The 120,460-nt window shown below is 42.8% G+C and overlaps 8 protein-coding genes and 3 long non-coding RNA genes across 15 annotated transcripts; 7 read left to right on the top strand and 4 right to left on the bottom strand.

Annotated features, from left to right (window-relative positions):
* Positions 1-3,204: 3,204 nt before the first annotated feature.
* LOC127143177 (uncharacterized) lies at positions 3,205-4,528 on the top strand. The gene is made up of 3 exons (XR_007814423.1): positions 3,205-3,222; positions 3,350-3,383; positions 3,514-4,528. It is a non-coding gene; the product is annotated as an uncharacterized LOC127143177 (long non-coding RNA).
* A 364-nt stretch (positions 4,529-4,892) lies between these two features.
* Positions 4,893-7,780, top strand: LOC127143170 (uncharacterized). The gene is made up of 2 exons (XR_007814409.1): positions 4,893-5,362; positions 6,362-7,780. It is a non-coding gene; the product is annotated as an uncharacterized LOC127143170 (long non-coding RNA).
* Positions 7,505-21,106, bottom strand: lcp1 (lymphocyte cytosolic protein 1 (L-plastin)). Its single transcript, XM_018695402.2, has 16 exons — positions 20,946-21,106; positions 13,886-13,967; positions 13,068-13,216; positions 12,838-12,961; positions 12,466-12,598; positions 11,941-12,022; positions 11,673-11,838; positions 11,177-11,319; positions 10,908-11,003; positions 10,554-10,749; positions 10,372-10,450; positions 10,135-10,249; positions 9,084-9,217; positions 8,878-8,998; positions 8,134-8,258; positions 7,505-8,022 (listed from the first exon to the last, which is right to left on the bottom strand). Exons 2-16 carry the CDS (start codon positions 13,950-13,952, stop codon positions 7,890-7,892), a joined length of 1,863 nt encoding a protein of 620 aa, XP_018550918.1. The 5' UTR covers positions 13,953-13,967; positions 20,946-21,106; the 3' UTR covers positions 7,505-7,889.
* Positions 21,107-22,937: 1,831 nt separating this feature from the next.
* Positions 22,938-24,129, top strand: LOC108896326 (actin nucleation-promoting factor WASL). Of its 2 annotated transcripts, XM_018695405.2 has the most exons (4): positions 22,938-23,028; positions 23,414-23,542; positions 23,616-23,822; positions 23,906-24,129. In XM_018695405.2, exons 2-4 carry the CDS (start codon positions 23,449-23,451, stop codon positions 24,022-24,024), a joined length of 420 nt encoding a protein of 139 aa, XP_018550921.1. In that variant the 5' UTR covers positions 22,938-23,028; positions 23,414-23,448; the 3' UTR covers positions 24,025-24,129. The 2 variants fall into 2 exon arrangements, with proteins under 2 accessions (XP_018550921.1, XP_018550919.1); XM_018695403.2 differs by lacking the exon at positions 22,938-23,028 and having other exon boundaries at positions 23,067-23,542.
* Positions 24,130-24,574: 445 nt separating this feature from the next.
* LOC108896321 (GDP-Man:Man(3)GlcNAc(2)-PP-Dol alpha-1,2-mannosyltransferase) lies at positions 24,575-29,521 on the top strand. The gene is made up of 6 exons (XM_018695398.2): positions 24,575-24,690; positions 24,884-25,105; positions 25,644-25,846; positions 25,923-26,091; positions 26,454-27,106; positions 28,306-29,521. The coding sequence occupies exons 1-6, from the start codon at positions 24,632-24,634 to the stop codon at positions 28,587-28,589; spliced, it is 1,590 nt and encodes a 529-aa protein (XP_018550914.1). The 5' UTR covers positions 24,575-24,631; the 3' UTR covers positions 28,590-29,521.
* Positions 29,522-30,467: 946 nt separating this feature from the next.
* Positions 30,468-46,862, bottom strand: LOC108896322 (serine/threonine-protein kinase Nek5-like; the record flags this gene model as incomplete). The annotated part of the gene is given in 25 exon segments (XM_051072943.1): positions 30,468-30,539; positions 30,541-30,598; positions 31,227-31,359; positions 31,460-31,570; positions 32,162-32,339; positions 32,410-32,514; positions 32,741-32,815; positions 32,904-33,005; positions 33,450-33,530; positions 33,629-33,742; positions 34,158-34,236; positions 35,122-35,280; positions 35,373-35,429; positions 36,205-36,334; positions 37,923-38,022; positions 38,629-38,715; positions 39,884-39,997; positions 40,374-40,428; positions 41,298-41,384; positions 43,079-43,149; positions 44,609-44,692; positions 44,780-44,877; positions 44,956-45,052; positions 46,013-46,158; positions 46,732-46,862. Coding segments are annotated over 24 exon segments (2,370 nt in total), but the record flags the coding sequence as incomplete, so codon positions are not given.
* A 2,202-nt stretch (positions 46,863-49,064) lies between these two features.
* LOC108896320 (integral membrane protein 2B) lies at positions 49,065-68,036 on the bottom strand. 2 transcript variants are annotated; one of them, XM_018695395.2, is made up of 7 exons: positions 67,798-68,036; positions 52,327-52,497; positions 51,156-51,224; positions 50,725-50,874; positions 50,508-50,618; positions 50,203-50,353; positions 49,065-49,926 (listed from the first exon to the last, which is right to left on the bottom strand). In XM_018695395.2, the coding sequence occupies exons 1-7, from the start codon at positions 67,882-67,884 to the stop codon at positions 49,838-49,840; spliced, it is 828 nt and encodes a 275-aa protein (XP_018550911.1). In that variant the 5' UTR covers positions 67,885-68,036; the 3' UTR covers positions 49,065-49,837. The 2 variants fall into 2 exon arrangements, with proteins under 2 accessions (XP_018550911.1, XP_018550913.1); XM_018695397.2 differs by having other exon boundaries at positions 52,366-52,497; positions 67,798-68,035.
* A 2,243-nt stretch (positions 68,037-70,279) lies between these two features.
* On the bottom strand, positions 70,280-76,277 carry LOC108896317 (uncharacterized). Of its 3 annotated transcripts, XM_018695392.2 has the most exons (7): positions 76,151-76,277; positions 73,894-74,088; positions 73,554-73,716; positions 72,658-73,089; positions 71,729-71,796; positions 71,372-71,415; positions 70,280-70,602 (listed from the first exon to the last, which is right to left on the bottom strand). In XM_018695392.2, exons 2-7 carry the CDS (start codon positions 74,086-74,088, stop codon positions 70,551-70,553), a joined length of 954 nt encoding a protein of 317 aa, XP_018550908.1. In that variant the 5' UTR covers positions 76,151-76,277; the 3' UTR covers positions 70,280-70,550. The 3 variants fall into 3 exon arrangements, with proteins under 3 accessions (XP_018550908.1, XP_018550909.1, XP_050930735.1); XM_018695393.2 differs by lacking the exon at positions 71,729-71,796; XM_051074778.1 differs by lacking the exons at positions 70,280-70,602; positions 71,372-71,415 and having other exon boundaries at positions 71,422-71,796.
* A 203-nt stretch (positions 76,278-76,480) lies between these two features.
* med4 (mediator complex subunit 4) lies at positions 76,481-79,866 on the top strand. The gene is made up of 7 exons (XM_018695408.2): positions 76,481-76,603; positions 76,769-76,835; positions 76,938-77,108; positions 77,227-77,284; positions 77,380-77,466; positions 77,551-77,682; positions 78,414-79,866. Exons 1-7 carry the CDS (start codon positions 76,530-76,532, stop codon positions 78,584-78,586), a joined length of 762 nt encoding a protein of 253 aa, XP_018550924.1. The 5' UTR covers positions 76,481-76,529; the 3' UTR covers positions 78,587-79,866.
* Positions 79,867-80,440: 574 nt separating this feature from the next.
* sucla2 (succinate-CoA ligase ADP-forming subunit beta) lies at positions 80,441-96,311 on the top strand. The gene is made up of 11 exons (XM_018695407.2): positions 80,441-80,580; positions 84,499-84,682; positions 85,807-85,906; positions 86,581-86,743; positions 88,016-88,144; positions 90,735-90,873; positions 91,601-91,762; positions 92,402-92,544; positions 92,628-92,748; positions 93,421-93,509; positions 93,995-96,311. The coding sequence occupies exons 1-11, from the start codon at positions 80,497-80,499 to the stop codon at positions 94,067-94,069; spliced, it is 1,389 nt and encodes a 462-aa protein (XP_018550923.1). The 5' UTR covers positions 80,441-80,496; the 3' UTR covers positions 94,070-96,311.
* A 17,208-nt stretch (positions 96,312-113,519) lies between these two features.
* Positions 113,520-116,205, top strand: LOC127143171 (uncharacterized). The gene is made up of 3 exons (XR_007814415.1): positions 113,520-113,581; positions 113,748-113,798; positions 113,888-116,205. It is a non-coding gene; the product is annotated as an uncharacterized LOC127143171 (long non-coding RNA).
* Positions 116,206-120,460: the final 4,255 nt, after the last annotated feature.

Genomic DNA, 120,460 nt, shown 5'->3' with positions numbered 1-120,460 from the left:
AGTCCAAATAATTTGGGGAAAGTTCTAATGTTGTAGAATAAAGGTGCAAAATGATTTAATATCATGAGATAAAGTCAGAATCTTAAAAGAAATAACATGGAGGAGGAGGAAAGCTGTAATTTAACAGTTTGAGAATAAAGTGGTAATATTACAATGTGTCTTTATTCTGGTGGAATTCTGACTTTCTTCATCAAATTCAAACTTATTTTGTCATAAAATGACAACTATATTGTTGTATTATCTTGTGGCTTGAAAGAACTCTGACCTGAATCTCATGATATTATTTGGTTTTCTTTTTAAAACTCGGAGCAGTTTTTGAACCGTGGCTCTAATGCTGCTGTATTCTATTTCTATTTTTAAACATTGGTATTTAACTCAGCGCTCAGTGTTGCTCCAGTCTGAACCTCTTAGCTGCAGAAGCACCAACCTTTGTATCTTCACCTGTTTCTATCCTGCAGACTTCTCTATCTCCAGATAATAGATTTCTTTCTACTGAGGTTTCAGGTGACGTGTTGGGACTGTGTGAGTTCCCTGAAGAGAAGAAAACCAAAAAGAAAACCAGTCTTAACTTAGAGGGAGACGACTTTTAACATAAAGATATTTCTAATATAAAGAGAAGCTGAGATCAGGTGTTTGGGTTGTTGTAAACTTCACACAGATATTTTTCTCTAATATATTTTAGGTATAATTGTATGTGTTTTATAAAAGTTTGACTTTCTGTGGAGCTCTCTGCGTGTCCCTGAACAGGTCTGGGGACAGTAATCTGACGGATCATTGAGGTCATCAGTTTGATCTGTTTCTGGGACTGAAGTGTTGAACCTCAGCAGCCTGTTGAACCGGCCGTGTGTCGGCCATGATGGAGCTTAGTTTGAACAGAGAGCGGGCGAAGAAGTCATTAAAAAAATCTTTTTAGCTCACAGCTTAGTTACGATTGAAGAGTTAAGATAAAGCTTAAAAGCAGCAGAACCAGAGAGATGGTCTTTTTAAAATGATTACTCCTCCTGGTGCCTACATTACCCACAGTGCAACAGCTCAGCTGGAGATTGGGCTGCGTTCATGACACACTGGAAAGTCAGAAATTACAAGCTCCAACTTCTTTGAACACATGAACAGATCTGATTTCATTCGTGCCATTGTTTTCTGAGTTAATCATGTGATCGCATGTTTTTTGGAACTCTGAAGTTCAAGCACAAAAGTTTTCCAAGTTAATCGATGTCCTGAACGCAGCATTAATGCTAGTACCAGATTTTTTAAATCATTCAGACTTGTCACCTGTAGAGCCGACTGAGGCTGACGTCACTCAGAGACATTATACAACGTGTTTCACACGTTCTACTTCATGCTGATGGAAAATCAGCGACTTTTTTCAGAATCTTTTACAAAAAGATGAAACTTTGGAGGACGCAGAAGTCTTTAAACAACACTTCCTGCTTCAGAGGGAGAAGGGCATCATGGGTAATATACACCGCTGGGCCGTGTTTCAGTTCAGTGAGTGTGCTAGTCTTTGTTTTGTGTTTTTAACGACCAGCTCTGGCTGCAGAGGGCGCTGCTGCTGCTCGGTGAAGTTACGTTGTGTGGCTTTAGTGCAGCGTGTTGAGCTGGTGCCACAGGCTGCAGATGTGTTAACACCATCAGCATCGGCAGTGCGAGACGGTCGGTGAACATCAGACGTGTGTATTTAGTATGTAGTTTTCGATTTCAGGATGAGGTGGTGCAGGTGTTTGAGGACGAGGTCTCACGTAGACACACCTCCGGCTCTACAGTCTGATGTGGTTCAGAAAAAACCACTATGAGATTTAAAACTGTCTCAGCGCTGCAGTAAATCTGCAGCTGGTTCGTGTCCTGGCGACCGTGTTAAACATCGACTCTCTGTCCCAGATCCCTGAGCTCTTCAGGCCGGAGCTGTTGCTGAGTGAGACTCTGTGACTCAGGGTCGGTTTGGGTTTACTGCTCTGTTGATGCTTCATTCCACAGCCTGCTACGTCAGCAGTATTTCTGTGTGTGTGTGTGTGTGTGTGTGTGTGTGTGTGTGTGTGTGTGTGTGTGAGTGTGAGAACAAGGCAGTTGCCAGTTGGCCTTTTGAATTATGTGCCAGTGCAGACCTGGAACAAACTGAGACTTTAAAGGGGCAGTAACTTTATCGACCTCTGCTGGCAGCCAGAACCAATCACAGCTGTCAGCAGCTGCAGGCTCTACTGTGCACGTCAGCAGAAAAACAAACAGCCTAACCTAATCTCTGCCTGTGCATTCCACAGCTCCACCCGTATACACTGCATGTCCTCAAATAAACACAACAGTCAGTAGCAAAGTATTTCACAGTAAAGGTGGAGAAACGATGGGTGTTTAACTCCAAACCAGGCTCCAAAGTGAAATACGACCAACGATACGTATCAAAGATAAATAAAACATAAAGACTAAGGAATCTTCCACTCAGGTGTTTTAATGCACATTTTAAAAGTGATTGGAGATAAAATAATAAAAAAGAAAACGATTCAAACCAGGAAAACTCTGAATAAAACAGCTTCATGTTAAAGATCAGTGTTTCTTCAGTGTAGTTTGGTGGAGTGCTAACGCTGCTAACGTTAGCTCTTTAGCTTGTTCCTCTGATAAATCCAGACGTCTGATGACTAACATCCTTCATCTGGTTAAAACATACAGTTAAAAACCACCAGGATCTTAAAGCTGGATAAAAAGTCAGTTATGACACGAGCAAAGAGACGCCACTGACAGACGACCACATGAAACTGTTTCCTTCATTAAAATGACATGAATGTAGCTCAGGTCGTTTTAGACATTTTAAAGCTGAAAGGTTTTCTGTCTTTAGAGTCGGCAGTGAAAGGCAGCTGAGCTCCTCTGTGAACATGACGCAGACTGATTACTGCCCCTTTAAAACCCAACTCTCCACCGGCCTGGGTTCAGGTCAGGATCAGGTCAGGATCAGGTCGGGTTCAGGTGTGGTTTCAGATGTGGGTTCAGGTCTTGGATCAGGTGTGGTTTCAGGTGTAGGATCAGGTCTGGATCAGGTCGGGTTCAGGTCTAGGTTCAGGTGTTTCTCCTGTCTGACACTCTTGAACCAGCAGGTGTTTGAGTGTGCAGGTGAATCAGGTCTGGGATCAGGTTTTGGTTCAGCTCTGGGATCAGGTCTGGTTCAGCTCTGGGATCAGATCTGGATCAGGTCTGGAATCAGGTTTTGGTTCAGCTCTGGGATCAGATCTGGATCAGGTCTGGTTCAGCTCTGGGATCAGGTCTGAATCAGGTCTGGGATCAGGTTTTGGTTCAGCTCTGGGATCAGGTCTGGTTCAGCTCTGGGATCAGATCTGGATCAGGTCTGGTTCAGCTCTGGGATCAGCTCTGGGATCAGGTCTGGATCAGATCTGGATCAGGTCTGGATCAGATCTGGGATCAGCTCTGGGATCAGGTTTTGGTTCAGCTCTGGGATCAGATCTGGATCAGATCTGGGATCAGCTCTGGGATCAGGTCTGGGATCAGGTTTTGGTTCAGCTCTGGGATCAGGTCTGGATCAGGTCTTGGTTTCCAGCTCGTAAAGAGCAGGAGGAAGAATCTTCCACTGGAGAGATTTCACAGTTGCCAAAACAAGCTTTGCTCTGTTGTGATAAAGTCTAAAGGGTTTTATTGAATGTTCTGTTGCTGTGAGCAGATGATTTATCACAGGGGATTCATGTACTGTACATCCATCAAACACTCGACGTTAAGTCTTATAATCAGTCGCTGAATAATCCACAGAATAAATAGAAGAACCGATCATGTATTCGACACTACAGGCAGCTTGGAGACGTGATGGTTATCAGCTGTCTCTGGAACAGTATTATTCTTCTCTCTCACAGTCCTCATGTGAAATAGTTGTAGTTTAATCTTGAATGCCTGCTGAAATCAAACCCCATTCTCATGAAATATCAGAATATCAGGAGTATGATGTCGGCCATCTTTCATCGCCCTCCCTGTAGTCACTCCCATCCACTCACGTCACATGGTCACATGTTGTTTTGGGAAAAGCAATAAAGAAAACCAAACCAGCTGCTTCGCCCCGACAGAACCTGCACTTTAAACTTGTGTATTTATATCTTTGTTTTGGCAACTGAACAAATCTTAAATCACCTTTAATCTGAAATGAGAGCAGAGAGTTTAACTTTGACAAATGTGATGCTGATGTAAATTGTGTAAATGTGCGGTGAAAAGCCTGCTGAGCACAAAGCAGTGTTGTTGTTGTTGTTGTTGTTTGTATATACAGTATAAACTGTCCAGAAACGGCCTGTACTCACATTTTTGTACTTTTCTGACCAGGAGGAAATTTATTTTTATGTGACTTCTTTTCAGGTTTGTTGAGATTTGGATGTAACATACCCTTTTGTAACTCTTTGTGAGCGTTTTGTGTAATTTGTTGTACAGCAGCTCAAATTTACATGCATGAAATGTCCCTTTAATGTCGCCTTAACTGCTGTGAATACTGTATATACTGTACTGTACTTCTCATCACTTTATCAGTAAAGACCTCATCTGTCAAAACAAACGTGCTGTTTGTTGAATCACTGCACCAACAATCAACAAATCTGAAGATGTTCAAACCAAAATAACTTGAATATTTCTGAAGTGAGGACTGTTGTCCTGCAGCAAAATGACATATTCTACCCTCAAAATGTAGAAAAAATAACCACAAACATCTCGATATGTCACTACCAGACTCCATTGACAAAAACAGGGATTTAACTGAGCAGAACACAGGAGCTGCTGGAATACCACTGCCTCAGTCTGTTCTGCTCAGTAAAATCCCTGTTTTTGTCAATGGAGTCTGGTAGCAGCCTGTTCTTGCTCAGTTCTCCTTTAAGTTACAAACAAGCGAAATTTGATTAAAAAATACTAAAAAAGGCCTAAATTTTTACTCGAGTTTTACTGTTTTTATGAGGCGCTGTTGATATGTTGATTGACAGGGAGCTGGACCAATCAGTCAGCAGTGGGCGGGACGCACCGAGTAAAGACGTCTGTGGGTCCCAGATCAAACAAATTATTAAGAAGTCAATTGTAAACTGTAGTTTTTCAACATAAAAGTGGCTCGTATTGATTCTCTTTCTGACACTAAAGACGGAAAATGAAATAACTGAAGTCACAGTTGTTTGTAACTACTTTAAAACCCGGAAGTAGAGCCGTTTTCCATTTTATTTTATCCACAGAGCAGAACTTTGTGAGGCTCTCTTGCTTCTTCCTTTAATGAAATGAGTCAAACATGAGAAATCCAGATTTGATCCAGGCAAAGTGCAGAACAGGGTTCAGGTGAACACGGTCTATCCTGCACACCTGCGGTTTCCCATGGACAGGAAGGTCGCTGTTTGGGATGCGATAATTGAAGGTATGTCAGAATTATTCACCGTGACTGATCTAATGTATATATGTCGGAGGTACAGCTGTACTCTGACTGTGTTGTTGAGTGATTTCACTGTTTGTGTGTAGCTAAATTTCCGGTGTTTTCTAACGTAGCATGCTAAGTTAGTATGCTAACCTGCTGCTAGCTACATGCTACACCTGGAAAAGTGTACGAATGTCTGCTTTTCAGATCGTTCTCATGTGAAAGGATATGACGCGGTGAGAAAGAGTTTACTGTGAACATTCAGAGCCGGGAAAAGCCTGTAACTCAGCGGGGGAAACGGTGGGCTAGTAATGTTAGCAGCTAAGCGTTAGCTGTAGCAGCTAAGCGTTAGCGGTAGCAGTGAGCTGTCGTACTTTAAACTTTAAAGTCCCTGTAGTTTGAGTGTAAAAAGATTTTGTTTTTGATTAATAAATTGTCAGATTAATTATCTATCACCAGAACAGAGTATCTACATGTTCTAAATCTGCAGCAGTTTATTCTGACCCAGGTAATCTGCATTAGAAGACCAACTGTCATTGATTTATAACCTGGAGTTCGGGTCAGTCCAGTTTGTTTGGTGTTAATGTCAGTGTTTCCTGTTGCTCTCATTTGTTTTATTGTTTTATCCTGTTGTTGTTGTTGTTGTTGTTGTTGTTGTTGTGTTTTATTTCTCTCTTTAACATCAGCCTGTTTGTTCAGCTCAGTCAGTCTCACATTAGAAACAGAAACATTTTTCTTCAGTTTGGTTTTTGCAATAAATTTAGTAGTTTAAAAATAATATATATATATATGTGTGTGTGTGTGTGTGTGTGTGTGTGTGTGTGTGTATGTGTATGTATATATTCTTGAACTAGTTGTGATTAGTGCACACACTGGTTTCTTTGTGGATTTTGTGTCTTTTACTTTTTCATCTTTTGCCAGTTTGAACTTCATTACCCAGAAACCCTCTGTGCTTTATTTGATGGTTTAAAAGTGTCTGTTGTTTGTGATTTTTCTCCTCAGGACTCAAACTTCACCCAGTGAGTCACAGAGAGAAGAGGCGGACATGAAGATTTCCAGAAGGTCAGTGTGAGGAAACTGTTTCCAGTCGGACTCTTTAAAACCTGTTGTCTGGATCAAACATCACTAAGTTAAAGCTGCAGATCAGGACTGTAACTTACTAAACTTAAGTTTTAATTATTATTAATCAGTTTCTACAAAGCAGCTGCAAAAATATAAAATCTTTAAATCTAAAGCTTTTTTCCAATGGGTTTGTATAAAATGGATTTAGGACACAATGTAAGATTTAATCTACATTTACCATGTTGTTCATATCAAGTTAATGTAAAATCTCCAAAGCTTCTATTAACAGTGATGTAATAGAAAAACAACTGGTCTCTTTACTCAATGATAAAAGTATTTTTGCTTCATGTGATTATTAGCTTGATATCAAATTGCAGTTGTTGGTTTTTGAAATTATACTTGATGTGAAAAACTGAGGAGTTAAACTGTTCCTCATGGAAAAGTTCAGTGTGTTTAAAGTGAGAGTTAAACATGCAGCTCAAGAGTTTAATGGTTTGTGATAATTACCTCAGCTGCTGTTTGACACTTTAAACTTACTATCTGGATCAAACATCACTGAGTTAAAGCTGCTGTAACTTATCAGTCTGAATTACTGTTAATTAGGATTTTTCCACTATGTAGCTGCAAAACATAGGAAGTCTAAAATTAAAAAAAAAAGTATAGATATAAAAAATGTTAGCGTAAAAAAAGTGTAAAACCTTTAAAATAAAGATAGATTATATCCATGGTTCCGTGTAGGATTTAATCTTCAATATTTCCTGTAACAGTCATATAGAAAAACAACTGGTAAATATTTTTAATAATTGTTTAATTCAGCAGCTGTAAGTAGAGAATCTTTGGTATTTTCCTTTAACAGAGTCCTGCAGTAAAAAAAAGAAAGCTAATGTTAGGCTATAAACCAACTCCACCACGGTCACATGACGTCAACGTCTCCACCACTAAGCTTCCAACTGGTCATTTCATTTAGCTCTGAGCTCTTCTACAAAAGCCTTTCTTCTTAGAAAGTTAGTGAGAGTTTGAAAGAGCGTGAGTAGAAATTCTCTGTAAATGAGATGATAAAGGACAAAATACAATCAAGACACAATTTTTTGTACAAAAGTGTTTATTTGTTGCACATGTTTCTGATTAGAAATGTGTCTGTGTGAATGTGTTGTAGAAATTTACAGAGAAATATGAAGGAACAGTGCAGAAAAAGAAATCAAATCCTTCATTGATTGACCTGCTGAAATCCAGTGATAGTGCAGCAGAGAGTGGGACACCTGACTTTACCTTTATAATTAATTGACATGTTTTTTAATGTTAAAAATATATGGAGCCCTGAACACTGATAACAAGAGGTCAGAGGTCAAAAATATAATCTCATCTCCCTGTTTAAAGTCACAGATACACAGCTAACACCCCCCCCACACACCCCACTCCATTTCCTCAGCCTCTCGGTCAGGTCAGTGACCGAGGGTCGCTGAGGTCTTTAGGCTCTCTTCATGCCGCGAGCCATGAGGCAGGCGAACACTGTCATCACCATCTTGGGTTTCACCTCCACCAGGTCCTCAGGCAGAGCGTACACCCGAGCACCGATCTTCCTCGCCATGGAGATGGCGTACCTGGAAACACAATGAGGACCGTGGGGGTGGACTGGTCAGGTAAGAGGTTTTCTGATGGGGTGTTAAGGTGAATTATGTGTCATGTTTAGTTTTAAAGAAAAGTGTACATACTTTGCGTTGTTGAGTTTCTCCTCTTCAGTCAGGTCTTCTGTCTTCAGCAGGTCATATCTGATGGATCCAGGCTGGATGGCATCGATCAGGTCCAGGACCGGCATGCTGCTACTGATAGATCCATCCTGCACACACACACACACACACACACACACACACACACACACACACACACACACACACACACACAGACAGACAGAGGAGTTTATAGATTTATTTTGCCATTGCAACAATTAAACAGACCTCAGCGTTGACCAGACTCCATTGACAAAAACAGTGATTTTACAGAGCAGAACACAGGAGCTGCTGGAATACCACTGCCTCCATCTGTTAGTGTGTCTGTGTTACCTGTGTGGTACTTTTACTTCAGTAAAGTAAGGTTAGGGTTAGGGTAACACAGACACACTAACAGATGGAGGCAGTGGTATTCCAGCAGCTCCTGTGTTCTGCTCTGTAAAATCCCTGTTTTTGTCAGTGGAGTCTGGTAGTGAAATATAGTGCTGAGGGTTTTTGTGACAATTTCTGTTGCTTCTATAGAGAACAAATTATATTGAAGACATTAAATATGAGTCAGTAATTATACAGTTATACTGTATCTGATCTCCTGTAACAAAGTCCTTCAAACTTTTAAATGCTGAACTCGTTTTCTCCACTTCAGCCTGTTAAATTGTGACACTTCCTGTTGGAGTTTTGAATGAACACGCTCAGTGAAGGCAGCTGTGTTTCTGTGGTGCGTTCAGGTACCTTAAAGCTGGAGATGGTGGGTTTTCCAGCCTGTGTGAGCATGTCGTTGACCCAGGCCACGATGGTGTCGTCAGTGACTTTCTGTCCGTCGCCCAGGTCTTCCAGGATGTTCAGGGTGTATCTGAGGGAACAGGCAGCTGTCTTCAGTGATTTATGTTCACCCAGTCATTCAGTTTTCTCTTACTTTTTTAGCTAAGCATTGTTACCGTCTCATGAGCTGCCAGAGCAGAGCGAGGGTGAGGGTTCGATTCCCTGCGTTCAGGTCCTGACCCGCGATGCCGACCAGAGAGAATTTGGCCTCCTTCTTTCCCAGCTCCACAGCATAGTTACAGTTCTCCAGCTGTGAAACACAGGACAAACAATCAGTTTTACTGAAGTAAAAGTATCAGCAGCAACATGTACCTGAAGTATCAGAGGTAAAAGTACTGATAGGCGACAGAGTGGCACCATTTCAATCTTTTAGTTGTATTGTTCTTCTGAAGTGTTGGGTGGTTAGCACTGAGTATAATACTGAGTAGTTAGTTTAATGACGAGTAAATGATAAAGGTAGTGCAGTAAAAGTACAATGTGTTTCTCAGAAATGCAGTGAATTACAAAGGTAAGGTGAGGACAAGACTTTCCTCTTGCACTTCATGTTAAAGTTGGAGTGAACAGTTACTTTGACTGATAATAGTAAATTAACGCAGCTCTCCAGCCTGACTTATGATTAAATATGATTCATAAACATTACTTTACTTGATTCACTCATTTTACTCTTTCATTTATCTGTTTACTTTTATTTAATTTGTCTCATTTAACTCTTTGAACTGTACTAATCTGTATGAAAGGTGAAACACAACAACATTTGACTGATTAACTGATGAAGGGGAGATGGTGCGTACACCTGTTGAGCTGACTGAGGCAGAGGGAGGGGGAGTTTCCAGTGTTCAGTCTCTGAGGGACAAGTCGACCATTAACAGCTGTTACAGTCGGCACCACAACATGTCCTTACATTTTTAGGGAGGTGCATGTCAGGCTGTGGCGTAGGGTTCAGAGCTACTCTGTACCCACAGTGTTGATTCAGAGCAGGAGTATAAATTGGCCTAAAGCCTTGAGAGAACGACTGAACCCTGAACCCTGACCGACACAGAAGTGGACATGGTTTCATCTAAACTGGGCTGGAAAAGAAACTGTGTTGGTTCATTTTGAAGGAGCTAAACTAACAGTGTTCCCCTGAAAACACGTCCTGGATTTGTCTGAAGTAAAATGGAACTGTACCTTCTTCATGTTGCTGCCCAGTTTGGAGTAGGGAGGCTTGTTGACTTTGTCCCAGTCCACTGGTACCTTGATCTTCTCGTACAACTGGAAGATCACCAGGGCATCATCAATGTCTCTGCAACACACACACACACACACACACACCATTTTACTGCCTCTGTCTACCGTTAGAGAGTCAGTTGTGGAGTTGCTGATGCTGATGAAAAGCTGGAGGTGGAGAGCGGTGAGTGGTCTTACACGTAGAGGTGGTTGACACGAGGGTTGACCCCCAGAGAGTTCATCCAGTTCCTGAAGGTGCGCTCCTCCCTGGTTTCACCTGGAGGAAAACAAACAATCTCAGGAAATACTGAAGCACTGACGCTGAGAAGGTTAAAGGACGGAGGAGCAGGGTTGGACCTGGACCGGTTTCCTGGACTCACCTTCGATGGAGCTCCAGTCGATGTCCTGGTTCTCTGGTTTCTTCAGAGCTGGGTACTTGTTGAACACATTAGCGACAAAAGCCAAGTTGAGTTTAGGGTTTCCTCGGACAACGTCTGCCGGCATGACGAACTGTCTGCAGCCGAGCCGGTCGGCCTGGTCCAGCATGCACTCTGCACGCTTCAGGTCCTCTTTCTCCTGCAGAGAGATGACCAGGACCACATTAAAACACTGAGACCTGACCTCACTGTAACCCCCAACATTTCCTGACATTTTCAACTATTCCTTTAAATTGTCAAACGTTGTCTCCAAAAGAATAATGTCTGATTTCTCCACATGATGTCAGAGTCTCTCACCCTGAGTCCTGACATGTCGATGGCGATGGGTGGGATTCCCTCCTCGTCTCCTTTGGGTGCCACCTGGTTCAGGAGGTTGTAGTACGCCCTCGAGTCCTGAAACAAACACAGACCGTTAGACCGAGAGGTGAAGAGGAAACGCTGAAGACATTCAAACATCAAGTGTGTGACTTCATGAAACCAAAGACCTAAACAGCAATATGAGAAAGCAGACTAATATCTACACCAAGTATGTTACGTTAAATATTTCAAACATGAAATCAAGGTACCTTGATGTCGGAGCTGAAGTTGTTGATCTTGCCGCAGCCGGCTTGCTCCAGGTGATAGTTGGCCCAGCGCAGCAGCAGCTCCTCGGGTGAAAGTTTCATCAGATCCTCCAGACTCTCTCCATCACGCAGCAGAGCGATCAGAGCTGCACACAAAGTCAAACATTATCAGACTGTTCATCCTGAGATATATGAAGCATACATACAGGACTATTTCTTGTCATGGTCATGTCAGAGTCTCTTGTGATTGCACTGTGATGAAAACTCTTATTGTATTCACTTCTGCTGTTGTTGTACAGATGAAACAAACAAGATCTAACGTCTTAATCAAGGAGTGGACAGAGCCATGCTAGCCGTTTCCATCCATTTCCAGTCTCTGTGCTAAGCTAAGCTAACCAGACACAAGACTGGGATCAATTTGAAGATCTAACTCTCACATTGAGGGTGTCTCTAATATTCTGTCCGTCTTTATGTGAATAAGGCTGGACAACACACACACCTTCGTTCCTGCTGAGCTCGATGTCGGCGAACAGTCCAATCTTAATGACCTGCCACAGCAGACCCAGGACCAGGTGCTGCCTGCCCTCCTTCAGGTCCTCGGCTCCGATGTTGACCACGTGGCAGCCAATGGCCGACGCAGAGTTCAGAGCCAGGTTCAGGTTCTCCTGTATGAGCCAACACCACGACACAGGATGTTAAGACTCAGTGACATTACAGGTTAGATTACAGACTGATCAAACTGAGGACAAGAGTCTGGTCCAGCTCACCTGGATGGTGAAGGGTGTGAGCTTCTTCTTGTTGATGGTTCTCTCGTCGATGGTGTCGGGGACAGACAAGTTGATCATCTTACTAACAGGTTAGAGAAATCAAATCCAGGTTCAGAACGTTACCAGAACCTCGGTATCCTTTGTCTACAGTTTTCACTGTCTGTGTTTTAAAGATGAAGCTGCAGCCAGCAGCTACTTTGTTAGCTTACTGGCTAGGCTGGCCAGCCTTTATCCTGAGCTAATAAATATTTAGCACATTTAGCTACTTGGACATGATAGTGGGATTGATTCTTTCATCATATTTACCAAATGTCAAACTCCTATAAGTCTGTGAACATAATGGATCAATCATATGGTTCATATAATGATGTGAAATAGAGAAAATGTCTGTAACAGTTTCCTAAAGCCCAAAGCAGCTTCTTCAAATATGTTTTTTTATGATTATTTTTTATTATTAATCAATTATCAAAACAGTTGCTAATTAATTTTCTGTCAATTGACCAATTGTTTGTAAGAAAGAAGTACCAGAGAATGATTCCATCTCCCATGGCGGTGAACAGGTCGTTGCTGTTGGGATCCATTGGCAGAAGATGTTTACAGTCACCATCCTTCTCCAGAGCTTTATTGATCCAGTTCACAAAGGCCACTTTCTCCTCCTCTGTAGACAGAAGGAACACCACAACATCAGATCACTCATCATCTACATCAGCAGCTCTCCATCTTCTCTGCTTCTAACCTCCCAAACGTCCCCTGAGAAAACGCTGACACAGGTGAAAAGACCTCATGAATGACCTCTATAAAATGTAGTTAAAACAGGGTCATTGTGTCAGACAGGACCTACCTGTCAGAATAAACCACTACCTCTATAAATGTAGTAGAATGGGATAGGTCACAGACCTGAGTAGGAGTGCTGGGTGCCAGACTGCTCTGAGGTTCCTGCAACGCTACAGATTCCCTCCTTCTTGTTGATGGCCTTCCTGAAGGTCTTTGCCACCTCGGTGCTCTTCAGCCCATGGGCGATCTGAAGGTGGAAACATTGCAGTGTGAAGAGTAAAGAACATCATCAAAGCATATAGAGCGCAAAACAACATCAAGTGGAGATGTTGACCTTTGACTTGTGAACTCACCTGAGCAAACTCGTCGAAGGTGAGCTGGTCACTGGTCTTGGTAAACTCCTGGACGATCTCTCGGATCCTGTACCCAGGCAGTGACAGATTAGCAACCCTGAAGAGCTCATTAAGCTCATCTTTGCTGATAAAGCCGTTGTTGTCCACATCTGGAAAACAGACAGAGGAGGTCAGAGGTCACAGACGGGAGAAAGGAAAACTTTACATGGTACAAAAGTTTAACATGGAGTTCCACAAGGTTCTGTGATTGGACCAATTCTATACACCTTGTATATGTTTCCTTTAGGCAACATTATCAGGAAACACTCAATAAACTTCCATTGTTAGGCAGACGATACTCAACTATACTTGTCACTGAAGCCGGATGAAACCAATCAGTTAGCTTAAGTTCAAGCCTTAGGGATGTTAAGACTTGGATGGCTAGCAATTTCCTGCTACTGCCTTGATCCTGTGGTTAACAATCTTGGTGTCTGTCCCTGATGCTTCTCTGATTTTTAATAAGTAGTGATGTGAAGAGCAGCTTTTATCAGCTGAATTGTAGCTAAATTAAAGCCCTTTCTACCTCAGGAGGACCTGGAAACAGTCGTCCATGCTTTATCCACTCCCCTTTTCCAAATTACTATTTTCTGTGTATAGGCTCAACCCATTCCACCCTCTCTTCACTACAAATGGTTCAGAGTGCAGCTGCCAGAATTTTAAACCTTTTTAACCTTGTGGCTCATTTATCTACACTGAGGAGGAGAAAGAGTCACATCTGAGAAGAACAAGACAAGATCTGAAACACCAGAATAAATGACAGTAATTCTTGGTTGTCTCACCAATCTTTGCGAAAGCTTCTCTAAGTTCCTCCAGCTCCTCTGGAGAGATCTGGGCACTGCTGTCCATGTTGGGAACCTGAAACTGACACAAAAAAACACAACATCCTTAAATTAAAAGTCAGAGTTAGACAGACTGACAGACATGCTCAGTGGTACAGAAAAAGAGGAACTTCAGATGGTATCTCCTGATTTTGTACTGTGATGCAAACTGCTGACACTTCTCACTTCTGCCGGCTGAAAACATCCTGCTTCTGTTGCACTTCCTGCCTCAGAAACAAAGTGTTGCTTTGTTTGTTAATACATCTGAACACCTGCACAGGTAACCTATAGCTCTCTGATTGCTGGACAAGCATACGGAAGGAAGTCAGTCTCAGTTACGGTGGTTCTCATTTGTTTATCACAAAAAACTCTGTCCCAACAAATGTCTCCAATAACACTGGTCCAATATGATGAAGGCAGGTTTTGGGTCATCCAAAATTACAAGTTAGGTCTGTCTGAGAAAATGGTCCAACAGCAGCGATGATGTCTTGGGGAGGAGGACGCAGCCTGAGAGTCCAGATCAGATGAACAGGGCAGGTGTTGGACGAGTTTAAATCCATGTTTGGAGGACGACTGCACAAAGACCATTTTCTCAGACAGAGCTGACTTTCAATTCTAATTAAATTCAACTTAAATTCAAACATGGAAAAAGATCAATTATTCAAAATGTACAGTCTTTATACATGCACTGCATAAATAAACATAAATAATTTAAAAAAACACTACACGACCATTATATCATCATATTTAAAAAAAAAAAACATTCATTGTTTTGTGCATGCAACACCAAAAAAGGTTTTGTTCTATTCAACAAAAAGTCAAAGAGCTGAAATCTGCAAATATTTGGCATTTTTCACTATATTTGCTTGAAAAATCAAAATAGTCAAAATGCATAGACTAACTGATCAACACCAAACTGTTTCAGCTCTAAAAGAACATATTATACACTACATTACAGTGGTAATTTATGCACTCCTTCACACAAATGTTGAGCTTTGTATGTCTTAATAAAGGAAACAGCAGCAAATGAGGAAGAGAGACACATTTCTGAAACGTAGGTGATCACATGACACATGAGACGTTTTTATTTCAGCCTGTAATGATTCACTCTGAGCATTCACAGGTTTGCAGATCCTTATTTGGCAGAGTTAAAAGCGAACAGGCGCACACACAACGCCGGTGAGGAGGGCATGAAGAAAGATGTGTTAAACTGAAGAGGACATTTTAAACCACAAAGAAACAGATCAACTGAATGATTCAACTTCCTGTGCTGCTCAAGGAAAAGCAACCTGATGGTGACATATGATAAGACGACCCTGTAAATCTGGTCTATATGAAGATCAAGGCTGTAGTTACATTAAAGTTACATAGGTTAGCCAAAAATCTGTATAAATGTACAACTACACCACGGTCACATGACGCAAGTTAGAAAGTTAGTGATAACGCGTGAGTAGAAACACAATGAGGCTGTAAAGGTGGACTGGTGAGTAGATGGGTTTTCATGTTAACGTCCCCGACAACCTCTGTAGTCTCATTTAGACACTCGTTAGCAACCGCCTTTTTTAAGACACGTAAAAGCTTCAAACATCAGGAGTGGAGGATTTACTGACCCATTTTATGTTGGAGAATCAAACCTGAAAATGTCTTGAGCTTGTGTTAAAACCACAGAAATTATTTCAGGCATTTAACCAGAAACACACTGACTCTGGGACGAGGGAACAGGAAGAGCTAACATGCTAGCTTACTTCCTGGTTTTAGGACTCATTTCTGCATCACTGTATTCAGTCCAATTGTGACACAAATGTCCAGCACTCGGCCCAAATATGAACATCGGGAACAACGGGTCTCATAGTGTGACAAAATCAAACAACAGTGATGCGACGTCTGGGACAACCCACGACTCTGGTAACGAAAGGTCTAGCATGTCTAGCATGCCCACACTGGGCGACCAATAGGATGACAGGATGACCCTATATGGTTAGGAGTCAAAATTCTAGTGTTGCCAGTCTCTTGACCAAGATGCATCAAGAATTCATGGTGCTACGATTGTCTAATCTGACATGGTGACTATTCTGAAAGATAAAACCATCTGGTGGTTTTCTGACCTTTCCTTGTACCTCCTTGATATAACTTGTTCCGCTGAACCACAATCAAAACCATATCACTGTTGATGATCTCTGGTTGACCGTCCTGCAGCAATAATTACTCACTACAGTACCAGCTGCTGCTGAAATTAGTCCCCAACCAATGCTTTATATATACATCTTCCTGTGAACAGCTGTTTTAGAAATTATCAAGCCAAAAATGAAACTCTAAAAGTTTATGTCTCTAAAAATGCCAAATCATTCAATTCATGCCCTTGATTTAATCATTTCTGCTCAGAAACAGGACAGAATATAACATTAAACAATGCTCTGTACATTTTAATATCTGAGTGATGTCAAAAATAAATTACGATGTTCAACAGGCAAAAGTCAAAGTAAAATTAAAACAGTTTGAAACACATATATTTTCCATTGTCTGACAGATGCTGTTTATTTGACGACATGAGGCTAGTCATACCCCTTTTCCACCAACATGGGGCAGTTCTGCTCTGGTTTGTGGTTGGTCATTCTGATCTAAACTGGTGAAAATAAAATGAGACAATAATCCAAGAGCAAATTACCAAGAAAAACCAGTCCTCACACCTTCTGAACTCTCTGAGCAGAGAAAACATCCAAGAAAATTGAATCCAAGAATTCAACTCAGTAAATATCTGCATTTAAAAAGTAGAAAAGAAATCAGATCCCTGAGTGAACTGCTGGTAAACATCCAACTCCCACTTCCTCCCACTGACTTCTGTTCTGTTGTTACTGCGCATTTATTTCAATACATTTACATTTAAACAGATTTATTTTTCAGTTAATTTCATCACTTTGTCCATGGTGGGGCCCCAGCTGTTGGTGTTGGTTCATGTACCTTTAAGGCTTCAAACAAAGCAGGTAGAGAGACACCTGGTGGCTAACACCTGGTGGCTAAAAGCAGCACTACAACACCTCACTGTTGTAACTGTCTCATATTTGGCAACAAAAGTCCATGAAGCCTGTGTGTTATTGCGATTTCTGCTGGAGAACAATGAATTGACTATCAAAACTAAAATCAGAATCCACTAATTGCAGCAAACAGGGTGAAGTAATCTAACCTCAACAGAAATAGATTCCACTTTTAAATAAAAGTACATTCATGTTTGTTCTGCTTCAGCCTCTGCAGCTGTTTCAGTACAATACAGTAACATCTGCAGCTTTTTAACTGTTTCCTTCCTGTTTGTGTTTAGCACATACGTGTTTCTGCAGAGTTAGATCAAGTTAATGGTGCTGAGATAAAATATTTCAGACTCGAACGATGGATGGAAATATCTGTTAAGTGACTAAAAATGAAAAGTCAAACCTAAAGATCAAACCACAGACTAAAGAGAAGTGTCCTGTTGAAATAACTTCCTCCAGAAGCTCCAGAGAACTCCTCCTGTCTGCAAAAGACAAATGTTACTCTATTGTTTTTTCAATTTCTTATATTAATAGAACTTTTTCATATTAATGAAGCCATGATTTGAATAATTTAAAGGTAGAACAACCACAGTTTATCTTGATCAGACCACATGAGACCTGAATGTTACTTACATTCATTTTGAAGGATTTTAAAACTCACTGTGAGATATATTTAACGTGCACAAAATGTGCAAAAACAAAGTGTCTGTGCATGGATTCAGAAATGGTTTTGCTTGAAGGTCAGGTGCCGACACAGACAGGAAACACAGAGGGGGGGTCTCTGACCAGAATCCAACCACAGATTAAAAGATGAGGATATTTGTCACATTTAGTGTCTTCGCAGCTCCGAACGTGGCTGAAGTGAGAAATAACTTCAGCGTCTCTGTTCTGCAGATCAGAAGCAGAAATGAGAAATGAAACTCGCCTCAGATGAAGCAGCTCGTTCACGTCTTGGAGCTAATTGTAGTCGGATGAGTCATTCTGACATTTTAGCTGCAGATGTCACTGAGCTGTGTCTTTTCAGTAGCTGGTATTAATTAATTGTCTTTGCCATTATCACAGTTTCTGCACTTTTTAATTGTGACATTGTAGTTTTCTACACAAGTTTTCTTTGTGTAGACCATCTATGTAGCTGTATTGTTGTAATTATTAGCAGTTATTAGCTGTTTACATTTGTCTTTGCCTTTATTTTGTTTATATTTTCAGGGGGAATTTGATTTGAATATATTCATTTCTTTCATAGTTTTTAGTTGTTATTGATTTGGTTGTGTTGTATTAAGATTAGCTGGTGCTGTCTTATTTGAACATTTTTAAATGTGTGGAGCAGCTGCTACAGCAGAAGTTAAAGGGAATCCAATAAATAAATCCTCATTAACAGTTCAATTGGTGAAAGTGAGGAACTAAAACTGCGAGGTGGGACACAAGACGATTAACTGATTAATAGACAGAAAATTAATCACCAGCTTCTAAAACAACAACAAATTTCCCAAAACTCATCAAAAGAAAAAGCAGATTAAAGTGTGTTTCCATCCACACCTGCACTGACTCCTGGTGACAAAACTAATGGATCTCTTCGAGCCTGATTCCCAGCTGTCATGTTTTCATAAGGATTAACTGTGAGCTCTAAAACCATGACAGTGTTTTATTAGGCAAATAAACTCTCACAAACATAAAAACAGACAACTTCTCCTCATGCAAATTCATTCTTTTCACACTGAAGGTGAAAGTTTTTGTGCACAGAGGTCAAACAGTGATTTGAACTCAACCTGATCAGTGACTTTGTTTTAATCCATACGTTTGTTTACGTGCAATTTGAGATCACTTCTCACAGGTTTTTACTAGAGGACACACCCACATCTGTGTGTTAGACTTGCATCTTTAACAAACTGCTTTTTGCAATATTGGTAATTTCTTATTGAGTCAAATGTCAGTCAAGTAATGAAAACATGTTGTTAGTAGTGCTGATCCCACTGAGAATCAACACCAATACTGCATCTCTATGCAGCTTTAGCCTCTGTTAGCTCCCTCAGGCTCCCCCAGTGATAAACTGTAGGCAGCTATTCACAGCAAACAAACTCAGACAGGTGGAGCATAGCATCATCTTTAGCATCTAAGAGCCGGTTATTTCCCTTACGAGTTGTTGGAGACCGGACCAGATCTAAAAGAGAGTGAACAGAGGCCAGAAACACGAACAATAGGTCAGGCCTGTGTTTGTGAGAGTCCTTCTTTTAAAAACAAATCACTTAACGCAACTTTAAGGGTTTACCCCCCTTCACAATCCCCCTAAAATTTAAACTACTACTCAGGATACTCAGATGTACTGAAATGTCACATCTTGATGCGTTCTTACAGATTTGGTTTCCTCTGCAAATCTGTAATCATTACCAGTTTGGTGGGTCAAGTATTATTTAGCAGTAAAAGTCATTGTGTGTCACAAAGAAGTCTAACATCTTGGCCTTGAGGTCCCAAATCAAGTCCAAGTCCTAAACTTGTGTTTTCAGTCTTGAACAAATAATTGTGGCAGTGACGACATCCACAACAATCAAGCCTCTTAGGAAATGAAAATTGATAATGTCACACCACAGTCAGGTTAAATATGAGTGTTTAACTCATATATAAAAGCTCTTCAGGTTCTCAGCTGCTGGTTGCTCTCAGGGTTCTAGCTCAATAACATGAGGCTCGTCCTCTGGGAACAGTAAGGGGCCCTTTAGTAAACCCACATTTGGTCAGACTGGGATCTTGAAACAGTGTGAGGGATCAGTCATGTGGTTCTGAGTGATCTGGACTGTTTTATTTCACTTTTTCTGTGTAATAGTTTGTGTGTTGCATGGTTTTGTTCACTTAGTGCCACTGGTTCGATCTCTGTATTTGTCCCTATAATTCAAATAAAATCATTCCATGTCTTTACTGTCTTTACTCTGAATCCAACATAACATCACATGATTGGCTGTCATCAGGAAAATGATGATGTGATTTCCTGAGTCAGTGGTGAGTCATTGTTTAAGTATAAAGTCATCGGACTCACGAGTCCAGTCCAAGTCATGTGACTTGAGTCTCTTGAATCTCTGCAACAACTCAGCTGCATGATAAATGTGTAGTAAAGAGTCCAACATTTCCCTGTGAAATATGGTGACAAGATTGAATGTAGCAGAAAATGGAAATATAAAGCTGTATTAGAGTAAATGTAGTTAAGTTACTTTCCACCTCTGGTTGTCGCTGAACTTTCTGAATCTGCATCTGACTGATTAAGTGAGTGCAGATCATTATTTCCTGAGTCATATGGACCTGGTCTTATGAACCATCGTCAGACAGTGAACCAGGACGTCTCTGAGCAGCGTGTCCTCAGAGCCACACTGATATTTGCATGTGCTACAGCTCATCAGCATGCCACGCACATGCTTGAGTTTCATTAACCAGATCTACAGCAGCCCCTCGTCCTTTTTCCAACATATTAAACACTGATGTCCTCGGCTGATGTGAGTTTCCTCTCACAGCCTCAGTGGGATTTTTTTGCAGTTGAAGCGAAGCTAACCACAAACTTCCTTTTCAGCTCGCTGCAGTGGTTTAACTTCTTCTTCCTCTCCCCTGTAGGCCTCACTCAGGCTCTACAGCAGCACTTATCTCCTCGTTTGTGCAGGTTTGAATGATTCAAGACAAACAATCTGAAGGTTTATAATGTCAGTAGTGCAGGTTATAAGTTTATGTGTTTGCTGAGTGTCGTTGTAGGAGTCAGGATTACTGACTGTGTGTGCACAGCAACTGCAGTGAAGAGAGCTCAGGGTGGATGATGATAATGTGCAATAGTACATGCAACAACACTGGATTTCAAACACAGTTACAAGCTCTGTCCTCCCCTCTCTGTCTCCTCTACCCTCCCTCTTCCTCACAAACAAGAATAAAGAAAATCAGAGTCGCTCTCAAGTCCCTGTCCTGCCACAGTGATGCCTTCAGGGAACACCTGCGTGCACCGGAGGCCACCTGGACTCATATTTCTTTACCTGAGAGGTGAGGCGAGGAGACTGGTGATCTCTGGGCGTGGAGGATTATTTGTCGTCTTTCTCTTTCTGTCTCTTCTCTTCCTCCGTTGGTCCGTCTGGCTGCTGCGCTGCTCGCTGCTTGACAGGCACCAAAAGCAGGGCGACAACGCATGTATTCAAATCTACGAGGAAGGAAGTGACATGCAAGCGCTTCAGAAACAGGAATTAAAGACGTTTTGTCTTTATATGGCAATGCACGCTGGCTGTTAGTCAAGGTGACGGGTTTAGGTGTCTCAGGACTGAGGGCTTCATTAAAAAGTGTTAACAGAGCCCAAATTACCTCATCCAATCAGACTGAAGAGATCTGATGGAACACCAAAGGCTTTATTCAGTTATCTACTCTGTGATTTCATTTTTATTTAAATAAAGTTAATAAGCTTTCAATTGATCAATGAAACAATAAATAGAATAAACTGAATGAGCTGTAGAGACAGCTGTTTAGAGACAGACAGCTGTTTAGAGACAGACAGCTGTTTAGAGAGACAGACAGCTGTTTAGAGACAGACAGAGACAGACTGTTTAGAGACAGACAGCTGTTTAGAGACAGACAGGTGTTTAGAGAGACAGACAGGGTGTTTAGAGACAGACAGGTGTTTAGGAGACAGGACAGCTGTTTAGAGACAGACAGGTGTTTAGAGACAGACAGGTGTTTAGAGAGACAGACAGCTGTTTAGAGACAGAAACAGAGGAATTTATTTACCTGTGTTTGATGAAATGTGATGGTTGAACTGTGACTCCATGAGTATTAATGAGCTGCTCCTGATTTCAGTCTGAGTCCTGATCACTGAGGTCTGAGTCAGTCTGTGATTCAGTTCACCTCAGACCTGAGGTCAGAGCTCTGTATGGGCCAATCAGGTTCCTCCAAACCAGACTGGGAGAACCATCTCTGCATGTTGACACAAAGAGACAAACACAAACACAATAAATAACAAAACAACTGTTTTATCTAAATATCTGCAGATTCATTTTCTGTCAATCAGCTAATCAATGAATGGACTGATTGTTTCAGATCTATCAGACTAAATAACACACACATGTGCTGTAGATCAGTGTAACACTGTGGTTATCTACCATACTAACACTACACTGCTACACCAACGTGTCACTGGCATCTTTCATATAAAACAAGAATGGTTTACCAAACTAACCAAAAAGGACTAACACAGGACAGGGGGTTCTGATCCAGCCATGGTTGTACTCATTGTATGTGAGTGACATCTTTAATATACTGCACATCTTAACTCTGTTCATTTAACTTACAATGTTCCTGTACTTCCGGCGATGTAAAGCACTTCGCAGTTTGCAGTTTTTAAATCTGCTCTATAAAAGACCTGACTTGACTTAAACCCTCTATACACCGCTGTTTATCTACCTGCCACCAGGTAAATGTAAAACTGGATCTCACCTCGTTAACTTCCGGTGTGTCGGTCTCGTCTCTGAGCCGAACTGATCCACAAACTGTAAAAAGCTCTGAGAGCAGCCCTGCTCTCCTGATGTCCCACATTTTCCTGATCGACTACCAGTTTCGACAGAAAACTAAGTTTAATCGGTTGGACTCTGGCGCTCTACAGCAGTCGCTAACAGAGCTAACAAGCAGCAACGAGGTAGTTGATTCACCTGAGTTTGGAGCCAATCAGGAGCAGGTGTGGAGGTTGGGGAAAGGTAGAGTGAGCCGATTGGTTGGATTTCTGTCCGTTATAACCTGAAGTGAAGTTTTGAGTTTGAGTTGGACACTTATTTTGATTAGCAGGTGGAATTCATTTATTTTACATAAATATCGTATGGAGACTGGTTTGAATGGCTGTAATGTGACCCAGTGACTCCGCCGAAAATCACCACAACACTGAACGAACAGGACGCAACACTTCAATTTATAATCTTTACATTTCAATACAAAAATATATTAAAAACAAACAAATAAATATCTACCTGTAAAATGCGACCTCTGAGTGTGTGGAGGTGATGTGACCGGAGAGTTGACAGTTGCTATGACCGTTGCTAAGGAGTCTGTTGAACCGGAAGCCGACAAGGGAAAATCTCTTCAGTAAGATATCATTATTATATCATTATTTATCTATTCCAGGTGATTTTAAATGAACTCTGTTTATCCATTTAGTGATAAAACATGAAACTACATCAGCTCACAGTCAAACCACTAACCAGGTTAGCCACTGACCGTTGGTAAAGGTCAGGCAGTAATGAAGCTTTTCCTCCCGTTAAACTACATTTCTCCTACAGATACACTGTGTTAGATGATTCTGTTATATCTAAGGTAAACTCGAAGTTTATTCATGTCACTGTAAGTTCACCGGACATATTTAATTAGGTGCTAATTATAAGGAAAATGGACATTGTGTTAATTAGGTCAACAAGATTAAACAAAATGACTCAAACTAGACACAAAACGATAAAAAATGTTCATCTGACAGCCGCTCCTTCAGCAGACATCAGACACTCTCCCATCATGTCCTCTGACCACACTCAGCTTCTTCGGAGGCCCCTGCCCCCCAGGAGAACCCCTCCCATCGTGAAACCCCCTCCTGCTCCCAGACCTTCAGGTAAACTCACCTCTGATTAATGCAGATCCACCACAAGTGTCCATGTCGGGATCCAGGCTTCTCTCCACCACAGCAGGTCCAGTGATCCTGGATCAGAGTGATGCAGGTACGAGGCGTCCCAGCAGATGGGACGCTGACACCCCCGCCCCCAGGGCAGCCCCGCCCACACCTCTGCAGCCTGACACCTCTGCCCCGCTGATGGACAGAGTGACCGAGGGTTTCCCCTGTAAACCACCACGGAGCCGCCCCAGGAACCCCCTGCTGGAGCTGCTTCAGTCAGGTGACTCAGCTGTAACAGGCCTCGCCTCATAGTTTAGTCTGATCAGACTGAATCAATAATAACTCCAGTCTGTGTTTCAGTAGATGTCCGCTTCAGAGCTCCACCTCCCATTTTCTGCCTCAGTGACTTCCTTCAGAGCCACAGTGGTTCCCAGCACAACTCCCAGTCCCCACCAGCAGCTTGTCCTCCTGATCTTCACTGAGGAGCTCACACACTGATGAACTGTTATTTTTATTATTGTGTAGATGTAAATACCACATGTATACAAGAGAATAAACTGCCTCTCAGACTAACCCCTGACTTGTTTACCAACATTAAATCTGCCTGGCGTTTTTATTTTAACCAGTTGTGGTAAATGAACAAGAAGAAGGTTAAATATCAAATATTACTGTGTTTTCTGTGGATTATAGAGGTAATATAAGGTGGAGAGAGATGGACAAGTATTTTGTTTGGATTCTTTTTTTATTATTTTTTATTTATTTTGTAAAGTTGTAGAAAACATACGCAGGAACAAACTCTCTCCAATGATAATGATAACATAATAATACTGTAATAATAGCAATAATAATAATTTGAATATAGCACCACATGTCATATAAGTAAACAATAATTTTAATTCAAACATTTTCTGTTGATTTTTTTATGTAATTATATACGTGTGTTTATTTGCCTGGCTTTTTTTATTCTGCTGTAAAAAGTAAATATACATCACGTGTTGATGACGTGTAGGTAAACAAACCCTCAGCCAATCAGAGTGAGGCCTGTGGGTCAGCTGACAGCAGTGAAACGTCAACAGTAGTGTTGTGAAGATGGCAGGACACGAACACCACCACCACCACCTTTCCCTGTGCTTCTGTGACCTGATGAGGTAAAACTCTGGTTCCCGCTTTAACCCGAGCTAAAGTTAAATCTTCTTTAAACCGAGACTCACTCAGAAACTAACCCGGGTTTCCTGGTGCCGGTTGGGCGGCTAACTTTAGCCCGGCTAGCAGCTACCAAGCTAATCGGTGTCACGACCACCCACGGCCGGTTCACGGTGCTCTGTGTCCCGCTCCCTTCAGGTTGCTGTGGTCCCTGGTCGTGCCGTGCGCCTACCTCAGCCTGCTCCTGACCCTGGTCCTGCTGCTGCTCCTGCTGGGGCTCCGAGTGTGGCTGCAGGGCCGCCGCAAGGCCCGCCGGGCCCAGGACGGCGGCCCCGCGGTGGCTTTCTTCCACCCGTACTGCAGCGCCGGAGGAGGCGGGGAGCGGGTCCTGTGGTGCTCCCTGAGGGCCCTCATGAACCGGTACACGGGTCTCAGCTGTCCGTCTGTCGGTCTCATGGATCTATTAACACATTTAATAACACATCCACAATCTGGCTACATGACCAAGAGGAGGGAGGGGAAGTACTCAGGTCTTTTACTCAAATGAAAGTACTCATACTACACCGTGAGAATACTCCATTACAAGTCCAAGTCCTGCAGTGTCAGTAAAGCGACAGTATGTGAGTCAAACAAGGGAAGTGTAGTTGAAGTGTTCAATCTAAAAGTACTGAGTGCAGAAAAGTATTACATTATTACATATCATCAATGAGTACTAATGATTTATTAACTTCTGATCAGTTTGTCAGTTAATTGATTGATTGGTTTGTAAAAAGAATCAATGAGACCTTCAAAATCTATCAAACTATCAAAAATGTTCTTCACATTAGCAAAGCTCTTACTTTGTAAAGCATGTACAATATTTCTCTACTAACAAGTCCAGAGCAGAAGCCTCCCAAATGCTGGGCGTGAACTTGAACCTACCACTGCTGAGATCATTGTTTTCTCCTCTTCGTCCCAGATACCCGGGCGTCTCCTTCGTGGTCTACACGGGCGATCAGGGAGTGACGGGTGAGCAGATCCTGGAGGGAGCACGACAGCGTTTCAACATCACGCTGCCTCGGCCGGTCACCTTCATCTTCCTGCGCCACCGCGTCCTGGTGGAGGCCGCCTCTTACCCTCACTTCACCCTGCTGGGCCAGAGCGCCGGATCCATGTTCCTGGGTAAGACCAGGACCCACAAAGGCAGGTTTGTTGTGGTTCATTTCCACCACAACAATGTTGTGTGTTTGTGTTTTAGGCTGGGAGGCTCTGACGGCCTTTGTTCCCGACCTGTACGTGGACTCGATGGGCTACGCCTTCACTCTGCCCGTCTTCCGCTACCTGGGAGGCTGTAAGGTGGCGAGCTACGTCCACTATCCCACCGTCAGCACCGACATGTTGTCTGCGGTCAGAGAGAGGAACCCCAGGTAACACTCACTCACACTAACACACACCTATCATAGCTGGTTGGGTTTTTTCATATATCAGTACCAGACTCCATTGACAAAAACAGGGATTTAACTGAGCAGAACACAGGAGCTGCTGGAATACCACTGCCTCCATCTGTTAGTGTGTCTGTGTTACTGTGTGACTCTCAGTGGTGGAAGAAGTAATCAGATACTTTACTGAAGTAAAAGTACCACACAGTAACACAGACACACTACCTGTGGTATTCCAGCAGCTCCTGTGTTCTGCTCTGTAAAACTCCTGTTTTAGTCAATGGAGTCTGGTATTAATAAATTCACCAGTTTACTCCAGCCGTCTGTCTTCTCCCTCTTGTGTCGTCCAGGTTCAACAACGCTGACTTCATCTCCAGGAACCCAGTGCTGAGTGCAGTGAAGGTGGTGTACTACTGCTGCTTCGCCCTGCTGTACGGCCTAGCCGGCTCCTGCAGCGACGTCATCATGGTGAACTCCACCTGGACGCTGGGACACATCCTGGCTCTGTGGCGCTCGCCGAGCCGCACCAGCATCGTCTACCCGCCCTGCGACGTCAGGGCCTTCCTGGACGTCCCGCTGGAGGAGGAGGAAGAAGACGAGATGGAGGAGGGCTGGGAGGAGCTCGGGCGGGAGCTGGGGAGTGGAGAGGAAGAGGAAGAAGGTGGAGGAGGAGGTGGGGACAGGAAGTGCCACTCCATCGTGTCGGTGGCTCAGTTCAGACCGGAGAAGGACCACCGGCTGCAGATCCGGGCGTTTCGCAAACTGTTGGACAGGAGAGGGGAGGGGCCCAGGGGGCGGGAGTCGCTGCGGCTGGTGCTGATCGGCGGATGCAGGAACCAGGAGGACGAGGAGAGGGTGCTGATGCTGCGGGGGCTCTGTCAGGAGCTGGGCGTGTCGGACCGAGTCGACTTCAAACTGAACGTCCCGTTTGAGGAGCTGAAGAGAGAGCTGGTGGACGCCACCATCGGTCTGCACACCATGTGGAACGAACACTTTGGAATTGGTGAGGACAACACACAAACACACAACATGACACCTGAGTTGTGTTTATAAAACCTACACACCTGACCAATGACAGGCTGATACAGAGAGTTTAAAGCTGTGACAGTTTATTGGTCAACAGATGAAAGGAATCCATTTCATTACATCTCAGCCAAGACCATTACCACTGACTGACTGATCTGCAGTAACACCAGCAGATTTATCTGATTAAATACAACTAAACCTACCAGTCCAGAAGAAAAAGCCACAGTAGCAGGGCCTTGACATTAGCACCCATGGGTGGAATTCAGCAGTGGTGGGTAGAACCATCACTTTTACTAACCACTTTTTGGGGTCGACCTCTCTCCATCTATGATTTTACACAGATTCACAACACTTGCAGGAGCTCCCCTGACAATGGTACAGGAAACAGGGAAACTCACTCTTTATGTCTTAATCAGTCACATGTTTTCATGCTGAAGGAGCTTTACCTTATCAGAGGCGAGTATTTACTCACCAGTATTTGAGTCTTTACTGTGGTCATTTACATTAAAAAAGGTTCAGCTTTAATGAGATTAAAAGTATCTTTCCAACTACAAACCTCTGGCCAGTGAAAATGTCGAGTGGCTAGTAACTTTGCCACAGTGTCAGGGGAGCAGAAAAGTTAATGTCAGGCCCTGCTTGTTAGCATGGTGTCAGCGCATGGATCAGTCCTGATCATCTTGGTGATCATGTGACTTTCATGTCCAGCAGTATGATTCTAAATATTAATATTTCACTTGATGTTAGCATGCATATTAACACCTGGAGTCTGTTATTTCTAACATCTAACAGTATGTTGTGAAATAAAGTGAGTGCAGCTGCTATCAGGTCGCAGGGTGTTTTGGGTCTTTCAGTTTTTGATCCACATTTTTTGTAAACATCACGCTGGCTTCTCGATGGCGTGCTAAAATGATCTATTCTTCAAGATGGCTGCTTCTGTTAGCGTGCTGAAGTTAATTCACAAGATTAAATGCTAACATGCTAACCTGCTAAGGCTGATGAAAGTTGAGTGAACTGAAAAGTCCTAAATAAACCCAGTTGATTTCTTCAGAGACAGTTTGTCAGGCTTTCACTGAAACATCTCCTGGACTGGGTGATACTGAACTGTTGATCCTACTGTTAGCTGCAGCAGAGGATCTCCTACAGGTGAGTGATTTACCCCCTCCTCTCTGTCCTCAGGTGTGGTGGAGTGCATGGCTGCAGGTACCATCGTCCTCGCCCACAAGTCCGGAGGTCCGAAGCTGGACATCGTGGTGCCGTACGAGGGCGGGCAGACGGGTTTCCTGGCCGACAGCGAGGACAGCTACGCCGCGGCCATGGAAACCATCCTGGCTCTGTCGCCGGCGGCCAGACTGGAGATCCGACGGAACGCCCGACGCTCTGTGGAGCGGTTCTCCGACCAGGAGTTTGAGGCCTGTTTCCTCGCTGCCACGGAGTCTCTGATGACTAAACTGGAGCGATGAGGGAGAACAGACGAGTCATATCTGTGATTAAAACAAGCCAAGCTTCCAACATCATCAGTAAAGTTTTGTGAGTCTCGTTCCCGATGAAAAATAATAGAGGAAATCCAGGAAAAACTGTCCTTTAAACAGCAAAAACACAACAATACAGGACAGTTACAGTGACTTTGCATGTGTCAAACTCATGTGTGAGTGTGAAAGTCAGCAGGTTTTCACTTGGACAACAGGAGAACTAGAGACAATCAAAAAGACAAAGACCAGATGGAACTGGTATCAGCAGGTCTGTGTTTCCTTCCACAGGGGTCAGACCTCCAGCTGAGAGCTCCACCAACAAGACGCCATCAACATCTGGACTGATCAATATACAGATCATTAACGCTGTGTTGAGTTTAACATCCAAGGCTCAGCTTTTCATCCACCACCACTGATGAGCTGTGTGGAGCAGAGCTGCACTGATTAATCAACTACAAGAAAATTAATATGCAACTGATGAATCGTCATTAAAGTCAAGCAAAGACATCAGACGTTCGATGGTTCCAGCCTTGGACAAAACCAGACATACAGCCTGAGTGTGGAGTTAATACTGATGTGACTGATTATTTCCTGATGACTGACTGCATAGATGTGATGGGATTAGAAACTGGTGTTTGTCTGTGTTGAAGAGTTGAGTGAAGACCTTTGTGTACATTTAAGAAGCACTTAAAACCACATTGCTGGGTGAAGGTAGAGGCCAAATCTCTCTTATTTAAATGTTGTTTCACTTCCTGCATTCCTGTTTGTGATGAGGTCCAGGCATGGAAATATAATGATGTGTAGAAGAATCTTTATTTTGAAGGAGGCGTTACTACTATTTAAGTCTGTCTGTGTATGAAGGGATGTTCTGAGCTTGTTTCACTGAGAAATTCTACTTAATAAATACAACACTTCAAAATGAACTGCCTGTGGTGTCCTGCCAACAAACAGAGTAAACACAGAGTTAGAGCACAGGAAAGGTACTAATCCTCTGATTTACCATAAAGGACGAGTCTGGTCATATTCTGTATTTTTCTAACTGTTTTTTTTTTTTCTAATTTTCTAACATCAGTAAAACTGAACCAACACTTGCTACATTCAGTAACTGGCAGTAACATTAGTTCATTTTACCTTGGTATTTTAGGATGACTGGAAAGATGCAGCTCCCTCTTGTGGGTTAGGGTGGAACAAACCTGATAAAATCTAACCTCACTAATCTCAGTTCTAATTTACACAACACACACCTCTATTAATGCGACATGATTCATTTCTGTGCATGCTGACGAAGCCTGGATATTAATTATATCAAACATTTTTCAGTATTGTTGTATTTCCTATCAAGAAAAATTATTTTCTAAATTATATTGTGGATATTAACGTTTTATCGCCGAGCCCTGCTTTAAGAAATTACTGATGAACCAATGAACTCAGAGCTGAGACCCACAGACAGAGGAGGGGCTGACAGACGCACTAACACACTGTTGGTTTGTTGACAGTTAGAAAAACACAGAACAACAGACATGTCCTGTCTGGGAGCAGCTGGTCATGGGACGATCAGACTTCCTTTTGGATCCTGAACGCCTCAGTAAGCTTCAGATAAAGTGCTCGTCCAGTTCTCCTCTTTCCAAACATTCACAGCTGTAATGCAGGGATGCCTCAGGTGGTCTGATGCTGTTCAGTCAAAGACGTGTTATCATCTGTCTGAGACTCGTCTGACCGCCCGTCACCTTCTCCAGGCTCAGAGGAAACGACCACGGTGACGTCTGCGCCTGAATCTTTCAGCTCTGGTTGGATGTGTTGAGGGTCTGCAGCGCTCGCTGCACCTCCATCCTCTCTGTCCTCCATCCCACCCTCCTCCCCCTCCTCCTCCTCCTCCTCCTCCTCCTCCCTCTTCTCTGTGTTTTCTGTCTCGTCTGAGCTCCCGTCCTCCATCACAAACAGGATTCTTCATGGAGTCTGCCACCGCCTCCCTCAGCTCGTCCTCTGACTCCTCAAAGTTCCTGATGGGAACAGAGGAACTGTTATCCAACATGATGATCACAACTGATCAGAGCACAAACACGTCTGTCCTACAAAGTCACAGAGCTGTAACTATAGAAACCGTGAAGCTGAGAAAACTGCTGTAATCAATAAATTGTTTGATCTAGAGCTGATTAACGATTAGTTGATTAACAGGAGTGGTCATCTGCAACTGTTCAAATATCTGTTGTTTCCAGCTTCTCTGACTGGATGTATATATAATTGGACCAAAAAAAGACCATCTTCAGGTTTTTGGCTGTTGGTTGGACAAAAAGACATTTGAAGACGTCCTGTTGGGCTGTGAGAAATCATAACAGACATTTCTCACTATTTTCTGAATTTATAAACAGAACCATTAATTGATGAGCAGAGAAAATGATCGGCAGATTCATTGATAATATTTTTTTAAACACTCCAAAATCCGAAAGACATTAAATTTACTTTAAGACAACAAAAGCAGCAATTCACATATTTGCTTGAAAAAAGACTAAAATGATTATTTGCTCATCAGATCGATCAACAAATAAATGAATCAGTTAATTGCTGCAGCTCTGATCTCTCGAACATGAAGGAGCAGAGAGACATGAAGAGAAGCGAGCACTGGCTTACGTGTCGTCATCGTCCGACCTCGGCTCCAGACGCTCTTCATCCATCTCCACATCAGAGTCCTCCTCCTCCTCCTCCTTCTTCATCTCTTTATCCTCCTCTGTCTTCTCCTCCTCTGCTCCGTCCTGCTCTAAATCTGACAGTAAAGACACTCTGCGTTTGGTCGCTGTTCAACTTTTCTGTTTTACCCAAACAGCAACATCCAGATGCAGCAGATTCAACTCTCGCTGCCTCACCTGCAGTCACTGAGTCCAGGGTTGATGATGTGAGTTCAGCCTGATGGAGAGCGTTCAGCAGGGTGTTGGGGGGGCCGTCGACCCACTGTCTGCGACCTGCCGCCTCCTCACCTGAGGGCGAGTAGAGACGGAGTCACACTGCACTGACAAACCAGACGGTCTCATTCTGATCTCTGACTGTCAGAGTCCTCGTCAGTGAGTTTAAGGCTGTATGTGATAACTTGGTGCAATAACAACACCTGGAGGGGAGGTCAGAGGTCACAGCTTTGGTCTACAACATGTTCATATTCAAGCTGTGATGACCTGAGCATGTGGAGTAGTTTGCTTGTGATCCAGCAGAGGGAGCTCTATCAGCTCTGTCTCCAGATTTTTTATAAGGGGACAGGCCTAATGTGGAGTGGTGTTTGTGTCCAGTGTTCCCTCTGAAGCTGTGGTCCAGACAGAGAAACCATGAGCTGAAACTGATCCTTCTCCCTCACGTTACAGTCAGGTGATTGGCTCTCAATATAAAACCATTGATAATAGCTACAGTCTGTCTTTACAATGGCTGTGTTCTGTGCTGTTGATCAGTTTGTACTCAGTCATTGATGGTAAAACTGTAAATATTTGCTTGTTTGTTTCATGTTTTGTGTTTTTCTTGGATTCATTGAAACATTCAGTAGAAGTGAAGGAAAGCAGAAAAGTTTTACAGGTGTACTGCACCTTGTTCAGCCTTGACCACCGTGTTGTAGACAGAGTTGACCTCCATGTTGGCGAGAGCATCCAGCAGAGTCTGAGGAGTCCTCTGGCTCCACCCCTTCCTCATCTCCGACCAGTCCCTGAGCTTCAACTCCTCCCCCTCCTGGAAGCTCAGAGTCCGGTTCAGAGGGTCCAGGTCCTGCTGGAGGAGTTGGGAACAGAGTGAGAGAAAGAAAGAGAAGAAGAGGAGGAGCTCATCTTCCATCACTCACCTTCTCCTCCTCCTGCTTTCCTTCTTCTCCTCTCCCCTCTTTCTCCTTCTCTGCGTCTCCTTTCATCCCTTCATCATCTAACCGAATCTCAAACACGATTCCCTTCTGCAGAAAAGACAAACAGACTTTCATCTTTTTGTCTGCTTTGCTCTGTTTTCCTCGATCAGGTGCTACGTGAAGGCCAGCCACAATGTTTTTAACTCAGCAGGAAAATAACTTTCTATTATTTCCATTAAGTACTCAAACGATACTTAGTGCTATTACCAGAGTTTGAGACAGGTGTAGCTCCTGTGTTAGAGTCACCTGTGACTGACGTTTAGCCTGATCTCACCTTGTCTCTGTGCTTCCTCTCTCTCCTCTGACCACTGCTCTCCTCTCTGACCTGCCTCAGAGCTGCTTCCATGTCCTGCAGCAGGAAGAGGATACAGGAGGAGGACAGCTGTGAGGCACCACACAATGAGTGCGACTGAGCTGATTCCTTGTCCAGTGTTTACCTGTGCAGGTGAGGCTTTCTGCTGCTCTTTACCGGCTGCAGGAGGTTCTGGGTCTCTGGGTTTCTCCACCACAAATGTCCCATGTCTCTGCTGAGGCTGAGCCTGACAGAGATCAGTGAGAAAATATGATCGTCCTGCTCTGTATCGTTGAAATTCCAACTAATCAAAAAGCAACTGTTGATACCTACAACTGCTTTTACTGCCACTGATGAAATGTTCACATGGTTTGCCATAGAGCATGAGATACGATGCATTAAAAACTCCCTGCACACGACCTGATCAGTCAAGTTACAGACATCACTGACACACTGACCAGGGCAGAGCTGCACACGTAAAATCGAAGATGACAGCATGTTAGATTTTAATTTGACTTTGAGGGAAACTCCTCTAGGAGAACTTTAACTGCTACAAAGGGTGTGACAGTAACTTTAACAGAAGGTAAGCTTCTGAAATGACACGGGCCTCGTCAGCTGTTATTGATATATTTATTATTTTGTCCTGAAGCTCTGACACTGAAGGCAGCAGAGGGACAGCCTGTGTGAGTACCTCTGCTTCAGCTCTCTGCCTCATCTGTCTCATCTCCTGGTGATACTGCTGCCTGATGACGTCCAGCTGACGCAGGTACTCCTACACACACACACACACAGCGTTTCAGTCCTGACGCCACACACCCCCCCCTGTGGTCACCTGTGGTCCTGACACAGAACAGCTGGTGTGTGTCTCACCTGTTGTCCCTCCTGCCTCCTGTCCTGAGGTGTGTGTTGGTGCTCAGGTCGTCCCACCTCCTGCTCCTGACCTCCAGGCCTCCCTCTGTGCTCAGCCGTACACGGGCGCAGACCCTGACAGGTCAGAGGGGAAAGGTCAAAGGTCAGAGAGAGGCTGTAGTGCTCTGTCTGCCACGGCAGCCAGTCTGACAGGGAATTTACTCTAGTTTTGAGGTAACTGTACTTTGAGTATTTCCATGTAATACTACTTTATACTTCTACTCCATTCTACTCTCAGAGCTGACAAAGTTCTTTTCCTGTCGTGGTTGTGCACAGCACTACTGAGGTTTACAAGTCTGTGTCATGTTCCTGTGATCAAACCTGCAGTGAAAACCCTGCTGCTACAAACACAGCAACCTCCAACTACAGACTGATTTCATACGTAGGCTTCTTTTTTAATTAGTTACTATTAATGAGTTAAGAGTGAACATGACCAGGATGATTAATCAGAAATACTTGAGTCAGTATGTGTGAGTGAGCTTCATCCTACCAGCTGTTTCTCTGCTCTCAGCTTGTACTGGTTGGCCTCCTGTCTCCTCTGCAGGTATTCGTTACGAGCTGCAGCCACACTGACAGAGCAGGTGAGGGTGTACAAACAGAGACCTGGTTAATATTATATATGTTAGTGTCACTGGTTTAAACCAAACCCCAGAAAAAAACACAGTAGCTTCAGAAACAAGCTAAAACCTAAAAGATCAGAAGACTGTTACCACTCTCATGTCTTTGTGTTGAATGTGAAGCTACAGCCAGTATATGTTAGCTTAGCTTAGCATAAAGACGACCTCATGAAAACAGCTTGTTGTTTTACACTTTGGTTTACAAAAACATAACTCAAACAAACTCAATATAATGTGTTAATATCATGTTAAAGCTTCACAGGAGCTGATAGGCGGCTAACTGTTTCTGGCCTTCATGCTTAGCTAAGCTGCTAGCTATAGCTTCATATGTAGAGTATGTTCAGTGTTTTTTTTTTTTTATTATTTGTTTAAATGTGATTAGTATACAAAATACATATCTACACATATCTACAAACACATTTACACAAAAAATAATAATTACAGATATGAGAGTGGTATTGATTCTCTCGTCTAACACAAATGTCACAAACTACTCCTTTAAATCAGAGTGAACATGTGGTGCCATTAGCTGCTAGCTTTCAGCTGGGTAACTAGTTTGCTGGGAATCGACAGAAAAACATTTTCAAAAGTAAAATTTTAAATGTGAGGATTTCTTTCCTCTTGATTTATCCTGAAATGAAAATCTTTCCGTTTTTGTCACCACTGGTTGGATATAACAAACAATCTGTCACCTCCAGAAACTGCGAATGGACATTTTTCACTTTTCTAACAATTTACAGACTGAAATGATCAATCGATCAAACAAGAAAGGAGTCCACATATGAATCAATAATGGCAGTAGTTTGTAGTTGCAGCCGGGGGTGCAGGGCCACTCACAGCTGGTACGGCTCCACATGAGGAGCTGCATGGTCTTCACATTGCTCCCTCTCTCTCTCCTGAGGAGGAGGAGGAGGAAGGACGTCCTCCCTCCTCTGAAGGGCGTCCAGCTGGGCGTGGTAGTGCTGGTAGTGGCTGACAGGCTTAAAGCCATTGAACCTGCATCAGTGATACATGTCATACACACATGATGTGCTGTGGGATATGAACTGAATTTAATTGGTTCAATCTGAGCAGATGTGTTCATGCACCTCTGGTTCTGCAGCTCTCTGTCTGCGGCCGGTTGTATCTGCTCTTCGATGAACAGGCTGCAATCATAGATAAAAGTGATACAACAGAAATATACTGAACTTGAGAGGCAGTTACATGAACCAATACACCTACACTGCAATAAATAATATCTACAACTATGGCACAGTGTGATTTATAATATTCATCATTGCAGTTATTCTTTAATAGTCACTGCAGCCATGCTAATCAATTTAACATTATTCAACTGTTTACAACAAGCTAGGGAAGAAAGGAACGTTAATCTAATAACATCATAAAAAATAAACTACCAGTTACCAGCCTGCAGCGATTAATATTTACATTAGACTGATAATAAAACTTTGAAAATATGCCCAACCATAAACTACCATTTCTACTTTGTTATAATCCTGAACCTAGCTTTTAGGATCGTCGACAGCGGGGGAACACCGGGTCAGTTTTCCCGGGCCCTGCATCAAGGGGGGAACCAACAGGACCACCTAACTTTTAAATAATCTGCTGGAATAATTTATCAGAAAATACATACTTGTGAAAACTTCAAATACTGTTTGAGTCACTTGTAGTGACTTGTAGTGGTCAAAGACAAGTTTTACTTTGCTTGGATTATCGATTATAACTCAGCTGTAAAGAACTGATTGAAAAACTGTCAGCTGAGTTCCAGGTTTTCCAGGTTTTCCAGGATGCACTGGCACTATAAACTAATGGTGTGGGTGCAGTTTGCTTGTGTGAAATTTACCTGATGATGATCTGGAGACTAAAACAAAGACAAAGTGCAAGTGATTGAAAATTACATTATTACTCTAATTAATTTACCAGTGCTTTGTGGTGGGCCGGGGTGTAGACTCTGAGGGGGACTCTCCAGTCTGGTTTAGGAGGCAGTCTCTTCGCGGCAGCTCCAGGTCTCTCTGCTCCTCTGGACTTCTTCTCTGAACGACAGGAGAGTCTCAGGTTACATTAACAAGTCAGTTGCATCTGTTGACAGTTTACAAATGTTTACGTACTCCACACCACTTTAAATGGTATCACACACAAACCTGTCAAGATTTGAACCCAAAACTTCTAAATCAAACTGGGCTTTCTGTGCAGACTTGAAAGTCTTCATTCTGTACACCAGTAACACTTTAAAGCTTCCTGTTAAATCATTTCTAAGCTACATCAGTCAACATTTACTCACTATAATCTGCCTGTTTATTAATGTGTAATATTTGTCAGAAATAATAACACCTGTGTTAGAGTTAGAGTTGTTAAAAAATATATTAATGAATAATTACAGCTGCTCACATCGACATTGTACCTGATAGTGCAACTTGAAATGAAATGACTGATAATAAACTTTATTAAATGAACTGAACTGTAAACCAGCCTCGAGCTTGATTCTTTCATTGAGATTTTAATGCTTTATTATCTGATGTATTTGTTCTTATTAATTCTCTGTTAATTGTGGTATTCTGGTCTTATTGGTTGTTTTGTGTAGCTGTTCTCATGTGCACCCACAGGTGGTGTCACTTTCCCGTTCAGTCTGCTTTTCCTGTTCTTGTTTTTCTGTCTAAAGCAGCTGGGTGAATTTGCTCCAGTTGTATTGTTTTGATTCTAAAGTAAATTCTGTATAAACCATGTAACAAAGAACGTGTGACTGTGGAGCAGTGAGGACAAACGTTGAGTCCAGTAATTTGAGTAAGAGTTGAGAGGCAGACGAGCAGGTAAAACCAGACACTCCTTCAGTGATTTCAGACCGGAACCAGTGACTTTGTGTTCTGATGTTACCAAAACACAACCTGTGCCAAGGTGTGACACTGTGACAGTCGAGCCAATCAGGATTCAGCTCGTCCCCCTGTGGAGATGGAGCGATATGGAGCGAGGAGAGACACGTTTCCTGCATTTTTTCAGAGGTGCTGGAAGGATCAATCTGTCAGGAAACGGCCACTAGGTGGCGTCAGAATCCACATCCAACACCTGATGTGTACAATACGTTTCTGGTGCAGGTGTCTTCAGTATTAAATAAGTCAGTGGCACAGGAAACACAGACAAAGTGAAGAATAAATCCCACTGAACATGAGCAGACTGTGGAGACAGACGTCCTGCAGTCAGTCAGGAAAGTGAAAATAGTCTGGCTTCGACAGTGATCCAATGATCCACCGCAGACCTCAAAATCCACCATGAACTGCTTCAGGAAACCCAAGCTGAACTTTCTGTAACAGGCCCCACATCATAAACCTGCTGCATACGCAAAGCAGCTTCGAATATCTCAGAAACTGAAGTGATCTGTGAGAAAAAAAAGCATTTGCAGGCTGTGGTATCAGCCAGATAAAGGGGGAGGGGCACTAAGTGCTGACTCAGTATGATGCACAAACTTCTGCAAACTTTTAATGTGTGTTTCGCTTCAGGGGCTTCAAACGTTGTACAACTGAACATTATAAAACTTCATGATGGAGGATTTACCAGATTAGACTGACTTTGTCCTTGCTGGGTGTACCTAATAAACTGCCGAGTGAGTAAATGTCATGTATATATTTATGTGTGTGACATGTAACCTGGTGTGTTTGCTGCTCCTGCTCTGGGTTTAGCGGTCTGTGATGTTGCTGCTCTGTTGTTTCGATGCAGCGTCGTGCGGCTGAACTCCTCCTGCATCACCTGCAAACACAGGAAACCACAAACACACACTTACATGGCTGCACTCAAAGAGACCTTATCACCTCTGAGTGCTTAATCTTGAAATCTGAACTCCACCGACTCGATAACACTGTCTGAACTCCGTTCTTAAATATATTCAGGATTCAAAACATTGTTATGTCACATACACTCAGTGGCCACTTTGTTAGGTACATCTATGAAATCTGAATACAACAGCTCAGGTTCTTGGTCACCTCTGTTACCAAGGCCCGTCTCCCCGATTCCTCAGTGTGACGACCAGCTCTAGGAAGTTGTTTCAAACTTCTTCTCAGTAAGAATTGTGGAGGCCACAATGGATGAGAAAGTTTTTATAGCCTTCCCCAGATCTGAGCCTCGACACAATCCTGTCTCTGAGCTCTGCAGACAGTTTCTTTGACCTCATGGTCTGGAGACCTGATATAGACAGGTGTATTTTTCCAAATCACGTCCAATTTAAATTTCAAGAGTCAGAGCAGAGGGTCTGAATTTTGACATAAAGATGCACATGTGAAAAAAGTGAATACTTTCTGAATGTGCTGTGGTCTCCTATTTAATGGACATGCTCAGTGAACCAATCAGATTCATCACCTGCGGGTCCAGATGTTTGCTGATGTGCTTCTCCAGGAAGGGACGCCTGAGGACGGAGCTGACCGAGGGACGGTCACGGGGGTTGACCTGAAAAATGTGTGAGCACCGAAAGCATCATTTTATAATTATTCAATTGTCCGATCCTGTTTTTATCATCTTAAAAATACATTCAGTTTTAGAGACACTGAAACTATGGCACAGACTTTCATTTCCAAACGTTCAGCTTACTGTAACAGGCTCCTAACAGGCATGAATCACACTCCAAACAAACCTTTAGCTGTAACTCACTGAAATACAGTACAGTGTAACTGAGTCAAAGGTTAAGTAAACATTTTAAAGATGTGAGGGTTTTAAGCTGACAGTGGCATGGCACAGTCCGAGTGTCTGCAGTAAGACAATGGGAGAGTCCTCATGTGCAGCCTCGGCTAATATCCTGAACAGCTGCTAAAACTGTTTCCTGTCATTCAACATTTACACTTTCCTCGTTATAAAATACTTGTTTTGCAATTTGAACTCAGGGACCTTCACAGGTAAGACAGGACAAGTTCATTTATAAAGCAAAGTGCTTTACAGAGGCACAGAGATACGTTAGAAATAAGATTAAAGTGACTGAAGGAAAACATTTCTGACTCTTTGAACCTTCAGTGAAACAGTAACTTCTCACAGCAGATCAAAACATGCACCTCTTCTAATGCTCTGTTAATGAGTGTTTGTTATTATCACTGACAGACTCAGATTGTTCTTCTCAGTGTCTGACAACATGATGATAGGATTCCTACAGAGACAGAGCTTTTTATTAAAGAGTCAGATCCTTTTAGTTTAACCAGAAACATCTCTATATATCACCACCAGACTCCACTGACAAAAACAGGGATTTAACCAGGAGCTGCTGGAATACCACTGCCTCCATCTGTTAGTGTGTCTGTGTTACTGTGTGACTTTCAGTGGTGGAAGAAGTAATCAGATACTTTACTGAAGTAAAAGTACCACACAGTAACACAGACACACACACAGATGGAGGCAGTGGGATTCCAGCAGCTCCTGAGTCCTGCTCAGTTAAATCAATGTTGTTGTCAATGGAGTCTGGTACTGATATATGGAGATGTTTCTGGTAAAGAAGGCAAAGAAGCAAAGAAATGGAAATACTCAAAGTACAAGTACCTCAAGTAATTTCAATTACACAGATGTACTTGATATATTCCACTGAGTCTGTCTCATCAGCAGCTTCAAGTGCAGCTGTTTCTGAGTGTCTGACCTTGAAGAGTTGGGTGACCAGCAGTCGAAGGTCGTAGGAGTAGCGGCTGGGTACTGGGTTATAGCGCCCCCTGCAGATTTTACTGACCAACTGCCGCAGACTGCTGCCCTCAAACTGCAGACGAAGACAAGTGGATTTTTTTTTTTATAGTTAACTGGCAACTATTTTGATGATTGATTAATGGTTTAAAGTTCTTTAAGTTACTACCAGCCCCTCAGCATTGATCATTTACAAAAGTAAACTGCATGACTGTATTAGTATAGAGATGACAGGAAACATGGGATGGATTTCCATGAGCTTCTGTTCAGACATTCATGGTTTCCTGAGGATAAATCCTACTGACTTTGGCAGCTTCAACAAGCAGAGGGACTGAATTAGTGTTAGCGTTAGCTCTGTGTTAGCTCTGTGTTAGTCTGTGTTAGCTGAGTTTCCAGCTGTGTGTGTGTGTGTGTGAAGCAGCTGCTGATGTTCTGGGTGTGGTGCAGCTTACTGGATGCCTCAGGGTGCAGAGCTCATACAGGACGCAGCCCAGAGACCAGATATCCCTGCAGAGAGGACAAGGACAAGGACACACACACACACACACACACACACCCACACACACACACACATTTGCATGATTTTTAATGCAACCATACATGCTGCAGCTCAGTGTTGATGTTTTGTGAAGTTGACATAAAACTTTCAGAACATCTTGTGTAACTTGACATATCTCTTGTTGAAACAGGATGCCCGGGTGGGGCTTAACTTTACCCCTGCCCCCCCCCCGTGCCCCCGAGCTAAAGTCGTAAATACCAGGAACAAAGCCATAACGTCAAAATCCAGAGCAGTGAAGACACCAATCAGAGCACTGCTACTGACAGAAACTTCATTTGTGGAGTAACACGACTGCTTTGACATGAAGACATTTTTGTCCCTTTCTCAGAGGACTGTTTGAGGAGGGGGTAAAGATTATGTCTCATATGTACAGAAAGACAAGTATTTCATTGTGCGTGTGGGAAAGAGGAAGCCACCCTGACCTCAGCTGTGTGAAAACAAGGCTGCAGAGAACAGAGAAATGTCTGAACACAGAGAGAGAGAGGCAGGTGGAGAATGATAATGAGTTTGACATGTTTCTATGTGTGAGCTTCCTGTTAGTGAGGATGTGTTGGTACGTGCTGTTGTTGAAATGAACACTCCTCTGAGTGAATGTGCTGCAGATGATGAGGTTATTATCACAGAGCTGAGAGCTCTGATCAACAGTCACAGGGTCAGGGTTCACTTTAGCCTGAGGTTAGCTTAATTAGCCTTTAGCTACAGCTGATACAGTCTGTCAGTGAGTCATCTGGACTCTTTGTGTCCACTACAGGCCACTGTAGATCAATCCCGACTGAACAAGACGTCAGAGAAAGAGTCACCGTGGACGTTAACATACGTCTTGTTGTTGTACGGCCGACTCTCGCAGATCTCCGGGGAGAGGTAGTACGGCGTCCCGACACAAGTCCGGGCCAGCTCCATGGTGCTGCACAGCCACAGATCACAAACAACAAACAACAACACTCTCAGTCAGAGTTCAATGTGTGAAGGAAGTACAACCTCAAATACATTTTAAATATGTTTCTATGTGTGATGTAGATGTGTCCACTACCTTCCTGGATGTTTTCTAGTTTAAGGGTTGAGTTAAAGGACAGGTTCACTGTTCTTCAAGTCTGCAGTCAGGTGTTTTTCTGTTTTACTCTGTGATTCAGAGGCTGTGTTCACATGATACTTACTGGAGACATTCAAGTCCCGTTTACACAACAACAGTTTAGCTAAGAACTGAAACGTTTTTCCTTTTCGTTTTAAAGAAGTTAACTGTTCACATGACAACACTGTCAAAATGATCTTTGTTCACACTGACAGCAGAGACGATTGAAAACGCAGTAGTGTGCCAGGCCAGTAGGTGGCGATGTAATTTGATGAGTCTGCAGCACAACTCGGCAGTCGGCCATTGCTGCTGTTGTTCTTCTATTCATGGCTATAGAGTGGGGCAAGAACTATGTATTTTTTTGGTCCAACCCAGAGGGTAGCATCACCCTGACGCCCTCCACAAAAAAAGTTAGTGAGAGTTTGAAAGAGCGTGAGTAGAAACACAACGAGGCTGTAAAGGTGGACTGGTGAGTAGATGGGTTTTCATGTTAACGTCCCCGACAACCTCTGTAGTCTCATTTAGACACTCGTTAGCAACCGCCTTTTTTAAGACACGTAAAAGCTTCAAACATCAGGAGTGGGGGATTTACTGACCCATTTTATGTCGGAGAATCAAACCTGAAAATGTCTTGAGCTTGTGTTAAAACCACAGACCTTATTTCAGACATTTAACCAGAAACACACTGACTCTGGGACGAGGGAACAGGAAGAGCTAAGATGCTAACATGCTAACGTACTTCCTGGTTTTAAGACTCATTCCTGCACCAACCTACAGCCATGTGTGAACAGAAGAACAACAATGACGGACTATTGTTGCTGTGTTTGTGCTGCAGACTGATCCAGTTACAGCACCATCTACTGACCCGGCATGATACTGCGTTTTCAGTTGTTTCTGCAGATCAGTTTGAACAAAGATTGTAGAACTTTTTTAAAACTCAAAGGAAAACTTAGCAAAACTGATGTTGTGTAAACAGGGCCTGGCTGTCCACACTCTGGCCGTATAGCATGAATGAACCCTCACAGGCTTCCCACCAACTGCCAGCTGTGTTTCATGTGGTCGACCAAACCAGACCTCACTTCAGTCTTGTTTATTTATGTCTTTGCTTCTAATTGAGCACCTCTGGTTTCACTGATGACTTCAGACTAAATGAAAATCAGACTACAAAAAAACTACAGTACGTTTTTGATAGTATTTATTTTTTATTAACTAAAATCAAAAAGTTCTTAATTTGTTTCCTCATCCCTTTGTCCCTCTGCCTCTTATCATCAATGAAGTCTTGTGAAAAACAAAAAATACATGTGTGGTACTGACAGGACACCACATTGTCCCTCATTTTGTCATGAGCTCAGTCTGCTTGTAAAGTCGAACAGGCCGACCATTATTCCCACAACCATGTGTGTTTACATGTCCTGATCGACAGTTTGTGGAATGATAATGACTTGTTTGGAGGTCTTCCATGTGTTACAGAGCGCTCAGTGGTAAACAGCTGCACTGTGTGTGTCTGTGTGAAGATGACACTGACTTACTTATTCAACATTCTTGCGATTCCAAAGTCCCCCAGCTTCGCTTTCATCCCTCCGTCGGTTAGGAAGATATTCTAGACCAGAGGGAGAGCGGAGGAATGAAAGCATGTCTGTGTTCTGGCAGAAAAACACTGACTGGGCATGTTATCATGTGTGCGTGTGGAAACAGATATGATTGATGAAAGATAGCGACGGCTGTGAACAGAGACGTGGTCTGTGGGTCAGTTGTGTTGAGTTATTCTGGGAGCTGGCGCACAGCGAGGTCTTTGTTCAGAACAAAAGCCGAGCTCCGGACAGTTCAGCCGCACAATCCCCCTGAACTCTGTAATGATAATACTCGTTAATTAAAAAAGCGTAACCTCAGGGGTTTGTGGATAATGTTGTTTACCATGTACAAGTTCAACCAGGAATGCAACATGTACAGACTGAGGATTACATGGCCCAGTTAAAGGGATACTCCAGCCTATATCTGTTTAATATTAATAACTCTTGAGCAAAAAATACACAAAGAACAGTGATGTAAATCTGAGGGGAAGCGAGGACGCTAGCTCGTATACCTAAAGGCTGTAGCTCTCAAACAGCTGGTGAAACGTTCACATGATGCATGTTGTAAACTGGCTGGTCTCCACTTGATGGTTTGTTCATTAGCTAGACCCTGCTTAGCAAGCTAGCTGTTATGCTAACAGGCTGATCTGCAGTTGGCTAGAAATTTGGAAGCATGTAGCTTATTAGGTAGCAAGTATTTAACTACAAGTACTTTACCATTTCAGACTTAATGAAGTCTACTAAAGAGCTGCTGTAATGTAATTCAATGGACAACTGTAAACATTAAAGTACATCCACTACGTCCACATTCACTTATTTTGAAGGAAATGAGCCACGACAGCAGCTCTGTGAGCTAGATGCTAACGTTCAAGCTAACTGCTGAGAGTTCATTCTATTCCACTACATTTACAGGGAAATATTGTCCTTTTCACTACATTAAAGTAGAACAGCTGTATTTCTGAACCTGTGTCTTATTTCCTCATGTTTCTGGGTGTAAATGATTGATAGGGACACAAATCTTTGGAATCAGAGCAGTATTGATTGATTGTCCACTTCAGTCTTGTTTTGTCTCTGACAGACTCAGATTGTTCTTCTCAGTGTCTGACAACATGATGATAGGATTCCTACAGAGACAGAGCTTTTTATTAAAGAGGAAGATCCAGAAACATCTCTATATATCACTACCAGACTCCACTGACAAAAACAGAGATTTAACACAGGAGCTGCTGGAATACCACTGCCTCCATCTGTTACTGTGTCTGTGTTACTGTGTGGTACTTTTACTTCAGTAAAGTATCTGATTACTTCTCCCACCACTAAGAGTCACACAGTAACACAGACACACTAACAGATGGAGGCAGTGGTATTCCAGCAGCTCCTGGTTAAATCCCTGTTTTTGTCAGTGGAGTCTGGTAGAGATATATAGAGATGTTTCTGGTTAAACAGGACGTGGCTGAAGTGGATGTGTGAGTGTGGTGCAGCAGATACCTGAGCTTTGATGTCTCTGTGGAGAATCTTCTTGTCGTGGATGTGTTTGAGGCCCAGACAGATCTGAACGAACCAGCCCACGATCTGAGGAGCACACAACTCAGTTTTACTGTGTGTGTGCGTGTGTGTGTGTGTGTGTGTGTGTGTGTGTGTGTGTACATGTGTGTGTACCTGCTCCTCAGTGAAGGGGACTCCTTTCTGCATGTTGATCTTCTTCATCAGATCCCCTCCATCACAGTACTCCATCACTATGTACAGACTGCCCCTCTCTGTACGCGACACAGACACACATACACTCGAGCACAAATCTGACAACGACAGCACGCTCACTGTGGAGTCACACTCACCTTCAAACGATGTGATGAAGGAGACGATGTTTGGGTGTTTCATCTTCGACAGCAGCGTCACCTCTTTCTTGGACGCTTCCTTTTCCCGCGCTGACATCTGAACAGTAAACACAGCACGATCCATGGTGTTAACTCACGTCATGTGTAAATGAACATTAACCTTAAACAACTGGCTTCATTTAGAGTTTAATGGTGTTGTGAAGTAGCGTGGGATCATGGGAGTTGTTGTAGGATGTTGATGGTTCAGGAGGTTTTTACCAGGAGCTGAATCCTCCTCAGAGGTCTCCTCCTCTCCAGAACAAACAGAGCAGCTGATTCAAAACCAGGAAAACTCTGAATAAAACAGCTTCAAGTTAAAAATCAATGTTTCTCCACTGTAGTTTGGTGCTGTTGCTAACGTTTGCTCAGCTTTTTCTCTGATAACTTTAGATCCAGACGTCTTATGACTAAAATCCTTCATCCTGTTACAGTATAACGTTAAAAACAACCAAGATCTAAAAAAAGAAAATCTTAAAAATTAGGATTAAAACTGAATTATTAAAATGACAGATTTCTAGCTCTGAAAATTCCTGGAAACATTTAGGATACTTTAAGAACACAGCTCAGCAAAACATATAACATAGATGTAGTTGTTTTAATGCAGAAACATTACATATCATAGCTTTAATATTTCTCTAAATTTTGTTTCTGAGACACAGCATAATTTCCTGACTAGCATGAATATTTCCTGTTGTATCATTTTCTATTAGTGCTCTGCATGCTTCGACAATCATTTATCATTTTAGGCTCTGTTTTTAGGGTGACTGTGTTACATCTGTCTGTGGACTACAGAAGAAAAACAGCCTGTACAGCAAATGTCAAGTTACAGGAGCATACACAGCTTGCCTGGCTCCATCCAAAAGTAAATCCACCTGCCAACATGCTGTATGTTGTTTGTTTGATCTGTATGTACCAGGAATGTGTTCTGGCAACCAGCAAATAGTCACACCCCACCAAGAGATAGTCAGACACCCAGGAGTAAAACACCTGTGCTGGAGAGAAGCTGTGATCCTGTTACCTTCCTGAGGTTGATCTGTTTGACCACACACTGTCTGTCTCCACCTCCACCCTTGTCTCTGACCAGGAAGGCTTTCCCAAACGCACCCTCTCCAATCTGACGGATGACCTCATAGCTGTTCATAACACCTGAAACACCTGGAAAACCTGGAACAAGAGAGGAGGGAAAGTTTATGCCAGCTGCTGTCACAGAGACTTTGCTGAGGTTTGACAATATGTCTGTTTTTCACATAACTTGCTGTTTTTCTAGCTGTTGTTATTGTATATATTTATATTTTTATTTAATATCTGGCTCTGCAGGTCTGTAATTCTGCAGTTGAGATTTTAATTTTAATGTTATCCTACGTCTGCTGTAACATGACAGTTTCTATCACGGGATCAATTACGTCTGTTTTATTTTACTATTAATGTCCTTAAATGGCGACATTTTACTACCTCAGATAATATTCCTCCACATTAGCAGGTAGATGAGGTAAAATTATAACCGTCTGAGATGTATTTTGTTGTTATTCTTTGTACTTTAGCTGATTAAACGTTTATAAAAAACGATAAAACTTTGTCACGGTCTCATCTCTGACACCGGCGGAAGGAGCCCGTCACCATGGAGACGGATACACATTCGGCTAGCTCTCATGTTAGCATGCTAACATAAGTTCACTGTTGACAACAAAAACGCTGATTTTTCCCGTTTTTCAACGTCACATGAACGTCTCGCCTTACCTTTAACAAAGCTGTGTTGTTGTCAGAGGGAGAGGTGACACGGTGGGACGAAGAGGAGGCGGCGGCGGCGAGTTTTAAACTCCTGTCTGAAAACTGTCCATTAAGTAACCGTTTGTTAACTACGGCAGGCGCGAAGCAAACCGCGGGGAATGCTGGGAGATGTAGGTGAGGTAGTTTTGTGGCTGACCTCAAACACACACCATGTTTTTAAAGCATTTTATTCATAAATACGAACAGTTAACACAAGATTAGAGTCAGTTTACAACAACAAGACACTGTTATATAACTGTTAATATGCTGCATGGAATGCTGGGAGATGTAGTTGAAGCAGTTTTTGTAGTCGAGCTCAATCATACTGTACTTACAAAAAAAAAAACCAGATCAGAGTCATTTTTAACAAGAGGACCATCCACCAGTGCTGCACAAATAAACCTTATCAGTTACACTTTACATCATAAGACATGTGAGTCTGTGTGGCACTATCAGCACATTTTATCAGTATAATATTCTGAGATATGTGGGTATACAGAGTGTCAGTGCAGTGGACAGTGCAGTATCTGTCACCTGTCCAGCCTGTCACCAGAGCCAGAGAGAAGACAGGATCCTTATTTAAATCCTCAGCAGAGGTTTGGTGCTTTACTCACAGTCACAGATCAGGTTGCTGTTGTCAGATTTTAGCCATCACACCCCAGAATGATATGCCAGGCAGCTGTGTGTGTCTGTGTGTGTGTGTTGTATCACTGTGTAAATATACTGTGATGTACCTGCAGAAACTGTTAATCTGCTGCATAGAGCTAATTTTAACGACTTTATTCACTCATACAAATTTAACCTAACCAGTACAAACAAAAATAAACGTGTGACGTGCAGAGGACGCTCTGAGAGGACTGAGCACAAACAGCTGAAAACAAGCAAAGCAAACATGAAGGAGAGGAGCAGTTTAATCCACAACAATGCACCGTGTTCATCTGAACATACAGAGCTGACTGTAGAGCTGTGAACAGTAGAATGTGTCCCTCTGATATGCATTTAAAGGAGCATAAACTTTGTACATTCTGGAGACAAAGATGAGGAGGGACAGGTCGAATTAAAGCAGTAGGTTTTGCTAGAGAAGTTTACTTAACACCTTTTACTGTTCACTGTTACCTCTCCTGTAAAACTCTGTAGCTGTGTATAAATAAAGATAGAAATGACTTAGCTTTAATGAGTGTGGTTAATTGTGATTTGAACATGGAGTTAGTCTGTGGAGCAGGAGTCATGTGACCAGCGTGCTCCTCTCCAATTCCACAAGGTGACCCCTCCACTGCTAAGCACCTGGCCCGTTTCCCATGATCCCCCTCTGCGCGAGGTCCGTCCGATTAGAGCTTTAATCAAGAGCAAATTTCCACTGTGATCAGATGACAGGGAGGCCCAGCGCCCGCTGTGACAGCTGATCCCGTGTCAGTCCTCTGAGGTGACGGCTGCACGCATGCAGTCATGAGCCCACACATTCAAACTCCCACTGCAGTAAAAGTACACAAGTATTATGCAGTTACAGTATCACAGTAAAAGTACTTCATAGAACAGTCTGTACCTGCTCTCACACACTGTATTCACCACCATGTACAGGAAGTTTTCTGAAGCCGACCACTTCCTGAGCAGCGAATGCCTCAGAGGAATGAAAGCAAAACTTCAAACCACTGCACTTATCATGGGCACTTTATTTTGAAGGAAATGAGCCACAACAGCAGCTCTGTGAGCTAGATGCTAACGTTCAAGCTAACTGCTGAGAGTTCATTCTATTCCACTACATTTACAGGGAAATATTGTCCTTTTCACTACATTAAAGTAGAACAGCTGTATTTCTGAACCTGTGTCTTATTTCCTCATGTTTCTGGGTGTAAATGATTGATAGGGACACAAATCTTTGGAATCAGAGCAGTATTGATTGATTGTCCACTTCAGTCTTGTTTTGTCTCTGACAGACTCAGATTGTTCTTCTCAGTGTCTGACAGCATGATGATAGGATTCCTACAGAGACAGAGCTTTTTATTAAAGAGGAAGATCCAGAAACATCTCTATATATCTCTACCAGACTCCATTCACAAAAACAGGGATTTAACCAGGAGCTGCTGGAATACCACTGCCTCCATCTGTTAGTGTGACTGTGTTACTGTGACTTTCAGTGGTGGAAGAAGTAATCAGATACTTTACTGAAGTGAAAGTACCACACAGTAACACAGACAGGTTTATCATCAGTATCATCCACAAAATAAAAATGTTTAAAAACTGTAAATTCACAATAAATAAAAATGTGTTCCATGTTTACAGGTGATCACACAACAGACAACATCTGTTTTTTCTGTTTTCTTTATTGTGTTGGTCTGGTCATATCTTTAAAGAGATTATATACACAAATTAGTACAACAAGAAGAGTTATCCAAAAAATTACACATTCAAAAAAAAGACAGACAACCCTTGTGAAAAAGATTTTAACACAAGTGTGTGTTTCCTGTGAACTCTCTCTGCTGTGAATTTTATTTCTGCACTTCCTTTTCTCTTACTCAGCACTTCTACAGACATATTTTAAAGCTAAACAAGAGAGAGACACACGTCCCACACTCTTATTTTAAGACCATTTTCCAGTTAAGAAAGAACAGGTGCAGTGTATTAATAGCTACAGCAGACAAAATACAAAATAACAAGTCTCCCTGGACTGATGACTTTCAAAAACCCGGATGAGTGGTATAAAAGTTGTTTTTGTTTGGACTTAAAGAAAAGGCAAACTGTAAATTTACCCATGTCTATTACAATATATGTTCATGCTACAGATGCAGTTACTTTGATTAAAATAATTTACTATTTTTATACTCAGCTGACTTTTAGCTGGTTATTTTCTGAAAAGATAACAAGAAGACCCCCGTACAGAAAGTGGAAAAATACACGACTCTTCACCTTTTTATTTCGCAATCAATGAAGTATTTACCAAACAGCTTCACATTTCACTCCTCTCACTCACTCAAACTACCTGAAGTAAAGGACAGAGAAAAAAGACAGGTGAGGATTAAAAACACAATCTCACTGCACGCCAGTGACTTTAAGAGCAGTTGTGAGGAGACGAGGTGTCTTAAAGCTCACAGATCATAGTCTCCATCACAAACGTGTTGACGAAGTGACGGATCTTGTGGCAGTTCAGAGCCTCGCGCTTCTGCATTCCTGTAAGACAACAAGACACACGGTTGGTAAAGGAGTCCCTCAGGGATCGGTATTAGTCCCACTGCTATAGATCGATGACACAGTTTTGCGCATGTGTACTGCGTAAACTAAGATATTAGCAGTTAGCTTCTTTACAGTAAGTCCAATCAGCAGTTGTTAAGCACTGCCTTAAAGCTAAAACATGTCACATCAAATTAAATTTAGACTTTGATATGAACACAATGTAATAAATATAATAATATGATGATTAAGTATTGAATGAGCTAGTGTCTTTACCCAGAATCCTGTCTCTGCGCTGCAGCTTGAAGGTTTCTTTGCCGCGGCAGAGGTTGTAGATGAAGTAGCCGAGCTGGTCGACGTGCTCCAGGCGCTCGGTCACCACCATCTCCTCATGGACCAGGTAAGACTGAGGCAGGTAGGTGCCGGCCTGGACAGAGGGAAGGACATGATATGTTACAGAGAGAGTCTGGAAGAAGGAAATCATAGTCACCACTGATACCAATCCTTAAATAGAGGCGTAGAACAGTTTCCTTTGGGATCTGTTCTGCCTGGTGAGTCTGATGGCAGAAGCCGTCTGTTACCTTGACGTTGACGAGCAGCTCCAGGAAGTCTCTGGGAGGCATGACGACGGAGGTGTTGAGTGGGATGACGTAGCACTTGTTCAGGCTCAGATCCAGGTAGGCAGTCAACCTCTGAGACACAGGACAAACTTTAAACGACCTTGAAAACGACTCAGAACATTCACATCCTGTAAACTTAGATTCCTATCTTCCTGTTCTTGGTGCTGAGGCGTCTCACCCGCTGGAAGTCGTGGACGATGTCTGCGGGGTCTCCATCATCGAACTCAGGCACAGGGACGTTAATGAGCTCCACCTGCTCCCTCTCCAGGACCCGGATCCTCTCCTCCAGCTGCTTCAGGTGGAACTGATTTGGCAGCTCCACCTCCATCTACAAACCAGGTAAACCAGTTCATCAGCCACTGAGATTGTTTAGCTGTGCTGGAAACAGACTGACCAGCTGCTCTGCTGTTGGGATTTCTAAATAAACCAACTAAACTGTAAAGGAAAAGGAAAGGCAAGAAAACCTCTGATACTCTACATCTGAATGTTGGACTGACTCCACAGAGAGTCCACTGCAGGTCTGTCAGTCAGTAACTCAGCTCAATCAATCAGTCACTCAGTCTGTAATGATTCATTCTGCTGGATTCATGTCACATGCGCTCAACATACCTCCTCCTCCTCCCGGATCATGAAGTCCTCCTCACGGTAGTTCACCCCGCACACAAACACCTGACCCTCCTGCAGCGACAACACAAACAGGACAAAAAACACATTCAGGTGTTGGGAAAGACAAGGGGAACTTAGTTATTAGCAGCTTATCAACACAGTGTTGTAGCCCTCAGTGCAGTTCACTTTATCCATGGCAACATTCCTCCTGTTTGTTGTAAAGGTGGACTGTAGCTGCAGCAGGTTTACAGCATGAGGCTGTGTTGTTTAATGTTTGTACCATCCATGTCTCCTCTGAAGCTTTAGGCGAGCTACTAAACAGCGACATGTTGGAGACCTAGTCTACCTGACATCATCCTTCTCTTCCTGAGCTTTCTTCTTTATTTTTAGATTAACTCGACTCTATGTGCAGTGTAGCGTCCACCGCTACGCCATAACCCCTCAACTACACATCCAGCCTCAGACTTAAGAGAGTTATCCTGAGTCTGTCAAACAGGGACGGCTCATTGTGTCCTCCACAAAAGGAAGTTGAATCAGGTCCAACACCTCCAATCTGAGCTCTCATCTCCATGACAACCATCCAGCTCAGTTCACCCAACTCCAGATGAAATGAACTAACGTTACTGTAGCAAGTGTTGGTGTAGTTATAGTAACGTTGACGTTTAAAGCTGATTTTCATGATTATTACAATGATATCGTTGATCGCAATTATTTTGGCCAGAATAATCACGACATTGCCGATGCCTAATCTGGTGGTAATGCTAAAGTACTTTTAAGGTTTCCTTTAATGTAACGAACCAATTTACTTTTAAAAGTAACTCTGATCCACACAGAGACAACTTCCACAAGACTTCAGGAGCAGACTGTCACTCAGGTGTTTTCTGGTCTGTCTCTGTTTTGGCCTCCTTCTACACCCTGAGAAGGTGTGATCTGTTTATCATTAAGACCTGCCTCAGTACTGGAGTGGGAGTCGGACATAACCCAGCTCCCAGTGATGGCTGACGTTTACCTGCTGCCACCTGTCGGCTCATGTCAGGTCACATTTTCTCCTGTGAGGTGTGAGTTACATTCTTGATTTGAGAGAAGTGAGAACACAGGGCTGAAACTGATCCCACAGTCAGGACAGTCAGTGTTGAGTTTGTGCTGAAACTGTTGCGGTCATCGTTCATTTTACCTCACTGCTGTCCCACCCTTGTTGGGGCTGGCTGCTCACCTCCAGGATGTAGTAGCGGTACAGGTAGGCTCCTCCGACCACCACTCCAGACAGCATGAGGGCCAGACCCAGGCACATGCACCAGCACCAGGCCCGGGACTGGTGACGCACCGGCACAGCTGCCTCTGCATCCTGCAGGAGAGAAGACGGCTGATTAGACTCCACAGATCAACAGGAGATCATTTGTTATTATTACCAGTCGCTCGCTGCTAATTTCTAGTGTTTTATCTGAATGCACTCGTTCCTTTTCTAGATTTTCTTCTGTATTTCATCCACAAAACAAACACCGTTATAAACCTCTTTCAGGTCAAACATTTAGATTTGTTTTTTCCTCTTTGCAAAACTGACAGTGTTTAAAACATCCACATGTCCACAAGACCTGCTCCACAGCCCCCAGAACCACCCCCAGTATTTCAGCTATTCACTCGATTATTCCCTAAACAACAGCACAACACCAGCGTGCACAGAGTATAATGACGTAAAATGAACCTTCATCAACCACAGAAATCAACAGCCACTGGCTGCTCAGACACAGATTAGTCTCTTTTGCATCTGCAAAGACCCAAAAAGGTGATGTATAGGGCTATTTATTACATTCAGCATCAGTTAACTTGGTAATTAATATCTCAATCAATCAGTTCTGTCTCATCTATAACGCCTGAGCTGATGCCTTCACATGTCCGACCAGTTCACAGTGAAATACCACAAAGAAAATCATTAAATCTGAGAAGCTTCAACCAGAAAATGTTTGGTTTTCTTTGATAAATGAAATAATTAGTCGATTATCAAAATAGTTGCTTAATTGATCAACAGACTGAGCATCACAGGTGTACTGAACACAGCAGACCGCCTGGACTTCAATGTACCAAAGAGTGGTTTCACTTCACCAACATCAACCAAACAACTGCTGAGTGCAAAGGAACAAGTCCCTGCTTAAATATTCATGTATCGTCCATCATGTTAAAATGAGAACTTCTTCTTGAGTAGATCAAGTGAAAAATCCTTTGATTCATTTCATCCATCAATAGATTACTTGATTAATCTTCTTCAAACTAATACATCTTCATTCTCCACTAGACAAACTACCTAAAAAGATCCAGGAAGTGGACTCAGACCTGGACCCAGCTTTAGATAGTGATGCTGTCAAACCTCCATCTCTAACAGCCAGACCTGCTGCCAGCAGCCTGGAAACTCTCCAGAGCCACAACAACCAGAGGCCAGGCTGTGACGTACATGTGTATATGTGTATGTGTGTGTGTGTGTGTGTGTGTGTGTGAGAAAACAAAGGCTTTGTCTGGATTGGATGAACGAGGCCTCCACATCCCCTCTCAGAGACACAGAGCAACAGGGTGACTCATCACAATGCAAATCACAGAGGGAAAATAGACAAAGTGAAAGTCTGGAAAACACAGAGAGAGAAAGTGAAGGTGTGTGGATTAAATATGGCAATAAATCCTCACCACTGTCAGCTCTATGTGGTCCGCTCACTCTGCTAAAACTAGTTTTTATTTTACTATATATTGGTTGACCTTATGTTAACTTTACCTACAGGTTTCACTATCTACTTTATTGTTAAGTTTTCTTGAGTATAAAATACAGATGCAACGATTAATCCAAAGAAAATTCATCTGTAACTATTCTGATAATCGATCAATCAATCATTTCAGTCATTTTTTAGGCAAAAATAGCAACATTTTGATGGTTACAAGGTCCTTTAAATGTGAGACTACGCTTCTCTACTCGCTTGTCATGTTAGTGATTTTAATATTTTAGGGTTTTTGGGCCATTGGACTCAAACACTCTGCTGTTAAAAGATGTCACCTTATGCTTTACCTCAGGCTAACGTTTGGTTTATACACCTGTCTGACTAACACAGCTCTGCAATTACACCACCAAAACACTAGGTGGCAGTGTGGTTTCTGAGCCACTATGTTGAGTTTCTTCTTATGGTTCATATTGGAGTTGGAGCTGGAATGAGTCCTAAAACCAGGAAGTACGTTAGCATGTTAGCATGTTAGCACTTCCTGTTCCCTCGTCCCAGAGTCAGTGTGTTTCTGGTTAAATGTCTGAAATAAGGTCTGTGGTTTTAACACAAGCTCAAGACATTTTCAGGTTTGATTCTCCGGACATAAAATGGGTCAGTAAATCCCCCACTCCTGATGTTTGAAGCTTTTACGTGTCTTAAAAAAGGCGGTTGCTAACGAGTGTCTAAATGAGACTACAGAGGTTGTCGGGGACGTTAACATGAAAACCCATCTACTCACCAGTCCACCTTTACAGCCTCGTTGTGTTTCTACTCACGCTCTTTCAAACTCTCACTAACTTTCTAAGAAGAAAGGCTTTTGTAGAAGAGCTCAGAGCTAAATGAAATGACCAGTTGGAAGCTTAGTGGTGGAGACGTTGACGTCATGTGACCGTGGTGTAGTTGGTTTATAGCCTAACATTAGCTTCTTACTTCAAACATCAGAACAGTGGTGTTCATCTGTGAAGATGATCTGATCAACTAAACCTGAAGGATCAGAAACTTTAGCTGCTCACTGTTTATTTTCTGGAATAATCCAAAACACAATGAAAAAATCCCACTGGCTTTTTGTGGAGGGAACCAGACTGATGCTAACTTCAGGACTGGACTACAGAAACACATCATCACTGCACCGTTCTATACACAAAGAAACAAAGCATTGTGCAAGAAATTCTTCTGCTAGCAAGAAATTATATTTCAAATAACTGGCTTTATGAATCTTTAATGGAGGTAGGAGCTTTGTTAGACTTCAAGGATCCATAAATATAATGAATATGTACAGACATAAAGTTCTGTTTATGTCATTTGACTGTCTCGTAGAGTGTAGTGTTTCTGGAGCCGAGAGGACTGGGAATAAAAAATTCAAAAGCACAGAGGAAACCAGGGTCTTATCACCCGGTGGACTCTGGCCAGGTGGATTAAAAAACAACTTCTTTCAGGACAAGCCCTAACAAGTCTCCTGTTGAACACCAGAAGAGCTTTGTCTGTATCGACGTGAACAGCCAGGAATCATTAACGTTTCTGAAGGTCTGCTGCTGCTCTGTTGTTGGTTTCCATCAGCCACCACCAAGACTCTTTAGTTGGTCTGAAAACAGAACATGTGCTTTTACTTTCAGAAACTCTGACAAAAGTATTTCAGAGTTTGTTTTCGACACACTTTCCCTGGTTTCACTGAGAAATTCTGTTGTTTTTAGGGTCTTTTACATGATGTATTTATCACGGTCACCATAATACAGCCTACTCCTACTCCATACCTAGAACTGATGATAATTTCCTGTCATGATAAACAATAAGTGTTGGATTTTTCAATTAAACAATCATCAGTCTCCAACTATTTATCTAATTATCTATTTTATGAGATATCCTACTAATAAATGTCAGTCTGTTCTTCGATTTGCTCGACAACCACTCATCCCGTTGACTTCAAATTTTGTGTGTTTTGCTGAGAAGCTGAGGAAATGCAGTGTGTAATAATAATAATAATAATAAATTTTATTTATAGTGCACTTTATATTTTAAGAAAATCTGGCTGAGCTGCAGCTCAACATTTAATTTTTATCCCACCCCAAGCCATGACACATTAGGATAATTAAAGGCTGCTACAAGTAATTTATGCACTATTAACTAACCGCATATTTTCTCTTTCCTTTAACTTAAAATGACATTGCAGATGCAAAAACACATTTGTCTTATATTGTCTTAACAGCATTTTACTCCAGTGATGAAATAAATCCACATCAAACCCAAGTTTTAAAGTTATCAGTGTGTAACATTAACAGGGATCTACTGGCAGAAATTGAATATAAAATGCAATTTGAAATGGGTTTCAAAGGGTCTGAATACTTTGAAATTTCAGTTTTTCCTTTTTAGTAAATTCTTCTTTTTTAATACATTTTTACATTATTTAATTTCATTGTTTTTGCTTTGTCGTTATTCACTCCAATTTTAGCATGAGGCTGCAAAATAACAAAATATGAAAAAAGCGAAGGGGCCTAAATATTTTCTGAACACACTGTATATGAGTATATTTTTAATAGTGTATAGTCATGTAAAATTAATCATTGTGTTGTTGTTAGCTTCTAATGATTGATCATTTTACACAGGGAAGTGGGTCCTCTTCCACAGAATCCACCATGTTTCTACAGTAGCTCAGAACAGCCCAGAACAGACAAAGGCCTGAAGGCCTTTTCGCATTTTTACACCATAGCTTGTGTACAAAAGATGAAATAAAAACAAACCTCTTTACTTGGCAGACAAGCAAATGCAATAGATGCCATTTTGTCACCTGACGTCCATCACAAATGCAAGATAGGTATTCAGTCTGTTGCAATCTACGTTTTCACCACTAGAGGCCACTAAATCCTACACACTGCTCCTCAAGTTCTTCAGTTAAATATATTGATTCTCCCGTTCAGGGAAAGTGATTCAATTCATCTACACTGCAATTTATTAGGTACACTCCTACTGTATTTTCATCAATTGGACTCAAAAATAAGACTAGGAAACAACATTTTGGTAGAATAAACAGCTAATAAAGTCAGAAAATGTAACTAAAGAGACAGGAAAAACAATGGAAGTCAAACTTAACGAGCATATTTTCTCAAGCAAACTATTTTAAGACTTCTTTGTGATCGTTAAGGACACATGTTCCCGACATCAGCAGACAACACTTCTATTTGAACTTTGTTTGCTCAGTAAAGTGATACCATCTGGAAAAATGAACTTGATGTGGGGCGTGAGTCAGCATTTCCTAGTCAGAAATAAGAGAAGGAAAAGGTTTTTTCTGACTGTCAGCCCTTTCTGACCTTCACCTCAATTTACAGACAGCATAACAAAACTCCCCAACCATTGTGTAACGCTTCTCTAAAAGGCGATAATCCGGGTGGAGGGAGAAGGAGGAACGTTATCAGAAGAGGAACCAACAAGTTCATGTTTTAGTTGTGAGAAAAACAAGAGGAAGTGAAGTAAAGTGTTCACCGGCTGAGAGCAGCAGCAGCACCAGCTAACAGTCGCGGTGTTATAGATGTGCTGTGTTTGACGGTGGACAGAAACTAAAAGAGAACGTTTGTTGAGGCTTTTGTCTGTCAGCTGTAAAGCTGGGCTCACTCCTGCAGAGTGGAGGTTGTTTCTTTTTGACTTCGAGGGAAAAGAAAAGAGGAACTGCAACAGAAAGCAGAGGATGTTTCCACTCACTGAACATCTTCAAAATATTAAACAGCTCCGCTCAGTTCAGACACTCTAAGGCCCTGAACTGTGTCTGGCAGGCACACACTCCTTCAGGGCTATTGACTAATCTGATCATTTTTCTGATTAATCAATTAATTCAGTCTATAAAATGGCAGAAAATTGTGAAATCGTCCATCCATGCTTTCTTCAAATGTCTTGTTTTGCCTGACTGATGTTACAAACCCCAAAATGCTCAGTGTAATGCAATACAAAACAGAGAAAAGCAGGAACTCCTCATGTTTGAGAGGCTGAAAACACTTGAAAATTGACTTTTTATCTAGTTTTAGGCCTCATATTTAAAATATATATTTTTAGGTCTTTGGTTGTTTTTAACCTTATATTTTAAAGGAATGAAGCGCTTTTAGTCACCAGATGTCTGAATCTGAAGTTATCGGAGGAACAAGCTGAGCTAACGTTAGCTACAGTTCAAGTTCACTGAACTACATCGGAGAAACACTGACTTTTAACATGAAGCTGTTTTATTCAGATTTTGATTGGTTTGAATCAGCTGCTCTGTTTGTTGTGGAGAGGAGGAGACCTCTGAGGAGGATTCAGCTCCTGGTAAAAACCTCCTGAACCACTGACACTGAAGAAACTCCCATGATCCTATGCTACTTCACAACATCACCAAACTCTCTGTTACTGTTCTGATTGAGAGACCCCCTAGCAGCAGAAAATTAACAGTTAAAGTCTGTTTGTATTTTATTTTTTCATACATGTAAATTATAATTTGAATTTTTTGTGTTTGCTGTGTAATCAAAGCTGCCATAGAGAACCTGTCAGTACTAAATGACTGAGATCATCTCTGATTCAAATCAACTGTGACTCAGAAAAACTCTCTAGAAACAGGTTCCAGTTATTCTCTGGATCCTAATGCAGCAATCCTCCTGTTTCACAACGCTTCGGCAACAAGACCCGACAGGCCTTCAGACCGACATTTCATAACCGTAACACGCACACACTCATTAACACACTCGTATGTCAACACAGTAAAGTATGGCGACATCACACAGAGCAGGAACAATGTGTACAGTTTAGAGACACACACACACACCCTGGCACAACATTTGCATGATTATATGATCGATTCAGGGTATTACCGTTAACATGCAAATAAACAGTGTTAAAAATGTCTGTCTTTGTCTGACACAGTCCAAACTCAATGATATAAAACAGAAAAACCTCAGTTCTGAGAAGCTAAAACTATTCATTTAAGCAGAAAAGCCAGGTGAACTCTGCAGTAACTATCAATTCTTTTCACTATTGATTAATCTTCCATTTATTTTCTTGATTAATAACATACATTTTGATGACTTGAACTGGTTTTCTGTTTGTTTTTCTTCAGGCTTTGATATATTTATGTGCATGTTTTGTCTGCTATCCTGATATGTGTTTGTAGGGGTTTTTAGAGTTTGGTGTGTTTGAAAATGTGGAGAAAACAGCTTACGGCTTCAACAAACAATTATTTAACTTATTCAGGATTCACCTGATTATTTTCCTGTGTAGTCGATTACTTTTTGATAAATTAATCAACTGTTTTATCATAAAATGTCAGAAAATAGCTGGAAAAAAGGTCAGTAATTCATATGAGAGCTGGAACTACCGCAGTTAATTTCCTCATTTCTTCATTAATTATTCAATCATTTTAAAGCCTCAGAAAACATCACAGTAACACCTTTAACATGCTCTTTTAACCTGTTTTTAGTTTAACATTGTCTCAAATGAACTGTTAGTGCAGCAGAGTGTGAATGTTTAATGTACAGGACACTTCCTGTTGTCATGAACTTAAGACTTTTCTTTATCTCTGACAAACAAAACACAAACAGTCTGCAGCTGTCTGTTTCGATCCTCTTCCTCTTTGGTTCTGCTCAGCTGTTTAAATGCCTCTGCAGATGAATTTACCTCTGACCTGTTGACACGTTTGGTGTTATTTTGAAAGGTTTCCTGGTGGTTTTACTCTCTGCTGGAGGTCTGTATTCACATCACACAGTCGCAACACAATGACTCTCTTTGTGTGTCTGTAAGTGTGAGGAGACCGGCTGCCACATTAAGACGACCACAACAAACAGACATATTTGTGGACTCTCACGTGGTTTTACGGTCAGTGTGTGTGTTGTGTTGAGGCTGGACAATAATTCATCATCGTTTCTCCATTTATTTTCAGGGCCGCAGCTCGTCACCGTTTCCCTGCTCGTTTTATTCCAACAATCCAGAACCAAAGCAGCAAATCCTACATGTAAGAGGCTGGAGCCAACAAATGTCTCAACATTTTTAGCTTTTAAAATGACTGCAACAAGGAATCAGTCATCGGAATTGATCAGCTAGTTTGCTGTCTGAGCGAGTTATGAACTAAATTTACAGCTCCCTGCTTTAAAATCTTTGAGTATTTACTATAATGTGGTATTAATGTAACAAATATTAAAATTAAATAAAAGGGAGAAAAATAATCACATTGAGTATATAATCTAAAACAAAAAAAGAAACAGTCCTTTCCATGACGTCATTATATATAAACTACTAATTCATTGAATTTGTATGTACTATAAACTGTACTATACTGTGATATATACTGTGGTCATATTGTGCATTCCTACATGTATCTGAATTTCACTGAAACAATATCATTTTCTTTAGACTGGAACAAATCTAATGGTTGGTAACATCATTATACTTGAATGTTACTTGTCAGTTGGACTCTGCAGTATTTAAATAATTACCTAATGTCCTGTATCTGTCAATATCTCTCAGGATTTCTTTGTCTCTGGACTCCATTTTAAACGTGGCCTGCACTGATGATTCTGAGCGTTATGGACTATCAGATGATTTTCTGGAGAGTGACGGTCAAACCTCCAAAATATTTCATTTCCTAGAGTTTAAAACCAAGAAAAGCAGCAAATTCTCGCATTTAAGAACGAGGAGGGATCAAGTTTTCTACACTGTAGCTCTGGTCGATCATCAGAACAGTTGCTGATTGATTACTGAGGCTTATTTAACTATGTGTAAATATATTAGCACTATTCTCCATTTCCCCTGATCCTGAACACAGTTCAGTGTTCCAGCGTTGGTAGAGGTCTTTAAACAGATCAGTCCTGAACATCAGTCCACCTGAGAGCAGATTGGGTTCCTGTCTCTGTGGAGACAGGTGAGTATCAGTGTCCAGGACAGGTTCAGTTTCAGTCTAGACCACATGAAACTCCATCCTCGGTGAGGGCGGACACACAGGAAGACGAGGACGTTTTAAAGGGAAACATCACCTGCAGAGCTTGTACGTAAACATTTGGAAAACTCCAGATTATGGCTGGAACAGATCAGATGTTTGCTGCTGTGGTGGTGGTGGAGGATGGAGGAGGGTGGAGGTCGTCCTCTGCTCCCTGTATATCTGCCCACTCAGTTAATCTCCCCTCCTCTTGAGTTTTAGTGGTCGGTGCCCTGCGGGAGGCAGCTAAAGCTCTCCGACTGAGCCTCTATCTGACCGATTAGACTCTAATCCTTTCCAAGCAGTCCACATGCCTCAGACGACGACCAGAAGACACGCGGGCAGAGAGCTCCTCACATCAGAGAGGAGAAACATGGATTTACTCTGGACGTATTCAAACAGAATACAAGTTTGGTGTCGAATGTACAAAAGTGCAGCCGTACAAACCGAGGCGACGCTGTGTGATTTACATAAACAAAGTGATGCCAGAGATGGAAATAATTAACATTTATTTCCATGTGTCCTGCTGCAGGTACAGACCATCACATAGAGAACAGTGTGCAGCTGCAATTAACTATTAATCAATATTAAGTATTAACTATTATCAGTCAACCTTCTGGGCCACAACTAGGAAATGTTAAGCATTTTAATTTGATTAACTGACTAATTATTTCAGCTCCTGCCTTTTAGTTTAACCAGAAACATCTCTATATATCAGTACCAGACTCCATTGACAAAAACAGTGGATTTTACTGAGCAGGACACAGGAGCTGCTGGAATCCCACTGCCTCCATCTGTTAGTGTGTCTGTGTTACTGTGTGACTTTCAGTGGTGGGAGAAGTAATCAGATACTTTACTGAAGTAAAAGTACCACACAGTAACACAGACACACTAACAGATGGAGGCAGTGGTATTCCAGCAGCTCCTGTCTTAAATTCCTGTTTTTGTCAATGGAGTCTGGTAGAGATATATAGAGATGTTTCTGGTTAAACAGAAAGGATCTGACTCTTTAATGAAACGCTCTGTTTCTATAGGAAAACACAGGAAAATAAGGATCAGGTTCAAAAATACTGGAGTAAATTAGTTACATGGCTACATGGATCTCAGTATATAAAGCCAACTGGTTTAAAGTCTGACCCAAAACTGGGAAATTGTGTTGCTTCAGGGCCTGAAGAAGCTTTGCCTTCACTGCCACCATATGTTTGTGTGAGGTCTGACCCAAATTAAGCCACTGACGAGCTGAGGATTACTCCTGTCATCACAAACTGGGAACAAGCCGCACAAATGCTACCTGCCAATACACTTAAAGAGAAGAATATATGATTGATCTGTAATCTTTTCAACCGTACAATGTCTCTGAGAAGTCTGACTGGTTGTTTATAAAGTAATATTTCAACAACACAGATGATTTCATGCTCAAAAAACATAAAACCTTTATGGTTAAACTTGATTAAATTCAACAGTAAGTCATGTCCTGACACAGCAACAAGTGTTTATATGCAGCTCTTCACCCGGATGTGTAAAAATAAAGGTTCACACCCCACAGTCAGCAGCAGCCAGCATGTCTTAATAAGGCATCTTTAGCATCGTTAGCATTCACAGCTCTGAATACAGCCTGCTCCTGTAAAACCTTTACATTTATAGAGAAGAAACTTTTATCCTGACTCTGTCAGAGCTGTACACCACACCTCCTCCTCCGCCATGTACCGACATGAGCTGAACCTGAACCTGCAGCAGGCCGAGCAGGATTCACATTCCCAGTCGCTGATGTCGATCTTCACTGCAGAGAGCTGAGCACGGCGTGGCGCGTTAACACTCGGTGACATCAGCTCAGGTGTTCCTACATGCTGATGGTCAACAGGTGATTCTCTATAGGAGTTCTGCCTGTTTTATTTTACTGTTTTAAACCCTGTTAATGTGTATTTCATCCTGCCTGGTGTTCCTTTGCTCTTTGCAGCTTCTCAAACATATTTGCTGCTCTTCTTTATTTCTTATCACTGTGATCAAACCTTTTTATTCCAGCTGGACAAACAGGACTTGGACTTTAGAGGCGTCACCTGAGTTGAGTCAACTTTATTGTCATTACAATAAACAGGACAGACACGACAACAGTCAATAAAACAAGGTTCAATTCAGACCTCGTTTTTGGTTTTGTTTTTATCGCAGCCATGATCCCTCAATCATGATTGGACCAAAACAGTTATGTGACACACAGAGCTAGAAGACCATAAAATATACAGCTCCCCCTGACTTTACAGAGAATAATAATTTTGTGATTTATATGTGTTGTCATGCTAATAGTGAACTTAAAAATATCATATTTACTAGGGCTGTCAATCAATTAAAATATTTATTAACGATTAATCACATGATTATCCACAGTTAACTCACAATTAATCAGACATTTTTTTATCTGTTCTAAATGAATCTTAAGAGATTTTTCAGTTTTAAATACTCTTAACATGGAAGCGGACATGTATGCTTGCTTTATGAAAATATATGTTTATTATTATTGCAGCTATCTTGACGTACTCCAGCGGTAACTCAGTTCATATTGACAGTAAACCTGAATAATTCGGTTTTTGTCGAGAGAACCGTCTGATCATATAGTTACATAATGAGCAGGTCTAAGGTTATCTAAGAATAAAACCGTTGTACACAGAAAAATGCTTTTTAAAAACTTCTAAAATGCAAAAGCTGGTGTGAAAATGATTAACATTAAGGCAGGGAGGTCTGTAACTCAGTGGTGAAACAACTTCAACATGTTAAAAATAATTACAAGACAAACAGCTACAAACAAAACATGCCTGAAAGACGACACTCTGGGAATTAACTGACCAAATAATAAGCAGCGGGTTAATCACCACTGGTAAAATAGAGCAGCTCACTTTAGATTAGGGGACTTTTTAATGCTTCTGGTATCGAACAAAGGTTGGGGAAATAAACTAGTTGGTCATTATCTTTAAACGAGCAGAGTCAGCACAAAGATCGAAGCTGGCAGCAGGAAACGAATTGTTAATCTGCACAAAGTCAAACTGTGTTTAGCACAGATAAGATGCTGATTAACCCGATCTGATCCAGTCTGAGTGGACACAGCACAAAGAGACCTCATGCTGTATCTGAAAAATCTAAATAGAACTTTTCAAAGCCTGAGGTCTGGACAATTTCTACTGAACAAGACACAGCCAGACATGTGAAGCAGCTGTGGGAAAGCGTGACAGGTGTTTTATAGACGAAAGCATAATGGATTAATCAGGACAATAACCGGTAGATGAATCGATAATGAAAGTAATCGTTGGCTGCAGCCAGAGAATGAAGCCCACTCGAGCTTCACGTTCAACAGGAAGACGGCCACATCCCTGTTTGAACACACCCGGTAAAGACTTATTCAGGGAGAAGCTAAACCAAGCATGACGACATGCTCAGCCTAAATATTTAGCTTGGTCTATTTTCTGTCTCTATAAATGTCTCAGCAACTGTCTTTAGCTGCAGACAGGTTTAGCTGAGCAGTTTCAGCCCTGTTTAAGCTGCTAAAGATCGACACAAACGTCCTGATCCAAGTCCTTTAGTACTGGTTATCTGCAGATACACTCTGGTCCAATGCCACATTACCCAAATGTTGAGGTTTTTTTGATCCAAATACTGAAGGTTATAGTCCAAAATTACTGAAAGTTCAAGTGGCAGAATGAGCGATTCTCTGTGGGATTAGTTGGAGCTCAAGAAACGCTAGGTGCACCTGATCCTCAACATTGGTAAATGACAGATCAGATTATAACTGTCATTTATTTTGGCCGATACAGGTTCACTGAATAAAACTGGATTGGCTCCAATGCTGTTCTCACTTGTAGGCAGACTACAGCTAATACAAAGTGCTGTTACCAGACTCATAACTAGAAAGAACAAATTCAGCAGTATCACACCTTGTTAGGCTTCTTTCACTCCGACCTTGTTCGGTCTGGACCTTTGAACTTTCCAGTTTACTGATAAAAGGTGACTTGATCCAAGGTCCAAACCACAACAGAAGGTGTGAAAGGTGCTTCGGACCACAATCTAATCCTAAACAGTGAAGGGTGTCATTGATCAAATTTTGGTTCAACCAGAAGTGGTGGTCCAGGTTTGGATCAAACTGAACCATAGTTCGTCTGGATCGTTCAGACTTTCAGACCAATTACAGGAAGTAGAGTCTTGTCACCCATTAAACAGCAGAAGAAGAAAAATAACTCCAAGCAACATAAAAGTTAGTTGCAAATAAGATGAAACATCTGGCTTGTAATTTGGTCTGATGACAAAATCCAAAGTAACCTGCCAAAACTTGAGAGGATGACCCGAAACAAGACGCTGACGACGGACAGCTGCCTATAAACCAATCAGTGTCGAGTATAGGGAGACACACAGGTGACGAAAGGACAAAGGTGCGTCAGCCAAACTTCTTTAGTGCATTCACAAGACTGCAACATGAGACCAAAACTGACCAGATGAAATATAGCAATGTAGCTTGGCCCAGACTCTGAGGTGTGAAAACACCCTTAGTCACTAATAAATCTGACTCCCCAACTAATGAACCAGGGAGAAAATCTGTCCAACAGCCAAAAATTACAGCTGACGCAGGAGATGAACTCAATGAGACTGAAGTCTGAGAAACACTGAGTCAGAGAAATTGATTGAGGAATCCACTCACTGCACTGCTACACCCACGTAGACAACGATCAGCCTACAGACATCCGACTGAGCAGAAATTTAGTTAAGCAGCCATTACACTGTCAAACGACTGTGGGAGGATGAGAACGCTGCAGTTCAAATCCATTCATTACAAGCAAGTTTTACCAGAGGGAAGGGTTTATTTCAGGACACAGCTCGCACTTTATCAGTGAGCAGATCTGTTTCACTTCTGGTTCATGTCTGAAGGTAACAGTTTCCTCCCTGCTCTACCACAGCATCTGAACCCTGCAGACACCAAGGGAAAACCCTGGGTTTCCCTTCATGGTTGAAACTGGGCTTTTCAAGAGAATGAAAGAGAAAGAAAGAGGGATAAAAAAGGACAGAGAGTGAGAGGTCAAAGAGAAAGAGAAACAAAAATTCAGTTGATCCTCATTTCATTGTGAACCAGACTGATGCTAACTTCAGGACTGGACTCCAGAAACACATCATCCCTGCAGGACTCTAATGTGTAACACGCAGCAGCATAGTAGCAGAGTCTTATCAAATGACCAAACAAGATGGTGGCAGAGGATCTGGTGTCAAAGCAAAAAGCCAGAGCGCCTGTTTGGCAATATTTCAGATCTTACAACCCAACGCCAAGGAGGGACCTGATAAGATTAACGAGGCAGCCTGTGAACTTTGATGCAGCATCTGAATCTACTAATCTACACATAGCATATTGAACCTACACACGTTTTTCCTTCTAAAATGTCTTTAACACGTTAGTGCCAGGTGTGAACAGGGCCTGAGAGCGACGGGACTCCTTCCAGACAAGAGCAACACACCAACCACATCCTCAAAAACGCTGAACCAACACGTTTCTAAACCAGTGTCAACAAACATGAACATTACACACGAAGGAGACTGCGTCAGTTATAGCTAGGTGTACCTAATAAACTGCCAACAACACAAATTAATAGAGCATCTGAGCCGACTTCAATCCCCAGAAGGAAAACATTAACCAACCTACATTACCACTGCACAGACTCAGCCACAACAACCACACAGACAAGTCTTAAAACTTCTCAGCAACAGCAAATACTTATCACCCAACACACACTGAAACTGTAGATGAAGTCTGTGTCACATTTACAGACATGTACTCTGCTCTGTGTTCTTGACAAAGCTGGAACTTCCTCTGTTGGAAACAGAACCACGGCTTTTACAACAGGGTGGAGCAGTGGAGTTTTTACAGGACTTTACCCAGAGAGAAAGACACAACACGCCTCAGCAGACCTGCAGTGTAAAACCCTGGCTTATTCTAATTAAATAGCACAGAATTAAACTTTGTTCTGCACCAGACAGATCCACAGCAGCTGATTCACAGACAAACCATCACAAACCTATACTCATGTTTGGATGGTTATATTCAGTTTTCCCAAGTGATTTCGCAGCTCTTCCAGGACGCCCACGACCAGGTAACTTCCTCTTTTTACCTGTGACCTACAGAGGAGAACTCGCCAAACTCTTCTCTCAAATGGATCAGGATGAAAGATGCACAAGATCATAAAAAGTCTGCATGAATTGTGCATGTGGGTGATGGATATCTCTGACTCCCCCCTCTTCCTCCCTCCCTCCTTTCATCTCGTCTGCTTTCTCTTTTAAAGGGGTGACGCACTTTACACAAGAAGCAGCAGGATAAAAGGTTTTGAACCAGTTTTCTTTACAAACTAACCCCACAGAGGAACAAAGCTGATCAGAAATAAAAAGACGACACAGAAAAACATAATGGACAAGGTGTGGAGAGCAGTGTTAAACCCTAAAATGATAAGTTGACCAACAGGAAATTAATATATTTAAGTGTTAAAATATTTATATTCAACTAAAACAGTCTCAGCTAGTCAACTTCTCTCTTCCTGTGAAAGCTAGCTTACTTTTCTGTCAAACTTCTAAACAAAAATGGTTGATTTTTGCCTTTTTCATCACTAAACTGAGCTAAAACCTCCACCTAAAGAGACGAATCATATTCTGATATTTGATTGCGATTATGAACCGTGATCCCAAAGGTACAGACTCTCTAGTAACTTGCTTAAGACACAACAAAACTACAGAAATGTTATGTTTTACTGAGGAAAAACAGACGTGGAACGCAACACGTGAAAAAAACTAATACATTTAAAAACGTTACAACACTCTTAAAAGTCACAATAAACTACAGCAGATGCCACTTTAAAGTGTTCAAGTTAAAGAACCAGTTTGAAAATAAGCGAAAAGCTGAACAGTCTGTTTCTGTGTTTGGCTGCGGGCTCGTTCACCGAGCTGAAAGCTAAGTTAGCCATTTTCTACTCACTACTTTGTCCTCCTCGGGAATAAGAGTTTCGGCGTCCTTCTTCACGTCTTTCTGGGCCAAAGCCGAGTTAAAAGACACTTTAACCATCCTGGACCAAGCGCTGACAAAATTCCCGATCGAAAAAAATGGGATGAAAACGTTGTAAAACGAACAAAAACAAACAGAGAGAATTTGCTCCGGAGTCAAGTCGTCGCACTTCTCCCCGGCCAAGTCTAATCTGTTGTGCTGATAACGGCCGAGAGCAGCGAAGGCGGAAGACGGCACGGCTTCCGGTAAGGTTTCAAAATAAGAGCATGATAGGCCAAACCTGGCAACGTCTCCTGTGTGAGCCGGGTTAGAAGACATATTCACATTTATTATTATTTCTAGGAGTAGTTTCTGGACTTAAATAAAGGGCTTATTCCATCACTCAATTACCCCTGAAATAATATTTTACTGAATCCAGGGACAGTTAAAAAACGAACATGACGTGACATGATGGTGCATGTGGAGTAATTACACTGGATATATATGGATATATATATATGGATATAATAACTGAAACAGATGTCAGATTAATTTACAATTTAAATAATTAGTTGCAGCCCCATTGTTTATTATTGTAGAAGACTAAGGATTGAATAAACATTTATGTTTAGAACCTAATCTGAAGCTGTAGCCAGTGGACTATTACATGACAAATCAGTTATCAAAGTAATAGATAGTAAAAAGCACAATGTTTCACACTGAAATGTGATGGAATTTAAATAAACATATAAAATACATGTACCTCAAAGTTGGATTGCGGTGAAGTAATCAGGTTTTGGCAGAGACAGCTGTGGACCACATCCTTGTTTAATAGATCAATAGAGTTGTCCATCGTCTTCTTGTCTTTCTTTGCTGAAAACCAGTTTTCTCCCAATGCAAGCAAAATCAGCAACTAGCCAGAGGCCCCAAAAGCCCCAGGCTAACTGTGTGGTCATCTTTCAAGTGTATGTTGTTCATATAATATCAGCAGCAATTATAAGAGCCCTAGGGGTAAATCCATCTCTACCTGATCACATTGAATATTGTATTGAATATTGCATTATTGAACTTTAATGTATAAAAGTACATTAACATCTTTACTTGAAAACCAGTTCTCTACACCTTCAAAGACAACACAACTGTATTAAAATACAGTGTCTGTAACAGCTGGACAACCTCTATCTACTTCACTTTCCCTGACCACCTGCCAAACAATCTCTCTTTTATGAGGGACAAAAACTGACATAGGTATAAATGTTTAAATACATAAATAAACAGATGCATTAGTTAATAAATGAAATAAATAAAATGAAAATTGAGAATAGAATAAATACATTCGGTGATGAGGAATGCTGTTTTAATTTATGTATGTATTTATACTTTCATCTTTTTTTGTCCCTCATACTCTTTGACTTTCAACCACGGGTTAAATGAGAAAATAAGTCCCGCGTTTGCCAAACTCTTATTTTGAAGTTGAAGACACTCCGTTTCCGGCACAGACCTGGTTACCTGTGTTTACCTTGATGTGTCTGTCTCGTGCTTTTGCTCCAGGAAAACGACAACAAAACTCAACGGGAGATGGTTGCCAGATCCAGGTTATTATCCCCCGCTGTGACAAACACACTGGTGCATCAACAACACAAAATACTCTGCATAATGAGTTCTTTAGGTTTATTATGATGCCAATACTTAAAGTACAGATTTGAATACAGGACTTTTCCCTGTAACAGAGTATTTCTACACTGCAGTACTGCTACTTTTGCTGAAGTAAAAGGTCAGAGTACTTCTCCCACCACTTTCATTTCCATTACCATGAGAAGTTTGGATGGATTGTTGGAACTGACACCAACTCAAGACACATCCACACGCTGGTTTATACAGGAATTACAGTACTTGAGTAATGTGAGAGATTTTGGGAACCACTGATTTAACCTTTAATAATACCGTGTACATGCTAAGTTTACTTGTAATCTGTAAAGTAACCAGTAGCTACAGCTGTCAGATGTAGAGTAGTAATAAAGTATCTGCCTCTGAAATGTAATGGAGAAGAGGTGGAAAGTTACACTGAACACAAATAAATTTGTTCACATCTTCCACTATTACTGTAGTTTAATACCCAGGTGACGATTAATTAGTTGTAATTAGGAATTTTAAAACATGTGAATGCAACACTAAAACATGCACATGAAATATTAAAATGTGTGAGCAAAATATAAAAACATATTAATAAATAATCAAAACGTGTAAATTAATAAAAAATGTGGGAACAAATTGTATTTCCTGTGCACTTTTTTTAAATTAATTTGTTTGCACGTTTAAATTTTATTTATTTATTTATTTTTTGCCCGTATCCAAAAAACTAAAACCAAAAAACCCACTCTGAGGCTCGGCACAGTTTAGCACCCAGCTGATGATTAATCTGATCTCTGTGGTTTGTCGGTGTGTGTGAAAGTAAAGAGCCAGTGACAAATACATGTTAATTCAAAATGTTTTATTTCATTTATCCAGTCTCCTACGATGCAGAGAAAGGATACTGTGTGTTTTATAAAGCAGTTACATAAAACAGTAAAACTGATGAACGATCTCTAAAATGTTAAAGGCAGAAATCTGATGTGAAAAAACTGATGTCTGACTCTGAAAGGCACAATCTCAAGTCAGTCTCTGTGGATGTCCTACGACGACACAACAACAACAACACAACACAACAACAATAACAACAGTACAACACAAAGATGATGAAGACAATGTCAACTTAGAATATTTTCTTTTGGCTCCCAGGTGTTTTTCCACTTGGCTCCACTGTAAAACAAATCGAAACACAGCAACAGTTACTTACTGACGCTAATTTATATTGAGCAACAGCGCCCTCTACTGCCACCAGTGGTAATTAACTCTGTTGGGAAGTAACAAACACCAAACTCTGTTTCTAATCTAATATCAGAGATGAACTCTGGTTTTAATGACTCTAAGTCTCTTTAACTGATCTACAGTTCAGCATCAGTCTGAACTCTCTGGGTCTGATTCCAGCAGTTTGAGCTGCTGACTCTCACTCAGTCAGAGGGAGATGGAACCTGCTCAGGTACACAGAGCAACAGCAGGTGTTCAGGGAGCAGAGAGGGAACGGCAGAGACCACTCTCCCTCTCACACTGAACCATCATTATGATTGTATACAGTCATTTCTTCTGGACGTCGTTCAGGGTGACTCTGCTGAGGCGTAACAATGTTCCTGATTGTGTACTGTGCATTTATATTAAATATAATTTAGCAGCCTAGTTTTAAAGACAAAGCTATCATGTCCAGTCCTAAAACTATTTATTATTATTTACACTTTTACATTACACAGTCCTGTAATACTGCATTTAAGTAGAGTATAAAATGTGTAAAACTGCCTGCTAGGATTCAGCTTTATAACTACTCTTGTGGATTTCATTTTAAAGTGTCAGACGGGAACATGCTATTATGGTTCAGACACCTTTAACATTAAGTAGCTGGAGCTTCGCTGTCATGTGAGCTACTGAGTGTTTGTTTGTTGCTGTTAGCACTGTAAACGTCAGGTGACATACACACCATCCAGAGCATGGATACCACTGGACCAACACCTCAGCCTGGCCCTGAAGACAGACAGAAGAACGACTTTCAGTAAACATGCTGCTGCTTTAAATGCAAGTGAAAACACACAATAAGACTCAAAGGAAAACTGACTGTGGGACTTTTCTTGACTTGTTCACTTTGGCAAACTATAGTTTCCAAGGTGGAGACTAAAATGTGACTCTGAACTTCATGAATCTATGAAATAAGATTAAAATTGTAACATGAAGCTTTACTTTTCTGATGGTGCAGTCCTTGGATAAACACTATCACCCTCTTTAAACCATAATGACTATTTAAGACTTGCTGCACCACTCTGTGTTCAGGATGACTGACCTCCCTGATTCTTTCCCCCAGTATCTGTTTGTAGGGGAAACTGGTGGATCCTTGATGAATGGGGCAGTCTGAAAACAATCAAAGATGTTACAAGAAGGTGTTAATCACTTGTAGCTTCAACCGACATTTTCTAAACACGGCCACATAGGTCATGGTTAAAGAAACAATACAAACACTTCCATGCCCACGTTGAAGGAGTACTGGCTTTTGTAACTCTGGTAGTTTTGAACCTGGACCATATTTTCCCAATGTGTTTTGGATGTAAATGATTTATAGGGACAAAAACCAAGGCACAGTGAACAGCTGCTGTCCAATCCAATGGACAACTGTCCACTTCAATGGACGTCCACTAAAGCTCTTGTTTTCAACACTGACAGACTCAGATTGTTATTCAAAGTGTCTGACAACATTATGATAGGATTCCTACAGAAACTCTATATATCAGTACCAGACTCCATTGACAAAAACAGTGATTTTACTGAGCAGAACACAGGAGCTGCTGGAATACCACTGCCTCCATCTGTTAGTGTGTCTGTGTTACTGTGAGACTTTCAGTGGTGGAAGAAGTAATCAGATACTTTACTGAAGTAAAAGTACCACACAGTAACACAGACACACAAACAGATGGAGGCAGTGGGATTCCAGCAGCTCCTGTGTTAAATCCCTGTTTTTGTCAATGGAGTCTGGTACTGATATATAGAGATGTTTCTGGTTAAACTATAAGGATCTTATTTATATTTCTTAGAATTCTAGATCTTAGATGTTTGTCCCTATCAATCATTAACACCCCAAAGCATCACTTACACTGTAGTCATGTTACTGAGGCATATTCCACAGCCAGTATGAGAACTAGGAATAATTACTGCAACAAATAAATGTCTACTCTGCACACATAGCTTTGGCTGATACAGTAATAAACCCACTCTTACCACTGGGGTCTAATTTCCTTCTGGCTTGTGTTGTTTTCCATGAGCAGGGTAGTGAGTCGGGGCCGTCTAGCTGAGTGGACACAGGAGAGGAGGGTTTGGGAGAAACAGAGAGGGTCGGCGACACAGGAGAGGCGAGAGGGGACGACGCTAGAGGGGTGGGGGAAGGGGAGGACGTGGGACGGGTCAGGGAGGAGGGGGAGGAAACAGGAGGGATCTGGGAGGAGGAGGACAAAGGAGAAGCCAAAGACGACGGCCCCGGAGCGACGACCAACGTGAATTTGGTGTCAAACTGTGGGCTGTGCTCAGGTGAGGACGTGGACTCTGAAGCCGGGTCGGCTGTGAGGACGTGGTGGTCTGGTGGAGGAGTCTCCTCACTGTCTGCTGCTGGACTCTGCCTCGACCCTGCTGCTGCTTCAGCTGACACAGACACCTCTGAGAGGAAGAGAGCACGATGTGAACACTGACAACAACACATATCAAACTCTATGGAAGCTGCAGGAAGAAGAGGAAGAGTATAGTCATTCTATTACACTGTAATACGGAGCTGAGCAGGCTCCTGGAGTGATCAGAGTAATACACAGTTTAAAGTCCGACCACATATCTTAAATGCTCACAGGGGACAGGTTCATCTTTTTAACACTGGCAATAAAAAACTCTATTATTCCATGTGAACCTTTAAATAGGTACATTTTTGACCTCCTCTTAAGTTTAAAGTACTTCTCTAACCAAAGCTCATCATGTCATCACTGGACTATAAGATGTATTAAAGAAACTGTGAACAGGTGATAATAAAGCTGCTTGTGTCTAAAATGTAGATAGACAGATACTTTATTAATCCACACAGGAAATTCAGCAGTCACTGAAGGAACTCTTGGGTGAAACTGGGTGTACATTACCATTAAGAAGTCTTTCATAAATCCTCTTTATCGTGACGAGGGCATCTTTAGCATCCTCTGCATCCATCTGCCATGGACAGAAGCACTCAGCTAAAAAACCATTGGTAGTTCTCCTGGCGAGGAGGAGCAGTGGATGCCGCTCTAGAAGTTCCCACTTGTGGAGCTGGAACAAAATTATAATACAAATGTGACACATAACTTCAAGCTGAGAGAAATCTTGGTAAAGTGTATTAGCTGATAAAAGGCTAAAGAAGGTAAAATACAGGTTAGAAACATACTGGAGGTGACAGTTCTTTAAAGACATAATTGATGTTGATCTGAACAGACAACCACCACCTACCAGTAGATTTGTTGCATCATAGACTTTGTTGACGCTGCTGTTTTTTTTCTGCCTCTCCTTCCAGGTTTGGTCGAGTTTTTTCTTTATATTCTGCAGTTTTTGTTTGTACGGCTGCTTGGCTCCACAGTGCCCACACGTCTTACTGGCTACCCCGATTTTTGTCTTACAAACGTGGCATTCTTTCTGAGTGGGCATCTGGAGAAGGAAACATAAAGAACGATTAGAGTGTTGCATGAAGTGGTATCGGGGATAAGAGTTTACGTTTTCACACCCATACTGTCAACACAGTGACCCAACGTGAAGGCTTTCAACGTAAACTGCTGAACACTGATGTTTGAGGAAGGGGTCACTAACTTTGCCAAGTGTTCCACTGTATTTTTGAGTATTTTCATTGAACTGCATCAGAAATGTTTCTGTGGAATGACTTAAAAATATCTTTAAAAATATACACATAGCACTAAAGAGATTTATCTGTCATCCCTTCAAAACTATTAAAATTATACTAATTCAAGATGAGTGATGACTATATCTCTCCTAATAATATTTTTTTTAATGGTAGTTGTTGTATTAAAGAGTAAGTCAGTATTACTTTAAAGTATTTATATTAAACTCTGAACATGACACAACTGTGTGGTTTTTGCTAAGGACACATATTTTATACTTCTTTTCTTTATTTGGGGATACTGAAGGTTTCCATTAAAAGAATCAAATATCCGCATTGTCTCTCCCTGAAAACGAGGTATCATTTTCCCAACAAGTTCTCCAACCTAAACGAGTTCTGTCGCCGGTTCCTACCCTCAGCAGCTGCCTTTACCGGCGCGTCGTTGTCATGGTAACAGTAATAAACAGGCGGTTACGCTCTGGAATGGTCTCGTCCTGGAACTGCGTCGTCATGGCAACAGTAATAAACACGCGGTTAACGCCGTGGAACGGTCTCCTTTGGTCAGGTTCAGGAAAAGACGGTGGTCATGGATTAAAGAAACAACAATGACTACTGGACAACAGTGTCCTGTGTTTTATTGACTAATCCACCTCAACCTCCTCCTTTGTCGCTCTTTATACTACGTCATCTACTTTATTACTGTCTTAATTACGGCCGCTACGTCGCTTGACAACAAAACGTAACTGTGGGTCGTAATAAGCTGTGACAGTCACTTTTTTTTTTTTAATGTCAATGGCTATAATTCATTACAGACATACTTGTAATGTGTTCCAATGTAATAACCATGCAACTATGCTCAATTCATGCATTAATTAAAAACAGTCATAATGTTATTAAAATGTGATTTAATTTAATTCATTACACTCTATAACTGCAGAATTGATCAAAGTCCTTCTTAAGAGAGACCTTATCCTCTTATATGACACCTCTGATCTTCTGTGTGACAGTACAGGTGTCTCAGCAAAGGATGTTTCAGCCTTTTGTGTCAGTTATTGACATTGCTATAGCTAACCTGCCAACAGCACTTGGCATATTTGTATGATTTGAAAACACCATGACTTTATTAAATCTGCATACAGTGCTGAATGCCTGAGAATAAGACAGTAAAACAGCAGCTACATGTTGAGAATGTGACCTTTCTTAACTTAAATAATCAGCAGTGTCGGCTAACTAACCTGCCCCTAACCAGCCCTTTCAGTGACATCTTCTTATTCAATTATTAAATGCAATAGTCAAGACAAAATAATGAATGAGTAATGTAATTGTAGTTGTAGATAGCTGCTGGTAGGCGGTGGTCTGGTGATAAACACAGCAGCCAAAGCAGATGATTAGTGGTTTGGTGTGAGCAGGTGTAGGACCTCAGGTCAGGTCTCACTGCTGCTAAGTGACGATAAACAAGAGTGTAAGGTCCCTGCAGCTTCAGGATGTCTCATTTAAATAAAGAGACTCCTCTAATTTATGCATTATTATTTTAAACTGTGCCACCTCAGAAAAACTGAACGCATGTCACTTTTGATTTGGGGTCATGTAAAATCCACATTTTACAGTTAACAGGTTGAATGAGCACTCGAGGTTTAGATGCACTTGAGGTCAGAGACACCGCCTGTCTATCTGACTTCTTCTCTACATTTATAATCCTCTGAGACAAGACGCTATATTTATTTAATGTTGAGCTGTAACTTTCCCAACGCTAACTGCTGGCTAAGTTAGCTCTAAACTAACTAAACAAGCTTCTAAAATAAACAACAGGACAGCGCATTTAAACCAGACACTGAAACACGCTGACTGCATCATTCTAGTATACTGACGCCTTACCTTTCTCACTGTGCAGACGTCCTAAAAACAAAGTCGCCCAGTCAGTGGATAAAACCATAAAACCCACAATTCTTTCTCCTACTTCTTCTTTCCCAGCTGACCGGGCACGGTTTGGCGCACGGCTGCCTCCTACCGGCGCAGTACCAACGTTACTACGAGACGTATTTTGCGATATAAATCAGATGTTTTGAGAAAAAAAACGTATTTAATGTGTTAAATTGTGCAAACAGGATTAGGAATTAGGTTATAGTTTTGTTTTGTGTTTTTAAAAGCAATTAACCCATATACTCCGATACAGCAGGTGGCGGTGTGTTCCTTTTTCCGGGGTGATGAACACAACGTCACTTCCGGTCTTGCGCAGAAGCGACGGGAGACAACCATGGCGACAGTGGCGGAGAAGTCAACGAAAGAGCGGTTGTTGTCTGTGTTGGACGATTTGGAGGTTTTATCTCGGTAAATTTAAACTTAATGTAGTCGTTTCCTGTCGCACTATTCATATTTATGTTTGTTACGCTGCTGTTTGTCCTTTCGTTTCCTCTTTTAACACCAGCTGTTATTTGAACACCCCCCCACCCCCCCACTCGGTCCCTCTCCACCCCCGTGTTTGTATTATTTCAGGGAGCTGATAGAGATGTTAGCTCTGTCCAGGAGCCAGAAACTGCCCCAGCCAGGAGAGGACGTCCAGGTAACAGCGGATCAAAGACACACAGTGCGACCGGGAAATGAATGAATCACAGTGGGGTTAATAATGGCGGCGGGGGTTTGTGTTCTTGGTGTTTTGCCTCAGATCCTGGAGCTGCTGGTGCAGAGGGACAGGGAGTTCCAGGAGCTGATGGAGGTGGCTCAGCAGCAGGGGAAGGTGCATCAAGAGATGCAGCTGTTGGAGAAGGAGGTGGAGAAAAGAGACAGCGACATCCAGCAGCTCCAGAAGCAGCTGAAGGAGGCCGAACACATCCTGGTGGGTGGTCCTGGTCCTGGTCCACATCTCTTACTTTACATTTAAGTGAACAGCTGCTGAGCTAGACTGTGTCCTGTTGAATGTGAAAATACCCACAATCCTCTGTCTTCTCTTTAAGGCCACTGCTGTTTACCAGGCGAAGGAGAAACTCAAATCCATTGACAAAGCCAGGAAAGGTGAGCTAACACACCTGTCTCACCCTGTCTGATGGAAGCTGAGGATGTTGACCGTGGTGTGTTTGCTGACTCAGGTTGTTTACTTATCCCTGCAGGAAGTATCTCATCAGAAGAAATCATCAAATACGCTCACAGAATCAGTGCCAGTAACGCCGTGTGTGCTCCTCTCAACTGGGTACCAGGTAGGACCTGCACAGTCACCGAGGACTGTCGGCTGAGGTCGTGTTTTTACTTTGCTAACTGTTCACACAAATGTTTGGTTTCAGGTGATCCACGCCGACCCTACCCTACTGACCTGGAAATGCGCAGTGGGATGCTGGGTCACATGGCCAACCTGCCGACCAACGGTGTGAACGGACATCTGCCAGGTGACGCTCTGGCTGCTGGAAGGTTACCGGGTAAGTCCCTGTCAAGTCAGGTCAGGTTTACTGATCACAGCATCCTGTCCATCGAGCTTTGAACAGACAATGAGAAAACTCCCCCCACAAAACTTTTAAAAGGGAGAAAATGGAGGAAACCTGAGGAGGAGCAAAAAGCAGGGATCCCTCCTCCTGGACGACAGACAGGAAATAGATGTTGTGTTTATGGAACAGAGAAACAAAGTAGATTCACAGTTAGGACTGGGCGATATGGAAAGGAGTCTTATTGTGATCATTTTTTTCTTATCAATCGATATCACAATATATCACAATACAAACCAAATCCCAGCTTTCTGTTGTAAGGAATAGAGCTGGAGAAAGTGACACTATATCTCCACACCGCTGAATTCCCTCGACTGACTCTGCAGTACCTAAAAGATCAGCTCGTGTGCTGCTGCTCCCACACTCTGTGCTGTGTGGGTCAACCTAACCTGACGTCACTGTAACTCTCATTATCATTGGCTCTTTCTGTTGTCTGTCTAAACATGGATGGACTGAGTTCTGTTGATCAGTGTTGTTATCGTTTCATCGCCCACGTTATAGATTGATCTGGGAGGACACAGCCTCCACTTCACTATTAGCTTGACCTGCTTCTGTCCTATTGATCAATCAGTGCATTGAGTTAATCAATATAAATGGAGGATGACAGTAGTGAGCAAGGCCTGAACACTGGGAGTAATAAGCACCTCTCCTCCTCTGTCTCTCCTCAGACGTCCTGACACCTCACTACCCCTGGCAGTCCTCGGACGTCTCCGTGGGGATGCTGCCTCCTCACCACGGCAACGACTTCGGGCTCGAGCCTCCGGGTCACAACAAGGAGAATGAGGACGACGTGGAGGCCATGTCGACCGACTCCTCCAGCAGCAGCAGTGACTCCGACTGAACATCAGGGACTGTGTGTGTGTGTGTGTGGGGTGAGGTCACCACTGAGAAACAGCCCATCAAATATCTTCACCCTCCGTCTCTTCTCTACAGGAGTTGTGGATTTAATCGGCTGCCTCTGATTCTCAGTGATGGAGGAGCTGATTCTTAAAGTGGAGGGAGATTTAAAGTTGGATATAGCAGCTACAGTTTATCATTCAACCATCATTTCTAATCATTATGTCAGCCGAGGTCTGGAGTTCCACAGTTTGTAAGAAAAGCCTTTAGTTTTCCAAAACAGACGCTGTGCTCTGGGTCCTGGTGGCCTTGATGTTAAAGTTTTTAAGAAGTTATCCTCATCACTGTGAGTGAGTGAGTGATGATGAGTCGGCCTGTTCCCTCTCTGATGATCTGGGTCGTGTTTGGAGGATTTCAGAGTTTGTACTGAGGGTTTATGGGGGCAGGAGTGAGGGACTGTGTCAGGGTTCTCAGGAGTCCATCATCTTTTTTTTAAAGGAGTAGTTCCACATTTTGGAAAATACCTAGACTTACTCACTTCCTGCAACAGTTGGAAACAACTAATCAGTATTTTATTATACATTAACCAGAAATATGTTTTATTAATGAATTATTCCTTTAATAAAATCAGAATACTCATAAATGTAATAAGAATACTGCTATGCAAAATTAGCCACACCTACATACCAGCACCTCTAAAGCTAACTGATTAGCATGTTCATTTATGACATTATAACTCCTGTAAATCCACTTTATGTTTTTGTACAGATGAAACCAATGACTTCTAACATGTTCATCAGTGAGCTTTAAAGGAGCTGGTGTTTAGACAGAGCCAGGCTAACTGTTTCCCTCTGTTTCCAGTCTTTATGCTAAGCTAACCAGCTGCTGTACAGATGTGAGAATGGGGGTACATTTATTTCCCAAAATGTTGAACTGTTCCTTTAAGAGCCTGTGTTTGCACCAGTTTTAGGGAGTGTTTTTTTGTGTACATTGTTTACCTGCAGTTTAAACAAACTGCAGGTAAACAAACAACAAATTAAACAAGAACTAAAGCTAACAAAGATGAGGTTGTGTTCAGAGTTGGTCTTAATACCCCTCCATAAACCACAGTGGGGCAGAAACCAAACCTCACTCTTCATGTGTGTGTGTGTGTGTGTGTGTGTGTGTGACCTGTATGTTCTCAGTGTGGTGTAATAACAATATGGACAGATGCTGTTAATTTACCTCTGTGTAAATAAGCTTGTACATACTGACCGCTGTAAATAAATCCTTTTTTTGAATAGAGATTGTGTGTGTTGTTGAGTGTGCTGCAGAAACACCAGACATCATTTACAAATATTAAAAAGAAGGAAATGGTAATGGAGCATTTTCATTGTTGTACTGACAGTTTTACTTCAGTAAATGATCTGGGTACCACCGCTGATGATTGTGTTAATGTAGGTTAAAGGCCAGAGTGCGGATATATTTACACTGCGTCAGGGCCATGACAGTGCTGCGTTCAGGCTCTCTCTGTAAACTCGCTCTGTCGACAATTGTCAGTGGTGGAATAAGTACTCAAAACATTTGTTTAACTAAAAGTATAATATAACCATGTACATATACTCCATTACAAGTAAAAGTCCCGGATTCAAATTCCTACTTGAGTGAAGTAGTAGTATGGAGTTAAAGCATCAACTGCACTTGGATATCAGGTTATTAAATCTTGAGTCAAAGTGGAAATACTTGAGTAAAGTTCCTCAACTCTATTTCCGCTTCTAACTAGCCTGAATATTTCCCAGGCATGGCTTGTGGTCTACGTTGAGCCCTTATTTTGAAACGATTCTATATTTTCCTACAGCATCCGAAGGCAGCAGGGGGAACCCGACTTTGCGGTTCACGACGCATGCGCGGCAGTTACTCCGTCTAAAGGGAGACATGGCGACGTCCCTGATCTGCAGCCGTTTGACGGCCAGCCTGAGAAATTCAGGGGCCAGGAACACGATCAGCTCCGCTTCCAAGGTGAGTGCGAGTCCAGGATGAAGTGAGGGTCTCCGGCTTCTAGGGCAGGTGTCTGTGGCCGCGCTGCTACCTCCCTGACGGCTGCAGTTTAAGAGAAAGTGACAGGGTCGTATTTGACATTCATTGAGTTTCCGATTGTTTTGGCTAACATGCTAACAAGTAGCGGGGGGCTAGCGTTAGCGCGGCCGACTGTCAGTGCCGCTGAACCGATCTGTCAGAGCGCAAACAGCCGCTGTAAATACCACCCGAGCCGTTCAGCCTCAGTGTACCCGGTCACACCCGTGTGGTGTCACGGACTGTGTGTGTTAGGAGCCGGGTGTGAGCACAGGGGCAGCCGCCGCTCAGTGACCTCCACCCGCAGCTCTGCGCCATCACATCTGTCCCGCCGCGTCCTGTTCATAGAAAGTTGTCAGGACGAACCAGAGCGGAGACAGGCCGTGAACACAGCAGGGACCCCGGCGGACATGTTGTTCTGCTGGGGCACAGGAGCTGTTATTACTGTCCTACATGTATGTACATGTTACAGCGAGTGGAGAAGCACGAAGCTGCTGCTTCAGGAGACTGCAGTGTGAATGAACAGAATTAAAGCCTGCTCATTGGCAGTAATTAACTGATAGTTACACTGTCTATTCACGGTGATCACGAACAGCTTTTCTTTGTGTTCTTCTTGTTTGCAAAAATACTTGTAATCTAGTATTTGTAAAGTATTTAAATACTTCCACCGCTGCAGTGAAGAAGTATTTACAAATACATTTGAGCAGTTCAGAGCAGCAGGTGATGCAGCAAATATCCTCAGGTGTTTTCCTGCCCTGGGTTTCGCCTCTCAGACTAACACCTGCAGGCTGTACTCAGGGATAACAAGCAGCTCAACTGCCTTTTCCTGTTGTTTAGATAAAAAAAGATACAATCTATATTTTAGCTACAGTTAATATTCTCAATAAAAGAGGAAAAGCAGGCATCCAGTGTCTTACTCAGTACGAACAACTGAAGTAAAACAGCAAGAAAAGGTAAAATAACTAATAACAAACTGAACAGAAAAGATCCACCATAATAATTAAATAAGAACTGATCTACAGGAGCAGCAAAGATGAGGCAATCCAGTACAACAGCTCTGCCACATATTCTCCCTGTATCAGGCTTAAAATGGCCAGTGTTTGTTAAAACAGTATGTTTGGTGTTAATTAATCTGCATTATATCCTTATGAGTGAGGCTGTGGTCAGTGGCGTTGTACTGGGCTGCATTATACTGAAAATGTGTTCATCTCCACACAGCTGCAGCCTCACTGATCAACAAACAGAGAGAGAGGAACACCTCTGACGTTATTGTCTTTGTACAGGTGACAGTTATGGCTGAGCTGTTGTATTGGATCACATCAGATTTAACAAACACGAGTCCAATATATTAATAATAAACTCTATAGCAGGATGGAACACAGATTAATTTCATCATAAGTTCATTTTTCTACAGTGTGAGTGTAACTAATGGTGCAGGTTAGAGCAGCAGCCTGTGGCCTCCTCTCATTCACATAAACAAAGAGAGTAATGAACACAAACAGGAGCTGAAACTGTGTCACAGGTCCTGACAAACAGGAGCAGCAGCAGAGACAATCATTTTCATTCCATTTCATGAATTAAATATTGTTATTATCTGACTCGTAGCCAAATGAAATGAGTCCTGGCACAGACATGATGTGTTTGTTCTGTCCTCTGTCCACAGTCTGCAGTCACTCTGCTGTTTTACTGATGTTACTCATGAGCTTCATCACATCAGACTTCAGAGTTTAGAGAGTCCTGGCTGTTTGGTTTTTCTGTTCCGGTCTGATCAGGACCTCGACATTAATGTCAGTCATTAAAGGAAATACAGGGAAATGCTTTGTCATGTGTTTAATCTCCTCTGTCTTTTCAGAGGCTCCTGTGTTTCAGGAACAGGGAAATGTTCCCGCTGTTGTTTGGTCAGCTGGTTTTCACCTTGTGTCTTTGTTTTAGCAAATTCCTGTCGTGTTTTCTGACACATCTCACAGTGTTGATGACCGACAGAGCTGCAGGAAAATAAAGCACTGAGTTCAGTTTCCATAAAGGCCTGGGTGGGGTGTGGGGGGTATTTAAAGGATCTCATCTCTCAGCTGCAGTAACGTCTCCTCTGACATGTTTCCGAGTCAAAAGCAAAAACCTAAACAAACATGAATGAATTCATCATTTTGTGTTGTACTGGTCATAGTGGTGTCAGGTCACATGACCTCCTCAGAAATGTCCATGTGTTCCCAGCTGATATATATAGACTGCTGACCTGTGTTTTTACTACAGCTGTCAACAGAAACTATGGGTGAAGACAGAAGCAGGTCCAGACTCCACCTTCAGGAATCAATCATTTGAAATGAAATCAGTCCTCAGTCGGCGTCTGATCAGCTGAGATCAGTGCAAACAGCCAGGGCCGACCATTATTCTCATTATTGATTCATTTCTCGATTGATCAGTCATTTGGTCAATAAAACTGAATAGAAAACAGTTTCCCAAAGCCTGAGGTGACAACAGAACCAACCCCAAACAGATTTAGTTGGTGATCATTGTACGAGTCCATCAGCAGAAGAATAATCTGCAGCTATTTTAATAACTAATCAATAGTTTTGATCATTTTTCAAACAAAATCTTTAAAAAAAGCTCCAGGTTCCCAGATGACATGAGATAAATGAACTGAATCTCTTTGGGTTTAAGATGATTTTTCTGACATAGACGAATGATAAATGGATTTAAATGGAAACAGAAGAATCTGTCTCTTTCCTCTTTGATGAGTCTGGGTAGATGTCAGAGGGAGGTGGTGCAGCAGTAACACACAGTAACAGTAACACCACCCGTCAGAGCACCATCACACTCTGAGCTCTGGTCCTGACTCAGTCCTGGTTTCAGATCCTGAATGGAGTTTCCACTGTTGCTGCTGTGATCCTGCTGACTGCAGACACTCCTCCTCTCTAACTACGTCAGTCAGGACGGTGTTGTGTTGTTGTTGTCAGACTCTCCACCTGTTGCTCTCAGTTGGTTTTTCCCTCTGTCCGCGCTGTGTGTTAATGACAGATGTTCTCACTCTAACAACATCTTATTTAGATTGTTTTTATCACTGTTCAGGGTCTGAACTCTACAGACTGATCAGCTGAAGAGTTTGTACGTTTACAGGTCATGAAGTTGTAGTTAGAATAACTCAGACATGATGTGGACACAGCATCGGTCAGAGTTATTACAGTTTGTCTAATAGTTGTGGAGGTATTTGATTAGAAAGCAGCAGATGTAAACCTCATGGAGGAAAGAGTGAGGGATCATAGAAATAAGAAGACTTCCTTGTCAATGTCTGTACAAAATGTCATGGCTGAGCAGTAGAGATGGACATGTGAAGAAATTTCCTTCCCCATCCATCATGGGGAAAACTGAGAGTTATTGATGAATTGATTATTTTTTATCCTGAAAATGTCTGGCAGAAAACAGGCTGCTAAAGAAAGTGTGTTTGTCCTCAATGAAACCTTTATTTCAAGAGGAAATGATGCAACAATCCTCTGAAACAAGGCTGAGTCAAACTGAACAAGTTAACAAACACCTTAATAACTGAATAACATTTCTCCAACAGCAGCTCAGTTTGACCTGTCAGATTGTAACAGCGCCTCCTGCTGGTTGACAAAGTTCTTAGCATTGTTCATTTTTAAAGCGATGTAGACGAGACAGAAACTCAGAGATTAGTGTTTTAACTCTTGAACTGAAGACTTGAATCTCTGGTCCAGGATCAGCTGGGATTCAACATATGATTTAAACCTCAGTCCGGTGGTTCAGACCAGTTCCTCTTCAGCTGGTTAACTGCTCATCACTGGGGAAGCTAGTCATCTGGTAGAAAGTGAAAGTCACCCCCCCTCTGTTCTTCCTCTCCTCCTCCTCCAGGTCCTGGGTGGATCTTCAGGTCTGTTTGGAGGCCATGTGTCCCAGCCTCAGCAGCAGCAGCAGAGGAACCTCTCCCTACACGAGTACATGAGCATCGGGCTCCTCAAAGAGGCCGGCATCTCGGTGCCCGCCGGCCTGGTGGCCAGCTCCTCGGAGGAGGCCTACGCCGTGGCTAAGCAGATTGGTGAGCTGAGTAATCCCAGATCCAGAGAGCTCAGTCTGATGGGGGCGCTGCAAGCCTCAGTTAATGTCTGTTCAAGTGTCAAAAAAGTGCTTCAGTCTCCTGAGATTGAGCTATCTGTATCAGCTCATTTTATACACATACTTTTAAAATCTGGTCATTTTTCAAGCAGAAATGCCAAATATCTGATGGTTCCAGTCTCCAAATGAAAGGATTAGCAGCTTATTTTTTTTGTCTTGTCTTTGTTTTTGGACAAAACAAGATGTTCTGAGGACGTCACCTTGGGCTCTTTTTTTGGCCATTTTCTCAAGGATGCAATGAAATAATGAAGTAAAAGCTTCTGTCTGGACAGAGAAGGTGCACAGATTTGATAACTCTTCTCTTTACAAAGTAAATTTTCTCACTTTGTCGTTGCTCGTTTGTTTTGTCCTAGTTTGTAATCCTGAAAGTGGAAATGTCTTATTCAGGGGAAAGTACAAGTTCTGCAAACAGTGGTTATTAATTTCTGTATCATTTAATGATCAGAGGAGAAGTCTGAGGCCGTCAGTCGTCATTGACAAACCCAGTCTCGCTGACACAGTTGAGTTGTGTTCAAGGACGTGTGTGTGAGTGTGTAGGTTTTAAATATCTGAAGCTCTTCAGTATGTAGATGGACACACATTGACACAGTCTAAACATAGCCTCCTCCAGCTTCAGTGGTATCAGCTGACACTGCACTTACATAACTCCAGGATAGTAAGAAGTTGAGTCATAAATCCACAGAGTCGTCCAACAGCTGACACTGTTCTCTGACCCTGAACTAACGCACCTGAGACTCAGCTGCTCCATCAGGACTCACACTGATCATTACAGTCCAGTGTTCTGCTGAGAAACCTCCTTCATTCATCTGGATGTTACTTTGACTCGTATCACCAGCTAAACACTGTTATAAACCAACCAACCAACACCCTCCCCCCGCCATGACAACACGGTCCTCCCCCATTTGATCCAGATCCTGGAGCTCCTGATCCAGCTGGTTGGTCTGTCTATGTTCTGACAGTCAACCACTGACTTATAGTTTCAGTTGGAGTAGAATCAGTCACAGTTAATTCACCGTATTTAATCGACTGAAATGTGTTGTTTGTCAGGTTCAAAGGACCTGGTGGTGAAAGCTCAGGTTCTGGCTGGTGGCAGAGGGAAGGGGACGTTCGAGGGCGGACTGAAGGGAGGAGTGAGGATCGTCTACTCGTAAGTAATCCAACACCGGCAAACATAATCTGCTGAGAGTTAACGTTAAAAAGACTCACTACACAGCCTCACTGATACAAACATATGGATTAGATTCCATCTGATCGACAAAATTCTTAGTGATCAATAATTGCTCGTTGATTAATTGTTCCCATTCCTAGTATAAAGGCTTTTTTCTACAGCACTGTGAGCACAAACATCCAGACGAGAAGATGGTAAATGTTCGTACGAAAGCAGATAAACCTTCCTTTAACTCCAGTCCCACTCACATGAGGGAAAAGAGAGAAACCTGAGGAACCATCTTGTTCCCTTTAAACACCGTCGTACCCTCGAGCTCCACAGGAGAAATCTGAAACCTCTGCTTTTCAACGTAAGATCCAGACAAGTAAAAGTTCAGACCGAAACTTTTTAGAGCAGTGGAGCTCCTGCAGGCGTCAGTGGTGTGTTTCATTAGTTTTAATTGGCTCTGCTGACTGCTGACTGTCTCACACTGTAAAATGCCACCTACTTACCAAATGTCAGCAGAGTGGCAGGAACATGCTGCAGAGAGGAACATGGAGGACGGGGTGAAGACCATGTTAAAGCACACGTCTTCATTTTCTCAGCAGTTCATTCACCGATTTAAACTGAACCCTACAGAGACCCTGTCTAATGCCCCTCCTCCTCCTCTCCAGCCCAGAGGAGGCCCGCGACATCTCGTCCCAGATGATTGGTCGAAAGCTGTACACCAAGCAGACCGGGGAGGCCGGTCGAATCTGCAACCAGGTGTTCATCTGTGAGCGCAGGTACCCACGCAGAGAGTACTACTTCGCCATCACCATGGAGAGGTCCTACCAGGTGAGGAGGGAACGCACCAACACAGTTACACACCGACAGGTCTGATCTGCTGTTGGTCGATCAATTGATTAGTTGTTAAAGTAGTTTACAGGCAAAAAAATGTTAGAACTTGATGAGTTCTGGCTTTGCTTTTGTTGCTTTTTGCTGCTTTTCTTTGTCGTGTCTGATATGTGACGAGAGGATGAACCGATTAATCAACAAAGTAACCAACATCAGTTGAAAATAATGGTCATGGTTACAGCTGTGGTTGTGTGTGCCTGTGTAATTCAGTAGCTTGACGGCGATGGTGATGGCAGACGACCGGTGTCTCCACAGGTGGTTTTAGTTGCTGAGTCAAGTGGAAATGATGCGACTGTTCAATCTGTCTGCTTGATAAATCAATGAGTTTATTTTGAGTGGTTAAATTGATCAGTTGACAGACAATTAGTCAGTGGCAGTCAGGAACCAAAGATCCTCTGGTTCCAGTTTCTCTGTTTGAAATCACTGTGAGCTGAACGTCTTTGGACCATTGCCTGGATGAAAAAAGACATTTGAAGGAGTCACTTCAGGCTCACTGACCGACGAATCAGTCATTTAGATAATCCTCCCTGTAGCTGCTTGTTTGAATTCTGTTTAACATCTGTTAATAAATACAAATATTTTCATTCCTCTCTCTGTGATTAATCACACACACAGCAACAGAAAAAGTCATGGAAGGTTTTATCTGGTTGTTCTGAATCAAACCACTAGGTGGCAGCACAGCACCAAAGCTGGTGATGACAGAGTCTGCTCCCTGGTCTCTTTAGGTTTGACTGACACTGTGTCAGAGGTGTGCTGAGTATTAGATGATAATATTCTTCCCATCATGTCTGTAAATATAAATCAGCCCAGTCCATCAGCACTGTAAACTACAGCCTCAGTAATAAACATGTAGTCAGTTCACTCCTCTCTACAAAGTTTACAGTAACACGGTCAAAGGTAGAGTGAGAGAGCACTGAGCAGAGAGCTTCACAGATGATTCACTGGCGTTGGTTTGTTGGTCAGTGTTGGCCGATGCGTTCAGTTTGGTGCCAGGTGAGAAAGGTTGGACCTGTGGCGTCTGTACGACCAGGTTTCATCTGCCGCTGAATCTAAGTGAAGAGGTGAAGGTGTGAACATTTTCTAACATCAGTTCTTCTTAGTTTTTCCTCAGAGTTGGACAAAGACATCTGTCTGAAACTCAAACCCAGAGAGGAAAGTTTTCTCTGATTTAATTGAAACAGTTCACTGATCCGCGGCTCTTTTGTCCTGCAGGGCCCCGTCCTGATCGGCAGCTCGCAGGGGGGCGTGAACATCGAAGACGTCGCAGCAGAAAATCCAGACGCCATTGTGAAGGAGCCCATCGACATTGTGGAGGGCATTAAGATGGAGCAGGCCATCAAGGTAGAATCAATAGTAGATGGAGGGAGTCACAAAAACAGAGTGGGGATGTTCCAGCTGTGTGGTTTGGGCTGCATGGGGGGGTGGGGGGGGGGGCATGTTCAAATCAACAGGGGAGGTTTTATTTCTTAGGAGGAAATCTAGGTTCAAAACTTGCCTGTACTGTACAGCCTGTGTTTCTGAATGTACAAAGAGCAGACGATGGTGTGGAGACTCTCCTCCTCACCTAACTGGAACATACCACCTGCTCAGGTGAAGATGGGGCTGAACTACACAGATACTCAGCTTTCCAAGCAGAAACAACACCACACAGCTGTAAACACTGACTGCTTCTGTTTCTGCTACAAGCACACAGATTATTGATAAGAGCACAAACAAATGTCATTTACTGCTGAAGTGTTTGACCAAACTCCCCTCATCCTGACAATGACCAGTCCCTCACTGCTGAGACCTAATGATGCAAACCTGTCTCCACTCTCCCTGATTGAGCAGCAGAGTGGGCTGACTCTGCTACACCACATATTACAGCCAATATATTCAAACCCCCTGACAAATGAACAGAAACACTGGACTGAAATACTCATGATAAAACATCAAGAAGCTTTGTTGATCAGAAAAATCTCCAAGATAAGAGAAGATGGTCAGTTTCTGGTAATCATAGCAACTCTGTATTGAAGGAAAAACATGAGTAATAATGGAGGAATATCTGTAGATAAGCAGAGCTGGAATATTGAACCTAGACGGACTCAGCTCCACCTGTTTCCATCACCGTAACACACAGGAGTCAGACTCTGTGAGAGCTGCAGGAGACCTCAGGAGAGCGCTGAGAGAAAAAGGTCACAAACAGCAGCTGATGATAGCCAACCAGCTCCTGTCTGCTCTGACCACATCTGTAAAGATGATGTTAAGCTGTCTTTATCAGTAGTTTTATATCAGCATCTATAGAGAATGATCACATGAATCTGATGTTTCAGCTCTGGTCATTTACTCCATGATATACAGCTCTAAAACCCACCTGCTCAGCACCAAAATACAGAGACAGAGTTAGAGAGCAGAGGGTGAGTATAGTGGAGGTCTTCCTGGAGTCGACTTCTCTCTGTGACAGCCGGCGGAGACCAAACACAGAGCTAAAGAGAGGGACACTGGACCGAGGTGGACACAAATAACTGATCATATGGAAATAAGCAGCTGGGGTTTTCCACAGTAGAGCAGGTAATCGTTTGGTTCTCTGTCTGGACACATTTCTCTGAGCAAGTGATGGAAAATGCTCTGAAACAAAACCTGTTTCATGCATGGATGTAACATTTGTTTGAACTAATGAAATTAAAGCTGTCGAGGAATCGGACATTTCCAGCTTTACTCAGATTTTTAATGTGAACAGATGTTTATTTTTGTTAACATGATCTCTTCTATCAAGTGTCTTTAATATCTCACTTCAGGACTCGATGTTTACATATAAATATCTTCTTGTCCTCTTGATTCTCTCTGCTTTCCCTCGTCTCGTCTCTGGCCTCTCTGAGTTTGAGGATCATTTTGCGGCAGGCTCTGGGCTCTGTATATTGAATATGTTGGTTGTCATAGTGAGAGCAGAGGCTCAATATATTTGACAGAGAGAAGAGGTGCTGATTGCAGGGCTCTCCAAGTAGATGGAGGTCCATTGATGTTCCTTCACTGCTTTATTTATTTTTTGTCTGTAAAACTGACTGGCGTCCAGTGATACATGTAGAAGCTGCTTTTTCAGTGTTTCTTAGAAATGTCTGGCTTTTTTCTTGCTCACTAAAATGTCACGCCTCCTTTTAGATTTTAATTTCATCAAAGAGCAGAGACAGTTTGTAGTTTCTATGTGGCGGCAGTCATGATGTCAACAAGTGGCAGCTCTCAGATGATTGAAAAACTGCGTCCTTTCAAGTTTTCACTTTGCCTTCAGGCCTGAAAAATGAAAATGAATTAACCTCTTTAGTCCCACAGACTCATCTGTGGAAAGAGGAAAATTATGTTTATTTTGGTCAATCTGCAAAGCTTCGATATGAAATACTGGTGCTAAATCTTCCCAAAAAAAAGAGCACACACACAAACATGGTATCAAAGTCTCGCCCATACGCCAGCCCGACCACTCACGAGTCAACCACAGCTGTCAATCATGACGTTTCACCTTCTTTTTCAGCCTCAGATAACTAATTAAAACCAGGAACAAACGTCAGCGTGATTAGGACATAAAGCAACAGAAACCATCTTTGGAAAAATGTATTTGACTTGTTCTTTGATGTTTACCTTCATGGAGGGGGCGGGGTTTATGGCTTTATGGGACCTATACTGCAACCAGCCACCAGGGGGCGATGGTGCTGTTTCAGCCTCACTTTCTGGGAGCCATCATGTGGTCCTGTGGTTTTCTTCACTTTTATTTACATTTCTTTCATTAATCAACTAATAGAGAAAAGAATGGGGAGATGATGAAAGAAACTGGGGGGACGCCAGCTGCTTTAACACCCCTGTACATTTTTACACTGATGTTTGAGGTGTTTTGCTCGACAGGGATTGAACCACCCATCAGCAGCTATGATCGCCTGATGTGTGATGTTTTGTGTTGCTGCAGGTGGCTCAGAAGATGGGCTTCCCTCCAGCGCTGGTGAACGAGGCGGCAGAGAACATGGTCAAACTGTACAACCTGTTCATCAAGTACGACGCCTCCATGGTGGAGATCAACCCCATGGTGGAGGACTCCTCTGGCATCGGTACAGACACACAGGACAGCCCTGTTATTGTTTTAAACCACACTCTCACAAAAGCTGAAAATGTCCTGGAAATCATCAGGAGGTTGATTTCAGTTTGAAGTGTGTGAGTGGTCAGCGAGTCAGAGTTAATGACTCTCCCTGACATGAATCACCGCTCTTTAAACACACTCATGAAGAGGAAACCACTGACTTTTGTGGTAAATGACAAATACCAGTACAATTAATGACCATCACAGTGAGCTGGAAACACTCAGGACAGTAGTTCTCAGATTAGAGCTTAGGTCCTTCTGCTGCACTAACGTCGTGTAGTCGTAAATATTAGAGGCAGGTAAAAGGAGCAGGTTTAAAATGAAAGGTTAAATGATCTTGAGTCCCTCTGCAGTAATTGTTGAGGTGCCCCTGAGCAATCATGTTAGTGTTTTGTTACAGAGCTATAGTGGTACTGAAAACCCTGATGCATGAAAAGAAGAATTGACTTTGAGTGTAAAAGAGAAGGACAGCAAACTGTAGCTGGAGGCAGAAAATAGAATGAAAACTCATTTCCTTAATGTTTATGAACATCTTCATATTCCTGACCAGAGACTGGATGATCACTGAAGGACAGGTTCATTTCAAATGTAGAATTTAAATTACAACAAAGTAGAAAATGAGTGCAGATGCTGTTTGGGATGTGAGCAGCAGGAAGTTAATCTTTTTCTGCTAATGCCAGCATCTCATGTGTCAACAGTGATGTGCATGGACGCCAAGATCAACTTTGACTCCAATGCGGCATACCGCCAGAAGAAGGTGTTTGACATGCAGGACTGGACCCAGGAGGACCCCCGAGACCGGCAGGCCGCCAAGGCCGACCTCAACTACATCGGCTTGGATGGAACAATCGGCTGCCTCGGTCAGTGACAAATGTCACCAGATTAAAGGGCAGTAATTTAGGTTTTCAGCCTAGAATAGTCCTGCAGTGAAGCCTAACTCCAACCTCCAGAAGTAAGAAGCTAATGTTAGGCTATAAACCAACTACACCACGGTCACATGACGTCAACGTCTCCACCACTAAGCTTCCAACTGGTCATTTCATTTAGCTCTGAGCTCTTCTACAAAAGCCTTTCTTCTTAGAAAGTTAGTGAGAGTTTGAAAGAGCGTGAGTAGAAACACGAGGCTGTAAAGGTGGACTGGTGAGTAGATGGGTTTTCATGTTAACGTCCCCGACAACCTCTGTAGTCTCATTTAGACACTCGTTAGCAACCGCCTTTTTTAAGACACGTAAAAGCTTCAAACATCAGGAGTGGGGGATTTACTGACCCATTTTATGTCGGAGAATCAAACCTGAAAATGTCTTGAGCTTGTGTTAAAACCACAGACCTTATTTCAGACATTTAACCAGAAACACACTGACAACAGGAAGAGCTAACATGCTAACATGCTAACCTGACTTCCTGGTTTTAGAATCAGCTGTGTATATTTCAGGACAGTGTGGTGTGTGTCAGGGACGCGTTCACTCAGCGTCTGAGGGTTTCGTCTCTGTTCTCTGTAGTGAACGGAGCAGGTCTGGCCATGGCCACCATGGACATCATCAAGCTCCACGGCGGCACGCCCGCCAACTTCCTGGATGTGGGAGGAGGAGCCACGGCTCATCAGGTGACCGAGGCTTTCAAACTCATCACGTCTGACAGGAAGGTAAGAGCCACACCCGCTGCTGACTCTACTGTCTCTAATGTTAGCCACATGGTAGCTAATGCTAACGGTTTTAATCTGGGCAGGTCCAGGCCATCCTCGTCAACATCTTCGGCGGCATCATGAGGTGTGACGTCATCGCCCAGGGCATCATCATGGCTGTGAGAGACCTGGACCTCAAGATCCCCATCGTAGTGCGGTTACAAGGTAAAACACCTGGAAACCTTTCATACACCTCCCTCCTCCTCCTCCTCCTCCTCCTCCTCCTCCTGCTCCTCCAGCAGCTGGCAGCACTGGGGGAGCTGGTGTCTGTTTGAAGCCTCTGATGAACTGTGGATTACTGTGATTATCTTGGTTAAACATGCATGTGTACATTTATACTGGTGGTTAAAGAGGTTATTAGTCCTCTGCTGGTTTATTCATTCCAAATGTCCAAAGACAGAAATGCTCCATGCTTGTATTTACAGCTGACGTTTCTCAGTTTAAGGTTTAAAGTGTAATTTAGCTGCTTCATTTCCACGTCTTCTCATATTCAGAGTGTTAAAGTGTTTCTGCTTCTTTAACACATTGTAAGAGGTGTGACAGTGGAGGTCGTCCTGCCTGATGTCTCAGTTTAAAGTGAAGTCACACTGTAGAGAAACAGATGTACTCATGTAGCACTTGATCTGTCTTCACTGCCAGTTTTCATCCCTGTGTGAAAACACAGGGCACAGAACTGGACCAGTTTAAAATCTGTGTAAGGAAAATGAAATGAAGCGACAGAAACAGCATCAGAGGTGGACAGGAGCTTCAGCTGTGGTGTTCCTGTGTGCACCTCAGAGAGTAAAGACCACAGAGCTGATAACTGACGTATCGGAATCTTTTTGTTCGGGTTTTTAGGGACGAGAGTGGACGATGCTAAAGCTCTGATCGCTGCCAGTCCACTGAAAATCCTGGCCTGTGACGACCTGGACGAAGCCGCCAAAATGGTACACACACACACACACACACACACACACACACACACACACAGATTTAATAACACTTCTCATGAAACAGGTTTTCTGTTAGACAGAGTCAGGCTCACGGTTTCCCCTTGTTCCCAGTCTTTATGCTAAGCTAACCTGCTGCAGCTTCATATTGGACTCTTATCAAACTACAATAATAGAAACAAATACAACAAAAAGAAAAGTAAAGATTTATTTATGTAGAGGCTAAAAGCATGTGAACAACAAGGAGATATTTGGAGGAAATAAACGACAAACATCAGCTGAGTTTCATAAACAGATTCAAAAGTTTTAGATTTTGAAAATGAGACTATAAACAGAGGAATCGCTTCTGATCCACTGAAGTCAAACCTCTGATGTCCTAATGAAGCTGTGAGCTGTAAGAGCTGTAGTAGTAATATATATATAATAGTAATAGATTTGTTAACGGTGTGTGTGTGTGTGTGTGTGTGTGTGTGTGTCCTCAGGTTGTAAAGCTTTCTGAAATCGTCTCTCTGGCTAAAGAAGCTCAAGTGGACATCACCTTCCAGCTGCCCATCTAACAGACCTGGACCTTTGACCTCTGTCACCTCCTTACTCCCTGGCTCCCCCCTCCTCTGCACCTCCTCTGTCACCCCCCCTCCATAGCAGCCCACCCCTCCTCCCCCCTGAGAGGAGACGACCTGGGACTCGTTAGCGGTTTTTCTTTCAGACTGTGGCGTGATGGCTGTCCTGTGAGCAGCAGACAGAGAGCAGCCTCTCCTCTTTAGTTACACTGAGATCAACCCGACGCCTCCCTCCACGTCTCCCCCGACTTACGTTGCACTCGACTCGATACGCACAAACCTCCACCTTCAGCCCTCCTCCACCTCCTCCTCCACAGTCTGAGGGAGACACCTGTCTGTTCACCTGGTACCTGTTGGGATGAGGCTCCTCCCACCTGTTAGAGAAATAAAATGTGACTGAAGAAGCTGCTCCGTGTGCGACAGGAGGTGGAGCGGCTGCAGGAAGGAGCTGTTACATGAAGCAGGAGCAGAAAGACGACTGGAAGGCTTCAGGAGAAAGGAGAGTAACCCCATCACTTTCATAAACACACAGGTAGTTTTGCTTGTACCTTTTCAGTTGTGTTGTCTGAACAGGAATGTAACAGAATAAAGAGTGGACTCGTCCCCTTCGTGTTTGTTGACGTGTTTGATCGAACAAACATTGATTTCATTCTGAGCCGTGGCGTCAGGAGATGGCCTCAGTGTTCAGAGAATGTGCAGGTTCTCTGCAGCGTCGTTCCTTTACCTCAGCAGACGCTCGTACAGCAGCTGCTGCTCGTCTCCTAAACCTTTCACACATCCTCCATTGTGTTGTGATGGTGTTAACTGATCAGATCACTGAGATGTCTGCCTCCACCCCAAATACAGAGGAGGTGAAGTAGAGTGAATTAACCTGTAGAATTCACAGCATTAAGACTTCAACTCTCTCTAAAATCAGTTTCCTGGGTAATCCACAGGCCGGAACTACTTTCTGCTGAAGAAATAGTCCCTGTGGTGGAGGTGGACGTCACAGAGACACAGCCAGATACACCAGAGGTTAGAGAGAAGATATCGAGGTCTCAGGATCGTCATAACACATCAGTTATGTAGCAGCAGGTGTCAGGATGCACCCACGTGAGGATTATGATGGAAGCCCTGGGCTCCGACAAAACAGACAAAACATCTCATATTTGTATAAAACAATATTTCATTAAACATCATATAATTAAAATCAGGCAGCAAATCCTCCGATTTGAGAAGCTGGAGCTGAACCAGTCAGTCAGCCAGAGTAGTTTCAGAATAATCGACTGATGTTGCAGCTCTTCTTCTTCTTGCGTCTCTGTGACTTCAACAGAGACTTGTTGCTTCAAACAGGTGTGAACTCCAGCTCATCACATCCCTGTCATGTATCTGGACGGCTACTGTGTTTGCATCTCAGCTGCCACTGTCAGATCTGATCATCCAGACTGGGATTCAGTCTCTGCTCTAGTTTCCAGTCGTCTCCCACCCTGACCTGCAGAGTCAGCCCGGCTTCACACCGTTTACCCTCGGCTTAGAACAGACCACATTGGTTTGTCTGACATATTAGCAGCGACCTGTGGCCTCGACCTGTGGCATCGATCGCTGCACAGATGCTTCCTGGAGTCTCTGCTCTGCCTCGACTGTGGTGGATCTCCTGTGTGAGGTCGTGTTGAATGAAGTCTTCAACTTTTCCAGGGAAAAGTCCAGAGAGAGCAACAGTAGAGTCGATGTGATCTCCTCTGAATCTCTCTCTTCCCTGATTGAGTATTTACAAACCTCAGCTTGTGCATCCTAACACTGGGAAAGGTCTGTTGGACTGGACTGATGCCTGGCTGATGTTTCCAGGTTTGAACGAGCTAACGCTGTGTGTTAGCATGCTCCACTGACAGTTTATCACCTGGTTCTCCTCCTTTTGGATGTTAAGTTAGAAGACATGGACTGGAAACACTGGATTTGCTTCCTCCTTTATGGAAAAATTGGCTGTTTCACTGCGCTCTCAGTCTGCCATCACGCCACAATACGGTCGCCATTTTGTTTCTGTAACGTCCGAACAGTACAATGACTGTAGTTGTTTCCTCCTCCTCCTCCTCCTCCTCTTCCTCCTGCGCTCCAAACACAAGCCGACATCGTGAGTTGTACGTCATTTATTATACTTTACTTGTAAATAACCAAACTGATGTTCTCGTTCTGTAAAATATTTATGCTCCTCTCAAGGAGTACGGCAAAGGAAGAAAAAAATAAATAAATGCAGAGAACACCAGTGATTTTACTGTGTTGATTTAGTCTCTGATGAGACATCCATCCATCCATCCATCAATCCATCAATCCACCCATCCTCTGACACTTATCCAGTTCTAACAGAGTAGACCAAGACGATAGGACACCGCCTCCGGCTGCACCTCTACCTTACTGTGCCATGACGAAATGAGTTCAACTCAAAGGTCCACTAACAGGATGTTTTGGGTGAAATGCCAGAGATTCACCTGTTATCCATTTAAAACCAAACTAAATTACATAGACTCCACTGTCTCTCTCTATTTTCACTTTATTTCCACTCACATCAGGCCGTCACCTCAGCTGTAAACCACCAAAGGGTGTGCTGAGGTAAAACTGAAAGACGACCATGACCACTGAAAGCTAGTAGCAGTGCTGTTACCTGCTGAGGTGACCAGCTCATGTCACCTGGTCAAATCTGTCATTTTACAAAGGTTATATGTTGAATTTTCCAGTAACGTGATGAAGTCTCCGCTTCTTTCCTGCTCAAACTGAGGAGGAAACATCTCTCCACCCATTTTGCTAAACTAAGCTAACTGGTTCCAGGCAGCAACTTGAAGTACAACTGAGTCATCGTCATCTCTCTTTGACTTCCCCCATCGTTCTGTTTCCTGGAGTCTAAAAAGCACCACAGCGGCTCTTGGCCTGCAGCCTGTGTTCAGCCTTGCAGAGACCCTGATGGAGTCTGGAGTCCTCGCTCTGTCTCCAGAAACACGACAAAGAGCCCGAGGTGTTGACCTGGCCTCCAGACTCCCCAGCTTGGTCTACGACAGTGTTTAGGTGGTGGTACGAGTCAAAGTAACGTCCAGATGACTGAAGGAGCCGAGGTTTCCCAGCAGTGGTTTAATGTTGAGGCTGATTGTGTAGACGTCCTGTTAAACCCGACTCTTCAGCACTACTCTGGCTCACCTGTCACTGTGTTGTTCATCTTTCTCCGTCGACATTCAGCTTGTGATAAATTCCTCTGAACTCCTGGTGATCGTCTTTTCTCCAGTTCACGAGATTTTCCTTCACAGCTGCCGTCACCGTTCTCTTGACCGATGCAGAGAGACGTTTCACGTTCTCTAATTTTCACTAAGTCAGATCTGAGGAAGATGAAGCTCAGACACAGCCAGCTGTTGGCAGCTGTCGGGTTCAGGTGAACTCACCTGTAGATGTTTAACTGACAGCGTCTGACTGCAGCAGAGGAGATGAAAAGTCATCAGAGGACTCCCTGATGTGTTAAGACCTCTACTCAAATCAACACACACACTGATCTTTGAAGTGTTTGCTGGAGCTCTTTGTTTCCTCGGCCGCGACGCGAGGAGCAGCTTTGATCCTCCGCCTGGAAAAAAAACAACAGGATGATTCCCATTGTACACGAGACATTTCATTAGATACTTGCTGCCATGTTATTCCAGAGATGAAAAGGCCACTGAGGCAGAAAGTGTTGTTGTGATAAATGAACCTTTTCCTCTGTTTGAAAAAAGGTCGGAGCTAAAGCCAATTTTAGAGGAAGGCAGGGGGTCCGCATTTCAGCCGAGTGCTGCTTTTTCATGGATGTTCTGCCACATTCAGAATTAAAATATGAAACTTGTTGACAAATTTCTCTCCTTTTTTTGTAGCATGTTGTGGGTGGCAGAGGAGAGAGTCTCTGCTGGATCACGACCAGACTCAACTGAATCTGTGTCAGGATTTATTTCAGCTGCAAAGGGAAAATATGGAACTGCCCCGAGGTCCTCACGTAAACCACTTTCACAGCGTGTCACACCTTATAGTGCAATCCAAGTCAGCACTTTTAACCCTTTATTCTGCCTCAGTTTGACTCTATGTTAACATGCTAACAGCTGATAATTAAAGCTGAGGCTGATGGGTTCAGAAAAGTTCCATCCCTACCAAGAACATTCCTGAGTCCAGAACCATACCTGTGCACGATAACACATTATGACCAGTCACAGGTGAAGCTCAGGTCTGTTTGGTTTTTGTATTAAAAGCTGGACGTGGAAGAAATGAGCATAAAGAAACTGAGAGTGAGCCGATGATGGATAAGTTTGTCAAGTGTTGTGATGACGCCTTCCTCCAACTAAACACGACACACACAAAGATATGGTCACTGGTTTTAAAAAGAAGTCATCACACCCACCATCTCAGACCCTCCAACCAAGTCAGTGCCAGTTCTTATGATGTTGAACAGTGTAAAAATTAAATTAAAATCTGATGACAATCCTGCGGTGGTTTGTACGTCCAGAGGAAGTTGAGTGCTTTTAATGTAGGTGCCATATTGTAAAAGTGGCTGTGAGGTGATAGGTGCCCCACAGACCCCCCTGACAGCCATCTTTAACCAGCCAGTCCTCCACAAAGGAGGAAGGGGCTATGTGATGTATTCCATTGAGGTTGAGGAGAAGCGGTTAGGAGAGGAGATTCTTTTGACTATTCAACCGCTGCCTAGGTCTAGACTGCTCAGATCAGCCCACTCTTCCTTCAGGCTGAGGATACAGAGTACCCCGGTGTACCCAGTTCTTCAAAAATATTCTCAGCAATTAATACTTTAGAGATTGTTCTGTTGTTTGTGCACTTTGTACTGGATGTATTTCAGGTTATATTTCTGCATTTACTCAGTGTATTTTTGTAATGTGTTGTTCTTTCTGTACAGTGTTGTTGTCTTTTATCATCATCACCTGACTGTAAAATGCAGCTGACAGTTAACACTCTGAGGAGCACAAATACTACAGCTAATACTTTTAGAACTAAATGCATATGTTAATGGAGTGTATGTAAAATTGTGGTATGTCCATGTTTACTGAAGTAATGAATTCAGATGCTTCTTCCAGTTCTGATGTTTGAAATGTCTTTTGAAGTGTCAACATGAATCACATCTGGACTCCCACTCCGTCTCTCTGCAGCAGCAGCTGATGGCGACTCTGCTCTCGTTCACTTGTGAATCCTAATCTGCCGCCGCTGGCTGGTTGGAGCTCGCTTTGTTGCAGCAGCGATGTGGGAGGAACAGCGAGCAGGCGTTGAGATTAACGGCAGCATGTCTGTGTGAACAGAAAACCAGACACATTATACAAGCAGGAAAGGTCCTCAGTGTGTGGTGGAAAAACCTGGACATTTACTGATGGTTGGTGTCTGAACCATCAGCGTTACCTGAACAGGTGAGGATGAACCCAGCTCAGTTTCTGTGTACAGGTGTTGTTCTGACTGACATTCATGTGGCTATTTCTTTATGCGATCAGAAAGTTCTGAGACTGCTCCTGTTGCGAATTTCACCATGACAGCTTGTTTCCACACAGTTTTGCTTGGTGTCTGTGATTCTGTGTAATATACAGAGTACACCCCCTAGTGTCAAATGCAAGGAAATGCACGTCTTTACGAATGGATAGAAGCTGCAATTTAAATGCTTTTTGTTGTTTTTTTGCCATCCAGTCTTGACAGTGAGGAGGTTGGTCTGCCAGGTGTGTCGCCAGTTTTGTTAAATTTTTTGTTTAAAGTCGTATGAACCAGTATTCACGCACTCTGAGTAAGTTAAAACAGCTAGCATGCTACCAATGTTAGCTGAACGTGCTGTCAAATAGTTATGTAATTCTTTTGTTTCCAGACATTAGATATCAAAACAAATTCAACTTTTCCTTATTCAGAAACAGACTGCATAATAATACCAGGTATAACTACACCTCAGGTTTGTAAACAGCCTCACAAACAAACAAACAAACAAACAAACACAGAGGACGTGACCTGAACACTACAACAAGCTACAACCTCAGTTTATTATCTCTGTATGTTAAACTGGTTCATCCACACCTGTGTGAACTTATTATTCTTATTATTATTCTTATTGTTGTTATTATAAATACGTCCCAAAAGCAGAGATAAGAGTTTCTTTCCATCTTCATCTCTGTCACAGACTCCCCCCTCCTCCCCCTCAGTATCTCCCCCTGGCTGCAGACAGTGATGGAGGTCCTGCAGTGTGGATGTGGGCAGGTAGGACTCAGCTGGCTCACACTGATAACGTTCAGAGTTTAGAGGAGCTGAGCTGAGCGGCTGCCAGTTCATTTATTTAAAAAGCTGTGATAAGGCTGGTCAGCCTCAGTGAGCTGGGGGGAGGAGAGGGGGAGGAGGGGTTGTTGGTCAATTTAGTCCGTTCAGAAAAAGTGAGCTGGCGTTCTGTGTTGGAAATGAGAATAATATTTCTTAAAGTTTGCAGTGGACTGAGCCAGGAGGAAAGTTTTAAACATCTGCAGAAGAAGAGAGAAGGAAACAAGTCTCTGATCACACTCACACATGGTGCGTTCAAGTCCCATCAGTCTGTGACAAAGAAACAATAGCAGAGTGAAGATAAAGCTGAATGAGAAACTGTTGTGTGACTCTTATATTTCCCAGTGACTCTGCAGAGGTTCAACCAAAGCCTGGAGTATTTCTACTACTGCAGAACGTTAAAGGTGGATAATCAGGGTAGAGGCTGCGTCCTGTCGCTGTCTGACTCCAGTCTTTGTCTTTGGTTTGATCAGGTGTAGACTGGCTCTGACAAAGAGATAACACATAAAACTCATATGATTTCATTAACTGGATGTGACCAGGTGAAGGTGTAGGAGGAGGAGTCTCCACTGTGTTGTTCAGATCCCTCCCACTAAACATTTTAGACATCTGGATTCATTCAGACGACTGTGACGTTTCTTTGTTGGTTTGTCTGGTTTTGCTGTTTGGTGTCATTAGTCTCAGGTTTAATTAAAAGACAGTTTCATGACTTCTGTCTGACAGATGCTGAATGAGTGATGTCTTACTCAGGATTTAAAGTTGACAGCAGAGGAACTAATACTCTACTAATATTAGAACCTGCCTCTGTTATTGAGCCCTGCAGGAGTCTGAACTCTGCAGCTCAAAGTGTTATTAAAGAATTTTTTAAAAAGGAATTTAAAAAGGATTTAGCAGAAATATCTGATAAAGATGAAGAATCAGGTTCAAACCTGACAGACAGATCCAGACTTACACTGTAAATCAATCACAACCAAAACAAACAAATCCACAGAAACAGTCTGATCATGGTTTACAGCAACAAACAGCAGCTCGTCATTCGACTCTCTTTGCTGTTGTGCTTTAACTGTCAAATAATGAACAGATCATATTAATCCACTATAGGGGAACTGTGAGGCCATGTCTTTATCTGCAGATAGATAAGTCTGATTACCTCTCCTCCTCTGTCTGAGCTGCACAGTCACGTTGCCTCTGTCACATATGAAGAGTGATGAGAAACAGTTCTGGTTTATCATCATCATCACTGTTGACTCTGCACCTTCTCTTTAAAGGAGCAGTGTGGAGGATTAAGTGGCCTCTAGTGGTGAGAACGCAGATTGCAGCCAACTGCATTCCCGTCCCCTCACCCCTCCATTTCCAAATGTGTCTGCAGTGTCTACGGTGGCCGTCAGGTGACAAGTGACATCAACCACCACATCTACTAGTCTGTCAAGTGAAGAGGTTTGTTTATATAGATACACAGACTGTATTTAGTTGTTAGTCTGTAAGCTGACATGTACTCTCTGCTTTCTTTGTCTTTTCTATGCAAGTTCAGTTTGTCCATTCTGGGATGCTATAGAAACATGGTCCTTAAAGTGACGTACAGTTTGACTTGTAAAGTAGCTCCTAATGTCCACCTGTGCTTCACTAGCTGCTGTCCTGACTGAGCATGTGTTAGCTTAACTGCTAATCACACAAACACATGTTACGTTCAGAGTTTCGTCCTGACCTGAAAAATAAAACACTGTCTCTTACTGGGTCAATATGAGATGTGATTTGTTCCTGTTTAGGAACCAAATACACTGACAGACAACAGTGGTTCTATTCTGAAGACAATTCAGTCATCGCTGGACGATGTGTTGGACGAAATGTTCCCTCTGGGATATACTGTATGTTGGAGTGGAGTTTATCAAACAATCACCTGCAGGACATCAGGAGCTAAACCAGCAGAGTTTATTAGGTAAACTCAGCTCAACAGTCCTGCGGGCTGCTGTGGCTTCTCATGGCTCCAGGGCAGATTAAGCAGGAACAGAAAGAGGCAGGATTTGGTGAACTTTCAACTTGCTGGGTGACTTTTTCCTACACTCCACGTGTGATGTGGTGTGTTTTCTGTGAATTCCCATCTCACATCTCCAGCAGCTGCAACATTCCCATACAGTGTGTCAGAGCAGATAAGAAATCAACCAGACTAAAGGTCGGCTTGCAGTGTGTGTCAAAACACTCCTGATCTGTTGTTTTCTACACACACACACACACACACACACACACACACTCATCAGGACAGTTCTGTTTGTCAACTCTCCAGAAAATCAGTCGTATCATGACATTATCTCCACGAGTCGCCTCCAGCTTCTTTATATCTGCAAACGTTAGAACAATGGCAGCAGTCTGGGTAATGTTTACCAATTCCTCCATCTTATGTGCCCCAGCTATCAAATACAGGCAAAAAGTTCAAGGTGTTAGCATTTGCTAACATTTGCTAATTAGCAGTTGACACAAAGTAGAGCTGATGGGAACGTCATTAGTTTTGCAGGTATTTGGTTACAAACCAAAGTATTGGAGACATTTGTCCAGACATTCATTGTCACCAGATGATGTTCCCTCTGACTTCTCATCCAGCACTGAAGTTTTGTTATTTGGTCATAAAACAAATCAATACTGAACCAACAGTGTTGGACAAAATCAGAGAGGGATTCATCTTCAGGGAAACATGAACGTTCATAATTTTGCACCAGTCCGTCTTTGACCTGCTGGTGGTGCTAGATGGTTTTGAGATTCATCCTCTGGAAACCATGAATGTGTAGCTAGAATTTCTCAGCAATCCATCTGGACGTTGTTTTAGATATTTCATCCATCCATTTTCCTCCACTTATCCAGGGTCGGGCTGTAGCAGCAGTTTAAACAGGGTGTTCCAGACGTCCCTCTCGCTAGCAATGTTTTCCAGCCACTCCAGATGGGATATGTAATCTCTCCAGTGCGTTCTAGGTCTACTCTAACGCCCTCTCCCAGTTGGAAGTGCCTGAAGTTGCCCAGGAGGATCCTGATCAGATGCTGAGCCCAGACACCCTGCAGAGGAAACTCACTTTAGCCTCTTGTATCTTGTTCTTTCAGTCACTACCCAAAAGTGAGGGTTGGAACTTACAGCGGTAAATTCCAGCTCAGCTCCCTCTTCACCACAACGGTCTGGTACAATGTCCACATTACTGCTGATGCCACACCAATCTCCTGCTCCATCCAAGACCAAAGATACTTTAACTCCTTCACTTGGAGCAGGAACTCAGCCTCAGTTTTCTGCCTGAGACCCATGGCCTCATCCCCTCGGTCTGATGAAGCCAACAGAACCACATCATCTGCAAAGAGCAGAGATACAAGTCTGAGGTTAGAGAGTTCAGTCTGGACCAAAGTGCTTCACCAACCAACAGACTGACCAGAGCCTTAGAAGATGAGACAAAATCCCAGATCGAACGCCGGTGCCACCAGGACTCATCAGGTTTGGACGTGGTGAGCAGTGAGGTCAACAACACTGTTTGTTGTGGGTGTATTGAAACATGTAAAACCACCAGAATGCTCCTTTAAAAGCACAAAAGGCGCCTTTATTATTATAATCTTGTCTCATTCTGTTCAGAAACCGTTTGAGTGTTTGATCATGATGTGAGCTGAGTCTGAGCCAAACACTTCAACATCAGCAGCCTCTCTCTCTCTCTGCAGGTGGACGAGTGTGTGATGACTCATGTCGCTGTTTTCCTCTCGTCTCCGGTGTAAAGGAGAAGAAAAGGGCGGCTGGACCCTGTCTTTATAAATATAGATAAATGAGGCTGCCTGCTGATGGAGCTGTCACTCACACACACACACACACACACACACACACGCTGTCAGTGGATAATGCAGGGAATCAGAGGCTCTCCAGTCTGTATTGATTGACAGCTGTGAACTCCCACCCCTAAATCTGGCCTCCTCTGATTGGTTAGAGGATTGGCTCAGAAACATTAGAGGTGAATACAGAGCTGCAGGACTGATCCTAAAACCAGGAAGTACGTTAGCATGTTAGCATGTTAGCACTTCCTGTTCCTGTCCAGAGTCAGTGTGTTTCTGGTTAAATGTCTGAAATAAGGTCTGTGGTTTTAACACAAGCTCCAAGACATTTTCAGGTTTGATTCTCCGACAGTAAAATGGGTCAGTAAATCCCCCACTCCTGATGTTTGAAGCTTTTACCGTGTCTTAAAAAAGGCGGTTGCTAACGAGTGTCTAAATGAGACTACAGAGGTTGTCAGGGACGTTAACATGAAAACCCATCTACTCACCAGTCCACCTTTACAGCCTCGGTTGTGTTTCTACTCACGCTCTTTCAAACTCTCACTAACTTTCTAAGAAGAAAGGCTTTTGTAGAAGAGCTCAGAGCTAAATGAAATGACCAGTTGGAAGCTTAGTGGTGGAGACGTTGACGTCATGTGACCGTGGTGTAGTTGGTTATAGCCTAACATTAGCTTCTTACTTCAACATCAGAACAGTGGAGTCATCTGTGAAGATGATCTGATCAACTAAACTGAAGATCAGAAACTTAGCTGCTCACTGTTATTTCTGGAATAATCCAAAACACTATGAAAAAATCCCACTGGCTTTTTGTGGAGGAACCAGGACTGATGCTGACTTCAGGACTGGACTACAGAAACACATCATCACTGCAGGTCTCTGAACCAGGCTGCTCAGTGAGTCAGTAACACGTTTTCAACTAAAACACATTAGAAAAAAGTCACAAACTTCATATATCACATGTCTTGTCTTTAACTTATGAGATATCCATGTCAATATGAAATTTACATTTTCAGTAACAGCAATATGTTTTATAACAACACAATCTTTCAGAAAGAACAAACACCCGCAGACCACAGAATAAAGGTCAGTATAATCAGCTGTGATTAAAGCTGATCATTAAGTCTGATCAATTCTACCTGCAGTGAATTATTTCTCACTCTCTTTGATCTGAGCAGATGGAGAGGAGGCAGGTGGGTCTGGGAAAGCAGAGTGACACCTGGAAACAGCTGGACAGACAGATGTTTTCACCTGTGTGCAGCGTGTGAACATCCAGCAGCCTGGGGTGAACACACACACACACACACACACATTCATGGTGAGACGACTGGTGGGAAAACAGACACTCAGGGTTCACATGGAGGCGCGTTCATATTTCTTCTTCACCTGCAAACATCGACTGGAAACGATTCAGTGTCAAATAATCAACATGTACAAGAAACTTCTTCTCATCTTTTCGATGACTTTTCTGTCCTGGCTGTGTTTGATCTGAAGAGCTCAGAGAGTTTCTTTTTCCTGAGGAAGCAGATCCTCTGAAATCCTTCTTGACCACAGCAGTGGTGCTGGTGGTCCAGGACGAGGTCTCAGAGATGTGGAGAGGGAGGGGCTATATCCTCCATTTTCCTCCTGAAGTCAGTTTATACATGTGCACTTGAACACACCATCAGGGCTGTTTGAGAGTCAGTGTCTCTGGAACACGGTCGGTCTCCTGAGCCACAGCCGTCCATTAACATGTTTCCACCTGGGTTCAAACCAGAGACCTTTCACATGTGTAGCTGCTGAGGAACAGATGCTCCTCATAATGTATGGCAACATCTCCCTTCTGGAAATGAGGTGTGTGAATAGTCTTATATCTGTCAGGGTCTGAGCATTACCTGTCTCTCTGTCGGTGAGAGAGTTGTAGCCTTAATGTTGCTGGAGCTGGTGACTGGTCTCAGTCTGCGTCTTTCAGAACCTAAACCGTTCATTAGTTCAGTTTAAGCTGCAGTTCCCAGCGTCTCCTGACGTCTTCACTGCACCAATGAACCAGAACCACAGCTGTCACAGGTGAGAGAGGCTGAAGTGTGAAAATACAGCCAGAGAAAATGATCCTGACCTTTAGGAGAGAGGGAACAGCTGCTGTGTTTGAACCACAGAAGGTAAAGTTTACTTTAAGGTTTAATCTCATGAAGTTTGTCTCATATTTATCTACATCTCGTTTATTCCCACAGGTGACCTTTAGCAGGCAGAAAAAAAGGAAAGAAAACTCATCTTTCTGGAGGTATGACTCAGCCTGTGGCTTCCAGAAATAGTCTTTCTATATCAGGATCCATCACTCACCCAGCTGTGAACTCTGAGTTAGTGGTCACGGTTACTTTCCCTCCGCCGTGCTGCGTCTCTGTCGCAGCAGACGCTCATTTTGGACCTTTTAAATTCTTAGAGTGAGAGTTAAAATTAGCTCGGCACCCAGCAGCTCCTCATTCAGAAGTTATTACGCCCCGAGGCGGCTCGGTTCACCGACAGGAAAGACAGAACGTGGTCTCTGCAGGGCCACGACTCGCAGGGGAGTGATGGTGACACAGAGGATTTGTCACAGACCTGTTTGGAATTGAAACGCCATAAAAACCTGATTCATGAGCCATTTAAGCTCCATGTGAAGCGACAGCAGCAGGAGTGTGAGAGTAAAGTCTCTGTTACAGTTACAATACAAACACAGGGAAGGTGAAGGCGTTAGATCACAGTGACAGTTACACAGGTGGAGCTGCACCATCTCACCTGGGCAGGTCCAGGTCATGTGTGAGTGACAGGAGGCTGAGAAAAGTCCTGCTTCTTTAAACCTGACACGTGTTGGTCACATGACTGGCTCTGCAGTTTAAAAACATATTAAACGTTTAAAACATGACTCAGATTTCAACACTACTACACAGTGTTGTGGTTTCACATCCTGTGCTGCTGCCTTCCACAAGACAGATGGACGAGTGTTCATTAAGTGATTAGAGAACACGACTTAGCTGAAATAAAAGAAGTGAGAATACACCGAGCACATCAGCTCTCTGCCTCCCAGGCTTCAGCACCACAGCTGCTGTGTGGAAAACAAAGGTATATGTATTAGTATTAATCTGATCAGGCTGTAGCCAGGGCAGGTTTTTACTCAGGTCCAGAGGCAGATGTTGGCATCATGGAGAGGATGTGTCCTGCAGCCTGGAGCAGTAACTTCCATCTCTTCTGCTGCCATCATCCACCCATCACCCTCCGTCACCCTCCTCCCTTCATTTTCACAGATGTCCACTCACCTGTTGTCACTAAGTCTCTGTGGTTGTTTTGTGTCTCTTTGTAGTTGCATTGTGTCTCTCTGTCAAAACAGCCACAAAGAGACACACAATGACTACACAGAAATACACAACAGTCTGAGTGACTGCCTTAACGAAGGCCAGGTTGGTCTTTATACATCAGGCATCACAGTGAAGCATGGAGACAAACAGTAGCACAGAAGCAGTAGAAGAGGCAGCTGTGACTCAGGACACAGATCAGCTCGTCCACCAGTTAATCACAGGGCTGCAGGTTGTTCTGGTCCCTCAGTACAGACAGTATCAGCACAGATATCAGCACAGTGTTTCATATTTGTGGCAGTGAAACTAATTGATAAAACAACAGTGACGTGCTGCAGGGTCAGAGACAGACAGAAGGTGAGGAACTCTCATACAGGAATCATTCAGCCTCCTGACAGAGTGGTTTTCTCTGCTGCTGTATCTGCTTCTCCCTCTGAGCCTCTTATCTCCCTCCTCTGAATGAGACTCGTCCCAGCTGGAGCGATGCTGTGTCCTGTATCTCGAACATGAGATACTGGAGTATAATAACCTCTGCTGCTCTGTCTGTCTGCGTTTGATTTCATGTTGTTCTCAGGTGTGTTCAGATGTTCAGATGCTGGTGACTGGGTCAAACATTGTGTTGTCTCACAGGTGTTTAGGATTCATCTGATCATTGTCCTGTGAGGGGAAAAACAAAACACTTGTGGGTTTTGTTGTTATTTTGAAAATGAAACGTGGTCGACCTGCTGTGTCTTTTTGTTTCTGCATGGTTATTTGGAGGGAGATGGTTTTATTACTGAGCGGGACACAGACAGAAGGTCCCTGACCCAAAGGAAGATTCACAAACAAGCGCAAACAGGTAGAATACAACCACAAAGAGACACGAAATGATAATAAATATACATAAACTGACTGCAGAGACAGAAGATTCCCACAAAGAGACACAAAACAACTACAAAGAGACATACAATGACACACAGAGGCACACAACACTCAGGAATTTCTTCTCTTTAAATTTTTAACCCCTGCAAACCTCAGGTCTTCAGTGACCCAGCATTACATCATATCCTGTCTGATTCATGAGTAATTAGTTACATTATTAAAAAACTCCTAATGTCAGTAATGAACATACATATTCATGTCCACAGCCTCTCTCCTCTTCATGGAGGGCAGACAGACCTACAGCTGGGATACGTTCTTCCCTCCGTGTTCACAGATTCAGCAACAAAACTCACACTCCCAGAATCCCCTGGAGCGCTTGTAAGGTGACATCAAAGTCACTTTCTGTGGTGGTCCTCCTCTGTGTTGACCTTTATGTGTTTTCCCTGCTGGATTGTCCACGAGGCAAAGACACTGAAATCACATCACCTCTGTGGATATATGTGCACTTTAATGGATAGATTTAGTGTAGAGGTTTATGTGACTGGAGAAGCTCCACAAACCTCAGGTGATGTCATAATGTGAATGTGAATATGACAGTGTTGTGCAGCAGTAAACAGTGGCCTTGCATTGTAATGTGTTTGTTAAAGAGAGCTGCTGCAGCCGATCATAAGACTCCTGCTTCAGCCACGTGTAAATGTTTTCACACTGAAAATGTCCATTTGTTGTATCCAGAAGTGTAGTCAACATAATACGTACAGGTATTCACTGTATAACCACTTAAAAAACTTGTATACCTGTTTAAAGTGTCCGAGGATACACATCAGTGTAGGTTTGTGACAGGATTTTCACACGAGCAGTGTGAACTGGTAAAAACCAAACATCTAGCTCATGGTGGATTGGAAAATCGTCCAGAAAGCACATTAAGGTTAAAATATGGGACAGCGTGACTTTTGGATTAGCTGGTTAGCTAGTGTCTATCACTCTAACAGCACTGGATGTGATATAAATGTATGTACTGTGTGGCTGAAGATAATCTGTCTGGCTAACTATGATAACGCAGTGCATCAACCTTAGCTAAGTTAGCACCTTCCTCATTATGATCAGCTCCTCTCTCTTACGTATTCCTCTTAGTGAACGATAGCTAGCATAAATGCTAATGTGTTGCATCAACATAATATGTTGTACCAGTTTTTCATGTTAGTCTCATGCCACATTGCACAGCGCTGTTTTATCTTTGCTTTAGCGCATTGACCTGAGACGAGGCGTGCCACCTACTGGACACTCTGTGTAACTGTAGTTTTGTGTCGTCATCTTATAAGCTGTTGGTTAAGTCTGTCCGTGTTTGCGAGGGAGAATGAACTGTTGTTTTAGGCTGCTGTTGTTGGGTGAAGCTCAGCGTTTTCTCAAGTCTTTAGTGAAACACATAGATTTAACTGACTGTGCTAAATGTGTGTGTTACTTTGCTTATACTGCTCAAAATGAAAGGTTTCATTATATTTAAAATACATATCTACTGCTCAGTTGTGTGTGAATGTCAAATTCACAGTATACATGTGTGTCGGGCTGGGTTGTGTGTGTGTAGGTGGAGGATTCATCACAGTATACACACTACTACAAACTAACTACAGCACTGGGTGTATCTCCCTCCTACAGTGTCGTCACCAGCTGGATATTTCTTGTTGTTTCTGACAGAGATCTGTGGAGGTAAACTGCTGCTGCAGCTGTAAAAAATAATGACTAAAACAAGTAAAAGTCTCCCTTCAGGCATCGCTTCATGTCTCTCCCATCATCTGAAGAGAACGAAGGCTAATGATTCCAGTGGAGAAATTTAACGTGACGTGACCTGAGCACTGTCCCAGAAAACTGAGGAGATATTATTCATAATGCTGTGATTCCCCAGACAGTGTTTCTTAACTGACGCTGAGCTGAAAACAAACGACTCTCTGGCCTGTGGCGACTGTGCTGCAGCATTGTGATGTTTTAAACTGCTCAGTGGAAGCTCTCATCATCTCAAAGCAGCAGGATGAAGGGGAGGAGAGCACAGCTCGTCTGCACTGAATGACTTCTGAATGGAGCATTTAACTGAAGTGGCTGAACCGATGCCAGCAAACATTTCTCAACAATCAGCATCAAGAAATAAAGAAGTAAACAACAGAGAGAGAGAGGCCTGAAAAGATCCACAGGCAGCTCTGAATGTTCTTCTCCTGTAGATCAGCAGCTCTCCACAGCAACATTATCTAATATTTCTGTATATCACTGTGATGGTTCAGTGTGAGAGGGAGAGTGTCTCTGTCGTTCCCTCTCTGCTCCCTGAACACCTGCTGTTGCTCTGTGTACCTGAGCAGGTTCCATCTCCCTCTGACTGAGTGAGAGTCAGCAGCTCAAACTGCTGGAATCAGACCCAGAGAGTTCAGACTGATGCCGTCCAACACCTTCCCAGAACAGATGACAAGTGATTAGACATTATGTCTGTAAATACTGGTTTCCAATGTAAATGTATGGAATTTATGATACAAATCATTAAAGGCTTTTCTTAGAATGAGTTTTTCCTCACACAGAAATCTCCACTGCATTAGCACTTAGATTCACCACACTCTCCAGTTTTATTCCTGTCTATATTCTGAAAGTTTTTACTGAGGGGTTTGTTCATATATCATTCACAGTCTGATGTACAGAACAGTACATTCCTAATAACAGGATGAAGATGTATTTTTTCATGGTCTTTACAGTATTTTCTGGTTGATGGAGTGATGAAGAGATGATCCAAACTCCCCTCTGTAAAAACCTTTGACTCTAGTTTGTCGACAAAATAAAACAAGAATTATGAACCTGGCTTTATGCAATATTAAGATTTCTGCTCTTAGTGTAAATTAGCACATATGTAATTAGATAATGCCCAATTTGTATATTTAAACATACAGTCTCAGACTTGTTTACCTTAAAGTCTAAATGAAAACATGTACTCATCCATTTCCAGCAGTCAAACATGATGTTTTCATCATTAAAGGCTCTTTGTGTTTGATTGCAGTTGATGGGATGTTACTGAACAGGCCTCGTGTCTGGAGAACCTGTCTGAGAAGCTGGTCGATGAATACCGAATGTCCTGGTATGAATAATTTAGGGAGGCGGAGTGGATGTAAATCAGGATGTTAGAAGTGCTCATGGTGTGTTTGTGTTTGTACACCACTGAGCCATGTGATCGACTTCCTCCCTGATACACGAAGAAGACCAAGATCCAGCAGTCTGCGCGTCACTGCCACCGTACGCTCTAGTTTACATGTCTATTTATATCCGGAGCTGTGATTACATACAGACGCTGCGTAGTGAAAGGGCCTCTGGGTAAATATCGGTTCAGGCGAGAGCCACAGTCTGACGCCGAAGAGGGAGATGGTGCAGGTGTCACCATGACAACTTATCCACCACTGATCTACTGAAGTACGAAGTGACGTGTGTGACGCTGTGAATTTGGCTCAGGATAAAAAAAAGAAAAAAAGAGGAGAATCTGTGTGAGGAGGTGTGATCCCAGCACATCAGGTCCACATTCATTTAACAGCAACAGGAGACACTGTTCTGACATGTGGCCACAGGGGTGTATCTGTGAGAGCATCATGTTGTGGTGGTGAAGTCAGCCAGCAGCCATCAGAGCTGCAGGTGTACCCTGCACCCACGACACGCTTCCTGCAGGACCAGAGGACAAACCCTGACCTCTCATCTGAATCTGAGCTGCTGCAGTCAACAAAGTGCTTAAAACGCCAAAGTAAAAGTCCTGCAACCTTTTACCCACTCCAGTACCTGGAAGTCTGACGTCATTTCTATTTTCTGTGGTCAAACCAAACAGTACAGTCGTCAGTACGAAGCTCTTAAATGTTTGCTTTTATTAAATTGTGTGTGGGAGTGCTGTTTCCTTCCATGTAATGAGTCTGTTACAGCTGTAACTGTCTCTAAGGTGTTCACCTGGGCCTCAGCAGCTCCTTCAGTCTGTTTACTGTGCAGAACTGTGACATCCGGCTGAAGGTGTGTTTTCCATGTCAAGGATTAGATGAAAAGAACAAAGAGGAGGCAGAGCGAGGACGAGAGAACAGGACTGGTCAGATGTGCTGGTTCCAGAAATATAAACCAAACAGAACAGACTTGAAGTCTGGGACCCAAACCCAAACTGGTTCCAGGTTTTCTGTGATTCCTTCCTGCTGACTGAAACTGGTTAATGTGTGTTTGTGTAGTCCAGTCCTGAAGTTAGCATCAGTCTGGTTCCCTCCACAAAAAGCCAGTGGGATTTTTTCATTGGGTTTTGGATTATTCCAGAAAATAAACTGTGAGCAGCTAAAGAATAAAACCTGAAAATGTCTTGAGCTTATGATAAAACCAAAGACCAAAAACATGCTGACTTTGGGACAAGGGAACAGGAAGTGCTAACATGCTAACATGCTAACTTACTTCCTGGTTTTAGGACTCATTCCTGCAGCTCTGTATTTCAGCTTTAAAGTCCACCTCCTGTCACAGTGACAGACAAATGCGACTCATTTCGACTCAGCTTTGTTGCATCTTCCATAACAAAGCTAACTATTGCAAAACCTAATGCTAATGTTAGCTTTGCTAATCTGTTGATTCTGTGTTCTGACGTCTTTACTTCCATCTGTCTGATCACAGCCGGGTCTTCACATTTGACTGGAATAAACCAAACCCAGGTCAGGTCTCAGGTCCTGGGGTTTCGGTTGGACCTGTGAAGACCTCTGGTGCTGCTGCTTGATATCATGTTCTTAGACTTTTTTCTTTCTTCCTCTTTCAACTTGTGTTTAAAAACCCATGTTAGACATACACGTGTAAACCTCATGGATGTAACACTCCCTCTCTTTCAGCTCCGTGTTTGGTCTCCTCCACCTCCTGAGGGGAAATCTCCGGCTCAGGACAGAGGACAGAGGTACTCTCTACAGCTGAAAACACCACTGTAGAAGCTGTGAGAGCGAACCGGAGGAGTTAAAACTAACATTAGGTGCACAGTCATCCACAAACGCAGACATGTTCTGCGCCCGTGTTGAGCAGTGAAGCAGCTGGGCTGACTCACCCTGCATGTCAGATGTCTGTGTTTGAGTTGTTTGTAGTGAAGCAGCACTCGCTCAGAATGAAATGTCAGACAACCTTTAAACGGTCACATCGATTAGATGACTCAGTGACAATTTAGACAAAGCTAACCAGCTTTCATGGCTTGTCCTTTGCCAGATGAGTCAATTAAATGAGCCGACAGGGCAGCCACGTCCACCTACAGGGGTTTAATCCCTGCTGTGTGATGGTATGTCGTTCTGTTCACCTCTGTGTCTTTAACTACAGGTTTCCAGAGGTTGAGCTGAGAACAATACTCAGCATTTACACAGAAAAACAACAGCAGCCAAACCCACAATTACCACCTCTGTTTGGGTTTCTCATGGACTGTGTTTTCTCTTCTTCGCCTTTATCAGATGGTGACAGTGCCGATACAGGAAGGAGGCATGAAGAGGACAAACCCACTTGTAAGTGAACACCATGTTCCCCATTTAAAACGACTCCACTCTTAGTGTCACTGACCAAACCACTCATGAGGACACCTCCTTTATTTTAGTGTTTTCCAGGAGCAGTAACCTTTGCTTCAACGTTTCTCATGGTAAAACACGGCAGGACGGAGCTGTAACACCTGCATCTCCAGGCCCATTTCACCAAATGTACAACATGCCAGCTTCACTTTGCAACATGAGATCATTCCTCTCGTTCGTCAAAACAAACGTCAGCCGCTCGTCTGAGAACCTTGAATCTGCAAACCCTGAGCTGTTAATGCTGGTGTTCAGCTCAGACCTGTGCTGTATTGGAAGCTGTAAAGCGGCTGTAAAGTATGAAAGGCCTCACCATCCTTATTCTGACATTAACTGCTGTTAAATGCTGGAGAAACATCCTCTGTAGTTATTGAGCTGTTTGTCCTGACAGTGGAGTAACACTGACATTTAACACAAACTGACAACAAGAGACCTGATGGATGAACTCGTCACAATCTGTTTCAACAACAGCATCGCTCTTTATTCATCAGCTTTAATCAGCTCAAGTGTTCACACATCCACATCCACAGGCTGTCGGCTGATTTGACCTCACTCTCTCTGGTTTGTGTTATATTTTTATGTCCTCAGCAGTGACGCTGGGTGTTATCAGTCTACAACAAAGACAGGTGGTGAATATCAATCTTACCTCCTCCGATCTCTCCATTACAGTAATATAAATATGGGTCTGTTGTTTCCTTCATATCAACCTCCCCTCCATCTGTCCATAATCATTATAGTCTCATTATAGTCCTCCACTTAAAATCGTGGTTCTTTTGATTGATAATGACATAAACCTTTGTGTTGTTAATGCACTTATCCTAAATCATTTCTTCTTTCCTTTGCCTCAGGGTATAAAGTAGTATCTGTGCTCTGTGCATTGCTGTTCCACTGTTTGACTGACTGACAGAGTTTAATGACGTTGTGATGGAGCGTGGGATCATGGGAGTTGTTGTGTTCAGATTCCTTCAGTGTTGCTGGCTCCAGGAGCTGAATCCTCCTCAGAGGTCTCCTCCTCTCCACAACAAACAGAGCAGCTGATTCAAACCAGGAAAACTCTGAATAAAACAGCTTCATGTTAAAGATCAGTGTTTCTCTGATGACGTTAGCTCAGCTTGTTTCTAACTTCCGATCCAGACGTCTGAAGTCTGAAGACTAATGTTAAAAACAACCAAGTGCATCTTAACAACCACAGCGCTGATGCAACGAAACAGACTGTTACCCTGATTAAAATGACAGATTTCACCAGGTTTGAAAATCACTGAACACTTGGGGATAATCAGCATCATGAACGGTGCTGGTCAGACTGTGACATTTACAGTAGATATCAGGTTGCTTTGTTGAGGTGGAGAGATGAAAGTCCCCTTCAGGATGACGCTGATTATCTCATAACAGCAGCTCAGGTCAAAGCGTGGGATTCGTTAGACGGTCAGTGAACAGTCGGTTGTCGTATCATCGTGTTGGATGTTGGGACCTGTGTGTAGGTGTTGACATGTGACCAGACGAGTGTGTTGAAGCATCTCTGAAGTGACAGGGCTCGAGGGGTGCTCCTGCTCAGCAGGGACAAACCACGTACCGGTGATAGGGCATTAGGTGATCTCGTCCATGTTGACACAGGACTTAAAGGTTCTGCTGCTTGGGGTCAGGTACCACAGGGACCTCCAGAGGTCTTGAGTGGTTTGGCTGCACACTGAGGACATGAGGCAGGTGTTCTGGTTCTAGTGTTTTGGTTCTTCAGGGTACGTCCTCTGAGGATGCCATGAGGAAACCAGTCCAACCACAGCAGCCATTAGCCTCACTGTCTGTATTAGATCTATGAGAGAGTGTTAGACAGAGTGGAACATTAGGCATCTCGACCAGGAGGATAAACAGAGAGGAAAATCAAAAGGAAACATGGAATAACCCTGACACACAGAGTGAGATCAGTGCTGCATCAGTGAGTGACACTGCACACTATGCATCAGTCCTCATACTGTGTGCTGACTCTGTCTCTTGACCTTTGTTGAATGTCATAGCGTCTCTGTCTCTGACTGTGAGCTGGCTGCTAATACACACAGACAATATCAAACTATTCAATGAAGGTTTAAAACCTATTTCCAGTGTCTTTGTCCTCTAATACGACCACATGATTTCAACAATGAGGCAGGGACTTGGTTTAGACCAGTAGTTCACCTTTCACCTCCTAAAACGGCTCATTGTCTGAGCTGAATGTCACTAGATTACTGTATCACATTAATGTAACAAAAATGAGCAGCACAAGTTTAAAAGTGACCACAGCTCATAAAGACCACTTAATGAAGAAATGCCAACAGAAGGTTGGATCTGTTAGCACATTCAAATGAGCTGAACACGTTTATTTACACAGGTTTAATTTAAACACTAATTCTGTCTGTTTCTTGTGGTCCAGTCTTATGGACAGTGAGGAGCTGTGGAGCTGCATCAACAACCGCTGGATCATGCACACAGCTAGCATGCTACCAATGTTAGCTCAGTATGCCATCAGAGTTAGAACATTAGTTTTTATGCTAACTTCCTGTGGCACACTGAACACAATCTGTCTGAAATTCACTGCAAAAGTTAAAATATTTCAACGTACTTAAGGCAAAAAACCCCACAACAAAACACTGAAGAACAGACGCTGCGCTGCTGAAACCGAGCTGTGATTAAAGAACACAGACGGAGCCTGTTGCACATTTGTCGATGAACAACTCGTCTCCTGCAGTGCTGCCTCCCTCCACATTCAGCCACGTCTGGGCTCCTTCCTCCTCGGTTGGCTAAAAATGGATTTGGGGCTGGTTATAATTGAGGATGTGAAGTGAGATCTACAGGTGTGTGCAGGTGTTCTGTAACATAACAACATGATCGACAGCTGCAGCTCAGGGAGATGGTTATGGTAGGCTGCTTTAAAACCCCAAAACAGGAGTTAAACCTCCAGTCAAATGTGAACACACAGACCTGATACACATCATCACATAATAAACATCCATGAATCCACTTTGAAATCAAAGAAACAACTCTCCTTACGACTCCAGAACTCACTGTTTTGACGTTTTCTACTTCTAAATGAAAATTAAAAGCTGCCTGGGTGTCAACCCTGCTCTGTGGGTCCAGACAAATCTGACTGGTTTCCTGAAAATAGCCACGGTGAGTTGATCATCAGAGGTGGGGGGAGGGAGAATGAGGCTCAGAGAGATGTCGTCCTCGTGGCTCTGTCGATGGTGTGTTTGTGCTGTGGTGGATCCAGGTTTTTCATGAGGTCACTGGTTGGTAAACACATCCATCAAACGGAGGCTGTGGACGCTGAGACCTGACCCGTCATCAGAGCAGAACATCCACTCACAGCTCTGACTGATACACCAGGTTAAAGTCTGTTTATTCTGTGTTCACACTGACTCATGGTGAAGGATGTGTCTGTCTGTCAGTGCAGATCAAAGAGGCCTCTGCTTGGTGCTTGATTGGATTTCTCTCATTTCTCTCACAGTTACTGAGCTACAGGCTTTGACTGGCACTCCATGCATCCTCTTCTTCTTCTGTGGTGGTTCAATGGCACAGACTGGAGAATCTGTTCCACCAGCTGTTGGGAGATCATCTCTGTCAGTCTCAGATGGACCCGTGAAGAAGATCATGTTTGGTTCATTTCTTAAAGGGCGACTTTGCCAATTTTCAACCAGACTTGCACCATTACACTGTCAGTATTATGTGTAAATCTACAATGTTGCCTGCACCCAGAGGTGCCCTCTGCTGGATGACTGGCAGTAACCAGTATTCTTTTCTTTTGTGAAGTATTTTATAAGGTTATTATTTCATATACAAACTAAATCTTTGGTTGTGGTTCGGTCTTTTGTTCACATGACAGCCTTGTTTTGGGGCCCCAGTCTGTGCGATTGTGACGTCTTAATTCATGGAGCAAAAGCTCAGAAAAATCAATGTCCTTCCGAAAATTACATCACTTTTTCGCTGCGTAATATTTCTGTTCTGTGTGAAAGTACTCATGACAAAAACAAAAGTTTGAAAAAATAAATTGATGTACAAATTGATAGCATGTACCCCACCTCTCACCCAGTGTCAGCTGGAATAGGCTCCAGCCCCCCGTGACCCTTAAAGGTGGTACAGATGGATGGATGGATGGATGCTGCAGCTGTCAGATAAATGTGGAGTAGTTTAAGTATAAACAGAAAAACTCAAAGTGCAAAGGCCTCAGAATTACTTTGCACCACTGTTAAATAGACTTTTAATAATACTTTCTCCTTCTTATTCACCATCTTTAAATCTGCTTTCTACGTCCAAACTGTTCATTTCTGTCTCTCCTCAGCGTTTCTCCACCTGCCAGCGCCCATTAGGTTACAATTAGAATTAAACATTTCCAATAACCTGTGTCTGAGGGCAAATCACAAAATGTCACTTTATTAACAGCATCACAGCGCAGGTGTGATGCTGTTAATAAAGGTTAATTGACAGTGTAATTGTGCTCTCCGCAGAGAGCCATGATTCCCTCCTTTGTTGTAACGAGATGAAGACGTCATTGCACCAAAGTAATTTGCTCATTATTATTTTCCATTCATCATTTCTACTGCTTGTCAGAAACACTGAGAGTGTGTAACAACAACCACACAGGCCATTAAACTCTGCAGGTGCATTGTTGTTTCTTTCATCCCAGAGCTCATGGAAAAATGTTCCTTTCCTGTTAATTTATCTTTCTGCTTCGCTGCTGATGACTGAGGCACAAGTCTGGATGCCAGAGGGTCTGACTTTAATAAGCGTAAAGACACCAGAGCAGAGGTGGAGCATCGAGGAAAATAACACTAGAGGGAAATGGAGTGTGACACTATATCCTGCACTATTACCCCAAGAAGGTGGCACACTGTCCTTTATATGCTTTGGAGGCACCCACAGAAGAAAAGGTGAACTGGAGTCTCATTTTTAAAACTAGAATTAGTTGATTTTTTGGCACTGCCACCATTAAAAGTAACTATTAGCAGCTCCTGTTTCCACACTCACCGGTTCAGCACTCTCCTGGTTTCAGTCCTACTGAACAGTTCATCACCATGGGAGGCTCCTGCTGCACCTCCAGGCCCAGTCAACCACGGTGTGCCTCATGGCTCTGTGCTTGGACGCCTTCTCCTCACCATCTACATGCTCCCTCTTGGTCTCGGTCTCTAGTTCCGTTCTTATGCTGACGACACACCGCTTTATCTCAGCATCAAACCCTCCACCCAGCTCCGCCCACAACCACTCATCAATTGTCTGTATGAAATTAAAATCTGGATGTCATCAAACCTACTCAAGCTCAACAGCAATAAAACAGAGCTCATCAGAGAACATGCTCCAGACACCTGACAGCTGCCTCATCTCCAAACCTCCAGAAGTCTGCAACCTGGGTGTCTTTCTGGACTCCACTCTCTCATTCCAGGCTCATGTCAACATGGAGTCCTGTTCGTGATTTTCTTTCTTCCTTCTTTCTTTTCTTTTCTGCTTTCTGTCTGTCACACCAAGGTGACAGACCTCAAGCCTGACCTCTTCAACAAGGCCAACAGCCTCTAGTCTCTGTTTATCTGTTGTGTCCTGTGTCTTGGTTTTTGTAAATCGTCCTTGAGTTTCTTGAAACCCAAGAAACTGAGATCAAAGTGCATGTTTCTGCGATATCTAAGCAGATTTAAAGAAGGTTATCTCGCAGTGAACATCTGAGCTGATATCCCCAGATTTGACTTTGAGTTATGAAAGAGAGCAGCTTATAACAGCCTCTTTGAACTGCGTCTCATTTACAGACATGTTGACACTAACTTGAAAGTCCACAGATTAAGGAACACCATGTTCCTGTGTGTGATTTACATGCTGCAGGACAGTTTCCACCTCCGAGACAGTTTCACCCTGTTTGATGCACAACTGTGTGACGTTTCATGTCAAAACACAGTGAATACTGTTTCTATATGCGTCAGAAAAAAAGCCTAATTGGCTTGTATCACAGAGCTGCAGTGCACTCCATGTTATATAACATGGCTTCAGATTTTACAGTGTTGAGGACTTCAGTACTAATTTGCCTCCATGTTACCTCTGCCTGTACGAATCCACACATTTCATACTGTAAATGATTCATTAATCTGAGTTCATAAATCTGTTGGGCAAAACCCCTGAATGTGTTAAAATGCTGTATCTTAATCCTGTTTATCTCCTGATGTCCTCTACATGCTCTCTCCTGATTCTATCTTCAGTTTAAAACACCCCACATGTTGTACTTGTTCTCTCTCGCTGTCATCTGTATCTTAATCTCCTGCTGCCAAAACCACAAGCATCATATCTTATCTGCCTCTCCTCACACTGTTCATTCCTCTGTAACCTTATAAGCCCAGCCTGGTTTATATTCTGCTGTCCATTTTGTAGCAGGAAGGAGGATCTGACTGCTGAGAGACTTTGTTGCTAGAGAGAATCTTCCAGCCAAGAAAGACAGCTTTGTTTTTTGGCTTTGCTGATCCTGCTCTGTGATATTAATCGACAAGATGGCGCTGCGGATGGCTGCCTCGGTGTGTTGGTGCACGTTGTGTTTTATTTTGTTTGTTAATTTGTGTGGAAATTTTATTTACTATCACTGTTTGTTTACTATCACTGTGCAA

Source organism: Lates calcarifer, linkage group LG1 (assembly GCF_001640805.2).
Source record: "Lates calcarifer isolate ASB-BC8 linkage group LG1, TLL_Latcal_v3, whole genome shotgun sequence".
Classification (NCBI taxonomy): domain Eukaryota; kingdom Metazoa; phylum Chordata; class Actinopteri; family Centropomidae; genus Lates; species Lates calcarifer.
The sequence above is the reverse complement of the archived record's forward strand: the minus strand, read 5'-3'. Positions and strand labels throughout refer to the sequence as shown.

What these genes read in the sequence shown, in the direction of transcription:
- lcp1 (XM_018695402.2), bottom strand. Translation starts at nt 13,952, where the DNA reads ATGGACAGCAGTGCCCAGATCTCTCCAGAGGAGCTGGAGGAACTTAGA. An exon ending in CACCCAGCACTCCTACTCAG is followed by an intron (nt 12,599 to 12,837) that starts GTCTGTGACCTA and finishes TTCTGTCTACAG; the next exon opens with AGGAGGAGAAAGTGGCCTTT. An exon ending in TGGGCAGCAACATGAAGAAG is followed by an intron (nt 9,218 to 10,134) that starts GTACAGTTCCAT and finishes TGTGTTTCACAG; the next exon opens with CTGGAGAACTGTAACTATGC.
- LOC108896326 (XM_018695403.2), top strand. Translation starts at nt 23,329, where the DNA reads ATGGACATTGTGTTAATTAGGTCAACAAGATTAAACAAAATGACTCAA. An exon ending in TCCTGCTCCCAGACCTTCAG is followed by an intron (nt 23,543 to 23,615) that starts GTAAACTCACCT and finishes TCTCCACCACAG; the next exon opens with CAGGTCCAGTGATCCTGGAT. An exon ending in GCTGGAGCTGCTTCAGTCAG is followed by an intron (nt 23,823 to 23,905) that starts GTGACTCAGCTG and finishes GTGTTTCAGTAG; the next exon opens with ATGTCCGCTTCAGAGCTCCA.
- LOC108896321 (XM_018695398.2), top strand. Translation starts at nt 24,632, where the DNA reads ATGGCAGGACACGAACACCACCACCACCACCTTTCCCTGTGCTTCTGT. An exon ending in GTCAGAGAGAGGAACCCCAG is followed by an intron (nt 26,092 to 26,453) that starts GTAACACTCACT and finishes TGTGTCGTCCAG; the next exon opens with GTTCAACAACGCTGACTTCA. An exon ending in GAACGAACACTTTGGAATTG is followed by an intron (nt 27,107 to 28,305) that starts GTGAGGACAACA and finishes CTCTGTCCTCAG; the next exon opens with GTGTGGTGGAGTGCATGGCT.
- LOC108896320 (XM_018695395.2), bottom strand. Translation starts at nt 67,884, where the DNA reads ATGGTTAAAGTGTCTTTTAACTCGGCTTTGGCCCAGAAAGACGTGAAG. An exon ending in TCGTCCACGACTTCCAGCGG is followed by an intron (nt 50,619 to 50,724) that starts GTGAGACGCCTC and finishes CCTGTGTCTCAG; the next exon opens with AGGTTGACTGCCTACCTGGA. An exon ending in AGCTGCTCGTCAACGTCAAG is followed by an intron (nt 50,354 to 50,507) that starts GTAACAGACGGC and finishes CCCTCTGTCCAG; the next exon opens with GCCGGCACCTACCTGCCTCA.
- LOC108896317 (XM_051074778.1), bottom strand. Translation starts at nt 74,088, where the DNA reads ATGCCCACTCAGAAAGAATGCCACGTTTGTAAGACAAAAATCGGGGTA. An exon ending in ATGATGCAACAAATCTACTG is followed by an intron (nt 73,717 to 73,893) that starts GTAGGTGGTGGT and finishes ATTTTGTTCCAG; the next exon opens with CTCCACAAGTGGGAACTTCT. An exon ending in AAGGAAATTAGACCCCAGTG is followed by an intron (nt 71,797 to 72,657) that starts GTAAGAGTGGGT and finishes GATTGTTTTCAG; the next exon opens with ACTGCCCCATTCATCAAGGA.
- med4 (XM_018695408.2), top strand. Translation starts at nt 76,530, where the DNA reads ATGGCGACAGTGGCGGAGAAGTCAACGAAAGAGCGGTTGTTGTCTGTG. An exon ending in TCCTCTCAACTGGGTACCAG is followed by an intron (nt 77,467 to 77,550) that starts GTAGGACCTGCA and finishes GTTTGGTTTCAG; the next exon opens with GTGATCCACGCCGACCCTAC. An exon ending in GGCTGCTGGAAGGTTACCGG is followed by an intron (nt 77,683 to 78,413) that starts GTAAGTCCCTGT and finishes GTCTCTCCTCAG; the next exon opens with ACGTCCTGACACCTCACTAC.
- sucla2 (XM_018695407.2), top strand. Translation starts at nt 80,497, where the DNA reads ATGGCGACGTCCCTGATCTGCAGCCGTTTGACGGCCAGCCTGAGAAAT. An exon ending in TGGAACAATCGGCTGCCTCG is followed by an intron (nt 91,763 to 92,401) that starts GTCAGTGACAAA and finishes TGTTCTCTGTAG; the next exon opens with TGAACGGAGCAGGTCTGGCC. An exon ending in CATCGTAGTGCGGTTACAAG is followed by an intron (nt 92,749 to 93,420) that starts GTAAAACACCTG and finishes TCGGGTTTTTAG; the next exon opens with GGACGAGAGTGGACGATGCT.